Here is a 144,179-nt window from a genome sequence, read left to right as displayed (position 1 = left end):
AAAAATTTACCACACTCAATGATGCAAAATTTACAATGACTAGAATCCAACTAAAAAAATAGCACGTAAGCAAATGTGCAGAAAAGAAAGTAGAAAAAATAATAGTGCATTATGAGAAAATATTAATAAATTAAAACAACACCAGAGCTGATAACGACATTGTAATTTCCAACACCATTAAAACAATTATTGCATGTAAAAAGTTAATACCAGAATCTAGGAAATTATAAAAAAAATAAATTCCTAACATTGAAAAGGAAAACATGTGAATGGAATGTATTCTAGATACAGTTAATCAGTAGAATTTATGCTCCAGAAGGAAAATTCATTGAACTTGATGGTATATGGGGGGAAAAAAAAAGGAAGCCAAAAACAGCTTAAGTGATCTGTGGGAGACATCAAACCTCCTGTTATAGATGTAACATGTATCCCTAAAGAGGAAAACTTTGAAGAAATAATGCCAGAACTCTACTAACTTTGATTAAAACAATAAACTCTCAGGACCAAAAAAAACCTAAATCAATTCCAAACAGAGAAATACAACAATCCCAAAATGTCATAATCACACTGATTAAAAACAGTTACGAAGAGAAAACTCTAAATATACCCTGACTTTAAAAAATACATTTAATTCAGAGGAATAAAGAGCATAATGAGGGTTGATAGCATCAAAGGAAATGCAAGGAAGATAGTAGAGTAATTTGTCTAAAGAATTTGGGGGTTGGGGCTGAAGCTAACCCTCTGCCTGCAGCGCTGGCATTCCATATAGGCACCGGTTCTAGTCCTAATTCCTCCACTTCTGATCCAGCTCTCTGCTATGGCCTGGGAAAGCAGTAGAAGATGGCCCTAGTCCTTGGGCCCCTGCACCTGCATGGAAGACCTGGAAGAAGCTCCTGGCTTCAACTGGCCCAGCTCTGGCCATTGGGGCCATTTGGGGAGTGAACCAGCAGATGGAAGACCTTTCTGTCTCTCCCTCTCACTGGCTGTAATTATCTCTCAAATAAATAAAATATTTTTTTAAAAAAAGAATTGATTATGTTTTAGCACAGTGAATTATTTTTTGATATCATATTAATAAGAATTTTGTATTAATCAACACTTCCTTTCTGACATACACACATCTGAGATGATTCAGATCATGTTGGGTCACACAGTCTAGTCAGTATCTGAATCAATTAAAAAATTTTAGATATAAATTAAGCATTGAATACCTTTTATTATTCAACTTTCCTCCCAAAACATATACCCAGGTATACATACATTTAGTAATATTCCCTCTATTGGGCTATGCTTTCTGATTTCTAAATAATTCTTGGTGAAAAGGAATTTATATAATCAGCCCACTTAGAATGGGGATCCACCTGTTCATAGCAACTCATGATCATGAAAACTAAGTACATCGTAACGACAATTAATTTCTCCGTCCAGATGGTGTAACCTTGACAGAAGCCAACACAGACATTCATGGTAACTACTCAGCAGCTGGGGACAGAGGTACAAGGGGGCCATCCTCATCCGCCACCTCACACAAGCCAGAACGGCTCATATTCTGATTGGCTTTACATAATTATTTGTATACAGCTGGGTATGAGGCAGGGCTCTGAGGCTACAATAAAGTTTATAAGTATTGCTTTCAGAAATACAGGTTTTGAATCAGCCCTTAAGGCATTTGGATCTGGCTAAAAACCCCATGGGAGTTTCGCAGGCATGGAAAGCCAAGACACTCTGGCAAAAAAAAAAGCTAAATGAAAGATCTCTGTGATTGAGATCTCAGCGGAAAGAATGGGCCATCAAAGAAGGAGGTACCTTTCTCTGAAGGGAGGAGAGAACGTCCACTTTAACTATGGCCTTGTCTAAATAAGATCGGAGTTGGCGAACTCAAAAGGCTTCCATAGCCTTGGCAGCTCATGACAAGAGCCTCAGGTGATTACTGACACCATAAACAAGAGTGTCAACTGTTAAATCAACAACGGGAGTCACTGGGCACCTACTCCCCATGTAGGACCTCTGCCCTTAATGTGTTGTACTATGCAAATTAATGGTGAAACTACTACTCAAATAGTACTCTATACTTTGTGTGTCCTTGTGGGTGCAGTCTGTTGAAATGTTTACTTACTATACACTAAGTTGATCTTCTGTATATAAAGATAATTGAAAATGAATCATGATGAAGAATGGGATGGGAGAGGGAGTGGGAGATGGGATGGTTGCGGGTGGGAGGGAGGTTATGGGGGGAAAAGCTGCTATAATTCAAAAGTTGTACTTTGGAAATTTATATTTATTAAATAAAAGTTGAAAAAATAAATAAATAAATAAATAAATGGTAGTGATAAAAAAGAAAACAAATAAAAATAAAAAAAGAATTTCTAGAGAAAATCTCATTCTAGAATTCTATAGCCAGTAAAAAAAGGGTTTGAAAGAAAGAAGTACTTTCAAAAGGTTTGAAAGAAGTACTTTTTTCATACCTGAAAGCTGAGAAAATTATACAATTCACAGAACTCTACAAGATACAAAAGTAAATGGAAGGAAGAAAATAATGGAGTAATGTGTCTAAAGAATTGGAAGAAAAAATGTTATTCTAGAATTCTTTAACTGGTGAAAAAAATGCCTCCAAGATGTTGAAATAAGTAGTTTTTCATACATGCAAGTTGAGAGAATTAAACAATTATGGATCTGCTCTACAAGATACATTAAAGGAAATCAAGGAACAAGAAAATGATACCATGTGTAAACATGGTTCTTCACAAAAGAATAAAGAGAAGAGAAAGATTAATATTTTGATAATATATTTATCAATTTAAGGAAGTACAAATTAATCTTTAATAAATCAAAGAAATAATGAGTAAAATTAGAAGGTCAGATTTCATTGCTTGAATATTACAGCTAATCAGAGAATAAGGAAACAGAAGACATATTTGAAAAATCATTATATATTTAACAATACATTAAAAAGTGTGGGGCCGGCGCTGTGGCTCACTTGGTTAATCCTCCGCCTGTGCCAGCATCCCATAAGGGCGCCGAGTTCTAGTCCTGGCTGCTCCTCTTCCAGGCCAACTCTCTGCTGTGGCCCAGGAGGGCAGTGGTTGGGCCCCTGCACCTGCATGGGAGACCAGGAAGAAGCACCTGGCTCCTGGCTTCGGATTGGCATATTTCCAGCCATAGTGGTCATGTGGGGGTTGAACCAATGGAAGGAAGACCTTTCTCTCTGTCTCTGTCTCTCACTATCTAACTCTATCTATCAAATAAATTTTTAAAAATTTTTTTTAAAAAAAGTGTGGGGTCATAGCAGGTAATGCCACCACCTGCCATGCCGGCATCCCACATGGGTGCCCATTCAAGTTCCAGCTGCTCCACTTCCAATGCATCTCCCAGCTAATATGCCCAGAAAAGCAGCGGAAGATGGCCCAAGTGATTGGACCCCTGCACCTACTTGGGAAACCTGTAAGAAGCTCCTGGCTCATGACTTTAGCCTGCTCCAGCCCTGATTGTTGCCGCTATTTGGGGAGTGAACCACCAGATGAAAAACCTCTCTCTCTCTTTTTCTGTCTCTCTCTCTATCTCTGTCTTTCTCTTTCTTCTCTCTCACTAATTCTGCCTTTCAAATAAATTAAGTAATTTTTTAAAAGTGCAAAAGAGTATCTAAGGAAAAATACAGTAATACTGTCTGGCATATTTAATACATGTAAGGAGATGTCCAAATGGAAGAGTTAAAGCAAGGTCTATGTTCACAGAAGTTGCCCATATTAATGAAACACACTAATTTACATTCTCAGAAAATTCAATGAATGCCAAACTATATAAATTATGTTTAAATCAACAGCCAGATCTCCTTTACTTAAATTATAGGACTCAAATTGGACCTTAAAATCAGCAAGAAATAAATAAAAAGCCACCTCCAAAAGATGATTGTTAGACTCATATGGGACTTTCCAACAGTAAAAATCATTGATAATTATAACATAATAGAATGCTATCTTAATGCTATTGGGGTTGCAAGCAAAATGAGAGAAAGGACACGGGAACTCTTTCTCTGAAGAATCTGTCATCAAGCTCCCAGCATCCTTCTTTTATTAACAAGGATTACATCAGCCATCTGTACAGGGCAATGTGCATGCTTATATAACTCTAAGGTTAATTATAATATTACTTGGTAATCTTTAGAACATGATTGTCAAGACATTGGTGGGGTGCCTTGTGACTTGGTTTACTAGATAAGCAAGTCTGGGAAAGCAGCCACATGCCCTCGTGGGAGACAAGGGTCCCATGAGAACTCAATGCTCTTCATTAGTAGGTCATCTAGTATCCTTAATCAGTTCCTGCAGCCATGTCCTTTGTCCAGGAGGATGTGTCCTCACTGAGCGCTGTGGCAGAAACCTTGCTCCACACATGCTGCAGCTGTACCCTGTGCCCAGAAGGCTGTGTTCTCACTGAGAGCGCTTTGGTAGAAGCTATGTTCCCTACAAACTGTCCTGTAGAAAAGTAAATGCAGAACCTGGAACATTATATTCTCAAAACATTCCTTCAAAAAATAGGATTAAGTGAGAAAATTTCCTTGAAACTAATGTGAGAATTTACCATGAGATGACCTTCAATAAATGAATGTCGAAAAAATCCTCTTCCAAAGAATGATATTTGCAGAAAACGGTTTGAGAAAAAAACAGATGGCATAAAATCAAAGAAAATGGAAACGTAGTGTGGCAAATATAAAAAATTTTTTAAATATAATTAACAATGTTGTTATCTTTAGGGTATAACATTTAAAGAGTTATAATTTTGGACAAAAAGTGATTAAAATTCAAAGTCAGAGATTCTCAGAGCTAAAAGACTAGAGATCTTTGCATTGTTTTCTTTGGGATCTGTTGCTATAGAGTTCTTATGTTCCTTTGGAGACAACATATTACCTTGTTTTTTTCATTCCCCTTATATCTCTTTATCAGTATTTGTGCATCTGGTGGGTCAGTTGCCTCCACCAACTTTATAGGGTGACTTTTATAGTAAAGGACTTTCTGCTAGCAATGTGCTCTAGTGTGTTGCTTAGAAATGCCATGTTGGCTTTGGTTCCAGATATGTGCTCTACTGTAGTGTCTGTGCAGCTTCTTCAGTTGTAATCAGCATCGGCAATATCTTTGTGTATGTCTCAGTGGCCTAGGCTGCAGCCATTGTGGGATTGCAGCAGTAGCTATAATGCAGCTCTCTTAGGCAGGGTGGGTTCCCTGCAAGCTTTGACTACAGAGTGCCTGGCTGCAGGTTTGGGGCATCCATCCATTTACACAGGTTCTGTGAGGGTGGGGTTATCCTAGCCCAAGTGAATGTGACATAGCATGTCCAATAGTAGGGTGGGTTGCCTGTAAATGTCTGAGGGTTATACAGTAGCTGGGCCACATCACTGGGCCTGGACAGAGCACCTGCCAGGATGTGCAGCCTCCAGGGAGGCTTCCTATTCAGGAAGGTTGTTGATAGAAGGACAGGGCAGAGTGCTTCTCAGTGCTTCAGTGGAACATGCTTCTGAGAACAACCTGCTCAACTGCTTCTTGCAATCACAGCAGGATGTGAACAGCTGCCCAATTATGTTCCAGGGCTCATGGGTGGACTGGTGGTGCTGTTTTTCTACTCCCCTGGGCCTCTCAGAGCCGCATCACTCAGAGAAAGATGGCTGGCTGTATTGCTGGGCCACCTGTGCATTGGCAGGGCCATTTAGCTGCTTTCCAGGACGGGAGGAGAGTGAGAAGAGACACCTGGCTGCCTTCCAGGAGCCTTGGCAGCCTGAACTGCTCAGGTCTGGTTAACAAATTGCGGGCCAGCGCCGCAGCTCAATAGGTGAATCCTCCGCCTGCGGTGCCGGCACACCGGGGTTCTAGTCCTGGTTGGGGAGCCAGATTCTGTCTCGATTGCTCCTCTTCCAGTCCAGCTCTCTGCTGTGGCCCAGGAGTGCAGTGGAGGATGGCCCAGGTCCTTGGGCCCTGCACCTGCATGGGAGACCAGGAGGAAGCACCTGGCTCCTGGCTTCGGATCAGCGCAGCGCGCCAGCCGCAATGTGCCAGCCGTAGCAGCCACCTGTGGGGTGAACCAACGGAAAAAAGAAGACCTTTCTCTCTTTCTCTCTGTCTCTCTCTCTCTCTCACTGTCTAACTCTGCCCGTCAAAAAAGCAAAGCAAAACAAAAAAACCAAATTTCATTACAGGGCCATCGATTGGTATACAGGGCCACTTGGCTCTTTCTAGGACAGTGGGCTGCTGTTCAGGGCTGCCTCACTGCTTCCTGGGACCAAAGGTAAGTAGGTAGGGCTGTCTATGTGTTTTCAGGACATTGGGAGGCTGGGAGCCACTCAACAATTTTCTGAAGTCCTCTGCAGGCTGAGATGCTTACAATGGGCCATTTGGATTCTTCATGGAGCCCTGGGAAAGTGCATGGGGACTCCTGACTACCTCACAGGGGCAACAGGGCTAAATAAGTGGGGCTGGTAGGGACAGCTGCTTTATAGGGACCCCAATGGTAGAATCCAAGATGGCTCCTTGCAGTAATAAGAAAGATCCAGGAAGAGGGAGGTTGCAACAAGGGCTGGGCTTTTCCTCCAGGGCAACACAGTGCTGTGGTAACCAAACTAGCTAGGGGTTTATGAGTTCCACAGGATTCTCTAACAATAAATGCCTCAAGTGTCTGTGACATGATTGTGGACTTGTAGGGCCTCCTGCTTATTCTTTCCCCACTGGATGTCCTTCCTAGTCAGGGTTGATCTTGAAAAATGGAAAAGTGGGAGGCCGGTGCCATGGCTCCCTAGGTTAATCCTCCGCCTGCAGGGCCGGCATCCCATATGGCTGCCAGTTCTAGTCCCGGTTGTTCCTCTTCCAGGCCAGCTCTCTGCTGTGGCCTGGTAAGGCAGTGGAGGATGGCCCAAGTGCTTGGGCCCCTGTACCTGCATGGGAGACCAGGAGGAAGCACCTGGCTCCTGGCTTCAGATCGGCACAACTCAGTCTGTTGCAGCCATTTGGGAAGTGAACCAATGGAAGGAAGACCTTCCTCTCTGTCTCTCTCTCACTGTCTGTAACTCTGCCTGTCAAATAAATTTTAAAAAATAAAATAAAATAAAGAAAGAAAAAGAAAAGTGGAAGAGTGGGTGCTGTGTTACTAGTTCCCTTCTTTATCAGGCCATTTTGAATCTCCATGTTCTGTAACATTTCTGCCACCTTCTCACTGCACTATGACACTCTGCTGCAAATACTCCAGGGAAATAGTTGGGGTTTTTTCCCCTTGTTTTGATACTTTGTTATTCAGGAAAACACATCAGGCACTTCTAGGTAGCCATGGCGGTGAAATCATCGGCCTTAGAACGTAATTTTTTTTAAGATTTTATTTATTTATTTGAAAGTCAGAGTTACACAGAGAGAAGGAGAGGCAGGGAGAGAGAAAGAGAGGTCTTCCATCTGCTGGTTCACTCCACAGATGGCCATAACAGCTGGAGCTGAACCTATCCGAAGCCAGGAGCCAGGAGCTTCCTCCGGGTCTCCCAAGTGGGTGCAGGGGCCCAAATACTTGGGCCATCTTCCACTGCCTTCCCAGGCCACAGCAGAGAGCTGGATTAGAAGTGGAACAGCCAGCCAGCGCCCTGGCTTAACAGGCTAATCCTCCACCTTGCGGCGCCGGCACACCGGGTTCTAGTCCCGGTTGGGGCGCCGGATTCTATCCTGGTTGCCCCTCTTCCAGGCCAGCTCTCTGCTATGGCCCGGGAAGGCAGTGGAGGATGGCCCAAGTCCTTGGGCCCTGCACCCGCATGGGAGACCAGGAGAAGCACCTGGCTCCTCGCTTCGGATCAGCGATTTGCGCCGGCCGCAGCAGCCACTGGAGGGTGAACCAACAGCAAAAAGGAAGACCTTTCTCTCTCACTATCCACTCTGCCTGTCAAAAAAAATAAATTAAAAAAAAAAAAAAAGAAGTGGAACAGCCGGGACTCGAACTGGTGTCCTTATGAGATGCCAGAACTACAGGCGGCGGCTTTACCTTCTATGCCACAGCACCAGCCATTTTTGCTAAGTCCAGCATCTGGGTCCATTAACAGGTCTTTTTATTTATTGCTCTTTTATCCTACAGATGTGTCATACTTTCCATTTTTTGGCATGTTATATTATTTTGTTGATGAAAACTTGACATTTTAGGTTAGATAACTACTCTGAATTCTGGTACCATTCTGAAGGTGGTTGCTGATTCCATTCCTTTGTTTGGTTTTATTTTCAGTTATTTCATTTAGTATATTGACAGGAATAATTCTATGGTGTCTGTTCCCCAACTGTATGCAGACATTCATGTATTAATTCAGAATTCTTCTAAATTGATTTTTCATCTAGGTATAGCTCAGTATAGCTATAGCTCAGTAGTCAGTCATTGATAGGTCAAAAATTGCACTTAGACATCATTAGCTGATAACTTTTACACCTTTTCATCCTATAAAATTGGCAAAAACATTTTAAGATCCTGGCTGAAGAGCCCATGAGAGTATTTCAGGTATGGAAAGCCAAGACACTCTGGCAAAAAAAAAAAAAAAAAAAAAAAAAAAAAAAAAAAAAAAAAAACTAAATGAAAGATCTCTGTGAGTGAGATCCCAGTGGAAAGAACAGGCCATCAAAGAAGGAGGTACCTTTCTCTGAAGGGAGGAGAGAACTTCCACTTTGACTATGACCTTGTCTAAATAAGATAGACGTTGGCAAACTCTAAAGGCTTCCATAGACTTGGCAACTCATGACAAGAGCCTAAGGAGATTACTGACGCCATAAACAAGAGTGTCAATTTGTTAAGTCAACAACAGGGTCACTGTGCACTTACTCCTCATGTAGGACCTCTGTCCTTAATGTGTTGTTAAGTGTGAATTAATGCTATAACTAGTACTCAAACAGTATTTTACACTTTATGTTCTGTGTGGGTGCAAACTGTTGAAAGCTTTACTTAATATATACTTAATTGATCTTCTGTATATAAAGATAATTGAAAATGAATCTTGATGTGAATGGGATGGGAGAGGGAGTGGGAGTTGGGAGGGTTGTGGGTGGGAGGGAAGTTATGGGGGGGGGGGGAAGCCATTGTAATCCATAAGCTGTACTTTGGAAATTTATATTTGCTAAATAAAAGTTTAAAAAAAAAACATTTTAAGATCCAGGAACAGGGGAAATCATTGTGGCTTAGTGGGTTGATGTGACACCAGCATCCTATATAGGTGCTGGTTGGAGTCCTGGCTCCTCCACTTTTGATCCAGCTCCCTGCTGATGCACCTGGGAAAGCAGCAGAAGATGGCTCAGGTGCTTGGGCCCCTGCACCCACATGGGAGACCCAGAAGTTCTAAGCTCCTGACTCGGGCCTGGCAAAGCCTCAGCCATTGCAGCCATTTGAGGAGTGAACCAGCAGATGGAAGTGTTTCCTCTCTCTCTCTCTCTCTCTCTCTCTCTCTCTCTCTCTCTCTCTCTCTCCCTCTCCCTCTCTCCCTCTCTCCCTCTCCCTCTCTATCTAGAACTCTGCCTTTCAAATAAATAAACGTAAATCTTTTTTAAAAAAAAAGATTCAGAAAAGATAAATTTTATTTAACTTCAAGTTTTCATTTTAGAAAATGACTCATAATTATTCTTTACAAACCATTAACACACCTTCTCTTCATGAAATAGGAATTTTTAAAATTTAGAAATCAGCATGAGAAAAAGGCAGTCTGCAGAGTTACCAGGGCAAGGTTCTGGCAAACAAAGCTCTTTTCATGTTAGAGATTTCTGTAATGGCATCTTCCTTTGGATCAAATTCTTATTTAATGAATGGTGATAATAGGAAAGATGAAACCATAAAATCTAAAGCTACTAAGACTAGGACATATAATTGGCTTATCCTGGTTCAGTATCTATAAAGGAGAGCTAAGGGGAGATGTGTTATAAAGAGGCTGGGTAGTGTCCAATAGGCACAGGAGTCACACTTTATCCTAGTAGATGAAAAGAAATGTATAATATCCAAGAAACACTACCAACAGAGGAGATGACAATTAAGGTTAATAGCCTAAATGAATCAATAGGGAGTTTAAGTATACCTACAATTTTTACTTTCTGTCATTCTGTCAAACTGGCTGGATGCAGTGTAGAACCCATTAAACAGACACACACACACACACACACACAAAACAATATATGGAAAACCAAACCCAAGATCCACATCTGCCTCTGGAGTATAATGACATAAAGTCTTTTTCAGTGGGATAACAGAAGATCAATCATAACTGGTAGTTAAATAAGAATATTTGTGTCACGCCTACTGCATAATTGGGGAAAATGCCTAATATTTCAAAAGAAAACTATCACTACTGCATAGGTAGCTTTCTTCCCTCATCTTTCTTCTACTTACTCTCAATTTTGTTTAATAAGAAACAATACAAAAATATAAAGGCCCAGGGCCAGTGCTGTGGTGTAGCTGGTAAAGCCACTGCTTGCAGTGCTGGCATCCCAGGTGGGCATTGGTTTGGGTCCTGGCTGCTCCACTTCTGATCCTGCTATCTATGCTATAACCTGGAAAAGCAGTAGAAGTTAGCCCAAGTCCTTGGGCCCCTGCACCCACGTGGGAGACACGGAAGAAGCTCCTGGCTCTTGGCTTCAGATCAGAGCTGCTCCAGCCATTGTGGCCAGTTGGGGAGTGAACCAGTGGATGGAAGACCTTGCTCTCTCTCTGCCTCTACTTCTCTCTGTGTGTAACTCTTTCAAATAAATAAATCTTTTTTTAAAAAAAAGTAAAGGCCCCAATATCAATTCTATTGAAGTAGAAGTAACTCTATTACCATATTGATCTATAAACATAGGAAAACCCAAAATGGGACAGCATGGAGTTTTGTAAGCAAATATTCCTGGACTATGTGAAGTCTTTGCAAGTTTAATGAGAGGACTTGAGCCAACATTTTCCATTAGGAAAGTATTATGTCAAAAATAAAAGGCATGGAGTTAATACCAATACCATTCCTAGTCACTGGCTTCAAAAAGAAAGGGGAGGGCACAGCTTTAGTGTGGAAACTGGCAAATATAAAGGCATAAGAGACTAGAGGTCTTCAGCTAAGGCCAATCTGCACAGCAAGTTCCTTTGAACAGAAATTTGGAAAGGGATCTTCAAAGTCTAAATGAGAAAATCATTTGAGACTGGAATTTTTAAACTCAAATATAAAAAATAAGTATACTCAAAACATATATAGAAATGGAAATAAAAAGATGAGGGTTTCAAACTTCTTAAATTTGAGAATAGAGCAGGAGACTGGCTTTGAGAGTATTAATTCCAGAAGGAGTAGTATTATGAGTATGGCTTTGTGAACAGATCCAGTATCGAAAACAGTTCCACCACTTCTCAGGTTCTCCCTCCTGGGTTAATTATTTAATCACTGGTTTTTAAAACTCAGTATTAGTGGTGATATTGGAAGACATATAATTTACTGAAGGATTTTTAAGGCTTAGTAAAATACGAGTATTGGTGTTATGTTGTTAACTAAAAAAAAAAAAAAAATTAACACAATGCACTGGTTGAAAGTCTCACTCATGTATTATCTCAGAGTTCTGTAGATCAGATGTTCAGTGTGACCGGATAGATTCTTTGTGTAGGGTATCACAAGGTTGAAGCTGAGTAACTGCCAGGAATATGTTTCTTTCTGAAGACTATGGGAACGAATCTATTTCCAAGATCATTCAGGTTGTTGGGAGAGTCTGGTTCCTTATAATTCTGAGGTTCTCATCTCCCTCATCTATGGTCCCACCTATCTTCAAGCCAATGATGGCCTATTGAATACTTTTACTTCACATCTCTCTGATAGTTCCTCTAACTTCTTCTCTATCTCATTGACTTTTTAGGTGACACTGAGCTGGATAATCGAAGATCATCTTGCAGTCCTGAAGACAATTGATTAGTTAACTTAATTATACCTTTAAGTCCTTTTGTTCTGTTAACAACACAAGCACAGTTGAAGCGAATAGGGAATGCACACTTCTTAGGAGAGAGGATAATTCCACGACATAATTTATAATTCAAGTCAAATGCTTGACATGACAAGTCTTACCATGTTCTATGAATAACTAAGATATCCTTAGGTTGAACTCCTCTTGCCTTTTATGAATATAGCTACAGAAGGAAGCGAAGAAAATTGTTCCTGACCAAACCTTCCTTTTTCTCTATTATGAATCTTGGCATACTTGCAGCAGTGGGGTACAGGAAGGCAGTATGTGATATACATAAAATTTATCCAAAAGAGTCAAATACAGAGAAAGGGAAGATTATAAAAGGGTAGCCTTCACAAAAAAAAAATAGGATGGCTTCCTTTAATCCCTCTAACTCTTAGAGATGAACCAATGAGGGATTTCTTTATAATAAAGTACTCAGAACAGTAAACTACTTAAATAAAAAGCAGGAAACTAAACATAAAGGTATCATCCCAAAAAGGGAGTTTAGTGGGTGAATTCATTGATTTTTCACTATTAAAATGAAATATCTGCAACTGGGTACTTTTTTAAACAGAGATTTTGTTTAGCTCATGATTGTGGAGGCTGAAAGTCCTAACAGTATTGTGCAGGATCATTTGAAGTCCCTCCTGGCTACAACACCTCACAGAAGATGGAACCACAGTGTCAGGAACAGCTGTGAGAGGGAAAGATCACATCACCAGACAAGCAGCACAAGAGTCACCTAGAGTTCAGGCCTGCTCTAATAACAGCTTGCTCTCCTGAAAATGAAACTGAGAGTCCCACAAGAACTACCTTAACCCCTTTTGAGGGTATGTTCCAAATAAGCTAAGGAGCTCCCACTAGACCCTACATCTTATAGATCCCACCACTTCAACACTGCCACCATGAGGACTAAGCCCTCAACACATGAATCATCTGGGGAAATGCAAAGAATGCTGCAAGAGCCTCTTGCACAGGATGTGGACCTGCTGCCAAGGAATCTCTTGTTCTCAGATTCTCTCTCTCTCTCTCTCTCTCTCTCTCTCTGTCTCTCTCTCTCTTCCATGTCTCTCTTCTTTGTGTCTCTCTCCCTATCCCCCAACCCTCAATCCTTACATTCACCAAGGAAAAGCCCTATAATGACACACTGTCTACAAACTAGTTAAAGAACCATCACCAGAAACTGAATTAGCTAGAATCTTGATCTTGGACTTTCCAACCCCTAGAACCGTGAGGTTAAGTTGTCCACTCTGATATTTTCATGGCAGCCTTAGTTAACAAATAGAATGATTTTCTCTATAGTCTTAAGTATACATAAAAAGAACAAGTTCCTAGATTAATGCAAATTTAAAAGACTCAGTAATAAATCAAGAGTCCTAATAATTCTGTCTCTTGAAGAGATCAGAAATGAATTTTCAGATGTTCTGACTATAAAATTCTACAGAACATGAGAATAAATATTACCAAGTTTACATGAAATGCATTAAAATTTTAAAAATGCTTCCTCTGTTGTAAATAATTTACAAAGAGAAGAAAGTTGATGGCCATCTCTCTCATGAAAATAGGTATTAAAAATCCTGAATAGTGGGGCCAATGTTGTAGTATAGTTAGTTAAGCCACTGCCTGCAGTGCTGGCATCCCATGTGGATGCAAATTCAAGTTCCAGCTGCTCCACTTCTGATCCAGCTCCCTGCTAATGTGCATTGGAAAGCAGTGGAGGATGGCCCCAAGAGCTTGGGTTACATATACGTGGGATACATGGATGCACTCCTGGTCCCTGGCTTCAGCTTGACTATTTACGGGTAGGCCAACAAATGAAAGATTCTCTCTCTCTCTTTCCCCTCCCTTCTCTCCCTCTCTCCCTCTCTCTCTCCCTCTCTCTCTCTCTTTCTCTCTCTCTCTCTGTAGATCTGCCTTTCAAATAAATAAAATAATTTCTTTAAAAAATTAAGATGAATTAAGGAGATTTCAAGATGGTGGAATAGGGAGGAAGCTTATTGCTCAAGTCTAGGGGAAGACAGTCTGAAAAGCAAAGTGCAGAGAGTGAAATCTCAAGGAAGAATTAGGGAGAAAGCTGCAGAGGAAATGTCACACAAATTAGAAGGACACTGTGGATCTACGTGCAGGGTGTGGGCATGCAAAACTCAGGACTCCAGCAGCTGAGAGCCTCAGCACTGGCTTAGGAGAGTGAGGTGAGACCAGACTGCAGCAGCTCAAACCACTGGCAATAAAGCTGTGGGAAGAGCCTGGCATGAGTCCAGCTGGATAATTTATATTTCATTGAACACCAGCAAAAATCACAATGAGATATCATCTTACCCCACTTAGAATGGCTGTTATCAAAAAGACAAAAAAGAATAACAAATGCCAGAGAGGAAGTGGAGAAAGAAACTCTGATAAATTCTTGATGGGAATGCAAATTATTGTAGCCATTATGAAATACAATACGGAGTTTTCTCCAAAAAAAAAAAAAATGCATCCAGTATGTGATCCAGCAATTACAATATCAGGTATATATCCAAAGAATATGGAGCCAGGATATCAATAAGATACCTGACTTCCATGTTTATGGTGGTACTATTCACAGCAGCCAGGATATGAAATAAACCAAGATATCTGTCAATGAATCCATGGATAGTAAAATGCAATAGATACACCCCCAAAGAAGTCCAAGTGGCACCATGGATAGAACTGGAAGATATCGTGTTATATGGAATAATCCAGGTATAGAAAGACAAATAGCTCTTGTTCTCATTCATGGAAACAAGAACAGTCAGTCTCAAAGAAAAAAGAATAATGGTTACTGAAGTGTAGGAAAATTGGGGGCAGAGAGAGAATTAAGGGAGTTTTTTTTATTTTTTAAGGTTTATTTATTTATTTGAAAGGCAGAATTACAGAGGCAGAGGCAGAGAGAGAGAGAGAGATAGAGAAGTCTTCTATGTGCTGGTTTACTCCCCACACTGGCAGCAACAGCTGGAGCTGAGCCGATCTGAAGCCAGAAGCCAGGAATTTCTTCCAGGTTTCCTATGTGGGTGCAAGGGTGCAAAGACTTGGGCCATCCTCTGCTGCTTTCCCAGGCCATAGCAGAAAGCTAGAAAGGAAATGAAGCAGCTGGGATTCGAATCGGCACCCATATGGGATGCCAGCACTTCAGGTGATAGCTTCACCCACTACATCACAGTGCCAGCCCGAAGGAGGTTTTACAATGGATGCCACAGCACAGTTAGATAGGAGGAATTAATTCTAGGGCTCTTCAACCCTAGTATACAACCATTTATGATACATTTCAGAATAACTAGCAAAATTGAAGAGACCGAAATGCTAACAAACCTGATTTGCTCATTAAACATTGTATACAAATATTGAATTTCCTACTATATTATATACATGTGTATAAGCATTATATGTCAATAAATAAAAGAAATTATTATGAAAGGGAAAAAGAAATATCAGCACTGTCAGTTACTACCCTATCACACAGCTAGTATCTGAAATATGTATTCAAATGCTCCCCCTTCTGGAAAAGTGAGTGAAGTCTCCTAACTTACTGCATCTTGAGAATGAAAGAAATCAGTATTCCCTCAATAATCTGGATTTTTAACATTGGGTTATGGATACCACAGCATGAATTTTAAAATTTGGTTTGGGAAATAGAACAGATTATGCCATTTGAATTTTAAAATCTCTTCAAACCTTGAAATATACAGTACTCTTTTTTTTTTTTTTTTTTTTTTTTGGACAGGCAGAGTGGATGAGAGAGAAAGGTCTTCCTTTGCCGTTGGTTCACCCTCCAATGGCCGCCACGGCCAGCGCGCTGCGGCCAGCGCACAGCGCTAATCCCAAGGCAGGAGCCAGGTGCTTCTCCTGGTCTCCCATGGGGTGCAGGACCCAAGCACTTGGGCCATCCTCCACTGCACTCCCGGGCCATAGCAGAGAGCTGGCCTGGAAGAGGGGCAACCGGGACAGAATCCAGTGCCTTGACCGGGACTAGAACCCAGTGTGCTGGTGCCGCAAGGCGGAGGATTAGCCTAGTGAGCCACGGCACCGGCCAAAATACACAGTACTCTTACAAAGAGCTAAAGAAATATAAATTCCATTTATACTTATCTTAATTTTATTGTTAAGAAAATTTGAATTCATTAATTTGAGCAAATCTCAAACTCATATGTCATCTCTGAAGCCTATTCAGGGTCTAGCCATTTCTCTCCCTTCACTGACAGTAAAAGAAGGAATTTGTGATATCTGGAATTTTGTCTAAATGGGGACAAGAAAGAGTTTAAATGCAGCCAAATTACTGCCTGGCAAATGTGAGGACTCAGCAAAAGTTAAGAAAGGAGCCCAAGGGACCGACACTGTGACACAGTGGGTTAAAGCCCCAGCCTGCAGCGCTGGCATCCCATATGGACACTGGTTCGAGTCCCAGCTGCTCCTCTTCTCATCCAGCTCTCTCTATGGCTTGGGAAAGCAATAGAAGATGGCCCAAGTCCTTGGGCTCCTGCACCCACTTGGGAGACCTGGAAGAAGCTCCTGGCTCCTGGCTTCGGATCAGCTCAGCTCTGGCTATTGCGGTCATTTGGGAAATGAACCAGTGAAATGGAAGACCTCTCTCTCTCTGTCTCTCCCTCTCACTGTAACTCTTTCAAATAAATAAAATAATTCTTTAAAAAAGAAAAAAAGGAAAAAAAAGAAAAAAAGAAAGGAGCCCAAGGGCAGCTCCCAAGGGAAACCTATAGGGGCCTAATATTCTGTACAGAAATATTACTCATAGCAAAAGAGGGAACACTGCCTTGTCTGAAATCAATCCAGCCTACAGTTGCTTAAATCTCAGTGTGGTCACCCAGAGCTCCATAAAATCCAAGAGTTCAAACTCACCACTCAGTTCCCTGGTGGCAGAGTTAGCCCCTTTGAGCCCATGCCTCAAACATGTGTAAACTCTGGACAAACACCAAAATGCACTAGTTGAGGATACTTAAAAGTACAAAATTCAGGCAGATTGTCCACAGAAGGCAAAATCCAAAGATGTAATCAGAACAGGGGATACGTTTTCTTTTTTTTTTTTTTTTTTTTTTTTTGTCCCTTTGCCACCTGGAATCAGAGTTGCACCACAGTACTGGAAGCTGGACTGCAATAATTGCTTCAACCACTAGGTGATACTCAAGAACACAGCACTTTCAAGAAAAGTTATTCAATTTGGTTGATAGATGGCGGTAGTGTCCTTTGCATGAGCAAAAGAGGTATTAAAATTTAACATTCCCATTTATGGGGAACTTTCCTTATACTTTGCAACAGGAATTCTATGATGGACCAAAAACCTTTTTTAATGATAATGATGTATTTGTACACTATGGTAATACAGAAGGTAATTCTCATAAATCTCACTTCTTTATTCATGACCATGTCAGATAAAGTTAGGTATGTGCTTATTTTTGCTTGTTTTTTCATCATAAAAATATGAAAAAATGCACTTTTTCCAACACAAACACTGCTCTCTCTTTTATATAACTAACATAAACTTCTTCAAGTGTAACTGCAGGACTACATGTCTATGGGACCTTCAGTAGGGTTATCCTCTAAGCTTATTCATTATCTCAGTGATTTGCACCCTAGGAGCCACCTCCTGGCACTAAGTCCAGTGCTTTAATTATTTTATCTCATTTCACTTTCTTATAACGTGTTAAAGAAGTTATGCTTTTCTATTCTACAGTGTGTGTTGGGTGGGAGGTTATTTTCTGTACCCAATCTCACCTTATTCCCAAATCCTCAATCCCACTATAAAGAAAACAAAGTTTAGCCTAGCAGTTAAAACAGCCACATACTCTACCAGCATACCTAAGTTCAATTCCCAGTTTCGGCTTCTAACTCAGCTTCCTGCTAATGAGAACTCTGAGAGGCAACATTGATGGCTCCAATAGTTGGGTTCCTGCTACCCATATGGGACATATGGATTGTTTCCCAGCTCTCACCTTTGGCCATAGACCAGCTACAACTAGACACATTTGAGGAATCAGCCAATAGATGGAAACTATCTTTCTGTGTGTCTCTCTCTTCCTCAATAAATACTAGAATAACTTGAGCTGATCTCATTTTAAAAAAATAAAATATTGCCATTTGGGGAGCACCTAGTCAAAGTAAATCATTTCTGAGTCTTTGACTTCAGAATTCCATCTTTTTTTTTTTTCCTTTTTTTTTTTTAATCTGGCCCAAACACAGGAATCTTTTGGGTTAATATCAACTAACATATGTAGGAGTTAATATATATTTGGCAACTTCAGTGTCCTATATATAACTCATCCTCAAGACATTAACTCCACAGATCATCAGTTTCACTATCACAACTATTTCCATCATCTCCAATCTCACAGAATGCCTCTGGAACTCATCAGTATCTAAAACAGCTTCTCATAAATTTTAAATTTTCTTACGCTTATAGTCTCAGTCACTCATGCTTCAATTTTCTCTTTCCCTTATTTTCAACTAGGAATATTCTTTGATTTTTTTAAGAGATTTGCTTTCAAGATTTTATTTTTTTTTCTGCCTTAAAATCTTTTTTTAACATTTATTTAGTAAATATAAATTTCCAAAGTACAGCTTATGGATTACAATGGCTTCCCCCCCCATAACTTCCCTCCCACTTGCACCCCTCCCATCTCCTGCCCCCTCTCCCATCCCATTCACATCAAGATTCATTTTCAATTATCTATATATACAGATCGATTTAGTATATATTAAGTAAAGATTTCATCAGTTTGCCCCCACACAGAAATATAGAGTGTAAAATACTGTTTCAGTAATAGTTATAACATTGGACAACACATTAAGGACATATACCACATGAGGAGTAAGTGCACAGTGACTCCTGTTGTTGGCTTAACAATTTGACACTCTTATTTATGGCGTCAGTAATCTCCCTAGACTCTAGTCATGAGTTGCTAATATACAACAGATAAAGGGCTGATAACCAGAATCTACAAAGAAATCAAGAAACTCCACAACATCAAAACAAACAACCCACTTAAGAGATGGGCCAACGACCTCAACAGACATTTTTCAAAAGAGGAAATCCAAATGGCCAACAGACACATGAAAAAATGTTCAAGATCACTAGCAATCAGGGAAATGCAAATCAAAGCCACAATGAGGTTTCACCTCACCCTGGTTAGAATGGCTCACATTCAGAAATCTACCAACAATAGATGCTGGTGAGGATGTGGGGAAAAAGGGACACTAACCCACTGTTGGTGGGAATGCATACTGGTCAAGCCACTATGGAAGTCAGTCTGGAGATTCCTCAGAAACCTGAATATAACCCTACCATACAACCCAGCCATCCCACTCCTTGAAATTTACCCAAAGGAAATTAAATTGGCAAACAAAAAAGCGGTCTGCATATTAATGTTTATTGCAGCTCAATTCACAATAGCTAAGACCTGGAACCAACCCAAATGCCCATCAACAGTAGACTGGATAAAGAAATTATGGAACATGTACTCTATAGAATACTATACAACAGTCAAAAACAATGAAATCAGGTCATTTGCAACAAATTGGAGGAAACTGGAAAACATTATGCTGACTGAATTAAGACAGTCCAAAAGGGACAAATACATGTTCTCCCTAATTAGCGACAACTAACTGAGCACCAAAGGGGAAACCTGCTGAAGTGAAATGGACACTATGAGAAACATGACTTGATCAGCCCTTGTCCTGTTGATGTACAATATAATACTTTATCCCTTTTAGTGTTTTTGTTGTTGTTGTTGTTCTAGTACTAGTGGTTGAACTCTGTAATTAACACACAATTATTCTTAGGTGTTTAAATTTTAACTGAAAAGTGATCCCTGTTAAATATAAGAGTAGGAATAAGAGAGGGAGGAGATGTCCAATTTGGGACATGCTCAATCGGACTTGCCCCAAATGGTGGAGTTAGACACGTGCCAGGGAATTCCAATACAATCCCATCAAGGTGGCATGTACCAATGCCATCTCACTAGTCCAACTGATCAATTTCAGTTCACAATTGATCACAATGATAGGTCTAAGAGTCAAAGGGATCACACAAACAAGACTAGCGTCTGCTAATACTAACTGATAGAATAAAAAATGGGCCGGCGCCGTGGCTCAACAGGTTAACCCTCCGCCTTGCGGCGCTGGCACACCGGGTTCTAGTCCCGGCTGGGGCACCGGATTCTATCCTGGTTGCCCCTCTTCCAGGCTAGCTCTCTGCTATGGCCCGGGAGTGCAGTGGAGGATGGCCCAAGTCCTTGGGCCCTGCACCCGCATGGGAGACCAGGAGAAGCACCTGGCTCCTGGCTTCGGATCAGCGAGATGCACCGGCCACAGCGGCCATTGGATGGTGAACCAACAGCAAAAAGGAAGACCTTTCTCTCTGTCTGTCTCTCTCACTATCCACTCTGCCTGTCAAAAAAAATAATAATAATAAAAAATGGAGAGAATGATCCAACATGGGAAGCAGGATACACAGCAGACTCATAGAATGGCAGATGCCCTAAACAGCACTCTGGCCTCAGAATCAGCCCTTAAGGCATTCGGATCTGGCTGAAGAACCCATGAGAATATTTTAGGCATGGAAAGCCAAGACACCCTGGAACAAAAAAAAAAAAAAAAAGAAGAAGAAGACCTGAATTAAAGATCTCTGTGAGATCCCAGTGGAAAGAACAGGGCCATTGGCCAGCGCCGCGGCTCACTAGGCTAATCCTCCGCCTAGCGGCGCCGGCACACCAGATTCTAGTCCCGGTCGGGGCACCGATCCTGTCCTGGTTGCCCCTCTTCCAGGCCAGCTCTCTGCTGTGGCCAGGGAGTGCAGTGGAGGATGGCCCAAGTCCTTGGGCCCTGCACCCCATGGGAGAGCAGGAGAAGCACCTTGCTCCTGCCATCGGATCAGCGCGGTGCGCCGGCCACACCGCGCTACCGCGGCGGCCATTGGAGGGTGAACCAACGGCAAAAGGAAGACCTTTCTCTCTGTCTCTCTCTTTCTCACTGTCCACTCTGCCTGTCAAAAATTTAAAAAAAAAAAAAAAAAAAGAACGGGTCCATCAAAGAAGGAGGTACCTTTTTCTGAAGGGAGGAGAGAACTTCCACTTTGACTATGACCCTGTCTGAATAAGATCGAAGTCGGTGAATTCAAGATTTTATATATTTACTTGAGAGGCAGAGTGAGGGAAAGACAGAGAGGTCTTCCACCCAATGGTTCACTCTCCAAATGGTCACAATATCCAGAGCTGAGCCGATCTGAAGCTAGGAGCCAGGAGCTTCTTCCAGGTCTTCCACATGGATGCAGGGGACCAAGCACTTGGGCCATCTTCTACTGCTTTCTTAGGCCACTAGCAGGTAGCTGGATCAGAAGTGGAGCAGCCGGGACACATCCACAGGAGATGCCAGCACTGCAGGTGGAGGCTTAGCCCACTATGCCACAGTACTGGCCACTGACTTTTTTTTTTTAAAGAGATATCTATTCCATCTCTCCCCACATACATGCTTTTTTTTGAGGTTGTTTTTCCATTCAGTTCAAATTCTATTGTACATTGTACATCATTTTAAACATGTTTCCCCTGCACCTTTAACTTGATCTCATTTATTCATGCAATTATTTAAAACACAAAGTCTACTAAGCTATAAAATTTTTTAAGAAAAGCACCTCCTGACCTTCAACTGTTCATTCTTTAGGCACCTTTTCTTTGGAGCAGATTTGCTTAGATATCCGCATCCTAGATTAACTGAAATGTGCCTCTCTGTGGCCCCAGAGCATCCTGAATAGTTTTGACAGTGGTCTGTATTAATCTCTCCCCAAAATGTTAAGATTCCTCAAGTAAAACTAAAAATCCCATCTGTTATCACTCCACTGCCTACCATTTAGAAATATGTTTAGCTGAAAATAATTTGACTAGATATAATTTGACCAAAAGCATTATGGCATAAAGCAAATTGATGAAGAGGTAAATTTTAGGCAGATTATTCTTGTAAATAATTATTTCAGTTACCAGTTTTGTAATTATTAAAACACTGGTCCACTGGGAACAGGGTGTGTGTGTAGCAATTTTCCAGGCTTTATGCATTTATATTCATTTTTAAGTATTTTTATGCATTTTTTCTAAATGGAGAAGGTGACAATCCTTTTCTTGGATAGTTTAAATGTTTGCAACCTATATATCTAGCAACCTGTATCCTTTAGAAATTATAGTACAATGGAGCCAGTGTTGTAATATAGCAGGTAAAGCTGCCATCAGTAATTCTGGCATCCCATACGGGTGCCAGTACAACTCTCAATTGTTCCACTTCCAATCCAGAGCCCTGCTAATGCCCTGGGAAAAGCAAAAGACGGTACAAGTGCTTGGGCTCCTGCACTCAGGTGAGAGACCAGAAAGAAGCTCCTGGATCCTGGCTTTGGCCTGACCCAGAGCTGGTCATTGCAACCATCTGGGAAGCAAATCAGCAGATGGAAGATCACTCCCTCTCTAATTCCGAATTTCAAATAAATAAATAAATCCTTAAAAAATAAAATTATAGTAATTAAAAAAAAGTAGCACTATGTATAAAAGCTATTGATTTTTATGTGTTGATTTTATATCCTGCTACTTTTTTTTTTTTTTTTTTTTTGGACAGGTAGAGTTATAGACAGTGAGAGACAGAGAGAAAGGTCTTCCTTCCATTGGTTCATTCCCCAAATGGCCAATACGACCAGCGCTGCACTGATCTGAAGCCAGGAGCCAGGTACTTCCTCCTGGTCTCCCATGCGGGTGCAGGGCCCAAGCACTTGGGCCATCCTCCACTGCACTCCTGGGCCACAGCAGAGAGCTGGACTGGAAAAGCAGCAACCGGGACTAGAACCCGGTGCCCATACAGGACTCTGGTGCCACAGGCAGAGGATTAACAAAGTGAGCCATGGCGCCGGCCTTACAGCCTGCTACTTTACCAAACTCTTTTGAGTTCCAGTGTCTCTCAGTGGAATCTTTTGGATCTCCTTTATATAGAACCATGTCATCTGTAAATAGGGAGAGATAGTTTGACTTCCTCCTTTCCAATTTGTATACCTTTGATTGCTTTTTCTTACCTGATGGCTCTGGCTAAAACCTGCAGGATTATATTAAATAGCAACGGTGAGAGTTGGCATCCTTGTCTCGTTCTGGATCTCAGAGGGGACACTTCCAGCTATTCCCCATTCAATAGGAAGCTGGCTATGGGTGTCTCATAAATTGCCTTGTTGTATTGAGTAATGTTCCTTCTATACCCAATTTGTTTAATGTTTTCATCATGAAAGGATGTTGTATTTTCTCAAATCCTTTCTCTGCCATCTATTGAGATAACCATAAAGCTTTTGTTCAGTTTGTTAATGTGATGTATCAGATTGACAGATTTGTGAATGTTGAACCATCCCTGCATACCAGGGATAAATCTCACTTGGTCTGAGTGAATGTACTTTCTAATGTGTTGGTTGGATTCAATTAGTTAATATTTTGCTGAAGATTTTTGCATCCATGTTCATCAGGGATATTGGCCTGCAGTTCTCTTTCTCTGTTGTATCTTTTTCTGGTTTAGGAATTAAGGTGATGCTGGCTTCATAGAAGTTGTTTAGGATTCCCTGCTTTTCAATTGTTTTGAGTAGCTTGAGAAGAATTGGAAATAGTTTTTTTTAAACGTCTGGTAGCATTCAGCAATGAAGCCATTCAGTACTGGGCTTTTTTCTTTTAAGATCAATCCCATTCACAATGGCTACAAAAAAAATAAATAAATAACTTGGAATAAATTTAACCAAAGAGGTCAAAGGTCTCTATGATGAAAATTACAAAACATTAAAGAAAGAAGTAGAAGACATTAATAATGGAAAAATATTCTATGTTCATGGATTGGAAGAATCAATATCATCAAAAAGTCCATACTACCAAAAGCAATTTATAGATTCAATGTAATCCCAATCAAAATACCAATGATATTCTTCTCAGATATGGAAAAAAATGATTCTGAAATTCATATGGAAACACAAGAGATTGATAAAGCAATCTTATAAAACAAAAAAAAAAGACATATTACAGGGTGGTTAAAAACAAAACAGCCTGGTATTGGTATAAAAACAGACATGTAGACCAATGGAGCAGAACAGAAATTCCAGAAATCAATCCATGCATCTACAGCCAACTTATCTTTGACAGAGGAGCTAAAATCAATCCTTGGAGCAAGGGCAGTCTCTTCAACAAATGGCGCTGGGAAAACTGAATCTCCACATGCAGACGTATGGAATTAGACCTCTACCTTACACCTTACACTAAAATTCACTCAAAATGGATCAAAGACCTAAATCTATGACCCAATACCATCAAACTACTAGAGAACACTGAGAAAACTCTGCAAGACATTGGCATAGACAAAGACTTCTTGGAAAAGACTCCAGAAGCACAGGCAATCAAAACCAAAACTGACAAATGGGATTATATCGAGCTGAGAAGCTTCTGCACTGAAAAAAAAAAAAAAAAAAAAAAAAAAACTCAGCAAAATGAACAGGCAACAGATAGAATGGGAGAAATTATTTGCAAACTACACAACTGATAAAGGATTAATATCCAGAATCTATAAGAAATTCAACATCAAAATAAACAATCCAGTTAAGGAATAGGCTAAAGACTGGAAGTCATTTTTCAATTCAAATGGCCAACAGACACTTGACCAAATGATCAGGATGACTAGCCATCATGGAAATGCGAATCAAAACCTTACTGAGGTTTCACCTCACTCCAGTTAGAGCAGCTCTTATACAGAAACCATCAAACAAGAAATACTGGCAATGATGTGGAGAAAAGGTACCCTAATCCACTGCTGATGGGAATGTATACTGGTCCACGGAAGACAGTATAGAGATCCCTCAGAAAGCTGAAAATAGATCTACCATATGACCCAGCAATCCCACTCCTAGGAATTTACTCAGTGAAATCGGCATATGAGTTATCTGTACCCCCATGTTCATTGCAGCTCAATTCACAATAGCTAAGATATGGAATTAACCCAGATGTCCATTAACCAAAAACTGAATAAAGACTGAAGACTATTAAAGAAATTAAGGTACACACACACACACACACTATGGAATACTACTCTGGTAAAAAAAAAAAAAAATGAAATTCCATCTTTTGCAACAAAATGGATGCAAATGGAAACCACTACACTTAGTGAAATAAGCTAGTCCCAAAATGACAGATACCACATGTATTCCCTGATCTAATAGAGTAATTACTAGAATGTAATGTATTTGAGTGAAATTGATGCTTTGAGATTTGATGATTTTTAACTGCCCTTCTCTATTGTCGATGAACATTGTTCTTTGGTTTTTTTCATACTATTTGTTGAATTCATATTGTAGAGTTAATCTTATGCATATAAAGATCTTTATATATATGAAATACATGCAATTTGTATACCTTAAATAAAATATTAAAAAGAAAAAACAATAAAGCCAGTTGCTCTCCACCATATAAAATTTCTAAATTTTAATTTTTTGGTTTCCAATTTATTTTCAGCCAATTAATCTCAAACTGCATTGTTATTTAAAATTTGGAAAACAATCACAGCGTCCATCAGCAAAGGATTTCCAAAAGTTATTATTTTTTTTTTTTTTGACAGGCAGAGTGGACAGTGAGAGAGAGACAGAGAGAAAGGTCTTCCTTTTGCCGTTGGTTCACCCTCCAATGGCCGCCGCGGCTGGCGCATCGCGCTGATCTGAAGCCAGGAGCCAGGTGCTTCTCCTGGTCTCCCATGCGGGTGCAGGGCCCAAGGACCTGGGTCATCCTCCACTGCCTTCCCGGGCCATAGCAGAGAGCTGGCCTGGAAGAGGGGCAACCGGGATAGAATCCAGCGCCCCAACCGGGACTAGAACCCGGTGTGCCATCGCCGCAAGGTGGAGGATTAGCCTATTGAGCCGCGGCGCCGGCCCAATTTCCAGAAGTTATACTCTTAATTTGAGTAGTGGCTTGAGGAAGCCAAAAAAAAAAAAAAAAATAGGACAACTATTCTTTCTGGGAGAATGGCTGGAGAGACTGGGGCAGTAGCAGTAAGAGGAATGTCTAGAACGTATGTTTTGTAAGTAAATGCCTAGTAGAACTGGCCAATAAGTAGAAAAAAACAAACCAATTTTTTAAAAACTCATGTGTAATAAAATGAAAAGCCTTTGGTGGACTGAGAGGCACCCACTCTCTCCACCCTCCTCTGGTTCTATTTTTTAGCTTCAGTTACTTGAAACCAGCATCACCACTTGTTGCTTTTTTTCCTTCCACCATCTTAGAGGTTATGCTTGTTCAATAGTATCCAATAGTATCAATCAATCAACCTCTCCTTCTCTCTGCCCACCTCCTTTCCCACCCACTGTTATCTTTCTTGTCAACCTAGTCAGTATTCCTAGAATATTTTACTGTGTCACAGGAGACAAAGAAACAATCAAACGTTTTTTAGTAGTTTAAATTGATGTTTCAGAACTGTGGACAGAAGAATTTGTGATAAAAAATGGAGCTCACTTAAACTCATATCGGAGAGTGACTTTTAAAGTTTGGCCTATTATAGAACATAGTTGTTGTCATGGCTTCAAATGTGTAAGGTACTGATCAGGATATTAAAAATTTGGGCTAAGTTGTATTTTTTTTCCTTTCTTTCATGAAGGGCAGGGTAAGAGACATTACCATAAAAAGAGATTGACATACAGTAGCACTCAAGCATTAACTGAATAAACTGTTCACCCTGACGATAAAGAGATCAATAAATGGCTAGCTAAAATGATCATTCTCAGTTCACTACAAAGCAAATTTTTCTTTTTTTATTGTGCTGTCCATGGTATAAATGATAACAGGTGTTGTTATATGTTGGACCAAAAACTGAGAACTGAGTTAGATTTGCTAGCATAGGATAATGCAAATTAATTTTAGATGTCAAACTTAAAACATCATTGGACATTTCCTTTGAAGGCATAAATTTTAAAGTCCTCTGATGAATCTGCCCAGCAATGAAAATGATCCCTTTACCCACTGTCTAACATAAGTAGCTTGGCCAAAAGGTTACATGAAACTGTACTAACAAAAACTTGAAAACTTAACAATATACCCTTTGGACAACATTCAGTCATCTGTTTTCTGACACTGTTTTTAAATCAATAAACAACACATTTTTACATATTTACATAAACTCACACTTCCTATTTGTTATCTCCTCTGAAAAATTTTCTCTACCACTTGGCAGTTTCTTTCTGAAACCATTCCTGGGGGTAGGCATTGTGCCACAGCTGGTTAAGCCACTGCGTGGGATTCACACATTCCATATCAGAGCTCTAGTTTCAGTACATACACTCCACTTCTGATCCAACTTCCTGCTAATGCATTCTCAGAGGCAACAGATGATGGCTCAAACACTCTGGCCCCTCACAGCCATGTGGGAAACCTGGATGGAGTTCCAGACTCCTGGCTTCAGTCTGGCTCCAGCCTTGACTGTTGCATTTGGAAAATGACCATCAGATCGAAGAGCTTTCTCTTCCTCTTTGGGCCTTTCAAGAAGATGAAAATAACATTTAAAAAAAATAATACTATCTCTGCTGCTCTTGACATTCATTTTGAAACACAATCATACATACAATGCCTCCTACTTTTGTTGCCTTACACGTAGTTTATCTACTTGTTTGCACTTCATAACATGCAACAAAGGGCTAGCACACAAATATTAAAATCATTATTTCCTGTATTCCAAGAAAGCATCTCTTTGCTTCTTGAAACATATAGTTTTTCCTTGAAGTTTGTGACAGTCCAGTGAATTCATCCTTTCCATTCATGAAATGTTACTGATCACTCCTCTTCACCCTCAAATGGCAAAAATTCAGGTAACCACTTACATATGTTGCCAAAGATCAGCATTTATCCACCTTTTTCCCTAACAAACACCTGCTGGCAGAAGAGCATGAAGTGTAACCCAATAGGCAGGAGCAATATTCAAAACTGCAGATGGCATATAGAAAATTTCTTTGAACCTCCCTTCATATTTTACCTTTAAATACATGAATATTCCATACTTTATTCACTCAAACTATTAAGTGCCTAGTACTTGGACTAGACATTGTTACAAAGATACACTGATGAATATACATTTGTTTATTTATAACCTGTACTTTTATACAACTTGGCACAAGTAGGAAAACAAAAACAAAAATTTTCTGAAAACCAATAGCAAAACTGATAATCCAAGATGGGTCAATTATTGCTTCAAATACCAGTGGTCTTGCTGTTGTACATCCTGGGATTATGAATGCTCCAATTTGATAAGCATAATCTTGGGTTAATTCACAGAATGCAATGTTAATGTTTCTCGAGATGAAAATATTTGGGAATGTTATTAGAACTAACCATGTAGTCTTCATTGGGTTTTATCTACATTCTGAAATAACAAAAGTAGAAATCCATTTCAGTATCTGGAGAAATTGTATAAAATTAACCCTTAAAACTCATGTGAAGGCAAGGGAGCAGCATTGTTGACACTTCAAAGTCAAGTCATGTTTGACTGCAGCAGCACATTGCTAACCATAGCTTTTTTTTTTTTTTTAACCTTAATTGAATTGCCTCTTCCAGGTTATTTGCCAATCAGCTTCAAAAGGTATCTCTCTTTAAGAGAGCAAAATCTCACATAACACAAATTTGTCAATTTCTCCCTGTTTAGAAATGAACATTATTGCTATTTCATTCTGTTAGTCTGGGGCCAAGACTAATCAGAAGATTCCCTGAAAAGTACTGAACTGTCTAATGATGGTTTTATCATAATAATTTGCATTTAATCATGAGGTCTAATTTAAAAATAAATGTGAGATTGATATTGTTGCTTGTAGGTAGGTGATATATATACTTTTGCCTGGAGGAAACTACTACCAATAGCACAAGTGATTTCCAGTTGGGCTTAAGAGTTAATCCTCCAAAAGAGCAGTGACTTATGGCCATCTCATATGGATGCCTATTCAAGTCCCAGTTGCTCCACTTCCGATCAAACTCTCTGCTATGGCCTGGGAAAGCAGTAGAAGATGGTCCAAGTGCTTGGGCTCCTGCACCCATGTGGGAGACCGGGAAGAAGCACCTGGCTCCTGGTTTCAGATCAGCCCAGATCCAGCCATTGCAGCCATTTGAGGAGTGAACCAGCAGACAGAAGACCTCTTTCTCTCTTTCTCTCTCTGCCTTTGCCTCTCTGTAACTCTGCCTTTCAAAGAAATAAATAAATCTTTAAAAAATAAAATAAAAGCAAAACAGCAGTGACTGGATAACTTGCATGAAGCCTCGCTCTCCTCACTGGAGCCCCAAAGTCAATCTCTTCAAATTATAAGAAGGCCTCATAAAAGTGCATGGATGTAGATGTGTATTTCCCTTGTAGACAACATACAACACCAATAATTCAGACCCTACCAGAACAATTAGTTAGAGATGGGGAAAACATCAAGATATATAGACTTTACACCTGTGGGACAGGGGCTGTTAATCAAGAATGTATATCAGAATTACCTATAAAATAGGAAGAAGATTTTGTTGTTTTAAAATTTTGATTACAGCTCAGTGTTCACAAACCTAACCTGAGAGGAGCCTGAACGCACATCTTTTAAAATCTCTACAAATGATTTTGATTCAAACACTATTATAGGACTGAAATATTTTATTCCTGATTATAATATGAGCCTCTGCTTTTATTAAGACTTAAATGTATTGTGTCTGGAGGCTAGAATCCAGAAGGTTTAGTGCTCTTTTCACTCTCGTCTTCTAATACTTATATGAATGATAACATATGGAATCCAAAAACATTCTCGTGTCTCCAGAATAGAAATTCTAAGTTAATCCAATTCACAGTGGCAGCCTATTTCATGCATGGTGTTAGAGGCATGATCTCTCCCCAACACTAATTGATTTTAAATATGTAACCTTGTGCTCATTAATAAGAGGAATTGAAGATTTTACATTTGAAATTTTAAGGTCAGTTTATTAAGTTCAATGATGAAAGCTATCAGAAGAATATTCTCCTGAAAATTATTTTTTTCTTAGAAAAAAAGAAAGGAAAATCAAAACCCTCTCAGCTAAGCCACAGATGCTGTGGCAGTCAAGCCTCTCTGCAGAAGGGGATAGTCCATCAGTCGGTTGAGTCACTTCCTGGGTCAGCAGGATTGTAGTCTGGATCATCATCATCATCTTCCAGCTCCAAGTCATCCATTTCCTGGAACAAAGACTCATCTACTTCCACATTGTTGCCAGCTGCAAAAAAAGCAAAACTCATCTTCATTCTTATGTTCAGGAATGAAAGAAACAGCTCACTGGCAGTACCAAAAAGAAACTTTCAAATGTGCATACGAGGTATGAGTGATGACATCCCAAACTACCACTGCAGTCACACCAACAATGATCTGTGTTGGTCAGTAGAGGCTGACCTTTTCAGAGCAACATCATTCTTCCAGTTTATGATTTAAAAATCAGTTATTAAAGAGAGGCCTATTAGGATTCATATGTGGCATCTGATATACGTTGAAGACAATGACACTACAGTTGTCCTGGTTATCCATGACAGATTATCACTGACTTTGGGACCTGTATCAGGTGTTCTCTCTTTTAATATGGCAGATGCACCCTGTTAAAACTCAAATGTGCTTTAATTCATTAATTTTATCTTCATGCTTATCCAGTTCCCTGTGTAACCAATAGTATGCCTTTCCAAGATTCCAAATGTTTAAGCCCTATGGGAAGCAATAACCAGTCTCTGCATTAAACATCTTCACTCGAAGTAGACGAAAGTAGGATAGTGTAAATCACCATAACTGTTATCTTCCTTCCCTCTCAGACTCTAGCCCATTGACATTCAATTCAGTGAAAATATAAAAGGAATAAATCTTGCTTCATGCCTCCGAACAGTTTAGTAATAAAACACAATTTGCTAAATCCAGGCAAAGAAGACTAAGCCTGAAAGATGTCCATGACATATTTGAATCCTCTAAGAAGAAAATGGTGAAGCACAAATTCCACAGAGAAGTTTATGCAAAAAGAGAAATGTTAAGTCACTAAATGATGGGAAGACGATAAGGATGAAGGCCACATTGAAAAAGAGAGTCAGTTAACCTTTTTCACTAAGCAGTAGAAATCATCACTGGATTTTAAGGAGAGAAATGTCATGATTAAACATGGATTTTGAAAATACCACCTCAAAGGCAATGAATATGGAACAGGTAAGGGCAACAGGAGGAAAAAGAAGAGAAATGATTTAAGAGGCTACCACAAAGTCCAACTGAAAATTGGAAAAACCTTCAAAACTGGAAATAAAACTGTTGAGCAGACTTTTCAGAGTCAAAATCAGCAGGCAGCCTTTGGAAACTTACTGATATGAAACAATACTTGATCCATTAGAAAAGGAAGAGAGTCAAAAATGACTGAAAGGGACCAGTGCTGTGGTATAGTGGGCTAAGCATCAACCTGCAGTGCCAGAATCCCACATGAGCGCTAGTTCGAGTCCCAGCTGTTTCTCTTCCAATCCAGCTCCCTGCTGACAGCCTGGGAAAGCAGTAAAAGATGGCTCAATTGCTTGGGCCCCTGAACCCTCATGGGAGACCCAGAAGTTCCTGGTTCCTGGCTTCAGATTGGCCCAGCTCCAGCCATTGCGGCATTTGGGAAATGAACCAGTGGATGGAAGACTTCTCTCCCTCTCTCTTCCTCTATCTGTCTGTAACTCTACCTTTCAAATAAATAAATCTTTAAAAATACGATTGAAAAATACTGAAAGTTTTCAAGTTCAATATGGAGTGAGAAAAAGCTTTTTGGAGCCAGAACTTTCCAGCAACAGAGGAGGTAAAACAAGCTCCGACTTGAGAGAAGGGATAAAAGAAAGTATCATTGCAGGGGATCGCTTTAGACTTTTTTCTTTTTTTTAAATTTTATTTATTGATTTGGAAAGTAAGAGTTATAGAGAGGGAGAAGGAGAGACAGAGAAAAAGATCCTCCACCTGCTGGTTCACCCCTGAAATGGTAATAATGCCATGGGCTAGGCCAGGTCATAGCCAGGAGCAGGAAGCTTCTTCCAGATCTACCATGTGGGTGCAGGGGCACAAGTACTTGAGCCATCTCCTGCTGCTTTCCAAGGCAAATTAGCAGGAAGCTGGATCAAAAGTTGAACAGCCCAGAACTAGGGAAAACTATGGTGAAATTCATATGGAAAGCAATCTTATACAATAAAAACAAAGCCGGCGACATCACAATACCCGATTTCAAGACATACTACAGGGCAGTTAAAATCAAAACAGCCTGGTACTGGCACAAAAACAGACTTGCAGACCAAGTGAACAGAATAGAAGCTCCAGAAATCAATCCATGCATCTACAGCCAACTTATCTTTGATAAAGGAGCTAAAATCAACCCACGGAGCAAGGACAGTCTCTTTAACAAATGGTGCTGGAAAAACTGATCTCCACAGGCAGAAGTATGAAACTAGACCTTTACTTTACACCTAATACAAAAACCCACTCAAAATGGATCAAATATCTAAATCTATGACCTGACACCACCAAATCATTAGAGAACATAGGGAAAACTTTACAAGACATTGGCATAGGAAAAGACTTCTTGGAAAAGACCCAAAAGCGCAGGCAATCATAGCCAAAATTGACAAACGGGATTACTTCAAGCTGAGAAGCTTCTGCACTGCATAAGAAACACTCAGCAAAATGAAGAGACAACTGACAGAATGGGGAGAAAATATTTGCAAACTATGCAACTAATAAAGAGTTAATGTCCAGAGTATATAAAGAGCTCAAGAAATTAACGGGCCAGCGCTGTGGCGTAGTACGTTAATCCTCCACCTGCAGCGCCAGCATCCCATATGAGCACCAGTTCTAGTCCTGGCTGCTCCTCTTCCCATCTGGCTCTCTGCTACAGCCTGGGAAAGCAGTGGAAGATGGCCCAAGTCCTTGAACCCCTGCCCCCAAGTGGGAGATCTGGAAGAAGCTCCTGGCTCCTGGCTTCAGATTGGCGCAGCTCCGGCCATTGTGGCCGTTTGGGGGGTGAACCAGCGGATGGAAGAGCTTTCTCTCCGTCTCTCCCTCTCACTGTAACTCTTTCAAATTAAAAAAAAAAATCTTAACAAAGAAATCAACAACAAAACAAACGAACCAGTGAAGAAATGGGCAAAAAGCTTAAATAGGCGTTTTTCAAGACAGGAAATTCCAATACCAATTGACACTTGAGAAAACGCTCAGGATCACTAGCCATTAGGGAAATGCAAATCAAAACCACAACAAGGTTTCACCACACTCCCATTAGAATGGCTCACATACTAAAATCATCAAATGAAAAATGCTGGCGAGGATGTGGGGGTAAAAGGTACCCTGATCTACTGCTGGTGGGAATGCAAATTGGTGTAACCACTGTGGAAGACAACATGGAGATATCTCAGAAATCTGAATATAGACCTACCATATGATCCAGCCATCCCACTCCTGGGAATTTATCCAAGCCAAAAGAAATCAGTACATGAAAGAGTAACCTGTACCCTAATGTTCACTGCAACACAAGTCACAGTTGTATAGATGTGGAACCAATCCAGATGTCCATCAACTGTTGACTGGATAAAGAAATTATGGTCTATATACACTTTGGAGTGCTACTCAGCTGTTAAAAAAAAAAGTGAAATCCTGTCTTTCACAACAAGATGGCCGCAACTGGAATCCATTATACTTAGTGAAATAAGCCAATCCCAAAAAGACAGGTATCATGTTTCCCCTGATCTGATGTAACAAAGAGAATATCTGAAATGTAATGTATTTGCTGAAACAGATATCTTGAGATTCAATGATTATTTATAGCCCTTGTCTCTTCCACTGAGAAACAGTGTTTTGTTTAGTTTTGTTGTTTTCTTTTTCTTCATACCATTTGTTGAGCTCCATTACTTAAAGTATGGTTAACTATAAGATTCATTAAGTATACTGAAAATGAATCATGGTGAAGATTAAGAGTGGGAATCCAAGAGGGAAGGGGGTTGAGTAGGGGGTTGAGAGGTTAAGTGTAGGGGTTGGAGGTATGGTGGGGAGAATCTCAGTATGTTCCTAAATCTGGATATATGAAATATATGAAATTTGTATAACTGAAATAAAATTAAAAAATAAAGAAATTAAGAGTGAAAATGTGAAACAGAGGAGGAAGGGTTGGAGCATGGGCAGGAGACAGGTGGGGAGGGAAGTGTCACTATGTTCCTAAATCTGTATATATGAAACACATGAGAGGCCAGCTCTGTGGTCAGTGGGTTAATATACCACCTGGGCGCCAGCATCCTATATGGGCTTCAGTTCTAGTCCTGGCTGCTCCACTTCCAATCCAGCTCTCTGCTATGGCCTGAGAAAGCAGTATAAGATGGCCCAAGAACTCAGGACCCTGTACCCACATAGGAGACCTGGGAGAAATGCCTGGCTTCGAATTGTCTCAGCTCCGGCCGTTGCAGCCACCTGGGGAGTGAACCAGCAGAAGGAAGACCTTTCTCTCTGTCTCTTCCTCTCACTGTCTGTAACTCTACCTCTTAAATAAAATCTTAAAAAAAAAAAAAATACATAAATACATGAAACTGTAGAACAAATAAAATTTTTTAAAGACCTTAAAATAAATAAAGTTGAGCAGCCAGGACTCAAACCAGTGCTTGTATGAGATGCCAGCATTGCAGGCAGCAGCTTAACCTGCTGCGCCACAATGCCAGCCTTTTTTTTTTTGAGAGTATAAAAATCTTGAAGTAGCTGCTACAAAGAATGTTATAGAACAGATTTTTAAAATTGTTGAGTGTTGGGGGCAGCATTGTGCCACAATGGTTTAACCGATTACCTATGATGCTGACATCCAAAAATCGGAGCACAGATGGGGTCCCAACTGCTTGGCTTCTGGTCCAGCTCCCTGCTAATTTGCCTGGGAAAGCAGCAGAAGATGGCCAAGTACTTGGTACCCTGCCACCCATACATGAGACCACAATGGAGTTTTAGGTTCCTGGCTTCAGTCTGGCCAGGCTGTTGCAACATTTAGGGAGTGAACTAGTAGATGCAAGATCTCTTTCCTCTCACTATTTGTCACTCTGCCTTTCAAATAAACAAATCTTTGAAAAAAATTGTTGACTGTTGATGAAGGCCTAACTTATATTAGGAAGTATGATTTAGTAGTAGGCCACACCAACCACGTTTCTTAACCTTCTTCAGGCAATCCAGAACAAAGCTGAAAGGCCAAATATTAGAGGATCAGATGGATGTAACAGAAGGCTAATAAAGTGCATAACACTAGGGTGTTACCAGAAGTGTGACTAAGTAGGGAGCCCAGTTTAACAAACACGTGTAAGCCATCAGCTCTATGAGGACAGAGAATTGATTTACATTGTCCACTGCTGTACCCTAGAATCTAGGACCGTGTAATAAATAGTTGTGGAGGGACTGGCACTGTGGCGCTGTGGCGCAGTGGGTTAAAGCCCCAGTCTGCATATAGGTACTGGTTCAAGTCCTGGCTGCTCCACTTCTGATCCAGCTCTCTGCTATGGCCTAGAAAAGCAGTGGAAAATGGCCCAAGTCCTTGGGCCCCTGCACATACATGGAGACCAGGAAAAAACTCCTGGCTGCTGGCTTCAGATCAGCAAAGCTCTGGCCATTGCAGCCATCTGGGGAGTGAACCAGCAGATGGAAGACCTTTTTTTCTCTGCTTCTCTGTTAACTCTGCCTTTTAAATAAATAAATAAATCTTTTTAAAAAATAAATAAACAGTTTTGGATAGATGAATGATGGATAAATATAAGAGCAAAAGAGGATCAAGGTTACAAGAAAAAGGAGAAGGAAAGAAAAGAGACTAGCTGCTCCATCAAGAATAGCAAGAAAGGTAAAATTCTGGGTTAGGAAGAAGGCTAGGAGTTCCACACCTGAGGTCTCTACAAGCTCCAGAACAGATGACGGAACAGCTTCCATCGATTTGTGATACAAAAAATCTGAAGACGAGAGGTCTCCTGAGTCACAGTAGCTCAGTTTACTGGTTGTTAGGGGCTGGTGGGACCACAGTTGTCTCTGTGTTGCTATCTTTGATACTGCTATGTTACCAGGAAACTTTTAAACACATAAATAAAAACATTCAGTTCAAATATACAAATGGATCAATGATTCAGATTTAACTTTCAAAATGTATTTTTTAACAGCCTTGGAAGGAAAAATTTTTAATGACATAGTTATCACTCAAATTCTCCTGGTTTAAAATTAAAGGCAGCACATTATATACATGTGGAAATCTAATATTATCTTACCATCCTCCAAGAACTGGATATCAGATGTGTCAAGATTATGATCTGTTTCAAACAGCTGTTTCCCTATAAGAAATAAGTCATCTTTTATTTGAATGGCATAGTTATTCCTTCATCTTCCCCACAACTCTAAAAAGTGTAGTTATCCAAGAAAACAAGATGGAGTACCTGCTTTTTTCTTTGAATTGCAATGCGTTTATGAATTCATTTGGTAGCTAGGTGGCATATAAAATGTCTTTGCATTAAAATGGAACAAATGAAAACATAGTCTGCCTTAGCATCCTAGAAAAAAACATTAGTTGCCTCTACCACTCCTAAGGCTTGTGATCCTAAATGTCTGCATCTCAAGGAGCTATCAATTAAATATTTAATTTTAAAAAAGCCATAAAAATCAATCAGTCACTATGTGTTAAGAAATATTACTATATAGATATATTTTGTCTTTTGGTCCTAGATGTATGCATATATTATTTTTTATAGAAATCTATCCAATGACCCTCTTGCTACATAAGAAATGATACAGGAGAGTTTGTAGGGAACAGAAATGCAGAATGGGCCATACCACTTAATTTATTTTTTCCTGCTTGTTCTTCTTCTTTCATTCGTTTCTTTTTAATTTCCAAAAGTTCTGCATCAAACTTGGCCTTCCAGCTTAAGAAATTCTCAATTGTAACAGGTGTGCCATGGAATAATTGCTTAGAAAATAAAAAAGACATGTCACCAAACTGTGACTTTAGCAAGTCAAGTCTACTTATATCTTCCAAACAAATACAACCATGTACAAGAGAAACATAAAAAAAATTAGTTCAAATTTTGAAATATTTAAACGGACTTCTGCCTGCACTGGCTACTCTCATTAGTTTCAGTAACTTATTCTGGAAACTTCTGTCTTTTATTTTTATTACAAAAAACAGACTACTCAACATTCACTGCTTTCACCAGTTATTCATCACTAAAAAGAAAGTTGTTGCTATTAGTATTACAGTTTGAATTCACATCATAGAAAATCATAAGTTTTCCACTTTGTTTCAGAATTTGTGATTCTCTTTGCATCTAGTAACTTTAAATTACTGTGGTAGGTACATTATAATTCTGAACACTATACTTCAGGTAAAAGCATTTTTAATTCTTGATATAACTGCATGAGATTTACAAACCTTCTGATAACTATCACTCATTGCTGAAGTCATGCCTCTAATTACTTTTGTTCATTTTTCTGATTTCCAAAAAAATTACTGAAATTGCAAATAACAAAACCTAAAAAGAACCAACAACATATATCAAGAATAATGAAAGAAAACAAAGCTTTTCAATATACCTTTTCAGCTTCTTCAGCTTCTTTTTCCTTTTGTTTCTTTTCTTCCTCTCTTCTAGTTTTTATCTGATCTACTATTTCATTTAATTTTTCTTGCACAGCTGTCACTAGAGTAAAGATCATCACCATACCAAGATTTTCTTCAGCCTATATAATAACAACAACAAAAATGACGATGACACACTTCTTAGAAAAACAAAAGGTAACCAATGGAAAAGAAGGCTTCTAAGGAATTCCAAACATTTATAACATGATCACTAATTCAGTTATAACATATGCTCATACAGTTGGACAAATGATCACTTATAGAGAGTGTATTTGTATTTATATATAAATGATCTTATATAATTTGCTACATCTAACAAAAATCTTTCAATAAATTGCTTAATAATCATAAATACAGGTAAATTCAGAAAGCTTTTTCCTGTAGTAAATTAATAACATCATTCCTTCAGAATGTTTTCAGTATTTTAGTCCTTTTTGGGCATTTTAAAAATTACCAGAATTTTGAGGCCAGAGTAATTCTCTAAATCCAATATAATAACAAAAATTGTGGGTATTTTCAATTTTTTTTAAAGGATTTATTTATTTATTTGAAAGGCAGAGCTACAGAGAAACAATCTTCCACCCACTGGTTCATGGCCCCAGTGGCAGGGGCTGGGCGAGTCTATCTGGGTTTCCCACATGGGCTGCAGGGGCCCAAACACTTGAGGTATGTTTCTTGTTTTCCCAGGCACATTAGCAGACAGAATTGGAAATAGAGCAGCCAAGACTTAAACTTGTGCTCATATGGGATGCCGGCCTCTTAGGCAGCAGCTTAAACCACTGCGCCATAACACTAGTCCAGGTATTTTTGTCATTTATATTTACCTTTATTTTAGACTGGATACGGTTTAAAACCAATAGCAGCGCCTCCAACTCATGAAAGGGATACAAGTCGACATTTATTCTCCACAGAAACAAGATAGGAGTTCAATGAGATAAAAACCAACAAACAAAAAATCCAAACAATACTAGCCAAACTCTCAGTCTCAGAATTATCAAGCATTTATTGACAGGACTGGCCTCAGCAGCATTTTAATGGGTATTTTGCTCCCTAGGCTCTCCACGAGCACAAGGCTTCAAGCTATCCCCTGTAATCGTCCTCGGTGCGGCTTTTCAGTGATGTCTTCCTGCTAAAAATCTTCAGTCTATGACTAAACAAACCTCTCTTGAATGCCAAACTCATTTTTTAAAGCTACTCATTGGATGATGATATAATGTTCCACAATCACCTCAACACTGAAACTAGCAACTCTGTAAAATCCATCCCTGGGTTCTCAAACTCAGCTAATCACCGTACTATCTACCTAGTCTGAACATCTCTATCTCACATAAGTTCAATTATTGTCTCTTAAACATTTAAATCGGCCCACTATTCCTTATCAACACTGTTATTACCCCAGCTCAAGACTGTAAGAAACTCCTAACTGGTCCTCTTGAAACCTATGAATCAGGGCCAGCACTGTGGTATAGCAGGTAAAGCCGCCACCTGCAGTGCCAGCATCCCATATGGGTGCCAGTTCAAATCCTGGCTGCTATCTTCCGAGCCAGCTCTCTGCTCTGACCTGGGAAAGCAGTAGATGATGTCCCAAGTGCTTGGGTCCCTGTAATGACATGAAAGACCAGGAAGAAGCTCCAGGTTCCTGGCTTCAGATCATCCTAGTTCCAGCCATTGCAGCCATTTGGAGAGTGAACCAGCGGATGGAAGACCTCTCTCTCTCTCTCTCTCCCTCTCTCTCTCTCTCTCTCCCTCCTCCATTCATATTTTCTCACCAAGCCCTACCTCACTCTCCTCCCTCTCTTAACACCTTTTAACAAGTTTGTTCCCTGAAAACTCTCCTGCATCCTTTATTCGTTTATTGTCTACCACACTCTTTCTATAGGTCTCATCTTCCTCCCGAAGCTTCTCCAGTACTTCAAGTCTATGTCCACCCATACAACTCTGTACTTCACCTGTTATACCATTTTTCACACAGAATAATGATTTCCAATTTTCCAATCCAGAGTATAAAACCTCTGAAACCAGGTATGGTGTCTGTCTTTGGTAGTCAACCAAATGCTCAACACATTCAAATAATGAAACTTTTACTTCATAAAAGTTAAATATTCTCAAGGAAAGTATAAAAATAATTATTCATATGGAAATTAGACAACTCAGAAGTCCTACAAGTTCCATATCCCTAGTGTTCAAAGAAATACAAATTATAACTATATACCATTTTCATCTTGTCATCTTTTTTTTCCCTAAATGAAAATATCTAGTTTTAGCGAATGAATATCTAGTTTTACTTCAATAGCTATGGTGAAATTGTGAATTCACAACCATTTTCAAGGTCACTTTAGTAATATATATGAAATTCTCAAGTATGCAGAGCTCTTAATCCAGCAATCTTACTTTTGAATATTTATTTACTTATTTGAGAGGCAGAGTTACAGATAGAGGGAGAGACAGAAAGAGAGATCTTCCATCTGCAGTTCACTCCCCAAAAGGCCAGAACTGCTGGAGCTTGGCTGAGCCAAAGCCAGGAGCCAGGAGCTCCCTCCAGGTCTTCCACGCGGGTGCAGGGGCTCCTGAGCCATCCTCCACTGCTTTCCCAGGCCATTAGCAGGGAGCTAGATTGGAAGTGGAACATCCAGGTCTCAAACCGGCACCTGCTTGGGATGCCAGTGCCACAGGGTAAAGGCTTACCCTACTATGCCACAGCACAGGACCCACAATCTTACTTTTGGAAAACACTTGACTAGTACCTTGATCCGTAATTCAATTTATTCAACAAATATTTGAATTGTACATCTGCTCTAATATTACAAATAATAAAAATAATAATACCTGGGTTTAGCATCCTAATCTGACAACTTGAAATCCCAAATTCTCTAAAATCTGAAACTTTTTGAACATCACATAATGCCACAGGTGGAAAATTCCACAAATGACCTCATGTGACAGGTCTCATTCAAACCACAGGTGCACTATAAATATTGCATAAAATTATCATCAGGCTGTGAATATGAAACATAAATAAATTTTAAGTTTAGTCATGGGTCCCATCCCCATCTCATCTGAAACACTTCTGATCCCAACCATCTTGAGAAAAAGAAACTCAACCTGTACGAGAATGTTGAAAGAATACTGAATCAGGCAAAAATAAATAAGTTACTTTATAAAATTGTAATTACATATAAATACAACAAAATGGTAAGCAGTTATCAAAAATGATGGCACAGAGCCAGTGTTGTGGCGTATTACGTTAAGCCTCCCTCGGCCTGCGGTGCCATCATCCCATATGCGTGCTAGTTCATGTTCCAGCTGCTCCTCTTCCAATCCAGCATTGTGCTATGGCCTGGGAAACAGTAAAAGACTGCCCTAGTATTAGGGCCCCTTCACTCCCGTGGGAGATCCGGAAGAAGCTCCTGGCTTCTGGCTTCAGATCGGCACAGTTCCGCCATTGCAGCCATTTAGGGAGTGAACTAGCAAATGGAAGACCTTTCTGTCTCTCCCTTTCTCTGTCTATAATTCTATCACTCAAATAAATAAAATATTTTTTAAAAAATTATGACATATGTATGTTTAACTGAAATGGAAAGATGTTTACATACACTGTTATATGAAAACAGATGTTGTTAAACATTATGAACAGAAAGACCTGCAAAAAGCCTGGTCTTAAAGGTTTGGTCCTCAAAATTTTATGTCAATGATACAACGGAGCAGGAACTTCATTAGTTATGGTGTTTGGAGGTAAGGCCTTTGTGAGGTAACTGGACTGGGTCATTAGGGTTGAGCTCCTAAGATTAAATCCTAGTGGTTTTATAATAGGCCTTACAAACACAGACACGCATGTTTCCTCCTGCTATGTGAGCTACCACAGAATTTTTTCAGCAAGACAGCTATCACTAAACCGCCTTTCTTTATAAGGTTAGTTGACTCAACTATTTTGTTGTAACAAAATAAAAAGCTAATACAATGACTTTCTGAGTTCTTAAAATATGAATTTTTGATAACCAAAAATTAATACAATTACTTTTCGAGAAAATGTACAAATTTGCCTCAATATATCTGATGCCAGGCAATTTCTTAGCAATCAAAACTGCCTTTTGAAAGGAAAGAGTTTTAGCACAAATAAAATATCAAACACATGAAAAGTTCACTCAGAATGGAATGAATAATTTACCTACTATGTGGCCAAATGAATGTTAAAAAAATAGCATAATTATCCTAGGTTCTCTACAGTGTTTTAAAGTAAAGAAATTAAGCCAAATGATGTCAGAGTTATGCGATTTCATGTTGGGTAACAAAGTGAAAGGACACAGGGTCAGCAAAGATTCCTGTGTGTTATATCTTCTTTCACTCTCTGTTCTTTAATAGCTCCAGATATTTTGATAACATCAGCACTCAGGGATATTGGTCCTTGGAATATACAAGACATATCTAAGGTAGAGATGGAGGTATGCTTACTGCCCTCTCTCCTTAAAGTAAACAAACAGAACTTAGACTTCTGATTTTAAGATGGTAGAGTAAGGATTTTATTTGCATTCCCTACTCTCTATTCTCAAGAACTCATAACTCTTTACCAAATATCTGCCAAGCCTAAATTGTGGTTAGTTCATTCTACAACAGAACTAGTCAAATAAGAACTTTATGGTATCTACTCTTTTTTTGGACAGGCAGAGTTAGAGAGAGAGAGAAAGGTCTTCCTTTTTCCATTGGTTCACCCCACAAATGGCTGCCACGGCCGGCGCACTGCACCAATCTGAAGCCAGGAGCCAGGTGCTTCCACCTGGTCTCCCATTGCGGGTGCAGGGCCCAAGCACCTGGACCATCCTCCACTGCCTGCCTTCCCGGGCCACAGCAGAGACCTGGACTGGAAGAGGAGCAACCGGGACAGAATTCGGCACCCCAACCGGGACTAGAACTGAGGGTACCGGTGCCGCAGGCAGAGGATTAGCCAAGTGAGCCACGGCACTGGCCAGTATCTACTTTTAATACCACGTAACCTCCCCTCTTGGAGGTCTCCTAAACTATTAGTGCTGTTTGTAAGCTTAGGGAAAAAGAAAAATACCAATCACCAATTCTTTTCCCAAATTATAAGCAACTAGCCTATAACAGATCAGAATGTGTGAGAGTTTTAATTTTATTAAAAGTTGGAATTTTGGGGCCACAGCTGTGGCACAGCGGGTTAAAGCTCTGACCTGAAGTGCTATCATCCCATGTGGGTGCCAGTTCTAGTCCTGGCTGCTCCTCTTCCAGTCCAGCTCTCTGCTATGGCCTAGGATAGCAGTAAAAGATGGCCCAAGTCCTTGGGCCCCTCCTGCACCCATGTGGGAGACCTGGAAGAAGCTCCTGGCTCCTGGCTCCTGACTCCTGGCTCCTGGCTTCAGATCGGCACAGCTCCAGCCATTGCAGCCATCTGGGGAGTGAACCAGTGCATGGAAGACCTCTTTCTCTGTCTCTACCCCTCTCTGTAATGCTTTCAAATAAATAAAATAAATTAAAAAAAAAAAAAGTTTGAATTTTGGGGCCCAGCACTGTGGCGTAGTAGAAGTTTAAATATCCGCCTGCAGTGATAGCATCCCATGTGGGCGCCAGTTTGAGTCCCAGCTGCTCCACTTCTGATCCAGCTCCCTATTCATGGCCTGGGAAGGCAGTGGAAGATGGCCCAAGTGCTTGGGCAACTGCACCCACATGGGAGACCCAGAGTGAGTTTCTAGATCCTAGCTTCGGCTCAGCCCAGCTCCAGCCATTGCAGCCATTTGAAGCATGAACCAGTGGATGAAGGACCTCTCTGTCTCTCCCTCCCTCTCCTTAACTCTGCCTCTCAAATAAATAAATATTTGTTTAAAAAAAAAAGTTGAAATTTTTAGCTACACATGGGACCAATCTAAGAACCAAACCAAAACTATATAAAGTATCTAATGGCCTGGGGCCGGCGCTGTGGTGCAGCGGGTTAAAGTCCTGGCCTGAAGCGCCGGCATCCCATATGGGCGCCAGTTCATGTCCCTGCTGCTCCTCTTCCAGTCCAGCTCTCTGCTATGGCCTGGGATAGCAGTAGAAGACAGCCCAAGTCCTTGGGCCCTGCACCCACATGGGAGACCCGGAGGAAGCTCCTGGCTCCTGGCTCCTGGCTCCAGATCAGCGCAGCTCCGGCCGTTGCGGTCATCTGGGGAGTGAACCAGGGGATGGAAGACCTCTCTCTCTGTAACTCTTCCTTTCAAATAAATAAAATAAATCTTTAAAATAATAAAATAAAAAATAAAGTGTCTAATGGCCTTTTTATCACTTAAGAGCAAGAAAAAAAATTCTGGAGGTAACTGAGTTTCACATAAAAGCACTGGGGCAACTTCTACAACTAAAATTTTAAAGGGACAGTGTGAAACAGAAAAGATGCTTTGTGACTATGTATCACAAATTCTGTTTGGTCAATGTACACATTTTCTTTTTTTTTTTTTTTTTTTTTTTTTTTTTTGACAGGCGGAGTTAGACAGTGAGAGAAAGAGAGACAGAGAAAGGTCTTCCTTCCATTGGTTCACTCCCCAAATGGCCACCACGGCTGGAGCTACGCCGATCCAAAGCCAGGAGCCAGGTGCTTCTTCCTGGCCTCCCACATGGGTAGCAGGCACCCAGACACCTGGGCCATTCTCCACTGCCCTCCCGGGCCACAGCAGAGAGCTGGACTGGAAGAGGAGCAACCAGGACTAGAACCCGGCGCCCATATGGGATGCCGGCGCCGCAGGCGGAGGATTAACCAAGTGAGCCACGGCGCCAGCCCCAATGTACACATTTTTAATAGCATTTTTAACTCTTGAAACCAACTTATAGAATTTAAGCTCAATAAATAACATCACCATAAAACATAAAACTGTTATTTCCTTACCTGTAATGCTAATAATTTTAAAATGTCTGATACATCATTATCTTCTAGATTTTCCTGGGAGAATATTTCATAAAGAGGAGTTTCATCTGGGTATTTTTCACTGTATGTAAACTTGAGGGTAGTCTGGACAGCTAAAAGACGAGAATAAAAGTTTGAGGTGAATATCTTAAAAATACAGAAGCTGTTGAAGCAGTAATTAATTTACAATGTGTCAATGAAAAGTGGCAAAACTAAGGTTACTAAGAGATCAGCTAGATAATCACTAATATAAACAATATATATCACAAAGGAATACCTGTTATCTTCCAGGATATGTTCTAGCAGGCGCTAGAATTGGGAAAAGAGCCAGGATTCACACCTAGACACTCTGACATGGGATGTGAGCATCCCAAGCAGCATCTTAACCACTGTACCAAACACCCAACCCTAGTAAGTTTTAACAGAAAATGTTTAGCACGACTATTCAGTCACAAACTGACTGGTAGAACTGAGAACTCAGTGGGCTGGACTGCAGAGAGATACCGTGCATTAATGTGCCCATGAGAATTCCTCTCCTAGCAGTGTCAAATCTGTAAACCAGCATAGGCCAAAAGAATAAGTAAGAAAGTATAGATCAATCAGGTTAAAGGTTTACAAGATAACCATAAAACTGTCCAGTTCAAAATCATGTCATCTAACCAACAGCCAGCAATGCCCTGTTGGCACTGTGCAGATATTAATATAGTTTCCATGGCTACAGTTAGATTTTTTTTTTTTTTCCTGCCACCAGGAACTGGCTCTGGTAGAAGCTTGAAAAGGAGACTACAGTAGCACTTTTTAAATGTGTTATATTCAGGTCCTTTTGTTTATCTTGGGGAGAGTTTTTAAAGAGAGTGGCTTCTAGGGCTGGGGCTGTGGCACAGCAGGGTTAAAGTCCCAACCTGAAGCATTGGTGTTCCATATGGGCACCGGTTCAAGTCCTGGCCACTCCACTTCCAATCTAGCTCCCTGCTGGTGCACCTGGGAGAGCAGTGCCCCTGCACCCATGTGGGAGACCCGGAAGAAGCTCCTGGCTCCTGGCTTTCGATCGGCTCAGCTCTGGCCACTGTAGCCATTTGGGGAGTGAAGCAGTGAACGGAACACCTCTCTCTCTCTGTCTCTACCTCTCTCTGTAACTGTCTTTCAAATAAATAAAATAAATCTTTTTTAAAAAAGATATTCAAAAAAAGTCACATAATCTGGGGTCATCTTTGAAAATAAATAAATAAACAGAGTGGCTTTTATACATCCTGTAATTCTCAGTCATGCAGTGCGATAAAATACCAGTAAGTGATAAATGTATTTCATGTGTAAGAAGTGATTTTTTAATATTCCCACAGCAGTTCACTTAACTGCTGTGCCAAATCCTAGTCCCTATATTTTGTTTTTCTCTTCATGCATGATATCTACAAAGGATTTTATGAGTTAATCAATGTAAAAGATTGAGTGTTAGGGGGTCAGTAAAAAACTCTATGCCTTCTGGCATTTTTCTTTCTTCCGTTATTATTCTAATTTTATTGCTAGAATAAGAAGCTTTTCTTTTAAATTATTTTTCCCAGTTTTCTTGAGGTATACTTGACAAGTAAAAATCACATATATTTAAGTAAACAACATGATGTTTTTACATATATTTGTGAAATTATTACCACAATCAAGCTAATTAACTATCACTTCACATAGTTACAATTTTGTATATGAAGTAAAAACTCTTAATATCACCTCTCTTAGCAAATTTCCAGTATAAAATATTATTAACTATAGTCAGCACACTATACATAAAGTCTCCAAAATTACTCATGCCACATAACTGAACATAGGGACCCATTGGCAATATTTCTCCATTTCTCAGGCCCTAGTTGCTAGTCCCTAAACAATCAGTGTCAAAGAAAAAATTGAGAAAAATCAAAAAGTATCTTGAGACAAATGAAAATGGCAATATACCATATCAAAACCTGTGGGATGGGGTTGGAATTGTGGTGCAGCGGGTTAAACTGCCACCTGTGATGGCAGTATCCCATGTGAGCAGCAATTCGAGTCCCGGCTGCTCCACTTCTGGCCCAACTCCCTGCTAATGTGCCTGGGAAAGCAGGGAAAGATGGCCCATGAATTTGGATTCCTGCCACCCATGTGGAAACCCAGATGGAGTTCCAGGCTCCCAGCCCAATCCAAGCCGTTGTGGCCATCTGGGGAGTGAAACAGCAGATAGAAGGTCTCTTTCTCTCTCTGTCTCTGTTCCTCTCTCGCTGTTAACTCTGCCTTTCAAATAAATAAATTTTGTGGGTTGCAGCAAAAGCAGTTCTAAGAGGAAGGTTATAGAAATAAATACCTACTTTTTAAAAAAAGAAAAAATAAATAAACCACCTAACTATACCTCAAGGAACTAAAGCATATCTTAAGGAACTAAAAAAGGTGGAGAACAGAGTTGCACAGTGGGTTTAGCCACCACATGTGATTATACCACCCCATATGGAGAGCCAGGTGGGACACCCAGCTGCTCCACTTCCAATCCAGCTTCACACTAATACATGTGGAAAAGCAGCAGATGATAGCCCAAGAACCTGGGCCCCTGTCATCCATGAGGAAGAATCAGATGGAGTACCTGGCTCTTGGTTTCAGCCTAGTGCACCCCTGAATGTTGTAGCCATTTGTGTTGTAAACCAGCAGATATCTGTCTTGCCTTCTCTCTCTCTCTCTCTCTCTCTCTGTCTGTCACTCTGCCTTTCAAATAAATAAATAAAAATTTTAAAAGGAATTTAAGAACTTAGCACAAAATCAAAGGAAAGAAATTATAAAGATCAGAGCAGAAATAAATGGAATAGACTAGAAAAGCAACAGATAAAATTGATGACACTTAACTATAGACTAAAATAAAACGAAAAGACTAAAATATTTGTAAATAAAATTATAAATGAAAGAGATCTTAAAATTGACACCAATGGCCAGCGCCACAGCTCACTAGGCTAATCCTTCGCCTGTGGCACCAGCACCCCGGGTTCTAGTCCCGATTGGGGCACCGGATTCTGTCCCGGTTGCTCCTCTTCCAGTCCAGCTCTTTGCTGTGGCCTGGGAGGGCAGCGGAGGATGGCCCAGGTCCTTGGGCCCTGCACCCGCATGGGAGACCAGGAAGAAGCACCTGGCTCCTGGCTTCAGATCAGCGCAGCACGCCGGCCGTAGCAGCCATTTGGGGTTGGTGAACCAACTGAAGAAAGACCTTTCTCTCTGTCTCTCTCTCTCACTGTCTAACTCTGCCTGTCAAAAATTAAAAAAAAAAAATTTTTTTAAAAACTGACACCACGGGGAAGAAGTTGGTTATATGATGCAAAGTTTCAAACAGGACAAATAAACTCTGGAAATCTATTATATAGCATAGTGACTATAGTTAATTTTAATACGTATATATATAAAAAACTGCCAGGAGAGTAGATATTAAATGTTCCTTACCACAAAAGACAAAGAAAAGGTAAAGTTCAGCACCATTACTGGCATATTAGTTTTTTCTGCTAATGTGTCAATGGAATTTTTTTAATTAATTTATTGATTTTGAAAGAAAGAGAGAGCAGGATCTTCAATCTGCTGGTTCACTCCCCTGATGGCTGCAATGACTACCACAGTAGGCCAGGCCAAAGCCAGGAGCCATGTGCTTCATCCAGGTCTCCCATGTAGGTTGCAGAGGTCCAAACACCTAGGCCATGAGCAGAGAGCTGGATCAGAAGTAGAGCAGCCATAAGAGATTTTATTTTTTCCCAGATGGCATGCTCGCATGACAGGCTGCGGCCTTACCCATTACACCACAATGTGAGCCTCATCAATTGAATGTTTCATGTGCACTATATCATGAGAACATTCTTTAAAATATAGTTTAAATAGCTGCGAGTTGAATTTCACCATACAAGTATATTAAAATGCATTTAACTGGAGCTGGCATTGTGGCGCAGCAGTTAGCCTTAGTCTGTGATGTCAGCATCCTACGTGGGCACTGGTTCAGGTTTTAGTTGCTCTACTTCCAATCCAGCTCTCTGGTGATATGCCTGGGAGGGCAGCAAAGGATGGCCCAATTACATAGTCCCTGATCTGATGTGGGAGACCTGAATGGGGCTCCTGGCTCCTAGCTTCAGCCTGGCTCAGCTCTAGCTGTTATAGTCATTTGGGAAGTAAACCAGCAGATCGACAATTTCTCTCTCTCTCTCTCTCTCTCTCTCTCTCTCTCTCTCTCTGATTCTCCCTTTAACTCTGCCTTTCAAACAAATAAATCTTTAAAAAATACATTTCAGGGCCAGTGCTGTGGTGTAGCAGGTAAAGCTGCCACCTGCAGTGCTGGCATCCCATATGGGCACTGGTTCATGTCCCGGCTGCTCCACTTCCAATCCAGCTCTCTGCTATGGCCTGGGAAAGCAATGGAAAATGGCTTAAGCCCTTGGGCCCCTGCACCCATGCGGGAGGCCCAGAAGAAGCTCCTGGCTCCTGGCTTTGGATCGGCGCAGCTCCGACCATTGCGGTCAACTGGGAAGTGAACCAGCAGATAGAGAACCTCTCTCTCTGCCTCTCCTTCTCTCTCTGTGTAACTCTTTCAAGTAAAATAAGTAAATCTTTAAAATAAATAAATAATAAAAAATATGTTTCATCATTTTAAAAAGCAAGGTTCTCTTAAAAAAAAAAAAACACTTACTGGTTTTACCATAAGCACTATACACTCATTGTAGAAAATTCAGAAATACAATCAAGGAAAAAATAAAATCTCAAACAATCCATCATTAGGAAGAAATCTGTTACCATTACAGTACACTTTACTTAACATATCTTAAAAGCATTTCTGAAAACATATTTCAAAGTATCTTTCTTTCTACATTTTAATCCAGATTATATAAACATTATACAATTATTTGAAAGGCAGAGAACACACAGACAGAAGAGAAATAGAGATGAAGACAGAATTCTTCTATCAGATGATTCAGTCCTCAAACAGCTGCAATAGTCAGGGCTGGGCCAGTCTGAAGCCATGAGCCAGAAGCTCCATTAGGCTCTCCCACGATGGTGGCAAGAACTCAAGTACTTAGTCATCATTCACTGCTTCTCAAGCACATTAGCAGGGAGCTGGATGGGAAAGCAGAGTTCCAGTGACCCTAACTAGCATTGGAACCAGTGTTCCAATATGGGATGCAGGTATCCCAAGTGGCAGCTAACCCACTATGCCACAGTACCTGCCCCATATATAATCATTAATTATAATCAGAATGCTGCGCAATTCATCAAATCACTCAAAATGTATACATAAATATCAAAATACACATTGTACCACATAAATACATATAATAATGTATCAATTTAAAAGGAAATAGCCAAAATTTTATAGATATGATCTCAAACATGAATTCAATTCATTAAATCTTGAGTAGAAGCAGATTTTTCTATTAAGTATGCCACAATTTATTAAGAGAAAACAGTAATAAACATCCTAGTTTATATTATATGGGTGTCACAATAGTTTCCTTAGAATAAAAATATCCTATAAATAGATATTTATTGGGTCAAAGGATATAAACATTTTTAAATCTCTTGCTTCATGATTCCAATGGCTCTCCTACACATCGGTATCAATTTACACTCTCAACAGCATATTGTTCTGTCCTCACCAATACTGATAATTTCTTGGTTAAGATGAAATATTATGTTAATTTCAGTTTCCATTTTAATTAGTATAGAAACTCAAAAAAAAAAAAAAAGATTTATTTATTTGAAAGAGTTACAGAAACAGGAAGAAACAGAGAGCCTCCATCGGCCGGTTCACTCCTAAAATGGCCACAACAGCCAGGGAGGAGCCAGCTCAAAGCCAGAGGCCTGGAGCTTCTTCCAGGTCTCCCACATGGGTGCAGGGGCCCAAGAGCCTGGGCATCCTCTGCTATTCTCTCAGGCATATTTGCAGGGAACTAGATTGGAAGTGAAGTAGCCAGGATTCAAACTGGTGCTTGTATGGGATACTGCCATAGTAGACAACGGCTTTACCTGCTATACCAGCCCCAAGACTCATTTTTAATAATCATTTATAGGCCGGCACTGTGGCTTAACAGGCTAATCCTCCGCCTTGTGGCGCCGGCACACTGGGTTCTAGTCCCAGTTGGGTGCTGGATTCTATCCCTGTTGTCCCTCTTCCAGGCCTGCTCTCTGCTATGGCCTGGGAAGGCAGTGGAGGATGGCCCAAGTCCTTGGGCCCTGCACCCGCATGGGAGACCAGGAGAAGCACCTGGCTCCTGGCTTCGGATCAGCGCGATGCACCGGCCGCAGCGGCCATTGGAGGGTGAACCAACAGCAAAAAGGAAGACCTTTCTCTCTGTCTCGCTCTCACTATCCACTCTGCCTATCAAAAAAAAAAAATTTAAAAAAAAAAAATTTTTTCAAATGGGGCTGATGGCCTGTATAGAACTACTTTACAGATATATTATGCCATTACACCAATGGAACTGCTGTTCAGAATTTGGAATCCCTTTCTAGAAATTCCTTATTTTTCATTTCAGTAAATCTTAAAGAAAATTACATTCAGGATTATTTTATCAATGAATACTGCTACAGGATTACAACACCCTTAATGGCATTATATGAAGCCAGAATGATGTCACAGGCTTCTTTACAACGGGAGTTTTAAATAGTGTGAAGAGCAGTCAGTACAAGATTTATTTGGTGTTTTAATCCCATAGAGAAAAGTTTAGATATCTGCAACAGCATACTGGTTATCAACTCAGTAATAACTCAGTGTCTAATATCTTTAGGTAAGATTTCAGTAATGTAAACGCCAACTTCATTTTCAACTCATTTTTATACAAGACAGATTTAGAGTTATCAATTAAAAACATTATAATTAGCTATTACTGACTATTCCTGACAGAATTTTCATTCACTAGCCTAAAAGGGAAAAAAAAACCTTTTAAGTTGACAACTTATAAACAATATTAACTAAGTGAATGAAAGATGGAAACTGGCTTCAGACACCATCACTACCAAACATCTGTCAAATTTAATTTATTTAATTTCAATGTATTGACTTCATAGCTGCTTTATTTCAATTTTATATTTAATGGTTCTACAGCTGGAGAACAGTTTTATCTGGTTTTATATATACATATATTGAAATAACAGCAGAATGTTCACTTCAAAGAAACAGAGAAAAGCATATACACAGGCATATATTCAGCCTCATTTATTACAGCAAATTATCGAGTAAACAACCTAAATGTCCAAAGACAAAAACAGCCATGGAATACTATACAACTATTGAAATGAGTTTGCATGCAAGTCATGTTTTGGATAAAAATCTACTTTTTCTTCTGCTGCCCTGGTTATTGTTTCTGCTTCACTTTTCAAAAGTTAGCTTATTGTGACATACGTGATCTCACTGATTCCACTCCATTTCTCTAGGAGTCACATTTATGCAATAAATACTGACTAGAAGCACACATCACTTATAGTACAGCCCTAAGACCATCTTAGCATTTCCATACAAGCAGTTAGGACTAACAATGGCTGCACAATGAATAAAATTACTGAGAGAGAAACTTAGAAAAACCACAAGTATTTTTTTTTTCATTTATTAAACTTTTACTTAATGAATATAAATTTCCAAAGTACAGCTTATGGGTTACAATGGCTTCCCCCCTCCCCTAACTTCCCTCCTGCCCGCAACCCTCCCCTTCCCTGCTCCCTCTCCCCTTCCATTCACATCAAGATTCATTTTCAATTCTTTTTATATACAGAAGATCAGTTTAGTATATATTAGGTAAAGGTTTCAACAGTTTGCCCCATATAGCAACACAAAGTGAAAAAACTACCGTTGGAGTACTAGTTATAGCATTAAATAACAGTGTACAGCACATTAAAGACAGAGATCCTACATAATATTTTTTTTAAATTAATTAATTTTCTATGCCATTTCCAATTTAACACCAGGTTTTTTTTTTATTTCCAATTATCTTTATATGCAGAAGATCAATTCAGTATGTAATTAGTAAAGACCTCATCAGTTTGTACCTACACAGAAACACAAAGTATAAAAATACTGTTTCAGTACTAGTTATAGCATCACTTCACCTTAGACAACACATTAAGGACAGATCCCACATGGGGTGTAAGTACACAGTGACTCCTGTATTTTTTATAACACTTACTTTCATCATTCTCTCCTGCCTCAGATGTCACAGTAATGGTGAAGCTGGGTGGCTTTTCTGATAATACTGCAAGAAAATACACAGAGGAGTTAAATTATTAGCATGCTTCCTAAGGCAGATGCTTTTCCTTATCAGCAAATTATCACTACTCAGTCCTTGACACTGGTCCCTACTCTGTATTTTCATTTTCACAACTGAGGGACCAGTGTTATGGCATAAAGGGTTAACATCAGCACCCCGTATGGGTGCCAGTTCTGATCTCACTGCTCCACTTCTGATCCAGCTCCCTGGTAAAGTCCTTGGGCCCCAGCATCCTCATAGAAGAACCCAATGAAGTTTCTGGCTCCTAACTTCAGACTGGCCTAGCCCTGGCTACTGTGGCCATTTGGGGAGTGAACCAGCAGATGGAAGATCTCTATCTCTCCTTCTCTCTCTTTAACTCTGCCTTTCAAATTAATAAAATATTTTTTAAAAATACATGTTCGCTCTGATCTGTGGTAACTAATAGAGTACTTAAAATGTAATCTATAGGAGGAAAACTGACACTTCGAGATAGGATGATTTTAAACAGCCCTTGCCTTAACTGTCGATGAACAATGTTTTCCTTGTTTGTTTTTGCTCTTCACTTCTGTTTTTTCTTCATACTAATTGGTGAACTCGTTACTTAGTGTAGGGTTAATCTTATGAGTACAAAAATTAACTGAAAATTGATCTCTGTAAAATATCAGAATGGGAAAGTAAAAGGGAAGAGGAAGAAAGGTGGGAGTACGGGTGGGAGGAAGGTGGGGGGGAAGAAGCATCATGTTGCCAAATCTGTATATATTAAATTCATGAATTGTATTCCTTAAAAAAATAAATTTTAAAAAAAGATCAGTAATAAAAAAATATATACAGGTTGAAGAGAACATTGCAATGATAAAGCATCCAACAACTTTCTATTTAAATTGAGAACTGTCTTTACTCTGGAAGGAAATACCAATTGTAGATGACCCTCTTGGCATTTTGTCAAATGAATTAAAGTAGGGAATTTACTGTTCATTTCAAAACCTCCATCTATACAAGGAAAATTACATTCTCAAAACACAAATGGAATGGCAGAGTTTGACACTTCCCATCAGAAACTGATTGATTTTCATGTTATCACTTTTTGTACTTATGTGAATGATCTTCAGAAAATTAATGGAAATTATGTATTATGAAAAATTATGCTTGGATTTCTAAATTCTTTGCTCCAAAATTAATTTACCTTTTAATTCCATTTTCCACAATGGAATTTTTTTAAGTATCCTCATTTAATCTGTGGTATAACTCAGAATCTCCATAATAAACAGTAAATATGGGCTTGTGGGCTCACTCGCTCTCTCTCCCTCCCTCACTCTCACTCTCTCGTTCTTTCTCTCCCCCTTTCTCTTACAGTGTTTCTGGAGCCAAACTTCATTTTTCATAAATATTTACTAAGCTGCTACCATCTTTCACAGAACTATAAAATGAAATAGCTATGAATCTAAATATCATATTGCATGCAATTAAGCAAGACATGTGAATCAGCACTCACATAAATGAAGAAGCTTTATATACCATTTATACCCTGATATCTAATACTGTATCTTTGTTTAACATCTATTCCACCTCAATAACACTATAAAACCTCTATGTGACCTCCCAGATCACTACCTGGTGGTATCTAGAAATTCAATAAAAACAGCTCAAAGAAAGGACTAAGCTAATAACATGAAAGGAGAAAAATAACAAAGAAACCTGCTTCCAGAACCATCTGAATTATAAAAAAAAAAAAAAAAAGGGAAAAACAAAAACTTCAAGATACAAGGATGGCTGCTAAGCCTATGAGAAAAGCCTTTGCCTTATTCCATGCCTGGTAAGCACTGGCAACTGGCAGGACTGGCAGTAGCTCAAAGACCCTTTCTGAAATGAAAGGGATCACTGAAGAAGTCACCGTGGAAACTACTCGGCCTTTGCTACCTGCAACTTTCTGAAGCTGCCATAGAAACATATATTACCAATAATACATTCAATACAAGTACCTTCATTTTAATTGAAGTTTAAGGTGTTTGAAGCAATAATGATCACCTCTAATTACTAGAAAGATGCTTGCCAAAAAGATAAAAGAATCATTAGACTCATATTCATTTTTTTTTATTTTCAATTATCTTTATATACAGAAGATTGATTTAGTATATATTAAGTAAAGATTTCATCAGTTTGCCCCCACACAGCACACAAAGTGCCAAATACTATTTGAGCACTAGTCATATCATTAATTCACATTGAACTACACATTAAGGACAGAGATCCTACCTGGGAGTAAGTGCACAGTGACTCCTATTATTGACTTAACAAATTGACACTCTTGTTTAAGGCATCAGCAATCTTCCCAGGCTCTAGTCATGAGTTGCCGAGGCCATGGAAGCCTCCTGAGCTCGCGGTCTTTGATCTTATTTCAACAAGGCCATAGTCAAAGTGGAAGTTCTCTCTTCCCTTCAGAGAAAGATATCTCCTTCTTTGATGGCCCATTCTTTCTACTGGGATCTCACTCGCAGAGATCTTTCATTTAGGTTTGTTTGGTTTTTGTTTTTGTTTTTTTGGTTTTTTTTTGTTTTGTTTTGTTTTGTTTTTTGCCCCCAGAGTGCCTTGGCTTTCCATGCCTAAAATACTTTCATGGGCTCTTTAGCCAGATCCAAATGCCTTAAGGGCTGATTCCAAGGCCAGAGTGCTGTTTAGGACATCTGCCATTCTATGAGACTCATATTCTAATAGGCCTTAGGCAGACCTATGCCACAAGGCCAGTGTAACAAAGCTTCCTCAATATGATTGGCCTTCTATGTTTTTTAACAAATGTGTGTAAAATATATTTGATGTGTTTCATTCTTCTTCTTCTCCTTTAAAGCAGTCAGTTACAGAAAGAGAGGGAGAGACAGAGAGATCTTCTATCCACTAGTTCACTCCCTAGATGGTTGCAATGACCAGCACTGGGCCAGGCCGAAGCCTGCAGGTCTCTTCTCTTTCTGTAACTCTGCCTTTTAAGTAAACAAATCTTAAAAAATAACATAAAATAAAACAAGCTAACACAGCTAAAGAGAACTTTAATTCAGTTGAGAATGATCTACAGAAAGGTGAGAGTTAAAACCATTCAACTACATTAGATCATGAAAAAGAAAATGTAGTACAAAGAAATAAAAGCCATTTGAAGAACAAAGTAAGAGGAAGAACTTGTCAGAAATTAAAAGCAGCAGCCAGGAGAGGTAATAACAAACTCAAGAGACAACAGTGTTATGAAAATTGAGGGGCGAGTTCAAAGAGGGAGAGGATGATTCATCCCATCCCACCCTATTTCTACCCACTGTTTCTTGTCTCAGGCTTCTAGGAAGCAGACTTTATCACATAATCAGCCACCAGTCGCAGTTTTCTACCTGTACACAGTGTGTTAGGACCAGATGCAATAAAGTGGTGGAGCCATAACCACACACTTTAATATTTGCATAACCTAAAGCCCATTTTATTTGCAAAATCACCCCAAGTATCATGATCTGGATCTAACAGGGCATGATCTGCAGTTTGCACTGAATATTTTATGGCTCTATATAGGGGGAAAACTTGGCAATGAACTATTGCCCTGTAAGATTTCATCTAAATCCCTGACAAGGACCACTGTGATCTGGCCCCTGCTAATTTGTCAGGTCTCATTTTCCACGACTATAATTTCTCAACCTATGTCTAGCAATACCAAGCCATCTGTCCTTTAAATACAATTCCTCAGAGATCTGCTTCTGCACAGGCTGTGCGGCCTACTTGAATACCCTTTCCCCAGTCTCACTCACTTGTTAACTCCTCATCACCTCTAAGTTCTCCAAAACAATTCAGAATGTCCCTTCTCCCTATCAGATATATATTTTCCTAATAGACTGAACTCTAAAAATGTATATAAATTTTGGGCAAATGAGGAAACACAAAAAACATGAGGATATTATCAACAGTATCAAAGAACTGCCTGACTAGGAGCCATTTAGAATAGGGAGACAGATGGACCAAAAAGCTCATGAACTATCAATCCCTGAGAAAGCAAAATGAGAAGCATGTAAAAGCATGTAAACAAAAGAGCAGCAGAGGGGCCAGCGCTGTGGCGCAGCGGGTTAAAGCCCTAGCCTGAAGCGCCAGCATCCCATTTGGGCGCAGGTTTGAGTCCTGGCTGCTCCTCTTCTGATCCAGCTCTCTACTGTGGCCTGGAAAAGCAGTAGAAGATAGCCCAAATCCTTGGGCTCCTGAACTCATGTGGGAGACCCGGGAGAAGCCCCCAACTGCTGGCTTTGGATCAGCGCAGCTCTGGTCGTTGTGGCCATCTGGGGAGTGAACCAGCGGATGGGAGACCTCTCTCTCTGTCTCTACCTCTCTGTAACCCTGTCTTTCAAATAAATAAAATAATAAAAGAAAAAGAGCAGCAGAGCCACAAAGGTCATAGACAGGAGGAACTTCGGAGGTCAAAATTTTAGATAGGGCTGGTGTTGTAGCACACTGGGTTAAGCCACCACATACAACGCCACCCAACTGCTCTGCTGCTATCCAGGTTCCTTTGAATATACCTGGAAAAGCAGTGGAAAACGGCACACATACTTGGGCCCGTCACCCACATGGAGGGCCTGGATGGAATTCCAGGATATCGGCTTTGGCCTGGCCCGTTCCTAATCATTGAGGTCATTTGAGAGTGAACTAGCAGATGGAAGATTGATCTCTCATTCTCTCTCTTTCTCCCCCTCCCCTGCCACACATCTCTCCCTTTCTGTCATTTCTGCCTTTCAAATAAATAAGTACATATTAAATATTTAAATAACAAAATAAATTTTTAGATGGTATTTCCATAGTGTGGCTATGCCCATAAGCAACTGAATAAACTGGAAATCAAAACTAACAGTTGGCAAAGACAAGGAATTATGAAGCCACATTAGAAGAATGAACAACTAAGATGGTAGATTTCTAGAACACCCTATATCTGTGTAATAGTTACAAATTATGTACAATTATTTTATTTCTCATTAAACAGATATGGAAACTGGGGCTTGGAAAGATCATGAAATTTGCTCAAGGATACTACGCTATCCTGACCACGGGGGGGGGGGGGGGGGGGGGGACTGTGAACAAGGAAAAAGGAGCTGGGAAAACTGTTAATAGTGCCCCCAAATCCACCCTTCCCTTCAATGAGCAGAATAAAAACCATCTCCCAACTCCCATTCCAGCTAGCCCTAAACAAAGGACTACGTGCCAGCTCCCAAGATGAAAGCAGATACGTCTTTTGGCAGTTTCCAACACAGTTCGTTAAGAAACTGCTTTCACTTTTTTCTTCATTCCTTTATATATCACACTGCCTAGAAATGGGATACTGCTGCCATCTTGATCGTGAATGGGAGACCACATCTGAGGGATAACAGAGAGCTCACTCAGAAAATGCCTGGTCCCTGAGGAACTTTTAGACTAAAGCTGTCAGAACTCTTTTTTATGTGCAAGGGCAATAAACTTTTACTTTTCTAAAATATCAATGTTAGTTAAGATTTTCTGTCATAGCTGAGACAAGTACAAAATTGAGTGATAACTGAAATGAGGATTAGAAAGTTGTTATATAATGGGTTTGTAACAATGAATGATTCCTGAGTTCTGAAGGAATAATCCCTTTCCAGTGCATTACTGGGAGCTGGGGTAAGCAGAGAAAAGATAGTCTACACTAAAAACACCAGACTTCCACCACTATGAGTGAATCAAAATGCTTTTGAGAAAAAGAGTAAGGCTCTTGGACATAGCGAAAGGAACTAATGGAAAAGCGCAAGAGATGTAAGGTAATATAAGGACAGATCATGATGAAACAGAACTAAGGATTTTGTCAAAAAAAAAAAAAAAAAAATGGATGCAGCAGTGCCAAAAAGTACTCTAAAGGGATATCTAAACGATCCTAAGTTTTCATAAAGAACTGGAGAGCTTATATTAAAATAAATTCCTTTGGGTGCTGGCGCTGTGCCATAGCGGGTAAAGCCACCACCTGCAGTGCTGGCATGCCACATGGGCGCCGGTTCGAGACCCAGCTGCTCCACTTCCAATCCAGCTCTCTGCTATGGCCGGGGAAAGCAGTGGAAGATGGCCCAAGTCCTTGGGTTTCTGCACCTGTGTGGGAGACTGGGAGGAAGCTCCTGGCTCCTTGCTTTGGATCGGCGCAGCTCCGGCCATTATGGCCAACTGGGGAGTGAACCAGTGGATGGAAAACCCCTCTCTCTCTCTCTCTCTCTCTCTCTCTGTGTAACTCTGACTTTTAAATAAATAAATAAATCTTTAAAAATAATTAATTAATTCCTTTGGTCATTAGGGAATGTTTATCCTTTCAAATAGTACTGTTTTAGAAAAACTGCTTTTACAATATGACTTCCTCCTCCAAGAATGCGATTACAACTTTAAACAGCTGTTATATAGAGGTACAGATACAGGAAATAAAGGATCATGTACCCCTCTTTGTAAAGCAAACAGAATTAAAGGAATTTGGCTATGGTTAACCTGATGCCACCAATTTGTTTTAACAAAATGCCCACAGGCAGTGATTTTGATACAGAAATGAAAACAACCAGGTTCGATTACCTTAGCAGGACCTTGTCAAGCGAAGCACTACCGAAGGAGAATGTGGTGTCTGGAGAGTCCTTTTATAGTTTTAAGGCTATTTGTTAGGATGGTTGGATCAACATATAATTAAGAAACAGAATAGGCAAAAAGAAGAAATTATATTATAATTTGTTATAATTCACAAAACTGCAAGATTGGACCAAGAGTTCTTTGCAAACTGTCAAGCAATTCTGAGATTAGGCAAAGAAGATTGATAAATTGACTCTTCCGCATCTACGCAGGGTGCCATGTACTCAACAAATGATTCTTTGTCAAGCATTCAGTCATTCATTAAAAAAAAAAGTATACTACATCCTTCAACAGTAACAGTGAGCATATACCAAACCCAGAACTGTGGCTGGAAATGAAGTTAGAAAACTACCAGTTAGTATTCTTCGGCAAACTGACACAAGCAAGCTCTCTTTGTTAAACACGGCATGAAATATTAAAGTATGGAAACATAAAAGGCTATAAAACAGCAAACCAGGCAAATCCCCAAGATTTCCAACAACTAAACACAGAAACATCTCATTTCAAAGTCTTTTGCCTTTTCCCTGAATAAGTGTTTTAATGAACATAATCACAAGTAAGGCAAAGTTCCCTAAGAACTGGAAATCAAGACATCTCAATTGAATTTTTTTGCAAAGCTGGTAGGGATACTACCAGGAATTACAGACAGATGGGCTCATGAGTTACTGCAGAATACTTGATTGCATCAAAAGATTCAAAAACTATCCTTTATACCCTGGGTCAGAATGCTCAAAGCATATGCGTATCTGACAAGAATTTCCCATGCTGAACTATACCAGAGCTGCCAGCACCCTGTGCAATTTAAAACACTCACAAGCCTGTGTGAGGGTTTAAAATGCAGCACTTTTGTAAATGCTTATATCAGGGATACATCACGTCCAAAGAGATGAAAATAGCATATCCTCTGCCTTCTTGACTGTGCCTACAGCGTCCATACCTGCTATAATTCCAAAGTAGAAAAAATAATCAATCATCATGATTAAGAACACAACCAACAACAGGCCCTACAATCGATTCATTTATTTAAACACTGACAAAGAAGCAAGGACAGAAAACGGAGCCAGACTTCATACACACTCACGCAGTTAATGACACTCTCAAACCCCTCTTCACTCATGCCCGAAACATCCTCACAGCACAGCTGTACTGCAGGTCAGAGTACGAACAGGACTGGCGCTCCACCGGGATAACTGAGAGACATCTGCCTGTTGGCAAAGCAGAACAAAATCCGCTACTGGTGCAAGCAGTGGACAAAAGGTGGAACCAAAAAAAAACTAAACAAGCAAAGGGAGAAGGACTATTGCACGAGGTAAAGCAACATGATTTACACTGTGAATTCTAACAAAGATGGACTACACTCAAAGGAGGGGAGGGGAACCTACATCCTACAAAGCTAAGGTCTACACACTCATATAGGATTTATTAGACTGCTTCATAAATCTCAGATAGGTGACATGAATACAGTTACCGTGTAGCATTTTCAGAATCACCCGAAGCATGGCTTAACATAGAAAAATCTTAAAAATACACCTGATGAACTTCTCATCAATGTTTTACGTTAGACAGCCCAATCCACCAAGTAATCAGGTCCTTGCCATCTCAGCTGGGGCAGGAGCGCAAGTCCCCCCTGTCTGGAAGGTGAAAGAAGAGGAAAGATTTCCGGACCTAATTCCCAGTGCTCGGCTCGTGGGAGACCCAGAACAGCCGCTTACTTTTCCTGAGCCTCCATCCCCTTGCTGGTACCGGGAGGCGTCCCAGGCCAGGGGACATCTACTCTCCCTTCCAGGTTACCAACGGATGAATCCACAGTGGAACTGAAATGTGGGCCACACCACTCAACAGGCACTCTGCAGAATGCTAGAAAATCTATTTTTTAAAAAACGGAAAACCGACAGACTTCAGGGACCACGCGATTCCCAAAATTGATTCTGGGGAACTGCGAAGCGCGCGCACAAACTTTAAAACACCATCGCATGAAAAACAGCGCCTACTTCAATACAGGGGACTACGTGGAAACGAACACCCTTGCGGTGCCTGGAAAACTGATCCAGGGGCACCGTCTTTTCGTGTATTCCACCAAATCTGAGGTTGCCGAGGGTTACACAACAACGCAAGTGTTCGGGACTCAAATCCAGGCCTGACACCCTGCGGACCCTCCCCCGTGTCACCCGGACTTTCACACTGCAGGGAACCAACGCGGAGGGCCAAACAGTCGTTGAGTTACTGATAACTGAAGAACTTGGAGAGAGCGGCGGGCGAGGCGACCGCACCGCCTCGCCGTCCCCTTCTCCACCCCAGCCCGGGAGGCCCAGGGCTGCCCGCCCTCACTCCACCTCGGGATCCCGGCCGCCAAAGTCACCTGTGAAGGAGTCAGGGTAGATGGATTCCAGGGCCTCCAGCTCGTTACGCTGTTCCTCGCCGTAATCTGTCATCCTGGCTCTCGCGGCGGCCGCCCATGGATCTCGCAAACACCCAGGCGGCGCGCTGCAGGCGAGAGCGCGGCCGAGCAGGGAGAGCAGGCGGCAGCCGGGCGAGCGCAGGCGCAGAGCCCCCGCCTGGGAGGCCTGGGGCCCACAGCCAGGCCGCGCCAGCCGAGCTACCCGCCCAGAGCCGGCCTCCGTTTGCTCCCTCAATCGGCGTTCGATTTGATCTGCCTACTCCGGAAGGGCCCCGCTTTGCCGCCTGCCTCCCGTCAGCTCGGGATTTGCTGGGACTGTGGACCTTCCGGTCAGGCATTCGCCAGGAACAGCCAGGGCCGGCTCCTGGGTGTGGTAGGACCGGAGCTGGAAAAGCCCCTGAGCCCGGCGTCCTCGCTCGAGGCGTCCGGGCTGGCGGCCGGCCTCGCGCGCCTGGGCGGGGCGGTGGCGCTGGGGCCCGAGTGGGGAGTCGTGGGCGAGGAGCCCTGTGGTGTCGGCTGGTGGTGGGGTTCGCGTGTGTTGGGGCTTTTCTTGGACTGCGTGTTGCCCGACAGCCCACGGGAGCTGGGCGAGCGGCGGGGGCCGGTGTAGGGTCTGCCAAGCCGAGCTGTGCGTCCGCGCCGGGCGAGTCCGGAGGGTCGGCCCCTGGGCTACGTGGAGAAAGCTGCCGCTGGGCCCGAGGTCTTCAGCCTGCCTGATGTGAAGTCAGCGCCGCTGAACGTAGACCTAAAAATGTCTGATTATTTCTGGGAGCCCGTGAAGGAGATGTAATGTCAGTAAATTTTGATATGCGTTCGGTACCTTGGACTTGGCGATAATCACTTCTCAGAACAAACAATGTAAATAACATACAAAGTAGATGCACACACAAAATGTATACATTTAAGACACATGCGAAAATAAAGTATTTACGTCTGTCATCTGTTCGTTGAAAGATTGTCAGAGAACCATAATGGCAAACGCTAAGAACGTGGCTAAATAAGCAATACGTTTTAGACTAATTTTTTTTAAAGATTTATTTACTTGAAAGAGTTACAGAGAGAGGGCGAAAGACAGAAATCTTCCATCCACTGGTTCACCCCCCAAATGGCCACAGCAACCAGCAATGGGCCAGATCAAAGCTAGGCGCTTCTCTGGGTCTCCCACGTGGATGCAAGGGCCTAAGCACTTGGGCCATCTGCTGCTGCTTTCCCAGGTGCAGTAACAGCGAGCTGGATCGCTGGATCGGATGTGGACCAGCCAGATCTCCAAACAGTGCCTATATAGGATCCCAGTGATGCAGGAAGTGGCTATACCTGCTACACCACAATGCAGGCCCCAGATGAACATTTTTTAAACTTTTTAGGTTTGTACTTTTGTTTATAATAAAGGAACCTGTGTTTATTACATTATGATGTTAAAAAAAAAATTTGTTTTCTGTGTTAAAGCTGGTTTCACTCATTTAATATGAGAAACACTTTTCGAATAAGAAGCTCCTTAATCATGAAAGCTCTGGGGGCCGGTGTTGTGACATAGAGGATTAAGCAGCTGCCTGTGACTCCAGCATCCCTTTGTTTTACATCAGATCACTGTAATGCTGAAACAAAAGAGTGATAATCTGACCCTATTTTCATACTTTTGGGACAACACTGGTTATTGTGATGAAAATTTACTTAAGGGAGACAGAATCTGAAAGTGTAGAGACTAATTATAGCAATAACTTGTGCAAAAGAATGGTGATGTGGACTGGAGCAGCAATAATAGTAGTGAGGTAGTCATCGAATTCTGAATATATTTTGAAGAGAGAGCTGTTAGGATTTGATATAGGTTGTAAAAAAAGAGAGCATTTAGGTGGTGAATTTCAGTAGCACCATCTGAGAATTTTTTTTTTTTTTAAGATTTATTTATTTGAGAGGCAGACTTACAGTCAGAAAGGCAGAGACAGAGAGAGGTAGAGAGGTTCATCCTCTGGTTCACTCTCCAAATGGTCATAATGGTGGAGCTGGGCCAATCCAAAGCTAGGAGTCAGGAGCTTCTCCCAGGTCTCCCATGTGGCTTCAGGGGCCCAAGCATTTGGGCCATCTTCCACTGCTTTCCCAGGCCATCAGCAGGGTTCTGGATCAGAAGTGTAGCAGCCGAGACTCAGGATGCTAGTAGTGCCGCAAGTAGGAGGCTTAACCTACTGAGCCACAGCTCCGGCCCCTGGGCATCTTTTTAATTTGCCTTTTCTATTTATTTGAGAGGTGAGAAGACAGAGCTCCCATCTGCTGGTTCACTCCTCAAATGCCTGCAAGGCCCCCAGCTGCAGCTGAAGCCAGGAGCCAGGAACTCAATCCAGGTCTCCCACATGAGTGGAAGAAGTCCATTTACTTGAGCCATCAGCACTGCCTCTCAGGGTGTGCATTAGTAGGAAGCTGGAGTCAGGAGCCAGAGCTGGGTATGGAACTCAGGTACTCTGATATGAGACACTGGTATCTTAACCAGAGTTTTAACCTCCAGGCTGAACGTCTGCCCTAATATCTTCTGGTTTAACACCTCATTTGTACCCTTTTCTGGCTATCTATGCTGACGCAAAGCAGCAATGGAAGTGATCCTGTTACTATGTAAATCTGATCTTGTCATTCCTTTGCTCATAATTCCTCCCCTCCCAACTCCAATCTCAGATGAGAGGCCCATGTCTTTACAATACAGGCCCTGTAGAATCTGGCTCCTAACCCTCAGGACCTGCAGCTCCTGTTCCCTGTCTGACATTCTCTCTCCCTCTCTGATGCCTGTTCTTTGCTCCAGCCACACTGTCTTTCCCATTCCTCAAAAATGCAAAGCAAATTCTCCTCCTAAGATCTTTGCATAGGCTGTCCCCTCTACCTAGAATGCTCTTACCATACTCACATGGTTCGTTCCTCATATCCTTCAAGACTTTCCTCAGATGTCACTTTTTCAATGAAGCTACACAACCCTATTTAAAATTTAGAATTACAAATAATTCTCAGTACTCCCCATCCCCTTTACCCTAGCCTATTTTTCCACTGTAGCATTATACTAGAATTAGTTATGTGTATACTATCTCTCCCTCTTGTAGAATTTAAGTGCTGTGAGGGCAAGGATCATTGTCACAGTTGTATTTTAGCTTAGATGATTAATCCCTAAAGCAGAATAGGTACCTAGAAAATACTCACTTGCTGAATGAATGAATGTAAAAGTACTGGATTAGAGATTTTTAATAGAAGGTTGTAGGTCTGTTTTGCAATTAATTTACAATATAGGTTTGAGTAACAACTTTTCTGGGTCCCAGCTTTCCCATCTATATAATCGAGAAATTGTGTAAAAATGATCTCTGAGATCGTTTCCAGATATAAAAGCCTGTGGTTCTTCAAGATCACGCTTATATTGGAAACAGTTTTATGGAACTAGACTTTAAAGTTAGCAGTTAATTTCTCTGACCCAAGGTGTTAGAGCCAGAGGAATATTTCCATGAGTAGAGTTGCTACTCTAAAGGCCTTGATATTAATGTTGAATCATATAACAAGTGAGTCCTCAATTCTGAGCAAAAACAAAGGAAGGCCAACACGAATTTTAAAAGGGGACATTTCTAATATTATCTTGCATTTAAGGACAAAGTATGAAGTGAGCAGACAACAGTGTGTACATGTTCCTTTTCTCCCATTTTGTCCATTTTGATCTTCCCTTTGACTTTCTTTTCTCCATCTTGTTGTCTGTCTGTCTCCAGCCTCTGCTTTAGAATAAAAGGAACTGGTTGGGGACGAAAGAGAAAATGAAGGAGCAAGAGAGGTTTGGAAAAGGATAGGGTTAGTGAAATGCAGTATAAATGACTTAAAATATATGGAGGGAAATGAATATGAGAATTAAAATAAAAAGTTAAAATGTAAGTCACCACTTTGGGAAAATATGGTAAAGGGTTAAGTCAGAGCTTCTCCTAAGATATGTATGATTCCAATGGCAAATATTTTTTGTGAGGTCATTTCTAAATGAACTATTTTACTTCATTAAGAATGCCTTTTAAAAAATCCTAGGTCCATGTAAGTGTAATAAAAAGATTTAGAATAAAGAATAAAATAGTTATACATTTGCTTATTGTTAATCAGTGTGCATAAAGATTCTCTGTAAGGTTCCTGCAGTCTTTCTTCACATTCAAGTTAAGAATCATCTCTTTATGTTCTTTGTTGTCAAATGCACTATTCCTGTTTAATTTTGTACCTCTCACCATCATTTAAAAAATAGCAACACTGTTATTATACACAATATCATGGCTCTGTGATTTCCATTGGAATAATATAATTCTGGCTTCCACGGTACTCTAATAAGGACCCTCCAGCTCTGGAGCTATATATATGGGAGTTGGCAGCTCTAATTGGGGCACCCAGGCTGGGGGAAGACCATCAGAGAGCTTTGGAAGGGAAGAAATGCCCCACCCCTGCACTTCCCAGAAAGTATCTGAGAAGGAGCTCAAAATGCCAGGCACTCCAATGGGGACAGTATGGAATTACACACTAAATTATTATTCTAGCTCTGCCAATAATAGCTTAGGTGGTTTTTGCGTTTGTTTTTATCTTCCCTACAAAATGTAAACCTTTCTCATCAGACCTCATAAGCTCTGCCACATTATCATTGGACTAAACGTACTATTTTGTAGGTATCTTTATAAAATTAAAATCACCTTAAGGTGAAAGAATGACAAGCATAAGTTTATCTAATAGGCCTACTACTCTGAATTTATGAAATCTATAAATTAGTAAAGCACACATAAATCCAGTTTCCTATTTTGTTTGTTTTGACATTTGCTTTTCCACATTTTAAATGCTGAAAAATATCTACATCGGTGTTGTGCAGTGGATTAACCTGCTGCCTATGACTCCAGCATCCCATATGAGTGCCTATTTGAGTCCCAGCTGCTCTGCTTCTGATCTAGCTCCCTGATAATGGGCCTGGGAAAGCAATAGAAGATGACCTGAATGCTCGAGCCCCTGCACCCATGTGGGAAACCCAGATGGAGTTCCAGGTTCCTGGCTTTGGCCTGGCCCAGCCCTGACCTTGTGGCCATTCAGGGAGTGAACCATAGGATCAAGAACTCTTCTGTGTGTCTCTCCCACTCTCTCTGTTACTCTGCCTTTCAAATAGATAAATCTTAAAAGAAGAAACAGTTTATAGTATATAGTTATTGATGCTACTAGCTAGCAACTAAACAAGAAAAATGTATTCAAGTATTTTATTTGTAGCCTAAAAAGAAACAGCTATAAGAAAGTTTATATTTAGCTATTCTTTCTGCACCTCAATACACTTTTTTTTTTTTTTGACAGGCAGAGTTAGACAGTGAGAGAAAGAGAGGTCTTCCTTCTGTTGGGTCACTCCCAAATGGCCACTACGGCCAGCGTGCTGCGCCGATCTGAAGCCAGGAGCCAGGTGCTTCCTCCTGATCTCCTATGCAGGTGCAGAACCCAAGCACTTGGGCCATCCTCCACTGCACTCCCAGGCCACAGCAGAGAGCTGGGCTGGAAGAGGAGCAACCAGGACAGAATCCGGTGCCCCAACTGGGACTAGAACCCAGGGTGTCGGCGCCGCAGGTGGAGGATTAGCCAAGTGAGCCACAGCGCCAGCCCCTCAATCCCCTCAATACATTTTAAAAATTGAAACACACTACGTTTTGTTTATAAAATACTATCTTATAGATTTATTTTGCTAGAGCAAAAATTTTGCTTAGGGAAGAGCATAGCACATATAGAATCACATGATGTTGTGCTAGAAGTGACCTTGAAAAGGTCTTAATCCAAAGTATATTACTGACAAGCTTACAGGTTCATGAGCTCATGATTTGTATTGGTATATTTATTAATGTCCTATTGTCTCTGTAAGAAATGACCACAAATTTAGTGACATAATCATGCAAGTTTATCATAGTTTTATAACTCTAAGAACAGTATGCAAGGGATCCTCAGAAAGCTCAGAGAGAACACATATTATGAAAAAAATTCCATGGATTTTTAAAAATCTTGCAATAAAATAAAAGTATCGTTTAATTTCATGCTTCCTAGAACTTTCTGAAATTCCTGAGTATAGTTCTTACTGTTCCATGGGCAATAAAGGTGTCAGCAGGGCTGTGCACCTCCTTGGGCTTTTAGAGAGAGTCCATTTCCTTGCCTTTTCTAGTTTCTAGGGTATGGGCTTATTCCTCAGCTTGTTATTTCCTCTATCTTCAAAGCTCACAATGGTGGATTGGAGCTTTCTCAAGATACATCAAGACACGGGTTTGTACAAGATGAACAGTTAGTGAATGTGTTTTCCTTATCCCTGTGTTGGCCCTTCATAACTATGGTCCACCAAAAACAGACTCACAATTTATAGCAGTATCTTGCCTGTGCCCTGCATAATGAAGAGAACACTTGAAACTCCAAAGCAGGCTTGCAGTTAGTCTGTGGCTAATGAAATCAGTTCTTGGGTAGATTGGGTCCAAAAATTATGCCCCAGTGAGAAAAGTTGGTTTGCTAAGAAGCACTATGCCTTGAAAATGGGCCCTTATGTATGCAGGTACATTTCAGGTGGACAGTGGGACTCATGTGATAAGGCACCTCCTTGTCAGAGTTCCAGTTATCCATTGACAGGAATATGAGGAGAACCCCTCTAACACCTATAAGGCCCTGGAAGGTTGGTAAGCTGCCTCTATTGCTATAGTCTAGCACAGAGACATGTAGTGCAGGCTCAGAAGTCATTCCAGTGCTGGATTCAAACTTCATAACTTATGTGTAAGTGACCTTTGGCACATTGCTTGATTCTCTGTCTCAATTACTTCACAAAAAAAATGGAGGAACTTGCTTCATCAATGTTAGATAGGCTTATATTCCAATACAACTCATGATTCATCATTTATCTAACAATATGATTATATAAATAGGAAAATATTTCATAGGCCTAGAACTTTACAGAATTTTTCACATTCCCTACATTATTTAATACCATTTCAGAAAATTATTTTTTAATTTGTGACTTTATTTTTCAGTTTGTTGAAAGTAGCTAGAGGCCGACGCCGTGGCTCAACAGGCTAATCCTCCACCTAGTGGTGCCGGCACACCAGGTTCTAGTCCCGGTCGGGGCACTGGATTCTGTCCCTGTTGCCCCTCTTCCAGGCCAGCTCTCTGCTGTGGCCAGGGAGTGCAGTGGAGGATGGTCCAAGTGCTTGGACCCTGCACCCCCTGGGAGACTAGGATAAGCACCTGGCTCCTGGCTTCAGATCAGTGCAGTGCACCGGCCGCAGTGTGCTGGCCACAGCAGCCATTGGAGGGTGAACCAACGGCAAAGGAAGACCTTTCTCTCTCTCTCTCTCTCTCTCTCTCTCTCTCACTGTCCACTCTGCCTGTCAAAAAATAAAAATAAATAAATAAATAAAAAGAAAGTAGGTAGAGTATAGTTAGCTCCATATTGTTTTTACTGTTGGTAACTATCGCCCCCTTCTACAGATGGGTCTGCAGATACCTGTCTGGGCCAGTGGGTGGCAGCAGAGGAAGCCAAACTATTTTCTTAAAACCTGTTTTACTGAGATTAAAAATTGTCTTCGGTGGTTAGTATGGGAAAATAATTCAGGTCAGAGGTAATATATTTTGCTTCCCTGGAGATACCATCCATTACTTTTCAATAGAGGGGTCATATTTATGGATTCACAACACCTCAGCACAAGAAACCAGGTGCAGAGCTGTCTACTTTCCTCTGCCTTCCAAGATCTGTTCTTTGTTGACCAGTACTACATTTTGGTAGACTTTATTTATAAACTAAGGTTTTATCTCTATACATTATATTTTCTAGGTGGCAAGTAGCCACCTAGTCCTGCATTCAAAAGGTCTTGGGTTGGGTATGCCACTTCAAACTGAAGGGTCAGTCAATGTGATTTCCTTCTGTACTATGAACCAGAGAATGAAAACACATAGTAAAATCATATTGTTAGTTATTATTACAATCACATATCATGGGTGTTTGTTAATGAGAGTCAAGACTGAGAACAGAAAAAGAGGATGACAGAATATAAGTGATTCTGTAAACAAAAAGGAATGCATCTTGACCTTGGGTTTTTCTTTCTCCCTTGGGAAAGAGGCAACTTAGATTGTAGAGGGGAAATGAAGGAACTGACAAAATTAAACTCAAGAAATATGCAAGTCTCTATTTGCCAAGCCACAAAATTTGATGTGGTAGCCAAAAGCATTTGGTAGCAAAATATAAGATAGTATCAGCACATAATTGATTTTAATTATATGTTGTATAATTACATAAATCCATTAAACATAAAGGGGAGGAAATGACATGTTCTAAATGAAAAAGTTTTGTCTAACTGCCTGTGTAATAAAAGAATAGACAAAAAACGAATTCAATGTATTTGATGTGAAATGTGTAATATACACTGTATAACACACATCACAAGGATGTGTACCACCCTTTAAATGTTCACATGGATGCTATCAAGTACTTTGAAAACATGTAGGAGAGCCAAGGAATACTTAAAATCCTTGGCCAGAAAGCTACAGTGGAAGATCATGTTCAGTTGGCTCCAAACATAACCTGTATATGTCAGTTTGAAAGAATGTGATATAAAAAGGGTTTCAGAAACTAATAGAAACAAAGTTGCCTGGTGTCCGGGTATAAACAACTATTAATCTTCTTCTTGGATTATGTACTACAAAGCTTTGTACGTTCTTTGATTTTGCTATAAATTGAAATCTTATTGAGGAGTCTTTACTGTGGTATAGTTCCTGAAAACTAGTAAACTAATTCTGAGCTTGATGTAAGGTATTCATTTAACTACTATTTCCCTGTAGAAAGGAATTTCTAAAATTCTCAGATAAATAGAGCCATGAAATTTTAGAGCTGGAGGAGAACTTATAGAACCAAGTGGATGTGCCCTTCCATAATCACACAGCTCATTTATACCAGACTGAAACTATGATTTTGGTTGCCTTCAATAACACACTTCTGTTTTGCCTTTAATGTCCTTCTGTAATGCCACATTAACACTGAGTATAGATTTAGTGTACATTTGAAAAAAGATCAGTTCATTAACAATCTTTTAAAAGTGGAATTGAGATGAATGTCTTTAGAGAAAACTCAGAATCAAATTCAGTGATTTTTTTTTTCTTCCAAAAGAAACAAACTTAAATGTTCTTGGGTATTATGTGGAGGTACAAATAGAGATAATCAGAATTACAAAGAGAAAAAAAAATGATGGAAGACACCGAACACAAAGAGGAAGAGATAAAGTGATTTTAATAGAACTTATGAAAGGCACTGGGCTGAACACTTAGTTTGTGTTATCACGTTAATCCTCACAACAGCTCTACGAGGTAGCTACTATGTACAGATGACAAAATGGCACCCAGAAATATTAATTCTAACATATCTACTAAGTAAAAGAACCAAGATACAAATGTCAATAAGACTTCAAATTCTCAGTTGTTTTTTCTTAGGCCAGTATGACATTGTAGTCATTACCAGACAATCAGTGAAATTTCAAAGAGGGAGAGATTGGGACAATTATCAGATAAGTTGATTTTGGAAGTAGCATTTTGGATGGAGCTGTGTAACAAATATCAAAGAAGGAGAAAAGATGAAGAGATTACATTGAAACCCCATCATTGTAAAATCAAATATGTTAAGCAACCTGAATTGTGAGATGTGCTTTATAATCAAGGCTTTAATTCAATACCCCCTGACCGGTCTTCCTCGTTCTCCTCAACGACCCTATCTCCAAGGATGCTATAGTGGCCTTGTAAGTCATCACCCATGCCTAGAAAACTGGGTGCTGAAATCTCTCTCCAGTCCTGACATGAAGGAATGCGGACATGTTTGACATCTTCACTCCCAGGAGCAAAGCCAAACAGTTTCTCTATGCGCTGCGAGATGAGGAGCCGGGAGTGCTGCTTTGCAGCTTCTTCAAAGAGCTCTCTCTCATTTTGGAGATGGTTCGTCCAGTAGCAATGCTGCAGAGAGGTGAGGGGCGAGCAGCACCTCATCAAACAGCGAGAGATAAGGACAGCGATGAATGTCAAGGTGATCAAAATCCAGCCGAGCAGCTTCACATAATGATTAGAAAGAAAACAGAAAGCATCAATATAGCAAATATTTGGGAAACACCCATGTTTGGAGAAGTTCCAACAAAACTAAGACTTAAAATGTAGGTAACAAGTTTATTTGTCCATATTTTAATATATTAGTAAAATTCTGATCACTTTTGTAGAAACAGGTCTACTGGAAGGTATAGGCTCAGATATTTCAACTTGGTCTTTGCATCACAAAGAAATTTGGCCAGTTACATTGGAATGGATCTAAGTATTTTGTTCTTGAATGACAGATGCTGTAACCCACCAATTAACCTTGCATAAGATATATAAACAATTTTCTTTGCTTATGACTCTATGGTACTCTCAGCCATCAGGTACAGGCCCATGCATTCTTTGGAGGTTTAATAAATATTTGATAATGATGGTGGAAGAAATGATGATATGATAGATAATAGTGGTAGCCTTCTGTGGTATCTTCAATGATGTACCAGTAAATATTCATTGGTATTTTTTCCTGAGTTGCTCTTTCCTCTTATCTTGCAACCAATGGAGAAAGTCAGTGAGCAGACCCATGTCTCTAAATGTAGTACTGATGTTATAGTCAGTGTGACAAGTAGTACCTCCTTGTTTTCCTTTTCATTTACTTTTCTCCTCAAATAGTCATTTGCTGGCCAGTTTTGAAGTTCATTTTCCTTTGAAAGGAAAATGAAATCATTTTTATTTGAAACTATGTAGTGTAATGCCTTTTATTTTTTATAGAAGATTTATTTATTTGAAAGTCAGAGTTACACAGAGAGAGAAGGAGAGGCAGAGAGAGAGGTCTTCCATCGGCTGATTCACTCCCCAGTTGGTGGCAACAGCCAGAGCTATGCCAATCTGAAGCCAGGAGCCAGGAGCTTCTTCCTGGTCTCCCACGTGGGTGCAGGGGGCCCAAGGACTTGGGCCATCTTCTACTGCTTTCCCAGGCCATAGCAGAGAGCTGGATCAGAAGTGAAGCAGCTGGGACTAGAACCAGCACCCACATGAGATGCCGACACTGCAGGCAGTGGCTTTACCCACTACAGCACAGCACCAACCCCAATGAATGCCTTTTCAAACTAATGTAAGGGACCAGTGTTGTGGCATAGCTGGTAAAGCTGCTGCCTGGAATGCCGCCATGATATATGGGCGCCAGTTCGAGACTCGGCGGCTCCTCTTCTGATGCAGCTCTCTGCTATGGCCTGGGAAAGCAGCAGAGAATGGCTCAAGTCCTTGGGCCACTGCACCAGCGTGGGAGACCCAGAAGAAGCTCCTGGCTCCTGGCTTCGGATCAGCACAGCTCCAGCCATTGTGGCCATTTCGGGAGTGAAGCAGTGGATGGAAGACCTCTCTCTCTCTCTCACTGCCTCTCTGCAACCATGCCTTTCAAATAAATAAATCTTTAAAAAAAATTGATGTAAATGACTTTCCTATTCTTATAATCCATTTTTTGTTTTAATTATTATTTCTTCCATTTTCAGCAGATGTTATGTAAAATGAGAGGCAAGTCACACACATTTAGGGAAGCCAACAGTGTGTAGCCTGTTTGGGTAGTATAAGCCTCTTCTGCATCTTGTGATTCACCAGCTAGCCTGGCGTTATCAGTGTGTAGTGAGACAGTTGTGCTCTGTGGACACTAAAACATGCAAAGTGATGTTTATCATAATTTTAGCTTAATAGAGGCCAACACAGTGGAACAACGGCCATCGTAGATGTCCATCAACTATCATTTATTGAGTTTCAGGTTGATCTCTCACCATGGGTAGTACATGGTGCATGGTAATGAGGACTCAGATGGGGATTGGTTTTTACCATCATCTTTAAGCCTGAAAATGGAAGTAAAAGAACATTAGCTAAGAAATGTGGTACCACATGATAGTTTTTGATTTAGGGAAACACAGTATCTGAGGAAGCATAATAAAAAAGAAATGAATTCATTAAAGAGAAAGTATCAGGGAATATTTCTGAATGAGAATGATGCTCAGACTTATATTATTAAAAACTTCCAAAGCCAACACTATGGTACAGCAGATAAAGCCACCGCCTGCAGTGCCAGCATCCCATATGGACACCGGTTCTAGTCCTGGCTGCTCCACTTCTGATCCACCTCTGTGCTATGGCCTGGGAAAGCAGTAGAAGATAGGCCAAGTCGTTGGGCCCCTGTACCCATCTGGGAGACCCAGAAGAAGCCCCTGGCTCCTGGCTTCAGTTCGGTGCAGCTCCAGCCATTGCAGCCAATTGGAGAGTTAACCAGCAGATGGAGGACCTCTCTCTCTATGCCTCTCCTTCTCTCTCTGTGTAATCTGACTTTCAAATAAATAAATAAATATTTAAAAAAAAACCTTTCACCAGATGCAAGAAATTGAAGAGCGTTCTAATAAAAGAAGAAAATAGATAAGAGCGCTGGCACCGTGGCTCAATAGGCTAATCCTCTGCCTGCGGCACCGGCACACCGGGTTCTAGTCCCGATCGGGGCACCAGATTCTGTCCCAGTTGCCCTTCTTCCAGGCCAGCTCTCTGCTGTGGCCAGGGAGTGCAGTGGAGGATGGCCCAAGTGCTTGGGCCCTGCACCCCATGGGAGACCAGGTTAAGCACCTGGCTCCTGCCTTCGGATCAGCGCAGTGCACCAGCCGCAGCGCACCAGCCATGGCGGCCATTGGAGGGTGAACCAACGGCAAAGGAAGACCTTTCTCTCTGTCTCTCTCTTTCTCACTGTCCATTCTGCCTGTCAAAAAAAAAAAAATTTTTTTTTAAAAAGAAAATACATAAGAGCATGAAAAAAATTGGAAGAACTTCTAGAAATTTGGAATCATGATCATAGAAGTCAGGTGGAAAAGTGGTCAAGCCAGGTATCAAAGGACCTAGTATGTCATTCCAAGGAATTTCGGTTTTGCTTAGGTTGGTAGGAAATCATGGACGGATTGTATAGGAGGGGAGGGGATCTCATCATCAAAATGGCATTGAAAAATACTTTTGCCATGTCTGTAAAAGGTAGATTGAAGTTGGGGTAAAACTACTGTCAGGAAGGTATTTTAAAATAGATCATGGGCAATGAAGAAAAGTGAACTTAATAGGGCTTGTGATTAACCCAGAAAAACTCAACTGGAAAACTATGTATATTCTTCAAATGAAACTGAGGTTCCAGTTAGTTGCAGAAGGCAGCCTGGTAGAATGGAATGATCTTTAGGTATCTTGATCAGCTACATATTCTGTGAACTTATACCAGTTATATAAACTCTGAGTTTGTATTTACTCTTCTGTAAAATGAAGTTAATAATATCTGACAATATTATGGGAGTTAGAGTTAAGATGTGACTATTTATATAATAAATGATAAAGAACTCTGTATATATAGTCACAAAACCAAGAAATCTAGTGGTGATTGTACTCAGAACTATAAGACTGTCTTTTCATATAAGCCTTATAAGAATTTACTAAGATTTTATTTTGTCCTAAAGAAAATCATATAATTTTATATTACATAGGTTTTCATTATAAAGAACATATATGAAAGTTATAATTTTTCTGTTGACATTTTTGAATTTTCTAATATCTTCACATGGATCCTCTGCCTGAGCTTTACAGCTGGTATTTAAAAATTGAGTAAAAGCATATCCAAAGAGATTTTAAACATGTATTAAATTGGGCCATAGTACCATCCTTCAATATTATGTCTTGATAGTAATTTTTCAACCAGATATCTAAATTTTAATAACTAAAGACTACAGGTCAAAAACTATATATGTCTTTGCAGTAAGTACTTTTTTTTTAAGTCTGGAAGAAGGGATTAGGTAGAGTGGACTCCAGAATTTAGTGCTTTTTTTTTTTTTTTTTTTTTTTACATATAGAGTTACAGACAGTGAGAGAAAGAGACAGAGACAAAGGTCTTACCCAAATGGCCACTATGGCCGGAACTGCACCGATCCGAAGCCGGGAGCCAGGTGCTTCCTCCTGGTCTCCCATGCAGGTGCAGGGCCCAAGCACTTGGGCCATCCTTCACTGCCCTCCCAGGGCCGCAGCAGAGAGCTGGACTGGAAGAGGAGCAACTGGGACTAGAACTGGCCCATATGGGATGTCAGCACTGCAGGCAGAGGATTAACCTAGTGCACCACGGCATTGGCCCCTGCAGTAAGTACTTTTTTTAAATGATGTGCTTTTACTGTATTGCAGTGGTTTGAAAATGTTTTCCCTCAAATCTTTTGGAGAAGGTGATGAAAGCCAATGGCTCTGACCCTACTGAAAACACACACAATTTCACTTCCAAAATTTAACCTGTAAGCATGGTAGATTCCAGATTTCCCCCATACCACACCACATTCTGACACAAACCTGCTCAGGATCACCTTTGGAGTATTTTTTTTTAGTCATAATTAAATTCATATAATTTTATATAAATTTATAGAATTTTGTACATAAGAATGTGTAAGTACATTTGTAACAATATGTGACAGTAATATAGTAATACTTATATTAATAATTATTATGCACAATTAATTTTTCAAATAGAGATTCTAGACCAAGTACTAAGCACTTTATATATATTTGCCCATTTATTCCTCACAATAAACTTAAGAGATTGGTACTATTAATATCCCATTTTATTGCTGACAAAAGTGAAACATGGATAAGCTACATAACTTACTCAAGGTTTTGCAGGCTACTAAGTGGCAAAACAAGACTCAAACCCTGGTCTTTTGACTCCCAAACCCAATGTCCTAACTCTTGTCACCCTGTAGAACTCATTTGGAAGAATGGTATCTAGTTGATGTTCTATAATCAGACAACATGAGAAGCAGCACAAATGTTTCTAGTGACCGTACTTAGTATGGGATAGCACAGCAGAAAAAAATATCAGAAACTTACCTGTGATTGGTATCTATGCAGAAGAACCACTTCATCTCTTACTTGGGTCACATCAGAAGGAGCTGATTTGCAGCATGGAAACCCAGCTAGCATCTCTTCTCGTTTGCCGGCAGTGACGTTATTAAACACTGGGTACTGGTCCACAGATACAAACTCACTTGCTGCACATTCATAGTAGGTACCTCTCAGCAGGGTCACTGCCAGCCATGTTAATGGAGCAATAAGTGCCCTCCCAGTGATGCTGAAGAACCTAAGGCAGGCCAGCTTGCGCTCCAGGGGGGTGACTGTCCGTTGTGAAGAGGCACAGCTGCAGCAATATTCAGTAGTAATCGTCCACATTTGGCTTCTCAGAGCATAGCCAGCAATCAGAAGAATCAAGGCAGGAAAGATGAGGAAAGCTGAACCGTAATAGAAATTCTTCCCGACCTGACAGGGGCATCTGAACGTGTAAGAGGAGAACAGTTGTTGCCCACCAATCGTCAAAGCCACAATTAAAGAATTGATAAATGTCCCACTTCTCTGTAGAGAAGACACAATATCGTTCAGAGTTGGGCTCATTGTAGCAAGCTCTGGCACAGATCAGCTTGTGGCCCTTTCTGATCATACACTCCACCTGCTATAACCATTTTATGGGATCTTACTGGTCGAACTGGTTGTGTCAAGTGACCCAACATCCTTATATGTTTAAAAGATTCTAGCATCTTTCCTTGTGTACTTGTGAATCCTGAACTAATAAATGCATCCATATTACAGCTACAAGAAATTGAGAGATTCATCTGATATAAGTGACAGGGGTGTCTTCTTCAGTGTTTCTTCCCAATAAAAAGAGGACTTCTTGCTTACAAAGCAAACTGCATACATCTTTCTGTATACTGTTTTGTATGATACAAAATACTAAGCATCATCAAATAGAGCATTAGAAACAGAAAAGACATTCTTGCCCTTGTATTCTCTACAATATAGAGAATAATGGAACTTATTAGATATTAGAGCCATTTCTATTTAGCACTGTTTTGAATGTCCATAATCTATGGGTTCTTTCAGAAGATCCCAAAAGTATTTCCCAAAAGAGAAGCAGCAGCTTAGGTAAAGTGAACCCTGAGTATAGATGTGGCAGTATAAAGTAATGATAAGTGCAAACCTAATATTTTAAAGTCCTTTTAATTAATTATCTTTAAAAATAGCCATTTTATTTCAAAGGTACTACTAAAGCAATATATTTATTATTATAACATATTGTTATATTATTGCTACATAACCACTAAAAATAAAGATTAACTACCAAATGCTGGCAAGGGTGCAAAGCAGACAGAATTCTCTTATATTAGTGGTGGAAATGTAAAATGAAACAACCACTTTGGAAAATCGTGGTTTTTTCCCCTAGAAGTTAACCATATACCTACCATAAAACACAATCACTTTTCTCTTGATCATTTATCACAAAAGAAAAATGAAAGAATATGTCCACATGAAAACATGTATATGAACATCCACAACAATTTTATAATAACCAGAAGCAAACTAAATGTCCAACTGATGAATTAATCAACAAATTATGACATATCCATATAATGGAATACTATCCAGTAAAATAAAAGAAATAAAGTATTGATATGAATGAATTAAAAATAATTTTCTGAATGAAAGAATTCAGGAAAATGATTCTATTTATGTAAAATTTTAGAAGAACAAATTCACCTATACCGACAGAAAATAAACCAGTACTTGTCTAGACAGTGAAAGAGGAAAGACAAGAAAAGAAGGATTATAAAAAGATATGAGAAAACTTCTAGGGGTTGTATCGACGTGTACTCACAGGATTTCAATTTACAGAAGTGACTGGGAACAACACAGAGAAACCAATACCACTGAAAGAAAAATTTATCACATGTCCCAAGAGAATAGGGCAAACACAACACACAGGGTTACATGGAAAGCATCAGGTTTGGTCAGGGGCAGGAGGAGGAGAAAGCCTTTACTGGTGATTCTGTGGAGAAGGCAAGGCAGGACAGGTGAGAGACTTGGCACTGTTTAAAGAATCTTATGCTGTTTGGGGCATAGGGTCTATTCCTATTTGCCTGCAATGTGGCCTGGGTTGGTTTAGAGCTGGGGAAATATTAGCTTGGTATGTGAGAGTTAGGTAAGGAGTTGCTTCAAAGTATGGGCTGTAGATCATAGGGGAAATGCCAACAACTTGACCATTATTTGACCTGGTAATTAATGGATGCCAAGTAGACATACAGAATCTGAGAACACACAGTTAGATGGAAATGTTAATTATATTTGTTGGTGGTCTTAAAGTTATGTCGAAACTCATCAAACTGTATATAAATTACATCTTAATAAAGCCATAAAAATTTTAAACAAAATAAGAGAAATACAATGTACAAATTATTAAAAAATAGAGAAAAAATAATATTCTTAACCAATATTAATATAATAATATAGGATCATAATATTGCAAATTATATTATATTTTGTTAATGGTAATTAATATTATTAATAATTACAACAAAATATTTTAAGTAATAAATGCTAAATGATTGCTACTAGCTGGGCACTGTAAGAACTTTATATCATTTAATACCCACAATAACCCTATGAAGAATTATTCACATTATATATTTGGAGTTTTCAGTAAAAGGTGAAATATTTATACAATCTGAAGAAAAACCAATTATCTTTTCAGAGTTTTTATACTTGAGAAGACTGAGATGTAGATAAATAAGGAAATTCCTCAGGGACATGCACAGGTGAGTGGAAGAGCAAAGATTAGGACTCAGGTGATCTGGCACATGATTTTAACCACCACAGCAGAAATGAATTAAATTCACCTTCAAAGTAATTTAAAAAATAGTCATGTTGCTTACAAGTGACACTCCTCAAAATATGCCACACATAGAACTGGAAAAGAAATGTATTGAAATATAGCTCACTGGGAACAATAGTACTAACAGAAGGCAAGACTCAACTAGAGGCACAGAACGTCTGAAGAGAGGATGTGGAACACTCCATCACAATCAGAGCAACAACCCCTACAGAGATATGACAGTCATCTACCAGCATATTTGTACATACAGCTTTAAAACGTGTAAAGTGGGGGTGGTGCTGTGGCATACTAGGTAAATCCACATCCTGTAGTACTGGCATCCCATATAGGTGCCGGTTAGAGTCCCAGCTGCTCCATTTTTTATCCAGCTCTCTGCTTTGGCCTGGGAAATCAGTAAAGATGGTCCAAGTGCTTGGATCCCTGCACCTGCACGGGAGACCAGGAGGAAGCTTCTTGCTCCTGGCTTCAGACTGGCGCAGCTCTGGCTATTGCAGACATTTGGGGAGCAAACCAGCAGAAGGAAGACCTCTTTCTCTCTCTCTGCCTCTGCCAATCTGTAACTCTGATTTTCATGTAAATAAATAAATCTTTTAAAAAAAGATTAAGCAGTAACTGAGATAAAATATGCTGGGATAAATAAGTCCTGAAAATTATAGCGTTTTAAAAAAAAATGTGTAAAGCAAAGCCAGATCAAGCTATACAGAGAAATTATTATACAGAAAGATTTCTAACATACTTTTATAAGGAATTAATTAAGTAAACTTTAGGAAGAACTTTTTAAATGAGAACAGTCTCACCAAAGCCTAAAATATTCATCTGACACTTTATAGAAGAATTTTTCCAATCCCTGCTAGATCTGTGAAAATAAATGATCTTCAGTGACAGGTATGGATATAAATACCAAAATTTTCAGAGAAAAATTCAAGCTGTAGGATATGTGCAGTCTGATGCTTTTTAAATTTTTTAAATATTACCATATTTTTAAAGCATTAAAATTTTTTGATTAACAGTAATTGTACAAATTTAGAGAGTATAGTGTGAACTTTCAATACATGTATAAAATGTCAATGATCATATCAGGATAACTAAGATACTATTATGTGAAGTTCTAAAACATACAAGATAGTATTATATATTCTTTACAGATTTTAGCATACATAGCATTTTTTTAAATTTTCAAATGACTTTATTTCAGGTATTTGGCAGTCATCTGTTTCAGAGTGATTTTTTTTTTTTTTTGGACAGGTAGAGTTATAGACAGTGAGAGAGAGAGAGAAACAGAGAGAAAGGTCTTCCTTCCATTGGTTCACTCCCCAAATGGCCACTATGGCTGGAGCGCTACACCAATCCCAAGCCAGGAGCCAGGTGCTTCCTCCTGGTCTCCCATGCGGGTGCAGGGCCCAAGCACTTGGGCCATCCTCCACTGCCTTCCCGGGCCACAGCAGAGAGCTGGCCTGGAAGAGGAGCAACCGGGACTAGAACCTGGTGCCCACATGGGATGCCGGCACCACAGGCAGAGGACTAGCTAAGTGAGCCACGGCGCCGGCCAATACATAGCATTTTAAAACATGCATAAGAATGATAACTATTAATTCTGGGTAGTGGTGATCACTGAAGAGGGAAAAAGAAAGGGTTAAGGAAGATACAGGATATTTCCACTGTGTGAATCCTGCTTTATTGCTTAAAACAAATACTACAGTATATATAGCAACAGGTTCAGTAAGGCTTGGCACTAATTGCCACATCCTCCGTATGTTTATAATTTCATGCTGAAAAATCCATTTAATTAGAGGATATGGGAAGTAGGAAGTAGGGAAGGAAATTATAGACCATTCTTTCAGGGAATGATGCAGGAAACAGTGGAGCGCTACTTTATTAGAAGTCACTGTTAGAGTATCAAATTCTTGCTGTAAGGGAATTTCATGATGGCAAATTTTTAAATTCTTATTATTGCTTACTTTTGAAAGAACTAATCATTTCATTAGTAACACCATTGAATAACTTGTGCACCACTATCATGATTACATCTAAGTAATTTTCTCTTGGATTTTACCTTAGTCTATTAGTACTACTATAACAAAATGCATGAGATTCGGTGATTTATAGAGAACAGAAATTTACTACTTAGACATCTGGAGGTGGAGAGTCCATAATCAAGGTGTCAAATGGGTGCCCACTGAGAGCTGCTCTCTGCTTCCAAGCTGGTGTCCTGTTGTGTTCTCACATGGTGGAAGGCACAGGGCAAGAGAAGATGAATGCTGTGCCTGCCACATGTGGTAGAAGGGTGGAAGATCAAAAGAACAAAAAGAGAGGAAAGAGAGAGAGAGAGAGAGAGAGAGCGCTAAGCTAGTTCCCTCCAGCCCTTTTATAAGATTTTAATCCATCCTTGAGGACAGAGCCCTCATGACTTAATAATCACTTTCCAAAAGACCCACCTCTTAATACCGTAACAATGGGGACTAAGTTGAAGCACATGAATTTGGAGAAATATTCAGATCATAATAGGTTATAGTCAAGTGGTCTTCTTGTTAAAGATAGCTCACTGTTGCCTTTCTATCCAACACGTGGTTGAGAAATGTCTACTCACCAGAGACCTTCCAACTTGTCCATTGAATAAATGCTGGCACACGAACAAGAAAAATCACATCTGAACACTAAAACTCTCCTTAGAGTCTTAGAGTGCAGAGCAAATAACATGCCTACTCTGCTTCTGATCCAGCTTCCTGATAATGCTTTGTGGGAGGCAGCAGATAATGTAAAGAAATTTTATATAAAGAAATAAAGTTAAAATAAGTACCAAAAACTGGCATTCCATAGGAAAAGAAGTTGTAAAAAGATTGTAAGTCCCTTGGCTGGCGCCGCGGCTCACTAGGTTAATCCTCCGCCTTGCGGCGCCGGCACACCAGGTTCTAGTCCCGGTCGGGCACCGGATTCTGTCCCGGTTGCCCCCCTTCAAGGCCAGCTCTCTGCTGTGGCCCAGGAGTGCAGTGGAGGATGGCCCAAGTCTTTGGGCCCTGCACCCCATGGGAGACCAGGATAAGCACCTGGCTCCTGCCATCAGATCAGCACGGTGCGCCGGCCGCAGCGCACCAGCCGCCGCAGCCATTGGAGGGTGAACCAACAGCAAAGGAAGACCTTTCTCTCTGCTTCTCTCTCTCTCACTGTCCACTCTGCCTGTCAAAAAAAAAAAAAAAAAAAAAAAGATTGTAAGTCCCTCAGCCAGATGTTGTGGTATGTTCTCTGATAGTTTATGGATGGTCTCAATGGCTGATCATACAGCTAATGGAACAGTGGATCTCTCCCTCTGTGAGCAACTTCTCAAGTCCCCATACAGCTGCCCATGTCCCTCCCAGAGGACCAACATACAACAGTGGCTCATTTAACTTGGCTTAGGTGACAGCAGTGTGATTTTGATAAGATTAAGAATGTGTCGTTCTGGGGCCAGCGCTGTGGCACAGTGGGTTACCGCCCTGGCCTGAAGTGCCAGCATCCCATATGGGGGCCGGTTCGAGACCCTGCTGCTCCGCTTCCCATCCAGCTCTCTGCTATGGCCTGGGAAAGCAATGGAGGATGGCCCAGGTCCTAGGGCCCCTGCACCCACGTAGGAGACCCGGAGGAATCTCCTAGCTCCTGGCTTCAGATTGGTGCAAAGACCTCTCTCTGTCTCTGTCTCTGTCTCTGTCTCTCTGTGTGTGTATGTGTGTGTGTGTGTAACTCTTTCAAATAACTAAATAAATCTTTTAAAAAAAAATGTGTCTTGGCTGGCGCCGTGGCTCAATAGGCTATTCCTCCGCCTGCTGCGCCGGCACACCGGGTTCTAGTCCTGGTCGGGGCACCGGATTCTGTCCCGGTTGCCCCTCTTCCAGTCCAGCTCTCTGCTGTGGCCCGGGAGTGCAGTGGAGGATGGCCCAAGTGCTTGGGCCCTGCGCCTGCATGGGAGACCAGGAGGAAGCACCTGGCTCCTGGCTTCAGATCAGTGTGGTGCGCCGGCCGCAGCGCACCAGCCGCAGTGGCCATTGAGGGGGTGAACCAACGGAAAAGGAAGACCTTTTTCTCTGTCTCTCTCTCTCTCACTGTCCACTCTGCCTGTCCAAAATAAATAAATAAATAAAAATAAAAAATAATGTGTCTTTCTTTTAACCCTGGTTCCAAATTCAGTCCTAGCCAGCCCAAAGAGTTCTTAGTAATAACAGGAAAGATTTCTCTTATGAAAACCAGCAAATCAGCATCCCCAGCTCCGGTTACTGCAGTGTGCTTGTGCTGCCCGTGCTCTGCCCAGTTTCTCCTGGCAGACACCTTCCCTGTGGGCTGTGATCTAGCCAGAGGTTCACTTAGCAAGAATGCGGAATGTGTCAATTTGGAGAAAGAACTGCTGTTTTTGTATGCATAAACCTCACCCTGGGGGCTGGCACAGTGGCATAGTAGGTTAAGCCTCTGCCTGCATCCCATTTGGGCTCCGGTTCAAGTCCTAGCTGCTCCACTTCCAATCCAGCTCCTGCTGGTGGCCTGAGAAACTGGTGGAAGATAGCCCAAGAGCTTGGGCCCCTACGCCCACATGGGAGACCTAGAAGAAACTCTTGGCTCCTGGGTTCAGATTGGCGTACCCCTGGCCATTGTGGCCATTTGAGGAGTGAAGCAGTGGGTGGAAGAACTCTCTCTCTCTGTCTCTCCCTCTGTAACTCTGCCTCTCAAATAAATAAATAAATCTGAAAAAAAATCAATACCCTGTATTTTCTCAGTGGTTCAATGTGACCATACCACAGCCATTTGAGTACAGTGAAATTATCAATTCCAGTACTGTATCCCTTCACCCCCAACAAAGGACTTTTCTTTTTCCCAAGGATCTCTGCCCCAAAATGGGCTCAACAATATGCTGTCACCGCAGCTTAGTAGCATTTGTGAGTCTGCTTATAGAATAGTTTGCTCTACGGGGCTGGCACTGGGGCGCAGCAGGTAAAGCCACCGCCTGCGGTACCGACATCCCATAGGGGCGCCAGTTTGAGACCCGGTTGCTCCACTTCTTATCCAGCTCTCTGCTGTGGCCTGGGGAAGCAGTAGAAGATGGCCCCTGCACCCATGTGGGAGACCTGGAAGAAGCTCCCGGCTCCTAGTTTCGGATCGGCGCAGCTCCGGCCATTGCGGCCATCTGGGGAGTGAACTAGCAGATGGAAGACCTCTCTCTCTCTCTCTCTCTCTCTCTCTCTCTGCCTCTCCTCTCTCTGTGTAACTGTGACTTTCAAGTAAAATAAATAAATCTAAAAAAAAACCACACACACAATAGTTTGCTCTAACATAATTAGAGTCTGTGCAGAACAGATAAGAATTTTGACTTAGAGTCAGAAAATTCAGCTCAAATCCCTCTTTGTTGTCTACACTCCAGATAACCCTGAGCACATTCTTCACTTCTCCACTCTTAGATTCCTCTCCTGTAATATGACAATGATTATCGTACTGACTGCTTCACTGATTGTAGTTGCATTAAAATGAGATAAAGAGAATCAAAACTATGTTGTAAACTGTAAAGTTTATGTAAACATAAGTCATTTCTAATCTGCTACTAAAAAGCTCTGAACACTTCACAAAACTGATTTTCTTGAGACCATGGAGTCACAGAACATAGGCAATAATTGAAATGCCTTAAATTTTGTAGAATTCCATTCAACATAATCACCTATAGAAATGATTTATAATAGGTAGTTTCTATTTAAGTGTTTATTTACTTTCAACCACTTGAAAAGTAGAATGGTAGTGAGAGAGAGAGAAAGAAATCTTCCATCCACTGGTTCACTTGCTGAATGCCTGTAACAGCCAGAGCTGGGCCATGCTGAAGCCAGGAACTCATGTGGGTGGCAGGAGCCCAAGTACTTGAGCCATTATCTGCTGCTTCCCACAAAGCATTACCAGGAAGCTGGATCAGAAGCAGAGTAGTTGGTACTGGAACCAGCACTCTTACATGGGATGCGGGCGTCTCAAGCGGTGGCTTAACCCATTGCGCCATAATATGCACCCCTAATTAGTTTTTATGTACTGCATTATAATGTGTTTTATAGCACACATTTTCTCTTTGATACTCACAATTATTCTGTGAGGTGGGTTTATTATTGCTATCTTACAGATGTGGAAATTGAGCCACAGAACAATAAAATGGCTTGCCCAAGGCCACATAGCCAGTAATCAGTAGAACTGCAATTTAACGTGAGCCTTCCCAATTCTACTAGGTTCTTCCAACTACACCACACTCCTTTTCAAAGTATGCACTAGTCCATCACTTTAGAGCAAGAATTTACCAGAACAAATAGGACTAATTAATTCAAGCTCTAAGGGGTAGGAAACTACTTTCCTAAACAGAGTATTGTGCTTTTATGTATGGAATGATTTTGTTTTGTAACTTTCAGCTGTTGAGAAGGAAGAAGTTCTTGTCTGAACTTTAAATATCTACACTTCGAAATAGGAATGCCTTCAATATCTAACATCTTAGGAGGAACTGTCAAAAGAAAGCTAAGGGTTTTCTGTGTCTCTCAGAATCTTTATATATTTTAAACAGCACAGCACCCACTTTGAGCAGTTCTTACAAAATATCACTCATTCGACCACTCCTTAAAATTGCTGACTGATGGGCCTTCGCCATGGCGCAGTGTGTTAAAGCTGCTGCCTGCTGGGGCCGGTGCTGTGTGGTGGTAGGTAAAGTCATCGCCTGCAGTGCCTGCATCCCATACGGACTCTGGTTCAAGTCTCGGCTGCTCCACTTCCAACCCAGCTCCCTGTTATGGCCTGGGAAAGCAGTGGAAGATGGCCCAAGTCCTTGGGCCCCTGCTGATCCTGGCTTTGGATCAGCTCAGCTCTGGTCATTGTAGCCATTTGAGAAATGAATCAGCAGATGGAATCCCTTGCTTTCTTTCTGTCTTTATCTTTCTCTGTAAATCTGTCTTTCAAATAAATAATTTTTTTTAAAAATTGTTGACTGATGATTATGAAAAGGGCAAAAATGTTTATCAGACACATTTGAATAATGTAATCATATGAGAGAGGGGTCTATGTTTTGGGGAAAATCTGTTACTCATTGAAGTCGTAGATCAGATTTGAACTCATTATTTGGTATCTATAGATTGCTGATTCTGTCTCCAATTCAATCAATACAAGACTGAATAATGCTAACATTTAGATCTATCTTGGATTGCAAATGTTTCTGTTTGTGATTTTACAACAATGCCTTGGCATGAGAACAAAACACCACTCTTGAACTCCCTTGAGCTAAAGAATTTTTAGTGTCTGGGTACTTCTGGTCTGACTTCACACTACCAGCTTTTATGGCTCTAGATTACAATTACTCCTCACAAGTGAAGCAGTTATTTGATTGGTGGCAAGTTCTGTGGCTACAAGACATCTCTGTTCATGATGTTTTTTTCCTCTTCAGTTCTGCCAAGTGCAAAAGCAGAACAGTGCAGAAACAGCATCTTGTCTCAACACAAGGAGGAATCAAACAAAACAACAGAACAAAGACCGACACACCTCTAAGGCACAGGCGGAAGAACGGAAGTTGAACATCACCTTCTTCATCTATCAAGTAATTATGTCTCGTCCTACAAACAGAAGACCAGAATACCATAAAATAGTAAGATCTTTATAAAGAGTTTTTTGTGTGTGAATTGCAAAGATTTCTGACTTATTAGAAAGGTGATACTATAAGTAGAATTTTTAAGTGGAGCAAAGAATTTTAGTGGAGGAAATCATAAATGACACCTCTAGGATTAGTAACCATTATCTCTTACATAGTGCAACAGAAAATCAGCTCAGATTGATTTTAGGATCTGCTTTTCTGACTAATGGTGTTTAGAAAAGTGTCAGCCTTTTGTCTCTTACAGGAAAAAATGAAAAAATTAAGCAGTCTTTTGTATTTCATATTTCATGACATAAATGTAATATATATCATATTATGGATAAATCTGTATAGAAATAGATCACCTAGCAACTAAATATTAAAAACTGCCTTTAAAAATATATTTTTTGTCTTGAAATGTAAGTATTTATTATTTCAATTTTGGTAAGCACTCATACATTCCAAGTGCAGAGACATTTTTAAAACTTAATTTTTGCAGATTTGATTAGGATATTCTTTAATCCTCATTTACTATAGTTCTAGTCGTTGAGGAGTCACAGATATGAAAAGTCATGGTTAAGTTTAAAGTCATGTTAATTATTTAGCAGATGGGCATTTGATATAATTAAGTAATTTCATGCTTGGGTACTTAGAGCTGTAGTGACTAACAGGCACACCCCAGTTGGAAATGCCTGCAGATGCCCCCTCTGGCATTCTGGGATGTTGCTTTATTTTTCTGTAGGGCTCTTAAATACTGAAAATATTATACTTAGGTCACATTGTCCCTGAATCACTTGATATGTGTATAACAGTTAAAACATTTTTATCCTCATATATATCCAAATTCTTGTGAAATAATTGGGAGTGTCACATTTTTCACATGAGAGAATGATTGTTGCTTACTGTTTTGAAAACAATAAAGATAAATTTCTATTGGCCTTTCCCAGCATTTATGGTAGGAATTTGGGATTCAGTTAGATATGTAGTTCAAGGCATAGCCCTTGGCCATGAAGCAGAATGAGAAAAAGGGCTTTTATGGGCTTTGAACCTGAAAGTCAACTGGAAGTAAAATAGTTTGAAATATACTAGTACCCATCAGAGAAAGTGAGAGAGAGAGAGACCACTATTTCAGTTTGGCCTTAATTATAAATTGTGCACAGTGCTGAGGCTATGTCATGTTAGTAGGGTATGATTTTTTTTTCATTTCTCTCTTTTTCAAATTATTTTGTTTTACTTCTAGTGGCATGGAGCACATTATTATTCTCTCCTCGCCCCATCCCGTCTCTCTCTCCGTCCCCCGTCCCCTCACCCATGCTTATTTCATGCCATGGGGTTGACGTGTAGCAGTGCTTTTCTGCTGTGCCTTCTTGTGCGTGAAGCAGATGATTCAGTTATAATTTGCAGGTATTTCTTATGATGTATGGTTAGGTTCTTAGAAGATTTAAATAAGAAAGGAATTTAAATTAATACGTGGTGACACTCAGCATTTTGTTTAACAATATGTTTATTCATATCACTTGCCTTACACCCTGTTTCCTGCTGAAGATATTAACAAACTCTCATTTTCCTATGTTTGAATTTCATGCACTTAGTGTTCTTTATATAACATCAACTAACAGATATAATGTACATACATTTATGACATTTTGATTTATATTCTTCCATATAAATTGTGTGCAAATATGCCATATAATATTTAGATTCCATCCATTCAAAATGTATGTAGTGACAATAAATATTCTACCTAATGAAGAAACATACCTGTCATGATATAAACCTATACACAGGGACAGCTTTGGAAGCATATGAAGCAAAATTGTACTTTTTTTTTTTGTTTTTTGAGTCATTTCTTCCCATGATTTTAAAAAAAATGAATACATATTATGAGTGAGTACATATTCTCTTCCCTAACATGTTAGGCTTTCCAAAACACACCTGGACAATTCTAACCTGGAATCCACATCTAACCTTCTATGAAAATACAAGATTATGCACAAAATGAAATTGTTTTCAACTGTGGTCCTCTGTTCCACTTCCTTCCTACCTCTACCCACCACTACTCCAGACATGCCTTCCTCCACACCTCAGAAATAAATGTGAGGTCAGTGTGGAGGCCTGGATTCTGAGATACCATTCTGGCTCTAACAATTGTTGGTTCCGTGGACAAATCACTCCATCCTCCTGAGCCTCATTCTCTCCTCTGTAGGAGCGAGAGCATTTATTCAAGATAGGACAGTATATCTAGCAGAAGTAAAAGAAACTTTTAAGAAATGGGTAATTTCAATATATCTGTGCTAAACCCAACCTTAATCATCCTCTATGTGGGTTTTCATTTATAATTCACACTAAAAATGGGCTACAATTTGGAGATCTATAAGAAAAGCACAAATTCTTATTTTTCCTTTAATAAAGAGGGGGAGGGTCTTACAATTACAGCAGGGCTCATCCTCCTTAGAAGATCTGGGGCCCATTAGGAATCATGCAGACTCATCAGAAGACTCATCCAATTATGCCTTCCAGCTGAAAACATGATCAGCATATATCAAAAGCCAGTCTAGGAAAATAAGAATTTATATTAGAACTTAGTGGGTTTTTTTTTTTTTAAAAAAGCCTTCCTTCATGAAAATATATCACAAGTTATATAATATGAGCAAATGTGTAGAAAGATGTTCTCATGTTAAGAAACATACTGTATTTCACAGCTTTTCTTCCTCACTGTCCATCATACTTATAAATGCATCCAAATGTGAGTGTGGTCTGTTCTCAAAAGTGAAAATTATTGCAATAACAAGATGATGGGGAAAATGAACACATGTTGTCTAAGACTGCTTCCAACCACATTTTGTAAAAAAAAAGAAGAAGAAGAAGAAGAAAAGGAAAGAAAAGAAATGCAATGGTATATTTGTGTAACTTTGCCTATAACATAAAACCATCCATTTTTCCCCAGAACAAAGATCTCTTTGTCCTCACATATGGAGCTCTGGTTGCCCAACTATGTAAGGATTATGAAAAAGATGAAGATGTGAACAAATATTTAGATAAAATGTAAGTAGTCTTTCATCCTTGTAGAGTGTCTGCTGTTTCCTAACACCACTTGCATTTTTCTACCTCTAATGACTTCTCTGGCTCTGTTTCATCAGATCCTCTTCTGTTTCAGTGAATCACATCTGAAAGCTGAAACTAATTGTTTATAACTGCCATTTAGGTTGATAACATAAAGTAGTAGGGGGGAAATGCTTTCCCATGAATGCCAAATGTGGAATGTTTTCTTCTCAGTTAGAAATAATTTCTTTGCCATTTACATGCAAAGAATGAACTAAAACTGAAATTCTAAATTGTTCTTGCAACAGTATGATGGAACATCAAATCTGACTCTTTCCAAAAGTCTTTTTGTTCTAACAGAACCTATGCTAATATAAATACATGCTTACATAAGCTTAGACACCATGTGGAAGGCTATGCAAAGAACTGCCAGTGGTGGTTGCCCAGGAGTGAGACTGGGGATTATGGATCAAAGGAGATTTTCTTTCTCTTACAGAGCGTTTTTTATTTGAATGTTTTTACCATTACTATGCTTCCTTTTTAAAAACATTAAATATATAAGCCCACTCCTTCCTTTAAAAAAAAAAACATTTATTTATTTATTTATTTGAAAAGTAGAGTTGCATGCTGGTTCACTCCCCTAATGTTTCAGTGGCCAGAGCTGGGCTGATCCGGAAGCCAGGAGCTTCTTCCTGGTCTCGCATGCAGGTGCAAGGGCCCAAGAACTTGGGCCATCTTCTACTGCTTTTCCAGGCCATAAGAGAGAGCTGGATCGGAAGTGGAGCAGCCAGGACTTGAACCGGCACCTATATGGGATGCTGGCACTGCAGGCAAAGGCTTAGCCCATTGCACTACAGTGCCTCCCCCTTCTTCCTCTTTAAATAAAAGCCATCTCCATGTCTTTGATAATAATGATTCCTCCTACACAAATTCAATCCTTTAATTTTCTCAAAATAATTATATGATCATCAGATTACTGTCAAACAATAAAATATCTGTCAATAATTTTTGAACCTCTTAATTATGGGTCCTGACTGTAACTGGAAAATATGTACTGGTTAGATTTACTTAGGCAAAGTTGAAAAGGAAATTTAGCCAAGCTTCTTAGAGCTTTTTGGAAAGGTTCATTGATTTTCAGCTTGAATACTGAAAAAGACAACATGCAGGAAATCTTGTAAGATCTTTTTTTTTAAATTTTTTTTTATTTTTAACTTGTTTTCCTCCCTTTCTAGATGTTTAGTCACCTTTTTCTTTTTGGAAAATTCTTTTTTGTATTTAATTATTATTTTACATTTCTTCTTAAGTAGTCAGGAGCAGTCACAAAAGAGAAAACTGCCCAAGCATTCACCTATGGCTTTGTCAGTTACTTCCTCACCTGAACTTTCTGTAACTGTGGAAGCTGCTAAGGTTATTTTACACTTGGTCACACTTCTGCATCTGACATGAATTTACTTCATTTTATTTTACCTGTGTCGAATTTGCATTGTTTTCTGGAACAGCTGTAGAAAATAAAGAAGCTCATCTATTTGACTAAAACAAAAAGCTAAACATTAATTAAACATTAAAAAGTAAACTTTGGGCCGGCGCTGCGACTCACTTGGCTAATCCTCCACCTGCGGCGCTGGCACACCGGGTTCTAGTCCTGGCTGGGGCGCCAGTTCTGTCCCAGTTGCTCCTCTTCCAGTCCAGCTCTCTGCTGTGGCCCAGGAAGGCAGTGGAGGATGGCCCAAGCGCTTGGGCCCTGGACCGGCATGGGAGACCAGGAGGAAGCACCTGGCTCCTGGCTTTGGATCGGTGCAGCGCAGGCCATAGCGGCCATTTGGGGGGGGGGGGGGGGGTGAACCAATGGAAAAAGACAGAGATACTGCAGTTCGTATCCCTTGCAAAAATTTGGTAGGCTTTTCTCGTTCCAGGAATTGGCTTAGCCATCTTAGCCACATACTCAGCTGTATTATCACATCTCAGGAAAAGGCTTACTGAATTGTGCTTCAGGTTCTTGAACTCTTTTCTTGGAGTATAGTTACTAGGTGATATAAATATCTACCCCTTGAGTCCCATAGCTTGAGTGTTTCTGTAATGAAAAATGCATTTTTTGAACTTGACTTTTTCTTCCCAGGAAACTTCAGGGACCTAACTGCTGAAACTTTTACTGGCAACAGAACAACTATTTCTCTGTTCCCTTCTTGCCCTCCTTTTAGAGCCCATCCTGGAAATGTCTGCCTTCCCACTGTGATAGCTGTGCCAAGAGAAGAATGAGCATCAAGTACCCTCCTGTAGCACACAAGTTAGCTACACTCTCATTCTGTTTCTGTCCATGGCAAATAATGACAAAATTAATTGCCAGTGAAAAACACTGGGCTGTGGACACCAGTCTTTTTTTTTTTTTTTTGGACAGGCAGAGTGGATAGTGAGAGAGAGAGACAGAGAGAAAGATCTTCCTTTTTGCCATTGGTTCACCCTCCAATGGCCGCTGCGGCCAGTGCATCGCGCTGATCCGAAGCCAGGAGCCAGGCGCTTCTCCTGGTCTCCCATGCGGATGCAGGGCCCAAGGACTTGGGCCATCCTCCACTGCCTTCCCAGGCCATAGCAGAGAGCTGGCCTGGAAGAGGGGCAATCGGAATAGAATCCGGCGCCCCGACAGGGACTAGAACCTGGTGTGCCGGCGCCGCAAGGCGGAGGATTAGCCTGTTAAGCCACGGCACCGGCCGACACCAGTCTTTTTAAATTTTAGTTTACAGTGTCAGGTTTAGTTCAATTTCTTTTCCAGCCACACTCCTCTGTTTGTATGGGGACCAGTTTCTATTTCTCTGCTTCTGCAGTTTTTTCAGTGTTTAAAGTCATTTGACTTGTCACATTTGGTTTAATTTGTTATTTGCTTGTGCAAGTGCTAAACATATGGAGCCATTCTTAAACATTGATAGACTTCATTAATTACCAAGGCATTATTTTCAGACCACATTCTCCTTAATCCACAGGGGTTATGGCATTGGAACACGGCTGGTAGAAGACTTTTTGGCTCGATCCTGTGTGAGAAGATGCCACAGTTACTCAGAAATTGCAGACATAATTGCCCAGGTAAATGCATTTTTGGCTCTGTCAGTGTGTTTGGAAAATCTTTGATTCTTTCTGAGTTTGGTGGCTTTCTGCTCGGATTGGACAGGATCCATCTCTGTATGGTATTAGATGCTGAGAGAGAGGATTCTAATTGAAAAGCATTTTATTTCTGCACACAGATAAAGCTATTGTGAACTGAAAGAAAAATGTTTCCAGGCATTTGAGCATCTATAGATTTTCCTGACTGCATGCTGGGTGTGGAGTATGTATCTCACAGTGGGGAAAACATTTTGGGAAGGTTAACAGAATGGGACTATAATACAGTAACATTTTAATGTGCATGCTCCAAACCAACTTCTTCACATAGCTGTTTTCAGTACAAGGAAGGGAACAGTCTTTGGCACTATCAGAGAATGTTATTGTAGTCATTCCCAGAAGAGCATTTTCCCGAGAGAAAAATAGAGCTTCCTGTAAATGCATGCACTCCAAGATGTTTCACTGCTCTGATACATGAGAAAACGTGGACTCATCCAGGACCAGCTCAGATTTCTTAGATACACGACTGGGAAATAGATATTTAGCCAGCATTTCTTTAATCTGCAAGCATATGGTTATTTACATAGTATTTTTAATTTGTGGGAGAAAGCATGTTCAAGTGTGAGATACTTTGGAGAGCGTGGTAAGTTGCCTCCAGGTTCTCACAACTGACCACTTGAGTCACTTGCATTCTTTTCCTGATCCATAATATTATTAAACATGGCCAAACTGACTCTTCACATGAATGGTTGTTAATACCACTCACGTAGTGCTTTATGGTTTTAAATGTCTTTTATTCTCACAGTAACTCCCTGAAGTAGACAGATAAGAAAACTTATTAAAATGATGAAAATTGAATAATAGTACATGTGAAAAAATGCACAATCCAAATGAAAGATTTTTCAATTTACTGATATTATTACTTTTGTTATTTCATGACTGGTGAATTGCATGGTTGAAACTGGAGGCAGGTGTCCTCCAGTCTTAGGCAATGAGTTTATCATAGCACCGAACAGGTTACAAAAAATAAACAATCCTTTCAATATTGGCAAAATGTAAATAAGATCCTGAAGTAGTTGTTTGAAAAAAAGGCAAAATAACTTTTCACTGAAGCAATTTTTTTTTTATTTTTAAAGATTTATTTATTTGAAAGGCAGAATTACAGAGAGAGGCAGATACAGGGAGAGAAAGAGAAAGAGAGTCCAACCACCAGTTCCATCCCCAAATTGCTATAATGATCAGGGTTGGGCCAGGCCAAATCCAGGATTTAGGATCTTCATCTAAGTATCCCACGTGAGTGCAAGGATCCAAGCATTTGGGCCAGCTGCTGCATTAGCACGGAGCTGGACTGGAAGTGGAGCAACAGGGACTCCAAATGGCATCCATATGGGATGCCAGAGTTGCAGGTGATGGCTTAATCTGCTATGCCGCAAAGTGGGCCCCTGAAGCAACTCTACAGGCAATGCTACAAGAACACTCCCTGCTTAAATGGAAAGCAAATAGTTGAAATATACAAGTGGAAATGGTTGAGCTTTGTTGAATTTCTAGCTGGTGGATCCCCTGGGCCTTTTGATTAGCAAGACCCAGTCTCCTTGTAATTCACATTCTCTTGCGGGAACAAGTCAGTATGAACAATAACTTTTATTAGTATCATTAACCTCAAAATACTACCATGCGAACTGTTGAAATCTTTACGTAGTATAGAGTTGGTCTTCTGTATATAAAGGTAATTAAAAATGAATCTTCATGAAGAATTGAATGGGAGAGGGAGTAGAAGATGGGACGGGAGTGGGGAATGGGAGGGCAGGTATCAGGGGAAGAACCGCTTTATTCCAAAAGCTGTACCTATGAAATTTATATTTATTAAATAAAAGCTTTCTAAAAAAATAGCTACCAACAAATATCCTGTAACCATACATCCCGGAGGGGCTAAGACGACTGGAAGTCTCCATCAGACTTCCTGGTTACCTATGGTTCTTGCCCAGGGCATCCTCGACAACTTATTAGCTCCAGGGAAAATAGAAAGCTAAAAGCCCAAGTAAATAGGCCAAGAAGAAGTTCATGTTTATTTGGGGACCAATACAGGACTTGTTACTTTGTAATATTCAACAAAATAAGAAGGGCAGAAAGGAAAAGAGGAAAGGAAAGAGATGAAAAGGAAGAGGGGGTTGGTGCCGCAGCTCACTTGGCTAGTCCTCCACCTGCGGCGCTGGCAACCTGGGTTCTAGTCCCAGTTGGGGAGCCAGATTCTGTCCCTGTTGCTCCTCTTCCATTCCAGCTCTCTGTTGTGGCCCGGGAAGGCAGTGGAGGATGGCCCAAGTGCTTGGGCCCTGCACCCACATGGGAGACCAGGAGGAAGCATCTGGCTCAGCAGCAATCTGGGGGGTGGACCAACGGAAAAGGAAGACCTTTCTCTCTCTCTCTCTCTCTCTCTCTCACTGTCTAACTCTGCCTGTCAAAAAAAAAAAAAAATAGAAAAGGAAGAGGGGAGGGAGGAGGAAGAAGGGATGAAAACAATCTTTTGCTCAGGCCCCTTGGGAAGAGAGCTGTTCCTGCTCAGATAAGGATTCCTTAAGTCCCTTCCTAGAGAATCTGTACATGTTACCTGACAATGAAGTCTTCAGTGCACATAAAAGGACAAGAGCTCTTTCTATGCACCTGACTGAAGAAGAACCTAGTGCATAAGAGAGAAAAGGGATTCATATCTCAGATGGCGATATCATCTCTCAATTAAGGCATCAATAAAATGGGCTAATGATAGATGTCCTTTTCACTTCACAAGGTTCCTGGAAGGCAAACATAGATAACAGGTGAACATTCATGAATGTTCATGAAGAAGATTTCTGTATGATTAAAATTTTTCAACATCATGTTAAAATGCTAACAGCTTTTATAATTTAGTACAGCTTATTTAATATCTGTAATTGTATTTTGAGACAGCTACCACAAAAAGTAAACTTGGATATGATAAAATCACATTTTAAAAATGGAGGGGCGGCAGGCATTTGGGGACGAGGTTAAATGCTACTTGTGACGCCCATATCCCATGTCAGTGTGTCTAGTTTCGAGTCCCGCCTCTGCCTCCCACCCAGCTTCCTGGTATTGCACAGCCTGGGAGGTAGTGGGTGATTGTGCAAATACTCGAGTTGCTGCCACCCACATGGGAAACCTGGATTGAGTTCTGGCCTTTAGCCTGGCCCAGCCCAGGCTGTTGCAGGCATCTGTAGAGTGAACAAACAAATGGAAGATCTGTCTGCCTCTGTTTTTCAAATAACATTAAAATAAAGAAATAAACCTTACAAACTGCATATATTTTAATGTTGCAAGAAGTTCACTTTGGAATTAACCTGTCATCTATTTTCTATATACAAAGTCAGGCACACTAGAGATAGTTTCCATTAATGATTTGGTCTCTGTCATTGGATTTCTTTTCAGACCACTAGGTGGCAGAATTTGAGGCATAATGCCTGTTAAAAAGAGAGGCCTAATGACAGAGTGACCTCCTCTCTGGAAAAACAAAGTGAGGAAAACAAGAAAGCAGGGAGCTATTCATACCTTAGTGATCCAGCGCTCCTTTCCCAAAAGTGTGGAGTGCAGAGTGAAGTCAAGTTCAGGAGGCCCTGTTCCTACATGTGGTCTTTTACTAACTTTTACTAACTTCTGTGTGAAGGAGTTCTTCATCCAGTCAATTCTCTTCAGTTCCTTCCTTTCTTCCTTCCTTCCTTCCTTCCTTCCTTCCTTTCTTTCTTTTTTCCTTTCTTCCTTTCTCTCTTTCTTTTTCTTCCTTTCTCTCTTTCTTTTTCTTCCTTTCTTTCTTTTTCTTTCTCTCTCTTTCCTTTTTTTTCTTCCTTCTATCCTTTATTCTTTCTACAAGAAAACACATACACTGTTACTGTTAACTTTGCAATAGTTTAAATCCTTGAGGGGTACCTCAAACAGATTCTGTGTCCAATGGCCTTCCCAGGAAAGTTGTTTTGGAATTTGGGGTGAACCATGCCTCTGTTTCCATGAGCACAAGTTACCTTTCCCAGCCTACTCTGATTTTGTTAGGATCTCTGTCGGGGGTCACTGTGTTGTTTGTTGCTTTGTTCAGATAAGCTCATCTCTTGGCCAAACAGAATTCAGTTTCATCTGAGGCATAACCATCTTCAATTTTTAATTTTGGAGACCTTGCTTTAGCCAGCAAAAACGACCTGCACCACAGTCTTCCAGACATACTTGCTTTTAGAAGTCCTATTCCCAGGAGGCCCCCAGAGGCTTCAAGATGGCAGAGAGCTCTAAGGCCTTCTCTTTCCCTGTTTCCCAGGACAGAGGTCATGAGTTCTGTGGGTGCTCAGTACTTGAGAAAAGTAATGACGGCGCTCTGGTTAAGTCCAGGGTCTTCTGAGAGAGCAAACAAAATGTACAATCTCCATGTTCTGCTCCTCTGCTGTGCTCTGAAGATAGCAGACAACAGAAAACCTCTTGTGACTTTGCCCAGGTTCACTGTAAAACTGACCTGTGACATTTGACATCTGCCCATGTGAGGAATTTACAAGCACTAATGACATAATGCTGCCGAAGGCCAGACCTTTTAATGAAAGTTGTTAATTACAAGCATAACACCAGTGGGTGGGTACCTAACTAAAGTATGACCCTTAATCTGTGTCAGAATGCATCTGAAATGGTGACATCATTGCCACATGTAAAAGAGCATGCTGAAGGGAAAATGATTAAGAGGATGGAAACGGGACTTTTTAAAAAAGGGGCTAAGACTAGGCAACAATCACTCTGCAAGAAAGAAGGAAAAAGGTGATAAAATGTTCTTTTCATAGGCAAGAAAGAATCTTGCATAAAAGCCAAAGTGGATCTTTTTCAGCTCATTGAGTTCAGGAAACACAGCAAAGAGAAAAATTTTGTAGTTGCTATAACTGAAAGTATATAACTGGTAGTGGAGTTACCACAGCTGATCTCAGTTATAGTAATAAATATTAGAGAAGTTAACCGTTATTTACAGACCTGTATGTCTTTCCATTTACTTTATTCCTTCATATATTCCTTTACTATATTCCTTTATATATATATATAGATACACACTATATATATATATTTTCCATGTAGACTTATGACAAAACATTTTTATTATGAGAAACTAATCAGATGTAAACTTGATCATTTAAATCAGTTTGTTTATAAGGGCTGGACTTGACAAGAAATATTATGATATTGGCTATGATATTGGATTTTAAAGTAATTTAATCACAAAGAGCTATGATCCTCATCGGGAGAAGACCAGTAACATCAACACGTCCAGTGAAGTGATGATTAAAAGAAGACTCCATAACACGCTCTGCTACATTCCCACCCTGTCACCCGGAGCAAGTGGTTTAGACAGTGGGAGGCTCAGTTTCCACATTCATCAGATCTGATGTCTTTCAGTTGTAGTTCTCCTGGTTTCCAGATAGTGCTTTTCCTAAATAAAATCTGGACATGAAATCGAAGTCAAAAATAGCTGAGTGCGGTGGGTGGGTGTAGCTTCCTAAGACTCCCTAGAGCATCCATATCTTCTAGTTACTGGCAGTTTTTATAGCTGCTTAGCCTTGCACAAATTCTGTTCATCAAAGTTGAGAGTTTTTTACTGCAGACTCAATGTCAACCTGGTAGCTGTTCTAAGGGGTATAGAGGGAATCTATCACTTTTCAAGGTAAATATCACACCACTGGTGTTGTCACAGTAAGAGATTTTTTTTTTGTTTTGTTTTGTTTTGTTTGTTTTGTTTTGTTTTTTACTTTTTGACAGGCAGAGTGGACAATGAGAGAGAGAGACAGAGAGAAAGGTCTTCCTTTTGCCGTTGGTTCACCCTCCAATGGCCACCGCGGCTGGCGCACTGCAGCCAGCACACCGCGCTGTTCCGAAGGCAGGAGCCAGGTGCTTCTCCTGGTCTCCCATGGGGTGCAGGACCCAACCACTTGGGCCATCCTCCACTGCACTCCCGGGCCACAGCAGAGAGCTGGCCTGGAAGAGGGGCAACTGGGACAGAATCTGGCACCCTGACCGGGACTAGAACCTGGTGTGCCGGCGCCGCTAGGCGGAGGATTAGCCTGTTGAGCCACGGCACCGGCCAACAGTAAGAGATTTTTAAAAAGAGGAAAAATACAGTAGAAAAAAGCCTTGTAAAATGTGAAACTCTGATAGGTTTAAAAAATGCAACCAATATACTGTTCTTGTTGGAAATTTGGGAAAGTAAATGTGAGATCTTTTCTTTTTATAGTATAAACGGACATTTTGTCTTAATTAAATGAGTAATTTTTTGTGAGTGATATAAAATTAATGAAATATTTGAAAGGAAATGTTCAGAGGAGGCAATATAAATTGAGATGCCTAAAGCAAGGGAGCAATTAGTGGTGAATGTGGTAAGCATAAACTCTAGGACAAAAAATTGGGGACATAATCCAGAGAGGAATCTGAATGACAGAGGGAAATCATTTTTTTTTTCTTTACTGGATGAATCATTTTATTAGAACACCATAGTCAACCTTTTCTATTACTGATCTCCTAAATATCATGGTCCACTTTGACTAGAATTAACTCTACGCAGAAGAATTCCAGGAAATCATACCAGTTATATTTTTTAAAATCATGCTTCTGTTCTGAATGTATAAGATTTCTATGACCAAACCTATTTGAGAAATTCAAACATTTTGAAACTAAAACTCTGGAGTCAGAATTTTAGAATTTTTGGAACGGAGATAGCACCATGGTCATAGAATCCCAAAGGGGCCTGCATTGTGCAATTGCAGGTTAAGCCACTACCTGAAGTTCCAGCATTCCCATATGGACTCCAATTCAAGTCCCAGCTGTCCTACTTCTGATCTAACTCCCTGCTATGTGCCTGTGAAAGCAGCGAAAGAAGACCTAAGTCATTTGCCCCTGCCACCCACATGGAAAACTAGGAAGAAGCTCTTGACTCCTGGCTTTGGCCTGGCCTAGGGCTGGCCATTGCAGCCATTTGGGGAGTGAATCAGTGGATATAAAATATCTCTCTCTGTCTCTCATTTGTATTTTTGTCTTTCAAATAAATAAATAAATAAATCTTTTCTTTAAAAAAAAGAATTTCAACCTCCAGTACAGATTTTTACTTAGAAACATTTATTGGATGCTTCAACATGAACATCAAAATCTGGGTATTAGACATTTTCAGAAAAGATGACCATGGCTTGGAAGGCAAACCAGTGAGTGACCTATCAGTAGGCATAAACAACACAATAACCATTTCAACAAAAAAGTTGAATTTAAAAACTGTTAACTATTTGCAGAGTATTTGGGTACTAAGGAAAGAAAGAACAAAAGGAAGAAAGGAAGGAAAGAAGGAGAGAGACAGAGAGAGAGACAGAGAAGACAGGGAGGGATGGAGGAAGAAGGAGGAGGAGAAGGAAAAGGAGAAGGATTAAGCAAAAGAATATAGGGCTGAGAAAGAATACCCAAAGAAGGAACACATTTTGAAGGCTGGGGTTCAAATCTCATGGGAGAAGTGTGATTACAGACCACGGATGGTGTAGGAGTCAGTGGATCTCCAGGCTAAGACTAATGGGAAGAGAGCTCTGGGTCAACACTGGCAAGCAGGAAACCTGCAACTAGAGTGTAAGGATGTTGAGACTGGCAGTGAGACTGGGCCTGAATTGACAAATTGGAAGGAAGGACTGCAGGACACACCTTGTGTTGCCATCACCATCCACAGCAGGAGCAAATCAAGCAGAGGCACACTAGACCCAAAAGAGAAGCCTCTTCTTCCTGCACTGTCCCTACAGCACTTTCCAGTGGTGAAAGAGAAATGTTTGCATGGTCTGGTTCCAACATCACATGTAGGGCAATGAGGAGTGGGTTCTGAGCTGATAGGCAATCATCCAACAAGTATGGAAGACATAAGCTGCTCTGATTGTTATTTACATTTCTATGGCCATTTTCTTTGACTTCCACGACCTTATATTTGACCCTATCCTATCTGCTTGACCACACCAGAACTATTCTTGGCTCTTGGAACAATTCCAATTGGTAGGTGGAAGGAGCAAAGGAAACCACATTCATGTCTTGCCACAGTGAGGTTAACTTCCTGCAACTGATGACACAAAATAGACTGCAGAGTAGAATTTTTTTTTTCTTTAAAAAAAACCTTGGTTTTGTTTGAGAGGCAAAAAGATAGCTTCCATTCTCTGATTGTCTCCCCCAAATACCCACAATGGTCACTATTGCAACTGAAGCTATGATCCAAGAGCACAGTCAAGATCTCTCACTTGGGTAGCAGAAACCCAATTACCTGAGCCATGGCCTGATTCTTCCCATGGATTAAATTAGCAGGAAGCTAGAGTCTGGAGCCAAAGCTGGGTGTCAAACCAAGGTACTCCAGTATATGGGATGAAGCCATCTTAACCAGTGTCTTAACCACTAGCCTAAACACCAATTCTGAAAAGCATAATTTTCAATGTGCAAACTTTTAGCCTCAAATAAAAATTTTATGTTAAACACTGTGAAATTGATCAAACACATAGACACTTCCTCTTTTTTCTACAAATTTCTTCAACTCTCATAACCAAATTTGTCTCTCTCTCAATCACTCACATAACTGTGAAATGTACTGTCTCTATTTTAATACTACTAGAGGTGCTGTTAAATGACACTATGATAAAGAACCTCAGAATACTGATGACCAATAAGTTGTACTGTTGTCTGTAAATACAAGGAAGTGACATGGACAGCACAGGACATTGGCACTTAAGCAACCACCTTGTGAAAGGTAGAGAGAGCGCTCAGAGCTTTAAGTCAACCAAACCCTCTTTCGAAAATGTGCCAAACACCTGCATGAGACAGGTGTCCCAGCGTTGAGATAAATAAGCAAAACTGACAGACCAACCTTGGAACAGTAAAAGAATTAATGATTAATCTTTCCTAAAACATTTCTGCTAGGAAAATAGTACAACATAAGTCTACATTGTAGTTTAATGTTTTAATCATTATGAGAAGTATAATTTTATTGTGTTTTTTGTGCCTAAGGTTCTTTTAAGACTTTGCTGTTGAGTAGATTTTGTATCTACTTCCATTCTCTGTTTAACTAGAATAAAAGCATCTCACAAATAATGGAAAAATATAATTTTCACCGTTTTGGTAGTACATGTAAAATTTGTTTACTTTGGTACTCTATTGTATCACCCAGAATAATTACCTTTTATTTCTGAGAAATTTCATTTCCCCATGCAATCTATAAGCTTTCCAAGGGAGGAATAGGGGCAGGCATTTGGTACACCGATTAAGATGCCATCTTGCTGTGGCAGGGTAGGTTAAGCCTCCAGCTGCAGGGCCAGCATCCCATATGGGCACCAGTTCGAGTCCTGGCTACTCCACTTCCAATCCGGCTTTCTGCTAATGGCCTGGGAAAGCAGTGGAAAATGGCCCAAGTGCTTTGGCCCCTGTACCTACATTCAAGACCTCAAAGAAATTTCTGGCTCCTGGCTTCGAGTCTGCCCAGCTTCAGCTGTTGCTGCCATTTGGGATGTGAACCAGTGGATGGAAGACACCTCTCACTCTCTGTCTCTCCCTCTCTGTGTCTGTAACTTTTTGAATCTTAAAAAAAAATGACAATTGAGTTACCCACATCCCAAATTGGAGGGCCTGGGTTCAAGTTCATGTTCCACTTCCCATTTTAACTTCCTGCTTATGTGCACACTGTGAGGCAGCAAGTGATGCTTCAAGTTCTTGGGTCCCTGTTTTCCACATGGAAGACCCAGATTGAATTCCAGGCTCCTGACTTCAGCCGAGCCCAGCCCTGGAATTTGAAGGCATTTGGGGTGTGAACAGAGGCTGGAAGATCTCTGTCTCTTTCTCTGTGCTTTTCAAATGAATAAAAATAAATAATTTTTAAAGGGAAAGATAATTTCAAGAATATTTGAGGTTTAACCCACATTGCCTTAGTGAACCTGCATGTTGAGACATGATTTAATATTGTAGAAGCAAAATGAGAAAATATTTGAAAATCTTTCTTCACACATCACAGTACACACTGTTGCATCTTCTACTCTGTCCAGAAGAGGGCAGTCTGTAGTCCACATTCATCAGGAAAAGCGTTTTCTGGCTTCCACCCTGAGTCTCACCACATGCAGGAGCAATATTCACTGCGTTGAAAATCTGGTTCTCTAAAAGTGCCTACTGATTTGCAATAACAAGTACAAACTCACAATACTTGAACTTTAATGAGAAAATAACTGATTCTCATTGAATAATAGACAATGAATGCTTCTTGACAACTTTATTAAAATATTTAGTTTATTCCACTATTTATGTGAGTGTAGAAAGTTTCAAAAGAGGGAGATTCATGTCCTTACTTTGTGGTCATTTGTGATTACAAAGTGCAAACATTAAATAGACAATAAAATCATCATATATTATGTTTCACATTTTATGGAAAATGTTTGAAAGGTATTTAAAAACTCACCAGGTAGGCAAATATATTAGGTAGACTCCTTTAGGTTGTTAGCCTATGGGTATGTCAGGTCATGGGGATTTATTGTAAGGATGTTCTGGAATCCAGTAGTCAGGCCTTGCTGGAAAACAGTAATCGGGGAATCTTTCAGTGTACATTGTCACTTCAGAGTACACCTTTGTGGCTCCCTACTTAAGTTTTCTGTCATTTTTTTCTTTAAAAAATTATTTGTTTATTTGCAAGTCAGAGTTACACAGAGAAGAGGGAAAGACACACACACACACACACAGATCCTCTATCCGCTGATTCACTGCCCAGATGGCCACAATCGCCAGGGCTGCACCAGGCCTTAGCCAGGAGCCAAGAGCTTCATTTGGGTCTTCCATGTTGGGTGACAGTGGCCCAAGCACTTGAGCCACCTTCTAGTGATTTTCAGAGCAATGGTAGGGAGCTGGTTTGGAAGTGGAGCAGCTGGGACACAAACCGATGCCCATATGGATGGCAGCAACGCAGGCAGCAGCTTTACCCACTACTCCACAATGCTCAGTTCTCTGTCATTTTAATGACTCAAGTATTCTCTGCTTATTTTGCTCTTGGAAGCATCTTTCATTTGTTCTTTTTCTTCTCTCCATGTCTGTGCTTCTGGTGCTGGCTGGTTTTTGCTGTCCTATGACTTCTACTTAACTCTTCTCTCCAGATACCTGAGTCTTCTGCCCCATCACCTCAACTTTGATTTTCTCATGTTCAAAGTCTCAGGAAAAGGATCTGTAACTTGTTCGTCAATCACTAACCCTCTATTGATTGAGTTTTCCTGCTGATAATTTTCAGGCCCCTAGCCAAACTCATAGTGTGTTTGCTAAACCCAGAAAAGCAGGGTAATGAGACACAGAGCATGGCACCATGGGGATTCCCTCAGGAAGGAAATTTGGATATGAAAAACATTCTGAGATTTTTCAAAACAGGGCAAAGTAGTTGGCAAATAGTTTATTCTTCCTGTCTGGGAAGTTACAACTGCTAGTAATATGTGAATCTTAGTTTATCTATGAACATCCTGCTTATTTATATTACTGAGTTAGTGTTTGTTTTCCTTTGTTCCAGATGCTAGAATTTGGATGGAGTATTCATGTATCAAATGACATTTAGTACATTAACTATAGCATATTGAAGCAGAGAGAGCTGTCTTTGTTATGCATTTTGCAGACAATAATCAAGTAAGCAAACCTTTAAAAAAATATGCTTCCCCCAGGAACCACATTGTGAGTTCAAAATAAATATTCGAGCCCATTAGCAAGAGTGAAGCAGATGTTTCTCAGAGCGGTAAGCTTAGAGGGGTACTTTGATAGGACAGAGATAACCAAATTCTCCTAACAAAAATGATGTTGTGCTACAATAGGAGTATTAAGTTTTCTTTTGAACTTCCCATAATGAAAGTTTGCTCTAAGCTAATCCTAAGGGACTTTTCCTTTTGTTACTCTTTTTTCTAAATCTTTTTGAGTCCTTTCTATTGCCATTTTGCATTTTTTCAAAGAATGTTACCAGAGATGACCTGATTTTTTTTTTTTTTTAATGTGAATAGGAAAACTGCCCAGATAAAAGGAACTAACTTGAACCAGGCCATTCAAGTCACAGACATCAGCATATCTTAAGCTGTTTTTTCTTTCTTGTAGAAAAGGATAAAGAAAAAGAAGTTGATCCTTGTGCTTCTGTATTTTACTTACCCATCATTCTTTTTTTCCTGATTGTATTTGGTTTCCTTAATGGTCTAAAAAAAGAAATACTTTACCTAAAAGTCATCATATTTTACAGTTCTGAGTATAAGCCTAAATGTGATGTACCCAGTATGAAGCACAACCCTTGAACTGTGTTGTCATCACAATGTTATGCACAAAATGGGGAGACTTTATTTCTATCCTTTGAATGCTATTAATTTCTATTTTCATTCTTTCTTGAACCAGGATGAAAATCTAAATCTCTCTTTTGGGGTTGCCTTCCACTCTTCCCCTTCCTCCCCACACAGATGTATACACATACCGCTTCTCTTACATATACCTTACTTTAAGATATAAGCTAAAAAATGCAGCCTGCAGGCATAAAATACAGGGAGACCTAGAAGCTCTTTATTTCTATGAAATCTTGGCGCTTCGCTTTGTTAAAGTCTCTCATTCACATGGGGGGCTTGTTTTTGTGGATGTCCTCTCAGAAGGCAGCTCCTTCAAGCTTTCACCCCATTGAGGCTCAGAGCATATCACTGTGATGGTAGCAGACAGCCTCACAGATGCTAAAGTAACTTTTCCCTCGAGGACCTGGAGGGTTGGAGGCTCTGTGCTCCCCCACACAGCTTCTGAAGCCAGATACTAACACAGAGCAACTTCTGCTCCCCCCAAACCTACTCTACCTGGGACAACTCAATGTTCTACCCAGAGCAGCCTGCCAGAAAGTCCTTAACAGTGCTGGGTGCCAAGTGGGCAGGGTGCACGGTGGCTAACTCTCATTTTACCTAAATCAGATAGCCAATGCTTGTGACTCTGTTAGTTACAAAGATTCCCCATTTCTAAAGTACTTGGATATCTTGCCACTGTCTTGTGCTAGAATAATTTGTGAATTGATGTTTGAGAATTTAGTCGTTATATAGATGCCTCTCACCTCTGGCCAAAAGATTGATGTAGGAAACTGAGGTACTGGAAGGGTACAGAGTACTTATAGTCTGGATGGGATTTGAAAACCAGTCATTCCTTAGCAGTTACAGAGCTGACAGGGTGGAAAGAAGCCAAGTAAAATTCTCAGTTGTTAACCCAAAAAGTCTGGAAGGATGTCGAGAATACAGATTCACAAGCAACAGGGCATAAACTGGAGACAAGGCCAGAGAAAGCAATTCTCAGCACAGGGAAGGCAGAGGAGGACCCATGTGCTAAAGCACCACAGATACTCTGTGCTCAACAGCTTCCTATGATTACTGCTTTATTTTATTCCTAAACCAAAAAAAGAAAAGAAAAAAACCAATCAGATGGTTAAGCCTAAATAGGAACTATTTCTTTGCTATTACTGTTTTTCAAAGGTTAACTCACAAACCAGTAGAAGAAGACTATTGAATTCCTTTCCTTTTTTACTTTTTCCAACATATGATATTAAAATCAGTGGGAGTCCTTGGTAAAAAGGAATTAAATTCCATGGAAGTCACAGCCCAACACAACATAACATTCCAGAGAAAGCTGGCATCACAGCCGAATGTCAGGACACTTTGCCACTTAGTAACATTTCTAAGCAGGGAACAAGGATGTGGAAAAAAAGTAAAGGGAAAAATTTTTGTGGTCAGAAAAATTCTTAAAATTTTAAAAATTGTGGATATTAACAGCAAAAGCAAGTCGAAATATTTTGAGAATTTTAACTATTTGGGATAGAAATACGACACTTGGATTATTAAAACCTGAAACTTATTTAAACTAATATAATCACTTAAGCTTGATTCTTCCCCACTGAGTAGTCAAGAACTGCCCTATATAATCAACCAAACACTTGATCTATTACACTTGTGGTTCAGGGATGGGAGGAAGGGAAAAAAATATAGGAAATGTTCTACTGTGGAAATGCGTGTATGTTTAGACACAAGTTCTGTGGCTTCTGCAGACTTGATCAAATCTGCAAGACCATATTGACTGCTGATGGAGCTTTCCAATGTGAAGACAAGGCAGCTACAGGACAGTTACCCTTAAACTCATGATCCCTCTGCTTGTGTCACATTATTTTTCCTTTGGCACAGAGATGCACGTACCTCTTAAAGCATGATTCTCAGTAAATTCTGCAAGTCATTAAGTCAACCTAGCCCTGCATCTCACCTTACTTATGCATATTTCTCCTCTGTTTTTAATTAAGACTTCCAGGAAGCCAGGCTTCATCCAGGCATCTTGTTTCCTTGGCATCTTTACCAAGGACACTCTGGGGAGACGGTTTAATCTTCCAGATAGATTAGCATGTGCAAATCTGCACTGCCCTAAGTTTGCATTGAAGATTGTTGGTTTTATTTTTATTGCTCAACTTATTGAGATGAAACACATGAGAAACTGATTTATAAAATTGTAGGGAAGGCGAAACTTTACCCTCTTAGCTGTTTTTGTGTGCTGTTTTATCTTTGTCTGAGAACAAAATTTGGTGTAAGACAGATCCACAGGGGGGAAAAAAAAAAACATTTAACACAAGTTTTATGTAGCATGAGAGCCTTCATAAATAAATGGAGACCCAAAGAGCTAAACACTTACATACCGAATAAGACAAAATAAGTAGTAGTGATAAAGCAACCAAATTATGACAGGAGACTAAAAGATAAAAGTGTTTTAGGGGGGCGGTGCTATGGCGCAGTGGGTTAAATCCCTGGCCTGTAGTGACACCATCCCATATGGGCACCAGTTTGAATTTTGGCTGTTCCACCTCCAATCCAGCTCCCTGCTAATGCTGCCTGGGAAAGCAGCAGAGGATGTTCCACGTCCTTGGGCCCATGCACTCTTGTGGGAGACCCAGAAGAAGATCCTGGCCCCTGGATTTTGATAGGCTCGGCTCTAGATGTTGAGGCCATTTGGGGAGTGAACCAGCAGATGGAAGACCTCTCTCTGTCTCTACCTCTCTCTGTAACTGTCTTTCAAATAAATAAAATAAATCTCTAAAAAAATACTCATGGAGAAATGGAGTTAAAAGACATTTTTTAAAGTTGTTTTAATAAAACTGTATAGAAATCTCTCAGCCTCAGCTTCGTAGCCTTGATGATAAGATTGCTGCTTTGCTTCAAGCATAGGGAGTGCATCTTTCACATGGGAATTCCTTCTTATTTTAAGAAACAACATGAAGGTCAGAGTGATCTTGTACCTGATGTTTTTCAGGTGCCTTTAACTCAAAATAGACAGTGCCTCAGGATGACATATTTTGGTGTGGTATGAGTTTTGATTTTTAAATTGTTCTTAAATTTTTAATTTATTAGAATAGTAGAGACAGAGAGATAGAAACAGAACTTCCATCAGTGGGTTCACTCCCTGAATGCCTGCAACAGCCAGGGCTGGCCCAGATAGAAACCACGAGTCCAGAACTCAATCCAGGTCTCCCACATGGGTGGCAGGAACCCACGTACTTGAGGCATCACTTCCTGCCTCCCATGGCACACAGTAACAGGGAGCTAGATGGGAAGCAGAGGAGTTGGGACTCAAAGGAAGAATTCCATTATGGGATGCAGGTATCCCAAATGATGTCTTAACCACTGTGCCAAATGCTTACCCCAGCGTGGTATGTTCTTAACCCTCTCAAAATAAACCTAAGTGTGTGGGTTGAAAATGATAATAGTATGGGAAATATTTCATCAGTGGAACTATTTGCAATGAAATTCCATACCAGGCGATAAAAACCATGGAGTCAATACACCAGGAAACAAAACCTGAAGGCAAGAGCAAAATCTGTCGAGTTCTAAGGATTAGGAAACACATCAAAACAGCAAAGCAAATTCTTGGTCATGCTTGCTTGGTGTGACTTGTAGGTCATCTCAGAAGTAAGATTTAGTCCAGATTTGCCCTGACCTCTCAGTGACACTCGGGGCAGAGGTGATCAATTCTACTTGCTCCCTAGAGTCACTGGGAGCTTTCTGAAAAAATTACTCCTGATGCTCAGGGCTTACTTTTGACCAGTTAAGTCATTATCTCTGAGTCCAATGTGCAGGCATTAGGACTTTTTGAATTCTCCCTAAGAGAGTATTATGGGTGTCCCGTGATGCTCTGGGTAATCATGGGGAAGTGAGGTGGCAGGTTAGGACTGCCACTCCTCCAGACCCTCTTCCAAATTCTGCCAGAGTTACTTCCACTTTACCTCTTTTAAATGTTTCAAATAAAACAACTTCACTTGGGAAAAAAAGGCAGGACACACTAGAGAGGTATGATAAAGGGTGGAGAGTTTTGATGTAAACAAATCCATCCCAGCAGTAGTTGGGATGACTTTCTCTTCTCTGGAGGAAGAGGTGGAGAGAGAAGCTGTGTTTTCAAGGATGTTCTATTCCAAAGATGAAAGTTGAGCAAACACCAGCTAGTTCAGCTTGTAAGGCTGTTTCTTTAACTGTCTTACTTTATGTATAGGCTCAGTGAGACCCATGCACAGTTAGCCCGCTGCTAGGAAGCAAGACTTCCTAAATTCCAGATTACTACCCCTCGTGTTTCCTCCCAGGACACAAATACCAGCAATACCTCTGGGAGGAATAATCTCCTTCTGTTAAAACCATCAGCAATCATTATTATTACAAAAACACATCCCTTCATGTTAAAATATGGGAATAGAATGTTGTTACAATGCCACTAGTCATCATTTTATGGGTTATGTGCTCTGCCAAAGGATGCATGGATTTTGAAATGCTGTTCTTAAGCAAAGCTACTCAATATCATCTGATTTATTGTTTGATTAACTTTATCCTACTCATGGAAATAATCCAGTGAATGTGATTAATTATTTCTTCTTTTTAATATCAGCTTTCATTAAAATTTAAAACTCGTAGGGGCTTTTATCTGTCATTATCTTGGCATGACTATAGGTTCAAGAAATCTGAAACTATAAAAATATAGCTTGTCAGACAGAAAGAAAGATGAATTCTAACATAATAACAAAGTTAGGAGACTGCTCTAAAACTTATGAACTTTGCATTGTTGAAAATTCCTTCCTTATCAATTGTCATGTTTATCTAAGGAAATGAAAATAAAATAGGAAATTAATATTATTGGTACAATAAATGCATCATTTAAACATATCTATCCTGAATACCCAGAAACTCATGGTGAAAAAGCTGTTCAGGATTGTAGAGAACCCAGGGCCTAACAGAGGCCAGGAAACTTGGAGACAGATTCCTATTCCCAGGTGTACATCACCACGCCAATGTACTTTTTCTGCTACTGGCTGTGAGATTTAAGATGACAAAATAAAAACAAACTTTGAGATGCACTAATTCAATATTTTCCTTTTACAATAAGGAAACATGCTTTTTAAAATATTTTTTAATTTTTCATTTTATTTTTATGGGGGGAGGAGGATCTTCCATCAGCTCGTTCAACCCTAAATGCCCACAACAATAGGGGCTGGGCCAGGCTGAAGCCCGAACTCCGTAACTCAATCAAGGTATCCCATGTGGGTAGCAGAGATCCAAGTGCTTGCACTATCCTTGCTGCTTCCCAGGGTGCATATTAGCAGAAGGTAGAATAAAAAGTGGAGCCTGGACTCAATCCCAGGAATACAAGCATCCCAAGCAGTGTGTTAACCACTATACTAAATGCCTGCCCAAGGACACATGCTTTTAAAGGTTAAATGAACATTCAAGAATACACCAATGTGAGGTAGCATTTGTGTGATGAAGTTAGCTGCCAGCCAAATTTGCGTCCAAACTTAAGTTCTGTATCAGTGACTTCACTATTATTTACAAAATGTAGACATTAGGCTGGCGCTGCGGCTCACTTGGCTAATCCTCCGTCTGCGGCACCGGCACCCTGGTTCTAGTCCCAGTTGGGGCATCGGATTCTGTTCCGGTTGCTCCTCTTCCAGTCCAGCTCTCTGCTGTGGCCCAGGAAGGCAGTGGAGGATGGCCCAAGTGCTTGGGCCCTGCACCCGCATGGGAGACCAGGAGAAGCGCCTGGCTCCTGGCTTTGGATCGGCACAGTGCTGGCCGTAGCAGCCATTTCGGGGGTGAACCAACAGAAAGGAAGACCTTTCTCTCTCTCTCTCTCTCTCTCTCTCTCTCTCTAACTCTGTCAAAAAAAAAAAATGGAGACATTAATACTTCCCTCCCAGTATGCTTGTGAAATTCAGGTGAAGCTATAACCAAGACTGCAAGATTAATTTAGTTGCTAAATTAAATTAATGAAATTCCAATAGCAACATAGCAATGATTTAGTTCTGAATTTAAAGCGATGTATTTTCTTTTTTTTTTTTTTTTTTTTTGACAGGCAGAGTGGACAGTGAGAGAGAGAGACAGAGAGAAAGGTCTTCCGTTTGCCGTTGGTTCACCCTCCAATGGCCGCCGCGGTAGCGCGCTGAGGCCGGCGCACCGCGCTGTTCCGATGGCAGGAGCCAGGTGCTTCTCCTGGTCTCCCATGGGGTGCAGAGCCCAAACACTTGAGCCATCCTCCACTGCACTCCCGGGCCACAGCAGAGAGCCGGCCTGGAAGAGGGGCAACCGGGACAGGATCGGTGCCCCGACCGGGACTAGAACCCGGTGTGCCGGCGCCGCAAGGCGGAGGATTAGCCTGTTGAGCCACGGCGCCGGCCAAAGGTCTTCCTTTTGCCGTTGGTTCACCCTCCAATGGCCGCCGCGGTAGCGCGCTGCGGCCGGCGCACCGCGCTGATCCGATGGCAGGAGCCAGGTTCTTATCCTGGTCTCCCATGGGGTGCAGGGCCCAAGCACTTGGGCCATCCTCCACTGCACTCCCGGGCCATAGCAGAGAGCTGGCCTGGAAGAGGGGCAACCGGGACAGAATCTGGTGCCCCGACCGGGACTAGAACCCGGTGTGCCGGCGCCGCAAGGCGGAGGATTAGCCTAGTGAGCCGCGGCGCCGGCCAAAAGCGATGTATTTTCTTGAAAATCATACAGAGCAACAAGGAGAAGTAGGGAGAAGATTACATCCTCTAGTTTCTTGAAATAAATGAAATTAACGCTTCATAATGAAAAGATACATCTAGTAGCAGGAAAATTGATCATGGAGATCTAAATGAAAGCATATTTAGCATGATTTGGACATTATAGATAAGGAATTGTATGAGACTACAGACAAAAGCATCATATTAGTAATAGATAAAGAGTACTGAAGATGATATCCAACATAAGGCTGTGGCCTCTTTTCAGCAATATTCAGTTACAAAAGAAAATGGAATGACATTTGCCATGCCCTCAAGTAGAGAAAATGTGAAACAGCCAACCTGTCCTTCAAGCACAGAATAGGATAGCAGTTTGAATATGTCAGAATTTAGGGAAGAGCAATCCTGTGAACCCTTCTGAGAATGATACTAGAGGATAAACACCAGCCAATCAGGAGATGATGGACAAAATTTCAGCCAAAAAACCAGTGTGCTTATTGTTTATTTTGTTGCATAACTATTATGAAAATTATTAAATATAAGCAAACATAAAAAGAATAATGTAATGGTTTGGCCTGCCATCTAACCTCTGAAATGTTAATATTTTGCCAATCTTATTTCACCTTTCCAAACCCCTCCATTTTTTAAGGGGGGTTTAAAGAATTTTAGAATCATAGCAGTTTCCATATAGATAATTAAATATGCATCTGTAAATGATAAGAACTTTACTTTAAAACATAAACCAGCATGCCATTAGAACAAATAGAAAAATTAATAATTCTCTAAAATCATCTAATATTCATATTTCCCTAAACATATCAAGATATCTTGTTATAGTTGGTTGTTTGAAACCTTATATATATAAGGTCCACATGTTGCATCTGGTTAAGTCTTCTGCTTCTCTGTTTCTGTCTGCCAGAAAGGGACAGATAGGCAGACAGGGACAGACAGGCAGACATAAATAGGCAGGCAGAACACTCATCAGGTTGTTCACTCCCCCAAATATCCACAACAGACAGGGCTGGACCAGGCCAAAGCCAGGAGTCAGGAACTAACTCTAGGTCACCCATGTTGGTGACAGTGGCCCAGTTACTTGCACCATCACCTGGGTCTGCGTTAGCAGAGGCTGGAATTGTGAGCAGAACACAGGGACTGTAGACTTGGAGTATAGGCATCCTACCTCACATCTTAGCCGCTAGGTCAAATGCCCACCTCCCTCCTTTTTATTTTAATGCCATGATCTGTGGAAAACTGAGTCTCCTTTAAAATAGAATGTCCTATGATCTAGATGTATCTGGGTGCTTCTTTGTGGTTTAATACTTTACTTTCTATTGCTTTATTGCCTGAACTGGTAGCTTCAGATTTAACACTGTAAGAGACAATATTTTACAAGTAGAAATGTGTACTTATTCTTGCCTTGCCTCACGAGGCACATAATAATACTCGGTTAATACAGAACAGTGGCATCAACTTGCATGGGCCTGACCCTACCTGGCTTTCACATAATAGTTTAGAATTCATTATTTTTTAAATATATATCTATTATGTCTTAGGGATTGCAAAAACATTTATTTTCTAACCTTGAAATATTCTACAAACAACAGAAGAGTCAGTAAAGTAGAGAAGTGTAAAATTGCCATGCTTAAAACAATAGCCATTCATGTACTCAGATAACAGTCACCCAGAATATGTAACGGAAAAGAAAACCATTTACAATAGCAACAAAGAAAAGTACCTAAAATACACTTTACAAGAAACTTACATGACATAAACTTTAAAATACTCCTAAAGGACAAAAGGTTTGCTTGAATAAATGGAAAGACACCACACCCAATTTAATTGAACAGGCTGATATAACAAAACAAATGTGTTTGATTCCGTAGCTTTGGAGTGGAGCCCAAGATTCTGAATTTCCCCAGCCTTCTTTCAAAAGCAGTTGTTCTCAAGATGTGGTCTCTCAACCCACAGCGTCAGCATTCCCTGAGAACTTGCCAGAAATTCAAGTTCTCATACACCACCAAGACCTACTATCACAAACCCTCTGGAAGTGGGATTCAGTAATCTACATTTTTTTTTGACAGCAGAGTGGACAGTGAGAGAGAGAGAGACAGAGAGAAAGGTCTTCCTTTGCCGTTGGTTCACCCTCCAATGGCTGCCATGGCCAGCGCGCTGCGGCCGACGCACCACGCTGATCCAAAGGCAGGAGCCAGGTGCTTCTCCTGGTCTCCCATGGGGTGCAAGGCCCAAGCACTTGGGCCATCCTCCACTGCACTCCAGGGCCACAGCAGAGAGCTGGCCTGGAAGAGGGGCAACTGGGACAGAATCCGGTGCCCCGACCAGGACTAGAACCCGGGGTGCCAGCGCTGCAAGGCAAAGGATTAGCCTGTTGAGCCACAGCGCCAGCCCAGCAATCTACATTTTAACATGCCCTGCACATGATTTTGATACATGCTAAAGTTTGAGACCCGTGTCTCAAATTTAAGTTGCATAGGAGTCAGCTAAATGTTTGTTAAACTGTAGACTTGAGGGGCCAGGGCCAGCATCCAATGTAGGTGCCGGTTCAAGTCCCGGCTTCTCCACTTCCAATCCAGCTCTTGGCTATTGCCTAGGAAAGCAGTAGAAGATGGCCCAAGTGCTTGGGCCCCTGCACCCATGTTGGAGACCCTGAAGAAGCTCCTGGCTCCTGGCTTCACATCAGCACAACTCTGGCCATTGCGGCCAGTTGGGGAGTGAACCAGCAGATGGAAGATCTCTCTCTCTCTCTCTCTCTCTCTGCGTCTCCTTCTCTCTCTGTGTAACTCTGACTTTCAAATAAATAAATAAATCTTTAAAAATAAATAAATTAAATAAATAAATTAACTACAGACTTGAATCCACAAGTCTGGGATGGGGCCACATTTCTAACAAACTCCCTCATGATGCTGGTGATCTAAGGACAATACTTTGAAGAACAAGACTAGAAGACCAATTTATTTCCAGTTTGTTCAAGACAAACCTATCCCATACCCCCCAGGCCTAATTTTTCCTATATTTTAATGACAAATAATAGTTTAACATCTTACTCCTCCCAAGAAATATGTTTACTTTGAACAGCATTTAACCAAAATTAATTAAAAGTGAATCTCAGGGTTTGGTGGAGCTATTTTGGGGAGGTACCTATTCAGCATTTACCAGATCATGTCATAGAGGGTATTCCAATATAAGCCTAAAGAAAATAAAATATTATTAAGGAAAAAACCTATGCAAGGAGCATTTCTTAATAAAACTATGTATAAAAACAACTTGCTCTTAGTTATTCTTTGAGTAAATTCTGATTTTCATGCGTTGGTTCTCAAATTTACATTTCTGGAGTTTAGTGTTTGAAACAACAAACATTTATTTACACTCATGATATTGTTGACTGGGGATTTGGACTGGACATAGTGAGGACTGTCTGCAAATCCTGCAGCCTCACCTGGTTTGGCGCGAATGACTGGAGATGGTTAGAATGGTTTGGCTGGGGCCTTTTTTTCTGGCTGTTGGTTGGGCTTCCTGGGTCCTCTCCATATCATGTATACTGGGGCTAGAATGTCCAAAATGGCATCTTCATTCACACACCTGACACCTAAATAGCTTTTTCATTCACATATCTGACAACTAAGTTAGAATGACTGGAGCAGTTGGCTCTCTCTTGCTCTCTCTCTCTCTCTCTCTCTCTCTTCCTTTAGCTAACAAGCTTCTTCATGGCCTGGTGGTCTGTGGGTAATTGGACTTCTTGCATGGCAGTTGATTCTTATGAAGCTGTTGAGCATTGCAATAGACCAAGGTATTAATTGGAACACTTCTTAACAGTTGAGTCATATTCTTTTGCCATATTCTGTTGGTTCATTAGAGTCAGATTCAAAGAGAAGAGAATAAGACTCTGTCTCTCTATTGGAACCAATGAATTGCATTAAATTTACATATCTGATGGTTAATTTTAGTTGTCAGCTTGACTGGGTTAAGGGCTTCCCAGTTAACTGATGAAGTATTATTTCTGGACTTGCCTATGAGGGTGTTTCCAGAAAACACTGGGATTGGAATCAGCGGGTTGAGTAGAGAGGAAGCCTCACCTAATGTTGGCAGTCCCCATCCAATCTGATGAGAGTAGAAGAATGTGTCCCTCTGCCATACACTAAGCTGCAGCTACAAGGCCCCTAGTGCTGCTGTCTGCTGGTCAGCTTCAGTAGTCCTTAACAGGAAAACCATTCCCATAAGTGTAAACTTTCTTTCCTTTCATAATGTTTCTTTATTTTTTTCATCTATTTAAAAGATAAAGTAGGAGAGAGAAAGAGAGAGGTATTTTCGGGGCCAGCATTGTGGCATAGCAGGTAAAGCTGCCACCTGCAGTGCCGGCATCCCATATGGGTGCTGGTTCAAGTCCCAGCTCCACTTCCGATCCAGCTCTCTGCTAGGGCCTGGGAAAGTAGTGGAAGATGGCCCAAGCCCTTGGGCCCCTGCACCTGTGTGGGAGACCCAGAAGAAACCCCCGGCTCCTGGCTTCGGATCAGCATAGCTCCGGCTGTTGAGGCCATCTAGGGAGTGAACCAGTGTATGGAAGACCTCTCTCTCTCTCTCTCTCTCTCTCTCTCTCTCTCTCTCTGCCTCTGCCTCTCTATAACTCTGCCTGTCAACTAAATAAATCATTAAAAAGAAAAAAAGAGCAGTATCTTCCATCTACTGGTTCACTCCCAAAATATCCACAATTCCAGGGCTGTGTTAGGCTGAAGCCAGGAGTCTGGAACTCCATCTGGAACTTCCCTGTGGGTGGCCTGGCCCCAAGCACCAGAGCCATCATCTGCTGCTTTCCAGGATGCCTTAGCAGGGAGCTGTATGGGGATGCAGGTATCACAAATGACAACTTTACACACTGTGCCAAAACACCTGCTTACAGGTGACACACACTTATAGTGTGACCTTTCTGACTGTGGAAAGTCTGGGGTCTGAGGATGGCAGACAAATGCTCTAGAACTGATTCCTCAACCCTCAGCTTCCCACATCTAAGCTATTTTTGTAGAACTGGTGCTTCATCCTCTCACCCATCCCAAGAGACATGTGGGTGTTGGCTTATTCCTATGTACCATCTTCCAGCTCAGCAGTTATTTAAGGGCAGGCTGGTTCCAAGCCAGAAAGATTGAGGAGGAGCATTTGTCTTTGCTGACTTTTGTTTACCTTCATTCTGATGTCTCTGCCCCTTCTCATTCCTAATCTCTGTCCTATCCTTCACACACACACACACACACACACACACCCCTGGACTTCCAAGTTCCTTTTTCCTCCTGTATTCACCCTCAACACTGAACACCCCTACTCTTGTTGAGCAGCAGGTCTTCTCATATGCAAACATGACTATTAGAAAAGCACTGGATGCATCTCCTGAGAAAGAAATTTATTATAGGCCTGTGAGGATATGGGAAAAGAAAAACTAACAAAACCCAAATCCATTTCCCCATTCTGAAAGGGTTTTGGAAATTTATGGTGTTAGGGTAAATGGGGCATTACCGATTGATGGAACATTACAGAATCAGAGGGAAAGGATGTGAAAAGTCCTTCGAGCATGTGCACTAACAAACCGTACTTCCACATGTGTTGCATGTTCAGAGGTCCACAGAAACGTCATCAGAGGTGTGTCATTTAACATTATAATGAACCATAGGTAACTCTCCTGTCAGTCTAAGTTGATCTGGGCAGGCTCCATCCACAATTTTGACTGCAGCCAGTTCTGTCCAGTTCTATCAGGGACCCAAACAAGATGGTGTGACAGATTTTAGCAAAGACAAATGGCATGGGATAGCAAGTTGCTATTATACAACAGGCAGGTAAGTGACTATTGTGGGCTGCAAGTGTTGGGGGGTGGGAGGGAACCTGGCTAAACTTAGTCTAGGTTCTTGTCACCACCTGACAAAATTCAAGAAGGAGATGTACATAAAGGTGAACGGAGAAGCCAGATTTATTTAAAGAGTACACAGAAGGAAGTGCAGGCAACCTAGAGAGAAAGAACGCTGAACTTTACAAGTTTCAGAGCTGCTCTTTCATGCTCTCAGAAGCAATGGAAGGTGATGTGTGGGGCAGAGCCAGGGCAGGAGGTGGAGTTTGGGGCAGGGTTTGAATACCACTCATTTTCGTGCCCATTTTGAAAATCTCAGAAGTGTCATAGCATCGGGCACATGATAGGAGCAGGGTTTCTATGGTGCATGTAGGGCTGCAGCACACATTGGGACATCTTGGAAATGTCACGGTGTCAGGGACATGACAGGAGTGGGTGTGCCGCCCATGTTAATTTTATTATCATGACATTATAATAACCTAAAAGTCATCATGAGAACAGAGCCTGCAGCTACATTGGGTATTTCTAGCCAGCACTGGCTCTTAAGAAGCAAAACATTGTCAGCTGCTTTCGTCAGCAAGGAAGGGGATAGAACTTGGGCGGCACTCGAGGAGAGAGTACTGTGCCAGCAATCCTCAGTTCCTCTTCCCCTTTCCTTATCCCCTAACCCCATCTACATCATTAGAATGTTAGGCAGCTAAGGGAAGCCTGTTGGTAAGCAAGGGGAGAGGGATTCTTTATCGTCCCGTTTCACTGCCCACCAAGTGTGTGGGTTTTGTCCTGTACTGACCACTTGTCCAACACCAGCCAGAAGTCCTGCAATTCTGTTCCTTTCAGACACCAACCAAAGTGCAGAGCCCAGGAAGGTTAACGGCTTAGTCCCACAAGACTGCCCCTGACTTCGGATTCAATAGCAAGCAGTGAGTTCTCAGGTTACCCACAATTTCTGTCTGAGTCGGCTACAAATCTGTGGTTCCCATGCTCCCCTTCTTGGGTTTAATCTTTGCTAGAGTGGCATCTACTTACAATTACCTATCTCATAAAAGGCCACAACTCAGGAACAGTGAGATGCAAAACGGGCGTATGGCAAGGTTTGGAGAAAGAGGCCACCCTCCATGTGTTGACCAACCCAGCTCCCTAAACCCTGTGCTTCCTAGAGTTTTATGGAGGCCTCATTTGCAGGAATGATGGATTAAATCATTGACTATTGGTAATTAACTCAACCTTTAGCCCATATCCCCTTCAAGTCAGGAAATGAAGCTAAAAGTTTCAAACTTCCGATGACATAGTTGGTTCTCTTGGCAATCAGCCCCTAGACTGAGACCATCTTGGAACCCAAAGCTGTCAATGACCTGATTAGCATGTGGGAGAGTACAAAATTTTAGGAGCTCTTTAGCAGGAATGAGCACAAAATAAATATTTATTTCTTATTATAAATTGTAATATCACAGTTAGGCTCTTGGTCTTGTACCTGTAGTTTGTCATCATGTTTCATGTTAATCATGTTTCATGATAATAGCTTTCTCAAACTAGGAGACATAGACTGTCAGCGATATAAAGTGTGAGTCACAATGTAAACACAGTTCCTCTTCCTAAAGCACAATTCCACTCTGTGATTTAAAGAGAATTTACATATATACACAAAACCAACATGGGTCTATTATACAGTACAATTCAATTTTCTATTATGTCTGAAAAACTTAAAACCATAAGAGTTTTATTCTGGCTATGCTTTGGACAGTGTCCCAGATCACCAGTTAGGGTCAATTTACCTTCCTATGGTCTGAATGTTTGTGTCTCTAAAGAGTCACATGTTGAAATCCTAACCGCCAAAGGGATGGTATTAAGGGAGGAGGTTTGAGAGGTAATTTGATCATGAGGGCCGAGCCTTTAAGAATGAGATTAATGCCCTTTTAAAGATGCCCAAGGAAACTTATTTGCCTTTGCCACCATGTGAGGACACAGTGGGAAGTCAGCAGTCTGCAACCTGGAAAAAGGCCCTTACTAGAACACAACCAGACTAACTTCAGACTTTCTCACCTCCAGAACTGTGGGAAACAGATTTCTACTATTTATAAGCCACCCAGTATATTTTTACTATAGGAGCCCAAACAGAAAAAAAAAAAATACACCACACCGAGGGGTATACAAAAAATTTTGGAATCTATTTTAAAATCAGAAGGAAATAAGTGAATTTTTGAGTTTAAAAAATGTTTCAATATATGATAATATAGTTGTCTTTTTATCAATACATCATAAATACGTATATGTGTGTGATGTGTGTGAACATCAACAGATACCTTTAGATACATACACATCACATACATATATTTATTATTCCTATTGAGAGTTAGAAAATGATACATGAAGTCAAAAGGGGCTGGAGTCCACAAAAGTTGTGATTTAGTCCTGTCTCCAGGAACATATTTTCAGGGTGTATAGAGGACATGTGAAAAGCTTTGAATTTTAAGCACCATATTACTTTCAGTTGGTTGCTTTTGAGAGATCAGATCTTCAGATTCTGATGGAATGAATTTTTTTTAAGTTTATTTAGGCATTTTAACCCACTTTTTCTTTTTTTTTAAGATTTATTTTATTTATTTGAAAGTCAGAGTTACAGAGATAGAGGGAGAGACACAGAACTTCCATCTTCTGGTTCACTCCGCAGATGGCCACAGCTGGTCGAGGAGATTCTTCCCGGTTTCCCATGTGGGTGCAGGGGCCCAAGCACTAGGGCCATCTTCTACTGCTTTTCCCAGGCCATTAGCAGGGAGCTGCATCAGAAGTGTAGTAACCAGGACTCTAACCGGCGCTCATATGGAATGCTGGCTTGCAGGATGTGACTTCACTGCTATTCCACAGAAATGAATGTCAAGTGTTAAAAGTCTGTGCATCCTTGAAAGGCAGTGGGATAGATTCACAGAACAAGGACTCCTGCTGTCTATGGCAACAATCCCTTGCTCACTCATAAGCCGTTGCTTCTGCCCTCTGATACCATGACGAATATTTACAGAGAGCAACAGTCCTTCTCGAATGAGTCTTTGTGCTGAATCATAAAATCTTAGAAGTTGGAGAGACATTTGGGCTTACTGAGCCCACCCTCACTCAATGAAGAGGAGCTTTGCCACCACTTAGCATTAGTTTGAACACATCGTGGCATTGCACTTGAGAACTTCAAAGCAGTTTCTCCAGGCATGATTGTCTTGTGAAGAAACTCTAAAGGTGGGGAAATACAGAGATACAGGTTGCTTTTGATAGAGTAGGAGGATGTCCAAGTGAGTATACCACTCAACACCATGAGTCAGCGACGAGGACGAGCTACAGATTTTGGGCGGTGCCCACGAGAATCATGGTTGTCTCGTCATCCCCAGGGTTAAGGTCCAAGCCATCTTCCACCACCTTGTGGAGAGTGCTGTAGTGTTGCTGACTTTGGTGGAAGGAATGCAGCTGGGAGGCAGCCTCCCAGGCAGCAAAAGAGGGCATAAGAAAGACCTCAGGCCTCTTGTTTTCAAAAAAGCATTTCAGGTTCCTCTCGCTCAACTTGGTGGCATACTCCAGAAACGTATTTTCCAACTGCTCCTTCTCCTTTTGTGCGTACGTCTTCCAAAAGCTCAGCTGAAGGTGGCTGACTTTAGATCGGCAGCGAGCATAACAGGTAGTGAGCAGTGAGAAGAAAGATGCTGAGCAAATCAGGCACCATCCTAAAATCTAGGAAGAAAGAAACATGGAGGACATAGAAAAGCAAAGTCACTTCTCAGAAAGCAGGGATGGTGTTGCTTAGGAAACATATAGTTAAATTAATTCCACCTGCTCTTTTGAAATCATTCATCTTAATTTTTAAACACGTTTCTAACAGTCAAAATAAAGTTGGAGTTGACCTGAGCTCTTTTCTACTACCCAATATTTCAGTGTACAAAGAAATAATGAAAAGGAAGTCAAGAGGAAAAAGAATACATTATCAAAAATTAGATAAGGCAAGCTATCAAATAATGTTACCTGTCAAAGGAAAGAATTCTGCATCTGAGTAAATGTGATCATTTGAGCAAATAAGCAGTTCTTTAGCCAGGTGTACTTAGGCATTGATAAATACATAAGCAAGGGTATTTCAGAAAGTTCATGGAAATGATAGCATGAAAAAATGTGTATTTCAAAAAATTTTCGCAGCAAAATAAACGTATTCTGTCATTCCATTTTCCAAGAATTTTTTGAAGTATGCTTCTACATGGTCAGTGGCTGAACTTTCCCCAATGACTTTGTTTGCACAGAGCAGCAGACCCTGCCATGACACAAACATCATTACTCACTATCCACAGAGGCAGAGAATTCCATAAGGAAGCTGAAGACATAAAAATTCAAAGTTTGTGTAAGAGCTGGAAAAATATTAGAACTGTTCCAAGTCATGAAGATTATTTGTTCAGAATTTTGACAATTGGAAAAAACAAATTCCTCTCTGAGTTTAAGTGGTTCAGCTGTTCCTTCTGAATTTTAAAAGCAATAGTCTAAATAGGTCTAGGTCAACTTACCTTCTAAGTTTTTTCATTGTTCTAATTATGTATTTTATAATTGGAATTCATTTTACATTTGGACATCTCTTTCACAGTGTATTCTGACATTTAGTTTAAGTGACTCTTAGTATTCCTCAGCAGATGGACCTATTTAAAAATAGCAACAATAATCTCCAAATGAACTCATTCACACCATAAAAGAGCTGCAAAATAAGGTTTAGCTCCATTGTTCTGAACCTGTGTCTCATATGTGCAGTTATTGGGAAAGGTCTGTAGATGGGCACTACTTGGGTTAAATTCCAGCTTTTCCTTTACTATGATAGTTCTCTGTGCCTAAGTTTTAAAATGTGGGTTATTCAATTCAATGGGTGATTTTGAGGATCCATTGAATTGAAGCAGGAAACACATGTGTGTTGCATAAGTATTAGCTATTATCACATGCAGCTCTTTTTCAAATGTATACACATTTATGTTAAAGCTTTACTTAATAACTCATAATACCTCTCTTTACTTATGACTGAGGAACAAATATCATATGGAATCTTCATATTTACCTTGTATCATTTCTGAGCTTGTGGGTGCAAACCTTAGACCTTCCTTTTTGCTTTATCTTCTCCATTCCTCTCTGACACAGCTGGGCCTTCTGTAGACCACTTCATCTGAGTATCTGAGCCAATTGTAACTGAGTTAGACTGTTTGATCAACATTCCCCTGGGCATGACATTAGCCTTGATCTGCCTTCACCAAAGAACTAAGCACTGGGTCATCTTGTTCTTCCTCTCAGTTTACAGTACTCACAGTCAAACTAGAGCATGATGGATGCTCCCACCCTAGCCCTCGATTGTGTTAATTTTGCATACGTCTCTTCTTCCAAATACTGGTGGTTTGTTCATCAACTTGGAACAGCTACTGTGTACCAGAAGTTAATATGCCCATTTCTATCCATTATTTCTAAACTTTCCAACAACTCTCCAAGATAGTTGTTATGAGCCCCAGTGAAGAGAAACCCGGAGCTCAGAGAGGTGAAACCACTAGCTCTAGGTCACATATTTGGTGATTGGTAGTATCAGGATTCGATCCCAAGGCCAGCTCCAAGGCTGAACTCTTTCTACCACTCCTTTCCACCTTCCTTAAGAATAGAGAGTCATTCAGCTGGATTTCTTGTTTCTCTGTCTCATCCGTGGATGAATGCACTTTTTCCACCCCACCCACACGCTCAACTGTTGGTCTGGACTTTACGTTGCCTCTCGACTATGTGAATCTCTGTGGTCAGCACCAGCTGTTGCAACAACTAATCTTGTCCACATTCCTTATGCATCCTCCTATAGGAATCAGCCCCAGGTCCTTTATATTCTGCTGAAAAATCACAAGGTCAGTGTGTTCAGTCTAAGCTATGGCAGGATGAGCATGATTCCTTGTGCCTGTGTTTAGAGAAGGAAAACTCATACAGAGTGTTGGACTGATTGAACAGTTGGAACAGTTCTAAGTCATTCATTCTATCATGCTATTGTAATGAATACCTCCCTTCAATAAAAATAGCAGACATTTAGGAGCCTAATGTATTTTCTCTAAGATATGCTTTATGCATTACACAAAAAGATTTTGTTTGGAAATTTTTGGGGGCTTATCAATTTATGGGAAGAATTTGACTCTATTTTCAACCAGCTTTGGAATGTATGATTTTAAAAACAGACTTTGTCTCAATGTGTTGTTATAAAGGCAAATCCTATTAAAAGGAAAAACAATACCATTCTCTGTGCATTTATTCTGAAGCAAATATTATTCCTGACAATTTGTGGATCACAAATAGGAAGCCAGTCCTTTCCTGAGACTGGGGCAGGGAGGATGATGACATATTTCTTCCCTACATCCATCAGGCAAAGCTATGATAGCCTCTGTTAAACAGTTTAATGGCCTAAATCTTGAACTTCTTCTTCTTCTTCTTTTTTTTTTTTTTTAACTTATTTGGCAGGTAGAGTTATAGGCAGTGAGAGAGACAGAGAGAAAGGTCTTCCTTCCATTGGTTCACCCCCCAAATGGCAGCTACGGCCGGCGCTGTGCCAGTCCGAAGCCAGGAGCCAGGTGCTTCCTCCTGGTCTCCCACATGAGTGCAGGCACCCAGTCACCTGGGCCATTCTCCACTGCCCTCCCGGGCCACAGCAGAGAGCTGGACTGGAAGAGGAGCAACTAGGACTAGAACCCGGAGCCCATATTGGATGCCAGCACCACAGGCAGAGGATTAACCAAGTGAGAGACGGCGCCGGCTTCTAAATCTTGAACTTCTAAAGTAATGTAAGAATTTCTTTAGCAGTACAGCACAAAAAGTATGAGACATAATCACCCTGGAGAATGTGATCACTTGTCACTGAAGGCTATTTACAGACTGCTGATCCCTACTTTATATGGGAAATTCTTCTCAATTTTGATAATACTTATACACAGCAATAGCAGTTTGAGGAAATCATTCAAGGGAATTTCTACACTAAATTGCCCACAACTTGGAAAAGTATTAGAGCATTTGATTCAGCTGTATTTTAACAGATCAACGTATGTCTGTGTTTCTCTGAGAAACCAAATTGAAAATAAATATATGATAGAAAATCATTTTTAATTACAGCTCTGCTATTAGCACTCAACTTATGATTTAGTATTATGCATTATTTACAAAGTCAACCCAGAAGAGCTCGTTTTAAAGTACTTAAGTTCTTACATATGCATAACCCAGAGAATTTCTTTTTGGAAATGCAAAAGATACAATCCAATCAGCAAGCTGACTGCGCCATCCAGCCTTTTAAAAGCTTTCCCTGAGACTATCTTATTGCTGCATCATGTTCCAATTTCCATTTAGGTTCAAAAAATTCTCCGTATTCTCCTTTCAGCCTCAGCCCTGGCTGAAAGGAAAATGGAGAGAATACTGAAAGTTCACATGGGGAGAAAAAAGGCAGGCTAGTCCTTTCTTACCTGAGACTGGGCTTGAAGGGACAATTTCAGTTCTTCGGTGTCCGTGGTTTGCATGCTAGTTTTGCCACAGGATACTCTGTGAAGTTCTTCCCAGCACTCTTTGGGCTTGCCATCGCAAATCAGTTCCAGGAGTCTCGAATTCTTCGTCCCACTCATGGCACATTCATAAAACGTTCCATTGAGTAAAGCCACAGAGAGCCACATCACAGGAGCCACCAATGAACTGAGAGTGATCTCACCAAGGACACAGAAGAAGCGGCAACTGTCACCCCTAGGAAAGATTTTCCTGGGATTCACACAGCAGCCTGTGAAGAGTTTCCATGACTTGTTGTTCAGAAAGAATCCCAGGATCAACAGCACCCAGGCAGGAGCAAAAAGGAAAACCAGCCCATAGACCGTATTCTCAGTGCTGCAGGGGCACTTAAAAGCCACAAGTGAAAAGAGACGCTCACTTCCCACGGTCAGCAGGGCCATGAAACTGTAGCCAATAACAGTTTTCTGGTTAAGGAAAAATTTTAAAATGCTCTGAAAAGCATCCATGTTGGATATACACAAAGAGGAAGAATGTTTTGCCCTTGTTATTGACACAGCCGCTGTGGCAGTGGCCGAGGGTGGAGCTCTTTCTTCATTAGAAACAACAGTCCTCCTTCTCAGACTGAATTCAGCCAGATAAGAAAACAATGTCATTCCCTAGGAATGAATATTTCCCAACAGTGTGCAGATAATGCCTCCTACTGGTGAACGTGGGGCCAAGAGAATTAGAAACAATTCAAAGTGCACAGGCTCCATTTTTATATTATTTCCATGTGGCTTGGTTGGAAAAACCCGAAAGAAACTCTCACTCATACAAATAATAGTCTAGAAGTTTTCCAGTGGGAGTAATCAGCCTTGGCAGAAGGGGTTTCAGCCAATTGACTGAAGCTAAGTTGAATCTAAACCAGCTTTTCATGATAGTATTTTTCTATTGCTATATAACTTAAGATTTGGAAAATAGGTATTAATTTTGTATCTTCTTTAACTGAGCAGTGTTAGAGACTTGAACCGTATTTCAGGAGTTGTGACATTTGAAACTTATATGGGAAAGTTTGCGGAGAGTATGAGTTTTGAAAAAAACAAAAGGAGTTGGGTTCTCATCGTTTCTTTCCCAGACTACCACAGTAACCTCTTGGCTAACATCTCTGCTTTTGACCTCATTCCCAAATCCGCCCCCAACCCTAAATCCGTCTTGCATGCTGACACAGATGAGATCCTCTAATACAGAATCTGATTCCGTGGGGCTTCTCACCACCCATAACTTGATGGGTGTAGACCTCTCCTGAACCCCATCATGGTGCTTCATGCCGCGATATGTCCCTACTACCGAGAATGTTTCTGCTGCCCCCCCCCCCCCCCCCCGCGCCTCCCGCCACACAGACACACTCACCTCATCTACCTTACAAATGTTTTCTCAATAGTCATGTAATCTGGGTCTAAACATAGTGTCAAACACAGAATGAATGCTCATTCAATTTATTTTTTTGCAAAACAAATGGCTATTGACCCTCTACTGTGTACCAGGTACTGCACTAGACAGCCCCTGCTCAGTAAGTACGTGTTGAACGAATGAATGAAGAACATCTTAGTACTTAGAATTATAAATCACATAAGAAGATTGTTTCCGTATCTCTCCCACACAGCTCTTAATTTTAAAAATTAAACTAATTAAGGCTTTTAAAAGATGACAACATACCAAGCTGACAAATTTCATTAGTACACTTCAAAGCCCAGGCCTGTGTGTTTTGTGAAAAGAAATTGCCTTGGACTAGGAGCCAAGGAGCTAAGTTATGATATGGGCTTGGCTGTGTTGTTTTACTTGCTTGAACACCAGTTTACTCATTAATGAAACTTGGGAAACTATCTATGATTTTTTTCTTTTTCTACCTGATAAAATTCTTCAAAACCTGTAAAATAGCATTTTTTTTTGAGAAGTTACTTTGTCACTCATTTTTGTGCTTCCCACCACTAGCTATTGCTCCTCCTCAGAAACTTCCATTCCATTTTGCAAAACACAGCCTGGGTCTAATCTGCCTGTAGCATCCTCTGGTTTGAGGATGCTTTCTAGTGTGGACATGAGCCCCTAAATCCCTAGTTGTTCGGATCAGTATGACAAGTATCATTCCAAAATGTTGATGGTTAACAATATTTTAATATATTATTCTCCAAAAGGGTATCTATTTTTAAAAAGCTTTTTTAAACACCTTAAGGCATCTTTCATAAACCTTAATGTTTCCATAGAAAGTTAGTCCTTTAGGATGTTTCATAAAATCATAGGATCAGTAGAGTGCAAATCTAACTGTGAACCCAGATCTGAGTGCTTAACCATTGTGCTGCAATGCCTGCAACATGGTATATGGTTGCCCTATTAATATATTCTGGTCTAAACCAGGCTTTAGTATAAAATGACTTCTCTTTATCAGGTTGCTTTCAAGATGTACTTGGGAATTACACCAACTGTGACCTGTAACAACTCAAGCAGAAATGAATTTTCCCTGATTCTGGACAAGAATCCTATGGCAGAGTTTGTGGAAGAGCTCCCTGCTGGGCGATCTTCTCTGTGCTACTGCAACTTACTCTGTGGGATTATCAGAGGTGCCCTGGAAATGGTAAAAAACACACTTCATTTGTCTGGTGTATTGGTTATATAGTGCTATGTAGTAGCAAAATACAGTAGTTTAAAACTCACAGTTTCAGAGGATCAGAAATCTAGGAGCAGCTTAGTGGTGCTGTGGTTCAGAGTCTCTCACAGCTTCATACATATGCAAATTTTGGCCTTGGTAGCAGCCTCTGAAGATCTGACTAAAGCTGAACAATCTACTCACTCACATGGCCTCCGTACCTTGCTGGTAGCTGGTTAGTGGTTGAATTGGGTGCCTTGCCACATAGACCTCTTTGTAGATCTAATCATAACAGAGCAGCTTGTGCTGTCAACCCTGTGCAATGTGGGAGGGGACTGCCTGAGGGAGTAAATAACAGGAAGTGAGGGTGGGTCATTGTAGGCCATTTTGGAAGCTGGCTTCCACACTTGAATTATTCATTGGTTTAACAAAGACGATTATTAGCATCTGTTAAGTGTCAGGTGCTGAGCATGACACAGTTGCTGTCAGAATCTTCTGTCTAATGGAAATGTCAGATGTGTAAATAAGAATAATGAAGGGCTATGAGAGGACCTGGGATGGAAAAGCTTCCTGCAGAAACTCTGAACTGGCTTTTGAAGGAAAAACAGAGGTTAGGTGAAGATCTTTGGTAAGGGGAGGCGGAGAAAATCATATTTTAGGTAGAGGGATTAGCATGTCCAAAGGCATAAAAACAATATTTCATTCAAGGAAGAAAGAATTTGAATTAGTTCATCATGACTGACAGGTAGATAGAAAAAAGAGATTTAAATTTTATACAGAAGCATGATAAAAGAAGAAATTTGCATGACAACTGTGAGAATTCAGACTTTTATATAAAAAGTAACAGGCCATCTAGGTTAGTTAACAGGGGCATGATATCTTGAAATCTTTTTTAGAATTTTTATTCCTTTGTCAACCAAGTGAAAGTTTACAAGAGAGAACCAGGTTGGGAGGAGAAAGGAAACAGCTGATACTAACCTGAAGTAAAACAAGAAGAAAATCCTCACAAGTAGAAGTGGAGAAAAAAGATCCATTTCAACAATACTACAAAGGTAGACAAATAAGAAGACTAGGTTATGAGTTGGCTGAAAGGGAAAAAAGATTGAGACAAAGATTCAATTTCAACTTTAAGATTTCTGAGCAACCTGTGGAGAAAGCTGTATTATTAAACAAGAAGGCAAAACCAGAGGAAGTACATTTGAGATTCGAAGAGGCAAGTGAGAAGAATTTTGATTCTGTTGTATTTGAAGTGTCTAACATGCACTCAAGTAAAGATATCCATTAAGTAGCTGTTTATGACATGTCTGAGCTCACAGGGAGATAAGCACTGAAGAGACACTAAACCTGGCAAAGAAGTCCTGGGAGAATTTGAAGAACAAGAGGAAAAAGGAGTAATAGAACACCAAGAAGCAATAAATTATCATGAGTAGGTTAAACCCAGAACACAAAGGCTGCAAAAGATACTAAGAGGAATTAACTACAGTTAGGGAAAATTCCAGGGAAGCATGGAGCCACAGAAACCAGGCAGGACAGTGTTTTAAGAAGAGGGAATGGTCAGCAAAACAAAGTACAGTGGAAACCCTAATAATAATTATTATTTTCAGGGACCAAAAGATCAGGGAAGGCCTTGACAAAAGCTGTTTAGGGAAAGTGGAGGGAGAAGACCACAATCTGGGGTTGACTGATGAGCCAACAACAGCTTAGGAAGAGGAACTGGGAAACAAAGTCTGTTTTTCCAGAGGCTTAGTTATTAAGATAGTTGCTGTTATATATTAATGTTAGCCATCACAAAACACACTGAACACCGGAGTAAGGGAAAGGGTTTATTGGGGAACACCCAACAGACAGGAGTGAAGGGGTAGCGAAGGGAAAGAGAGAACGAAAGTATAAGAGAGAGAGAGAGACAGAGGAGATAGAGAAGGAGACAGAGGAGATAGAGAGAAGTTAGAGTAGAGAGAAGAACCAAGAGAGCAGAGAGACCAGAGAAGGAGGCTAGAGAGAAGAACCAAGAGAGCACGTGTTCAGGAACAGGCCCTTTTAAAACTTCACCCGAGGGCGGGCAGGGAAGCAGGAACAGCGAATCCCATTAGGATGGGGGTGGAGCTTGACCACAGAGGTTGGGCCATGTGGCCACCTGGTTAAAACTGCGCCAGTTTCCTAACCGTTGCCACCACATAGCAATCAAACTCTAAACATGTACTGACTTACCCAATAATGGGGCATGCATGTAACTTTTAATACATTGTGATTATTAAGAGAAAGTAGAGTGGCAGCTAACACGAAGTCTAAAACAGTAGAAATAACGTTTTCATATAGATTCTCCATGATTCTACTCTACCTTTATTTAGTCTTATCCTACAACCAGTGGCCATGAGATCAAGAAAGGGGAAAGGAAGAATTCTGGGAGATAGTAGACAAAAGAGAGAAACCATAAAACTAAGACAAAAACAGGATAACGAAATTTCTAACTTTCTTGGACAACAGTTGATTATACATGCTAATAGGTTTCAGACCTCATGTACACCCAAATACCCAAGTAGCTTCAACATAACATCTTTGTTATTCTAGTTAATTTTTGGTTAGGTTTTGATAAAGACATAGAAAGCTTTATAGAAGGAAAAATTGAGGATGAATTTAGCTTCTATATTTCCAAGTCACATCTACTTCTCCAGGGTGGTAGGCATCACATGATTTTCTGCATCCTGTATGAGCCAGATAATTTGGCAGAATGAGGTCTATGGTTTCAAAAATCCTGGCTGGTTTGTCAGAAAATTCTTACTGAGAAAGCAGGGTGGTGGTGGGGGATAGTTGAGTCAGATAAGAAATTCAATGACTATTAATCATTTGCTTACTAGATTCAATAATTTTTCACTTATTTATTTTCACTAGATACTTCTGTTTGTTTATATTATTAATTCCAGTTATTTTAAATAATTCAGAATATATATCCTATTGAAGGTGGGCAGCAGAATCACACTGCTGTTATGTGGACATACTTTAATGAATAGAGAAGTAAGCCCTTAGGGCTTACTTTGTTGTCTGGGAAATGGGAAATCTTTTACAGAGGAAAAGAAGGCCCGAGTATGAAATATTCATGTCTGAAACTTCCATCTTTAGTTTTGTATTTATAATTTATTTAGTTGATATATTTTCAAAGCTCTCAAAGTTGTAAATGATTGCTGTGTGTTGTTAGGAGAAGTGATTATGTTATTGAACCAATGACACAATGATTTCCCTCCAGTTCTAGAGGAAGTGATCCTTGATGGTTCTGTTGGGCCAAGCACACTGGGTCAAGACTATCTTTGAGTGAGAAATTCGTATTCTTCTTGAGAGGGCTTCCTCAGTGCAGCCCTGCACTGTGAACAAAGCTTGGCACAAGCCCACATGTCCGGGCATCCCAGCCACCCCGGTTCCACGAGGTCAGGGTCCATACCACAGCATTTCCACACAGCCAGACAATCTCTGGGGGACGTGGAGTCAAGGGCCCTTCATCCACAGAACAGGCTCTTTTTCTTCATTCTGTAGGAGAGTAAATAAAGTTGAAAAAAGAGACAGAAAAGCTTGAAAGTTTTTTTTTAAAAATCAAATGACACAGGCCCATTTCTTTTTATTTATTTTTTTCTTTTCTAGGTTCATTTGCCTGCTGATGTTACATTCTTGCAAGACAGACTGAAAGGCGACAGTGTGACAGAAATAGGAATAACATTTCTAAAAAAGCAAGACGAGAAAAAATATAGACGGAAAAAATGAAGAACAGCATGCAAAATGCCACAGGGTGACTAGCTGACTAGCTGACAAGTGAATATTAGCTAAATATGTATAAACATATAGATATATAAATTTTTGAATTACTTAATAGTATGTGCTTTGAAAAGCTTATAAATCAACCAGCAGTTTAAAACGCAGGACATGAAGATTTAAATGTGGGGTTTTTTTTTTGCTTTTGCTTATAAATCACACATATTCAATCTTATGTCCACAAGATTTCATATACAAATAACTCCTTGTAAGATAGCAAGCATGAATTCCACATATTATATAATTCATCCTCAGAGAGTCTATTCATTCCATTGGTGGAAAAAGGTGGAAAAAGGATGAAATGATACAGCACAGTTCACTCTATAGAGAGTTTTTAGGTATCATATATTGCATTCTGTACAGAAGCAGTTTCGCTTGTAATACTTTCTGTATTTTAAGAAACTTATGGATATAATTTTCTCATAATTTAGCTTAGCTTATAGCTTCAACCTCCTGAAGCTACTCTTGATTTGTAATCACCAAAGCAAGCTATTTATTTAGATGTTAATTTTTTTAAATTTATTTGACAGGTAGAGTTAGACAGTGAGAGAGAGACAGAGAGAAGGGTCTTCCTAAAGTTGGTTCACTCCCCAAATGGCAGCCACAGCCGGTGCTGCGCCAATCCAAAGCCAGGAGCCAGGTGCTTCCTCCTGGTCTCCCATGCGTGTGCAGGGGCCCAAGCACTTGGGCCATCCTCCACTGCCTCCCCAGGCCACAGCAGAGAGCTGGACTGGAAGAGGAGCAACCGGGACAGAATCTGGTGCCCCAACTGGCACTGGAACCTAGGGGCGCCGGCACCGCAGGTGGAGGATTAACCAAGTGAGCCATGGAGCCGGCCCCTATTTAGATGCTAATTGCAAAACATTTTACAATGTGGTTTCATTTTAATTAATTTAATTTTTAGATATCTAATATAAACAAATTCCTTTTCTCATGAAATATTGGCCAGGCCAGGAAATCTCTAAAACAAGAGGTAAACAATGTTCTTTGAAAATACTCTGTTATCTGAAAGCTAATTTATTTAGAATTTTTAACTCTCATTTTTAGCCCAAAAAATCTTCAAAAAAATATTTTGTATCCAGAACTTTTACATTTGCAGTGTATTGGATTAAATTAATAATCTTCCCCATACAAAGGTATGCCACAAGGCAGCCGAGAATTTACTGGGTTCTGCAGAGAACTCAAATTAGAAGGGACAGTTACAATTAGTGTGACTGTATCAGTTAAAACAGGTGTAAGCGACATGGTAGTGGTAGATGCCAATGAGGACTGAGAAATCTGAGACTACAGTCCAGTTGATCTTGTCTAGTGACTGATGCTGGGCAAGGCACATAATTCTCTCTCTTTCTCTCTCTCTTTCTCTCCCCTCTCCCTCTCTCTCTCTCTCCTCTCTCTCCTCTCTCTCTCTTCTCTCTTCTCTCTCTCTTCTCTCTCTCTTCTCTCTCCTCTCTCTCTCTCTCTCTCTCTCTCTCTCATCTTTCAAATGACTGGGTTTAAAACTGTATCAGCGTAGGCCGGCGCTGTGGCTTAACAGGCTAATCCTCCGCCTTGCGGCTCCGGCACACTGGGTTCTAGTCCCGGTCGGGGCACCGATCCTGTCCCGGTTGCCCCTCTTCCAGGCCAGCTCTCTGCTGTGGCCAGGGAGTGCAGTGGAGGATAGCCCAAGTTCTTGGGCCCTGCACCCCATGGGAGACCAGGAGAAGCACCTGGCTCCTGCCATCGGAGCAGCGCGCTGCGCCTACCACGGCGGCCATTGGAGGGTGAATCAACGGCAAAAAGGAAGACCTTTCTCTCTGTCTCCCTCTACTGTCCACTCTGCCTGTCAAAAAAAAAAAAAAAAAAAAACTGTATCAGCGTTAGATGACATAAAGCATCACTATACTCCCACATTTGTGGACTTTAGAAGTTGATGGGGAAATTGCTCTCTACATACTCAGCCATCTCTTCAAAAGGACATTGAGGTAGACGTGAAGGACAAAATTGGGTCCTGGGGGCAACTGCAGCATCACTGGAAGGGCCTTCAAGTCTGATTCCTGGAAGACCTGTAGTAGAACCTGGAAGGAGGAGAGAGCGGCTACCTCCTTGCATTTGCCTCTCTTGTCTCTGCCAGTGCTCGTTAAAACTCCCCCAGTCCAAAGTTACCCACTCCCCTTAAAGCAGCTGGATTTGATATTTTTAGTGATGTTGTGTGTTAGAACTGGTGATGGTTCAGGGATGAGGTTCATTTTCCATCCCTGTTTTTCTCACCCTGGAAGAAAGGAAGTCCCCTGACATTCAATTTATGTTATTGAAAAGTGACCTATTTATCTAAGAGTTTGTTTGTATTCAGTGCACTCCATTATGAAGAATATGAGACTCTAGAAGTGCTCTTCATTAGAATTATGAGAACAAGAATGATTTTAATTTTTTATTAGTCACACCAAATAATTAAAAAGAAATGTCAATTTTAATGTATTTTACATATGCTGCCAAATATACAGTAAATTCCAGCAGATCAAAATTTTTTCATTGTTAAGTTTCCTTCAGATGGAACTGTAGACTCTGAGTAGTCATTCTATTTTTCAGCTTCATCCACAGCTATGGAGGCTAATTACTGTCTCCTCACTAACATAAAAGGAGTTCATATCACTCCTGGAAAATTGGTAGGATAAAACCAGGATCCTTCCTCATTAAAAAGAGAGCCAAGTTTTATTTACTCAGCTTAGGTGCATATTCGTTGAAAACTCTCTCCAATGACTGTACTTCCTCATCTGGTAAACCTTGCAGAACTACAGTTAGACATGACCAATAGTGTCTATCAATAAGCCATTAGCAGACAGAAAAGGAATATGTTAGAAATCCGGGTACTTCAAAAGGTTCTGAAACATGGAATTAAAAGATGAGTTTGTGGGGCCAGAGCTGTGGCATAGCGGGTGGGGTCACCGCCTGCAGTGCTGGCATGCCATATGGGCGCTGATTTGAGTCCCTGGTGCTCTACTTCCGACCCAGCTCTCTGCTATGGCCTGGAAAAGCAGTAGAAGATGGCCCAAGTCCATCTTTGTGGGAGACCTGGAGGAAGCTACTGACTCCTGGTTTCAAATCAATACAGCTCCAGCTGTTGCAGCCATCTAGGAAGTGAACCAGCAGCAGATGGAAGACCTCTCTCTCCCTCTCTCTATCTTTCAATCTCTCTCTCTACCTCTGCCTCTCTGTAACTCTGGCTTTCAAATAAAGAAATAATTCATTTTTTTAAAGATGAATTTGTTTTGGCACAAAAACTTTCAAAACCCATGCATAACTTTTTCATAATATGCATTTTTCATGAACTTCTTGAAGATCCCTTATATAACTCACCTAACTATAATCCAAGAAGGAAACACCCAGTTCTCCAATCAGCACACATCACTCTAAAATTGAAAACAACAATCATTAGCAAAATTTTACTTTTCACGTGTTTGATGAGAGAGGAGATAAATCCAAATTGGAAAGCCTTCACTAAAAACAACCAATAAATCAATATCTTGGGTTAATTCCTTACTCTTCCTTATACTTAAACTCTATCTTTCCCAGATATGTCTGTCTTTATTTCTTTATTTTTTCCTTCTGTTTCTGTTTCTTTTTTCTTTTCTTTTCCTTTCCTTTCTTTTCTTTTTTTTTTTTTTTTAAAGATTTATCTACTTGAGAGGCAGAGTTACAGAGAGAGGGAGAGACAGAGAGATCCTCCATCCACTGATTCACTCCCCAAATGGCTACAATGGCTAGAGCTGAGCTGATCCAAAGCCAAGAACCAGGAGCTTCTTCTAAGTCTTCCACGTGGGTGCAGGGGCCCAAGCACTTGGGTCATCCTCTACTGCTTTCCCAGGCCACCAGTAGGGAGCGGGATCGGAAAAGGAGCAGCTGGGACTTAAACTGGTACCCATATGGGATGCCAGCACAGCAGATGGAGGCTTAACCTACTATACTGCAGAGCCAGCCCCTCTTCTGTTTCTTTTGTTTTCCATTTTTCTTCTAGCGGTAATGTTGCCACCACGCTCCTCTTTTCCTACAAGGAATCTTTCTGTAATTCTTTACTTTCCTCTTTCCTCCATCTTCCATTTTCTTTCTTTTAATTATCTTTCATGTAATGGACATTTGTTGGCTTCCTATGTATTTCCCCCTCCTCTTTAAATGACATTTTTCTGCTTAGATACCAGCCATGTAGTTAAGCAACCCATCTTACTTTAGGGGAAATCACCTTTATTCCCACTTCTATTACTGTCACTGAACAGCAGTGGCTCATTCTCGGTTTAAAACCACCCCCTTTTCAGCCAGATTTAAGGTATTTACCAATGAAGACAATCATTTGGTTCTAACACTGTCCAATCACTGCTGTTTTTATTCTGTGCTTATGAAAAGAGTCAGCCTCTCTCTCTCTCCTTCTCTTTCTCCTCTCCCTCTCCCCCTTCTCTCTCTCCCTCTGTCTGTCTCTCTCAGGAAATCTGTTGTCCTTGTTGCTGTTGACGCAGGGAGGAGAAGGATAAGTAGATTGAAGAGAAGAAAATCTCCCTGTGCCTCTGAAATTTTCTTTAAATGACCCAATAAATGTATTGTATTCTTTCAGAGTGTAGAGTTGTGTTGGCTGCTGTTTGCAACCAACAGGATCCAAACTAATGCATTTTCCAAATCTCTCATCCTTATTAATAGTAACACAACCAATTCATTGCATAACAAATATCTGATGATCAGACAATTTGCAACATTTTGGAGAATATGAAGAGAATAAACTGTTTATGATTACATTTTCCTCATGAATGAATGCACAATGATATAAAACTTGAATTTACATAGCCCGATTCCTCATAGAGCAGAAAAGATTACAGGAGGGAGAGAACAGAAACTTATAGTTACTTATAGTGCACATCTACTCTGCACTCAAGACCCAGAAAAGGAAGATTGCTTAGAGAGATGACATCCTTTTAAATCAGTGGAAGCTCTTAAGACAAAACAAAAATTTATATATTTCAGATCCTTGTTTCAACTATTGCCACTGGAAACTTCAATCATGTCAACAGTCACTAGAGGATTCCAAAGTCAGAACAATCCTTTGATTTCAAGAGCTGCTCTGTGGCATAAATCTTTCAAGCCAGCAGACTATATTTAGTGATTTGTTATTTCATTACATTGGGGGAAATCACATAGATTCTGGTGAATTACAAGAGGAAATGCTAATTCCCAATGGTCTGTCTAGACTAAGCAATAGAATCACTTGGAAGAGCTGTTGTCTTGAATTTGGACTCAATTAACATTTTTATCAGGTGCCAAGCATATGTGGAATGCCATTTAATTCTCACAACAGTCTGTGAGGCATTCAGTTTATATGAGAGAGAGAGAGAGAGAGAGAGAGAGAGAGAGAGAGAGAGAGAGGAGTTGTCTATGAACTACAAAAGAACTAATTTGCCAGTTCTTTAAGTGCGTTAAGATGTGGCGATGGTGAGTAAAGGGATGGCTCCCAAGGATCTAGCTTAGGGGACTGAGTGAGTGGCAAGATAAGAGAAGCAGGAGCCATCTTAGAAGAGAAGCTGATACTCTCTGAATACCCTGAGTCTGAGATGCCTTTGAAACATTCACACTATCTCAGGAGCTCAGAAGAGAGGTCTGACCTGAAGACCTCTGTGAAGAGTGACCTTAGAGTCACTAGTGCAGGGACAATATTAAGAGCAGTGGATAGTACAGACTCAAGCAAATATAAGGGTCAGCATGGAGTCTTGAGAACCACTACCTTTAAAGAGACAGGGAGCAAAAAAGAGCACAAATCGGGCTGAAATTGTCAGTCAGAGATGTGAATGGGAGAAACTGGTAGCACCAAAGCCAGATTTCAAGAACAGTAGAGCACTCAGAGTGTTAGATGCCACAGAAAAGCCCAGAAAGCTGCCTTAGTGAAATGTTCTTCCAAGCCATGAGTAGTTTTGTCACTACAAACTTTACCCAGGCAGCCTTGCATTCTGAAAATGCTTATGATACACACACAGAAATGATCATTGAGGAGCCAGTGCTATGGCATATCTGGTAAAGCTGCCACCTGCAGTGCCAGCATTCCAAATGGGCGCTGGTTTGCGTCCCAGCTACTCCACTTCCATCCAGCTCTCTTCTATAGCCTGAGAAAGCAGTAGAAGATGGCAGAAGTCCTTGTACCCATGTGGGAGACCTGGAGGAGGCTCCTGGCTCCTGGCTTTGGATCGGCACAGCTCTGCCATTATGGCCATCTGGGGAGTGAACCAACAAATGGAAGACCTCTCTCTCTGTCTCTCTTTCTCTGTCTCTTTCTCTGTCTCTCTCTCAGCCTCTGCCTCTCTGTAACTCTCCCTTTCAAATAAATAAATCTTAAAAAAAAAAAAAAAGAAATGACCATTGAGGAAAACCACATAACTGGAGCTACGAAGACTTGTATGCTCAGTATCCCAAAGGTGTCAAAGAAATGTGAAAAGTTGACAAATGTCACTATTGGAGAAGAATACTCCAGGAAAATCAGCACTAAAAGTGGAATCAATAAAACAGGACAGATACATCTTTACTGTTGCAGGGATATTAAAACTGATAAAAAGAAGAAAATCTCCACCCATCTCTACAAAAAAAAACACTGTAAGCTGTGACTGCCTTATTGATGCCTATGACATTTCAGACAGACTAGGAGAAATCTAGGTCAAAAAAATTTACACTTCAAGACTCTAGATAGATGTAAAATTGGTCTTTTAAGCTTTTTGAACATCTGCAGGTGGAATCCCTCATAAGGATGTCAAATCAAAATAAATGGATGGTGTAAAAGACATCCCAAAACTGGTTGCTCAAGTTTAAACAGCTCAAGGGGTAATTCTTTACCAAGAATGAAGCTTCTTTAGACCCCATAGTTGATTAAGATGATATTTCTATGCATGGACCCAGTCACCTGTCTCTTCACAAAGATCTTTATAATCTAATTTTAAGCATGGTTGAACTAAGTTTTGACAATATTTGTAGCATTTACCTTTTAGAGGCAGAAATATCTGTGGCAAATTTAGCTTGGAGAAATAGCTACAGACCACATAGTAACTTGGAAACTTCTTTCCTGTTCTAGATAGTAGACTTCCAAGGAAACCCTTAAAGATAAAACCTTAGGGCCAAAGATGGTCTTGGAAATTATATAAAGTATCTTTTCAATTGATAAGGTTATGAAACCTAAAAGTTTGAGGTCATGATGAAGATCTTATATAGATAGAAAGATATGAGTGCTCTAGTTCCTGCTACCTTCTCAGGGAATGCTGTCAGTTACCTTCCTTCCCCTTCTACTGACTCCTTCTCAAATCCTAGAATAATGTCCAAGAATCTACCATCCTGGAAATCAACATTCCTTTACCATTTCTGCTTTAAAATGCCACTGATGCCTCATTCATCTTTTTACTGGCAAACTTTGAAACATGATGTGGCAGGATGAGTGGCATGGACAATCTCGTGTTAAAATGCTTTATCTTGTCACTGAGTAGCTGAGTGACCTTAAGCAAGTCTCCTTCCTTAGATAAAATGACACAATAGTCAATAATACCTTTTGAGGGAGGGAGAGAGACAGAGAAAGAGAGAGAGAGAGAATGAAAATGTGCACTATTTCGAAATCCTGGGTTTGAGTCTTAGCTCTAGATCACCAGCTATGCAACTTGCCAAGTTCTTTCTTTGTGCCTCACATTCTTTATTTTTAAAATTGAGTTAATGCTAAGACTTTTTAGTTTTATGAAGAGTAAATGAGATAAAATGAAAGAACTAATGTGTTTTAATAATCTCCATGAGCCAGGCGCTGTTGAGTCTTTATATTGATTAATACAAATATCAGCATTGTATCATTATTTAGTTCCCTGGATAATTCTACTCATCTTGATATGCAGTTTATCAAGGGGACTGGACTCTAGTAGGGAGATTGCTCATCTTTAGATTTCTAATCTGAAAAATTTTTTAATGTAATGTTCTCATGAGGTCAGTAAATAAAATGGCTGTATCTAAAAAAAAAGAGTAAAAATTAATAATCTTACTTACTGTATGGCATGATGAGCTTTAGAATATATTTTAAGTAAAAAAAGGAAGATAGGAGAAAATGTATGTAATAAACAGGCATTTACATAAGAAAGATAGGTTACATATAGGTTTGTGATATATATAGATGCAAGACCATCATCAACAAAGCAGAAACTAAGAATTGTTGGTAAGGATGTGGAGAAATTCAAATCTTGTGAACTCTTGGTGAGAATATAAAATAATGTGTGCTCTAACAGTAAACATTATAATAGTTCCTCATAAAAGCTAAAAAGAGAATTATATAATACAACGGTTTCACTTTTGATTATATAAACTGAAAGCAGTCTGCTTGTACTCTGACATTCGTATTGTTTTCAATAGCCAAAATGTAGAAATAACTCATGTGTCCACAAGTGGATGAATAGGTTAATAAATTGTGTTTATACATACAGTGAAATAGTATTCAGCCTTAAAAAGGAAGAAGATTCTGATGTGTGCTTCAACATGGATACATCTCACAGCCATTACACTGCATGAAATAAGGCAGCCACCAAAGGACATACGGTGTGACTCCACTTATATGCAATACCTACACTAATCAAATCATGGACACAGAAAGTAGAATGGAGGTTGCCAGGGTTTGGGGGAAGTGAGAAATGAGGAATTATTGCTTAATGAATTAAATAAGATGAAAAAAGAGTTCTGTAGATGGATATTGAAAATAGTTGCACAACAGTGTGAATGTACTTATTAATACTGAAATGTATACTTTAAAATGGTTAAGATGGTAAATTTCATTGTACATGTATTTTACTATAATGAAAGCAATTTTAAATGATGAGTCAAATGTTTACTATTAAGAATTGAGTAAACAAACAAAAAAGATATGTAAGGAGTCTTTCAATCTTGTAATATATGAACTTTATAGAATTCCTATTCAAACACACATTATCATTATGAGAAAAGCCAGATCTTGAATGCTGACAGGATATTTGATGATGTTAAGAAATCTTTGTTATTTCCTAGATGTACTGATGGTATTGTGGGATTTATAAATGTCCCTTCTTTTAAAATATGTATTTGCAGATGTACAGATGAGATAACATGATATTTGGGCTGTGTCTCAAAACAATTTGATAATGGAGGAAAGTGTGGGAACACAGATAAGATGGGCAATCAGTTGATAGTGAAACTGACTTATGGGTGCATGGAGTTCCAATCTACTGTTTTTGCGACTCTGTTTATGCTTCAAACTTCCCTTAATAAACTTATTTCTGGGGGCCGGCACTGTGGCTCAGAGGGTTAACATTCAGGCCTGAAGTTCCAGCATCCCATATGGACTCAGTTCAAGACTCAGCTGCTCCACTGCCGATCCAGCTCTCTGCTGTGGCCTGGGAAAGCAGTAGAAGATGGCCCAAGTCCTTGGGCCCCTTTACCAATGTGGGAGACTCAGAAGAATCTCCTGGCTCCTGGCTTCAGATCAGCACAGCTCTGGCCATTGCGGTCATTTGGGGAGTGAACTATTGGATGGAGGACCTCTCTCTCTCTGCCTCTGCTCTCTCTGTGTAACTCTTTCAAAATAAATATATCTTAAAAAAAAAAAAACAAACTTGTTTCTGAATATTGACAATTGTTGTATTTATATGTATGGTTGTTCATTATGGTATCCTATTTTGCTCTGTGTTTATATATTAGTCATAATATGGAGTAACAAAAAATTCCTTCACCAGAATGATCCATCCATATTTAGTGGTATCACCAATTTCTCTCCATTTCTACAGGGCTAAGAGTAAGTAACCACTGAAGACAAATGAAACCTTCTGTAACCTACCCTGTGCCTTTCTCTCCAGTACTAGCACCCAGTGCCAGGGCAATGCTGAGCTATTTATTTTGCTCCCCGAATACACAAAATTGCTCATGCTTCTGTGCCTTTTCACAGCTTTTCCTTTACACCTAGTAGACATCCATGTTCCAAATCTTTTCAATATTCATGTTCTCGAAACACCTTCCCTTACACACTTTTCCAACTCCTTAATTATCGATGTATCATGCTTCATCTCATCCATATCTGATGAAACATTCAGGAAAATTGACACCTTCTATTTCTCTGAAATTTATAAACATAAATCTCTGCACAAACTCCATTGCATTATAATTATTTGATTATAGATCTTTCCTGCTCCCACTAGACTGTGACAGTGTAATGAATGCTCAATAAATATTTATTAAGTCAAACTAACTTCTGTGACATTGCGAGTTGAAGAAAGGCTATGGAGAAGAAAATCTGTCCAATAATTACAGCATTTTTCACACTCAAATCAATATAGAGAGCAAAATCGTCACCAGAGTTGATTAATATGGTCACTAAAGATTTTGTTTCAACTCAGGACATTAAAAGATTCTTGTGAATGACCTTATTAGTAATCCTCCCAGAGACCAGTGCTGTGACGTAGCAGGTTGACCTGCTATCGGAGGTACCAGCATCCCATACGGGTACCGGTTCAAGTCTTGTCTGCTCCAATACGATCCCACTTCCTGCTAATGTGCCTGGGAAAGCAGGAGATGACACAAGTGCTTGGGCCTCTGCACCCACATGGGAGACCCAGAAGAAGCTCCTGGCTCCTGGCTTCGGATCAACCCAGTTCTGGTGGTTGTAGCCATCTGGGGAGTGAACCAGTGGATCAAAGATTTCTCTTCGATTCTCTCTCTCTCTCTCTCTCTCTCTCTCTCTCTGTAACTTTGCTTTTCAAATAAATAAATAAATCTTTTATTTATTTGAAAGTCAGAGTTACACAGAGAGAGAAGGAGAGGCAGAAGGAGAGAAAGAGAGAGAGAGAGAGAGAGAGAGAGAGAGAGAGAGAGAGAGAGGTCTTCCATCTGCTGGTTCACTCCCTCAATTGGCAGCAATGACCAGAGCTACGCTAATCCGAAGCCCGAAGCCAGGAGCTTCTTCCTGGTCTCCAACATGGGTGCGAGCTCCAAGGGCTTGGGCCATCTTCCACTGCTTTCCCAGGCCAAAGCACAGAGCTGGATTGGAAGTGGAGCAGCCGGGACTCAAACTGGTGCCCATGTGAGATGCCAGCACTGCAGGTGGCGGCTTTACCCACTACGCCACAGCGCCAGACCCGGTAAATAAATCTTTTTTAAAAATCCATCTTAAGACTATTTTTAATCAGTTCAGAAAACATCAAAAGATTTTAAGAAGAGGTTGCTGTTATCTAGATATTCATTTCTGCAGATGTAATGACGATATATGGAGTAGTTCTTGAAAACAATTAGGCATTGAAAAAGATGTAAAGCACCAGTTACTAACACTGATAACTTCTGAAGATTCTTTCCATCCCTTTTAGTGATTATTTGGTTTTTATTTCTCTTCTCTTTTTTAAACTTGCCCTTAAAATGTGTTCATGTAAATATTTAAAGTGTGAGGCAAGAATAAAAAATCATCCACCTACCTCCCCATCCCTCCCAAAACTCCAGCACTTCCACTTCTGCTACAGTTTCTTGCTTCTTACTAACACCTCCTTTCTTCTCTTAAGAACTATTCTTCTGGTATTTGTTGAATTTCTGGTCATAAAAGATTCATATAACCCTTTCTTGATTTCTCAGGTTAAAGCATTGTTTTTTGACTTCTGTACATGAAGGATTAGGCTCTCTCACATACAGCCTCCACCTCAAGCACACACGCTTGGGCAAACTTCCTGACCAGCATTATTTTTGATAATGCAGACCCTGAAGATCTGCATCACAGCTTTTCATTTTTTGCCCCAGGTGAGTCATTTAGTGCAGCACACACTCAAGGGGGAAAATTAGCCTCTCTTTCTGAAGAAAAGAGTTCCAAAGAATTTGGGGACATGTTTTAAAACCACTACACACAATTTGAAAAATTTTTCAGAGATTTTCTTTAAAACATTAAGGACTCATAAGGTAAGTTTATTACTTTGGTTACATTTGAACTTTCTTCTGCTCTAACCCTTGCCATATAAGACTAACCTTGTTAGGGAGGAGCAGATTTTGCCATAACTTTTGTAGTGTGTTTTCCGTCCCCACCATCTTTTTTTTGACAGGCAGATTGGATAGTGGGAGAGAGAGACAGAAAGGTCTTCCTTTGCCATTGGTTCACCCTCCAATGGCCGCTGCGGCCGGCGCACTGCGGCCGGTGCATCATGCTGATCCGAAGCCAGGAGCCAGGTGCTTCTCCTGGTCTCCCATGCAGGTG

General features: G+C 40.5%; 4 protein-coding genes across 4 annotated transcripts; 1 reads left to right on the top strand and 3 right to left on the bottom strand.

Moving 5' to 3' along the window:
- Positions 1–27,767: 27,767 nt before the first annotated feature.
- RWDD1 (RWD domain containing 1) lies at positions 27,768–61,825 on the bottom strand. The gene is made up of 7 exons (XM_062186657.1): positions 61,647–61,825; positions 52,610–52,675; positions 44,439–44,569; positions 37,531–37,674; positions 36,775–36,907; positions 36,216–36,278; positions 27,768–30,181 (listed from the first exon to the last, which is right to left on the bottom strand). The coding sequence occupies exons 1-7, from the start codon at positions 61,717–61,719 to the stop codon at positions 30,060–30,062; spliced, it is 732 nt and encodes a 243-aa protein (XP_062042641.1). The 5' UTR covers positions 61,720–61,825; the 3' UTR covers positions 27,768–30,059.
- A 9,141-nt stretch (positions 61,826–70,966) lies between these two features.
- Positions 70,967–77,469, bottom strand: CALHM4 (calcium homeostasis modulator family member 4). The gene is made up of 2 exons (XM_062186655.1): positions 76,617–77,469; positions 70,967–71,747 (listed from the first exon to the last, which is right to left on the bottom strand). Exons 1-2 carry the CDS (start codon positions 77,172–77,174, stop codon positions 71,361–71,363), a joined length of 945 nt encoding a protein of 314 aa, XP_062042639.1. The 5' UTR covers positions 77,175–77,469; the 3' UTR covers positions 70,967–71,360.
- A 9,321-nt stretch (positions 77,470–86,790) lies between these two features.
- Positions 86,791–131,998, top strand: TRAPPC3L (trafficking protein particle complex subunit 3L). Its single transcript, XM_062186656.1, has 5 exons — positions 86,791–87,058; positions 89,991–90,088; positions 93,061–93,160; positions 127,970–128,155; positions 131,798–131,998. The coding sequence occupies exons 1-5, from the start codon at positions 87,017–87,019 to the stop codon at positions 131,915–131,917; spliced, it is 546 nt and encodes a 181-aa protein (XP_062042640.1). The 5' UTR covers positions 86,791–87,016; the 3' UTR covers positions 131,918–131,998.
- On the bottom strand, positions 120,267–126,163 carry CALHM5 (calcium homeostasis modulator family member 5). The gene is made up of 2 exons (XM_062186654.1): positions 125,514–126,163; positions 120,267–121,755 (listed from the first exon to the last, which is right to left on the bottom strand). Exons 1-2 carry the CDS (start codon positions 126,051–126,053, stop codon positions 121,366–121,368), a joined length of 930 nt encoding a protein of 309 aa, XP_062042638.1. The 5' UTR covers positions 126,054–126,163; the 3' UTR covers positions 120,267–121,365.
- Positions 131,999–144,179: the final 12,181 nt, after the last annotated feature.

Source organism: Lepus europaeus, chromosome 3, assembly GCF_033115175.1.
Source record: "Lepus europaeus isolate LE1 chromosome 3, mLepTim1.pri, whole genome shotgun sequence".
Lineage (NCBI taxonomy): Eukaryota > Metazoa > Chordata > Mammalia > Lagomorpha > Leporidae > Lepus > Lepus europaeus.
The sequence above is the reverse complement of the archived record's forward strand: the minus strand, read 5'-3'. Positions and strand labels throughout refer to the sequence as shown.

What these genes read in the sequence shown, in the direction of transcription:
- TRAPPC3L (XM_062186656.1), top strand. Translation starts at nt 87,017, where the DNA reads ATGTCTCGTCCTACAAACAGAAGACCAGAATACCATAAAATA. An exon ending in GACCAGAATACCATAAAATA is followed by an intron (nt 87,059 to 89,990) that starts GTAAGATCTTTA and finishes ATTTTTCCCCAG; the next exon opens with AACAAAGATCTCTTTGTCCT. An exon ending in TCAGAGGTGCCCTGGAAATG is followed by an intron (nt 128,156 to 131,797) that starts GTAAAAAACACA and finishes TTTCTTTTCTAG; the next exon opens with GTTCATTTGCCTGCTGATGT.
- CALHM4 (XM_062186655.1), bottom strand. Translation starts at nt 77,174, where the DNA reads ATGAGCCCAACTCTGAACGATATTGTGTCTTCTCTACAGAGAAGTGGG. An exon ending in TGCATAGATACCAATCACAG is followed by an intron (nt 71,748 to 76,616) that starts GTAAGTTTCTGA and finishes CATTATGTGAAG; the next exon opens with CTGCTCGGCTGGATTTTGAT.
- CALHM5 (XM_062186654.1), bottom strand. Translation starts at nt 126,053, where the DNA reads ATGGATGCTTTTCAGAGCATTTTAAAATTTTTCCTTAACCAGAAAACT. An exon ending in CCCTTCAAGCCCAGTCTCAG is followed by an intron (nt 121,756 to 125,513) that starts GTAAGAAAGGAC and finishes CTTTCTTCCTAG; the next exon opens with ATTTTAGGATGGTGCCTGAT.
- RWDD1 (XM_062186657.1), bottom strand. Translation starts at nt 61,719, where the DNA reads ATGACAGATTACGGCGAGGAACAGCGTAACGAGCTGGAGGCCCTGGAA. An exon ending in AAGCTGAAGAAGCTGAAAAG is followed by an intron (nt 36,908 to 37,530) that starts GTATATTGAAAA and finishes TTATTTTCTAAG; the next exon opens with CAATTATTCCATGGCACACC. An exon ending in TATCCAGTTCTTGGAGGATG is followed by an intron (nt 30,182 to 36,215) that starts GTAAGATAATAT and finishes CTTTTTTTGCAG; the next exon opens with CTGGCAACAATGTGGAAGTA.